General features: G+C 46.9%; 1 protein-coding gene across 8 annotated transcripts; it reads left to right on the top strand.

The window, feature by feature from the left end:
• The first annotated feature begins 8,945 nt into the window (after positions 1–8,945).
• KCNQ2 (potassium voltage-gated channel subfamily Q member 2) lies at positions 8,946–76,612 on the top strand. 8 transcript variants are annotated; one of them, XM_075022595.1, is made up of 18 exons: positions 8,946–9,241; positions 33,616–33,706; positions 34,969–35,095; positions 36,255–36,430; positions 37,607–37,732; positions 40,049–40,159; positions 40,853–40,948; positions 41,674–41,768; positions 45,093–45,122; positions 49,595–49,663; positions 51,630–51,659; positions 57,312–57,365; positions 64,729–64,952; positions 65,394–65,502; positions 66,038–66,169; positions 69,068–69,175; positions 74,967–75,090; positions 75,811–76,612. In XM_075022595.1, exons 1-18 carry the CDS (start codon positions 8,946–8,948, stop codon positions 76,528–76,530), a joined length of 2,718 nt encoding a protein of 905 aa, XP_074878696.1. In that variant the 3' UTR covers positions 76,531–76,612. The 8 variants fall into 8 exon arrangements, with proteins under 8 accessions (XP_074878696.1, XP_074878697.1, XP_074878698.1 ...); XM_075022596.1 differs by lacking the exon at positions 57,312–57,365; XM_075022597.1 differs by lacking the exon at positions 69,068–69,175.
• The last annotated feature ends 50,061 nt before the right edge of the window (positions 76,613–126,673 follow it).

Here is a 126,673-nt window from a genome sequence, read left to right as displayed (position 1 = left end):
AGGACGAAGGAGAGCTGCAGGCAGGAGCTTTGTTCTCCTTGGGGTTTTCATCCTTGGGACTGGCTTTCTCTACAGCAAGCTGGTAACACCAAACAGTTGGAGTAAACCTCCTTGGGAAACGGATGATGGGCCAGATCAGAAGGGGGGAAAAAAGGCTAAGCAGGGCAGAGAAGAACCTCCCACGCCTGGGTGGCTCTCGTCTCTCCATCCTGCTTCCACTGTGTCCCCTTCACAAAGTGCATCAGCCACCCTTGGCCAAATCCTGCCCCAGAGAGGTACAAATTCGGGGAGGATGATAGCAAGCCAAACCCTCCCCCAGCATTTTGTAACATGTCAAGGACCAAACCCGGGACATTTTTACTCATTGCCTTTAACCACCTCCCTCTGCATCCCCCCGCTTGAGATCCATATTTTCGGTGTGAGCCTGAGGTGCATTCGCAGCCGGGGGAGCGCGAAGCAGCTGCTCTGGCCAGGGCGATGCCCTATGCCCCATCCTCCTCTTGGCCTGTGCCTTCACCCCCGTGCAAAGATATTGCTGATCTGAAGGAGAAACCCGAGCTGTAACACAGCCCAGGACTAAGATCCTGGCCAGACACCCCCTCCTGCCCGCCTGCCTCTGAGTGCTCGGGTATCATTTGGCCACAGCTACGTAGAGATACTGCAGCATCTTCAAATAATTCATTTCAGCTCCGTTCACAAATGCTCCTTCCATGTGTCAGGCTGCCTGCAAATTTGGCATGGCCTGGTTTTGCCTAGTCTAAATGATTTCTGATCACCCCTTGCCTGGCACTATTTTCGTGCCTTATATCCGCTAAATGCTTTTTGCAATCCCGGCCAGCTGCAGCGAGTACCTGCCCGCTGAGCACTTAAGAGTGATGAGTCTGGAAGCAGCCAGCCTTTGGGATGGGGCTGCAAGAAGGGGAAAGAAGGGAGGACGATCCCCAAATATCACGTCTGGGGGGAGATGATGGGTGTGACAGCAGTTACTTAGCAAAGGCTGCCGGTTTCTGAGCCTGTGTTTTGGTGTGGAGTGGGAGTACGGGGCGGGGGGTTGTTGCCTATGCCAGTCCCTGCTACCGCTCACACATCAGCGTGATGGGAAGATGCTCTCCCATGTGCTCCAGCTCCAAGGACACAACGTGTCCAAGGACTGTGTCCTGACACCGACCCAAAGGACCGCGGTGATGAGCGAGGGCAGCCCGTGCCAGGCGGGAGGCGGCTGTGATTAATGGAGCTGCACCGATGCCTTGGATGCTCTGAGCAGTTCCCATTAGAGCAATTGCTGGGAGGGAAGCGTGCCATTGCAGGTCAATATGCTGTGGTGCCTCAGGATATCTCCGGTCATAGATCTCCATGGGGACCACGGGAAACATGCGGGAGAGGGGGGACAGGGAGGGTGGCTGAGGCTGACCGCATCCTCAGGTGGAGGTGAAGTGCCTCTTGCAGCCATTGCCAGCCCACAGCTCGCTGTCAGGCTACGAACAGAGCTCATTTTTAAAACCACCCTCCCCTGCTCTGCCCGCTCTCTGCACGCACAGGCAAGTACACGGAGATGCTGAATGAGATGTTTTGCGGGCACGGCCAGAGCATCCGGATGCCCAGAGGACAGGAACATCCTTTGGACCAGCGTGAGCAAGATAAAGCTGCAAAAGCAAAACGGGGGCTGCATGAAAATAAGGCTGGAAGTGAGGAAATGTCATCCTGCAGACACAGCATCGGCTTTGCCCGCGGGAATCTGCCCCTCCGGCTTGGTCCTGCCTGCCCTGTCAAATCCCCAGGCACTGAGATGTTTGGCAGAGTCTCGCTGCCTCTCCGGCGCTCCCCACGTGGGATCCAAAAGGAGCCCACAAAGAAGCAGTTTTCATGAACAGGAGAACCAGGGGGTCCAGTTTCCCATGGATTTGTGTTTTGAAAAGTTGTGTGCGTGCATCACCATCTCCCTCAGCGGGGAGATTTCAGAATTTCTGTCCTCTCTCTGATCACATATTTACACTTGTAGCAATCGTCTGGAATTTCCCCCCTACCTTTAATGAACTAAGGCAAAAATTGCCCATAAGCTCTGCAGTTATTAAAGGGAGAGGCACATGCACATACACCAGCTTTCCTTAGGACCTCAGGTTAAAGATAAATAAATCATAAACTCTTGTCCCTTCATGTTCTCTTGATTTCCCAGGTGTCCAGACTGAAAGACTGAAGCACGCCTGCAGCAAAAGCTCATGGTGCAGAAAAACTATGAACTTAGCTACTTCAAGAGTTTTTCTTTGCATATACCACATTGTATGCTGTGACAGAGGCAGCAGCATGGAGACAGCCAGGTCTGCCTGGCAGTTTCCCAGTGGAATACTTGCATTTTTTAACCTGAAACACAGATGAAAATCAACCCTCTTAAAACCAAAACCTAATCTTCCCTCTTTAACATTTTCAAAAAGAAAAAAGAAAAAATTGGAAAGCAGTTTTTTACATTTGGAACAGTTTTTTTAATCTCTTTCACTAACAAAAAGATAAAATAAGCAGCATTAAAAGTTTTCAGTATCTTAGTGATTGGGTTTGGTTGTCTTCCTTGCCAAACCTAGAGATTTTGATATTTCAGGAAGAAAAAAAACCCCAAAAACTAGGAAAAAAGAGTTTGCAATAAAGAAAATATTTTTTTACAGGTTTGGAGCTGTTGTATCTCTAAAGCCAGAGGTAACATCATTCCCCATACTGCCCCCTCTTGCTTGCAGGGACCCTCCCAGCAAGGACATTGCCCCCATTTCCCCGCTCTTCCCCAAGTACTGTAACACCAACAAAGCAGAAATCCCACACCAGCATCTCCCACCCTACTCCCTAAACCCCCTTTTATCCCCACAGCAACCTACTGAGGTGGGATGGAGCCCAGCTCTGGAAGGTCCCTCCCCTTCTAACCCAGGACACCTGGGACCATTTGGAGCCTATTTATTTTAGTTCGTTTTCCCCCCCCCACCACTCTAACAGACTAGAGCCCAGGGCAATCTGCTGTGCTCCTGTACTGTTCTTCTCTCAGATAAGATGTGTCAGAGTTGTTAGCTATTTCAGTATGGGCTTTTTTTTTTTTTTTTTCTGGTGACAACCTCCAGTTCCTAAATATTCATGCAGGTTTCAATTCAGCTTTGAAGTTGGTGGGAGGCAGGTGCTTGAATGGGAACAAAGCACCTAATGGGCTTTGTGGGACTGGGTCCCAGCCAGGATGTAGTTATGGTCCTGGGAGGTGCTTTACTGGAAGCGGAGTCGGTTCTGAGCTGGATCCCAAACTCCTGAGACCCGGCAAGGCTGGAAGAGCTCCCACACGTAACCAGGTTAGTTTTATTGCTCTAAAGCTGTATGTTGTAAAGAGCAAAGCGCTGGTTTGGAGAAACTGGAAGGGGGCTGCTGATGGGAAGTCTCCTAAGTCAGTCTACGTCTCCGAGGGGTCAGCCCCAAGGAGCTTGTGGTGGTCCTGGGGTTGGGGGGAGAGGTCCTGGAGGAGCCTTGTCACAGGGAATGAGGTCTAAGAGCACAGAGGTGACAGCAGTTTGAGTCGTGTGGCTTTGGTCCTTGCAGGTACAGGAGGAGGCAGAAAACCAAGGAGGTCAGGAGGAAGAAGGTGAGTGCTGGGAGACGTGAGGAATGACTGAGAGCGCTAAATTTACACCCTGGGAAAAGGAAGGCTCAGGGGCAACATGGTCACAGGCTAAAAATACCTTCAAGGTAACAATATAAATGAAGAAAGGGAATTGCGCTTGGTCTCAAAGGAGGCTAGGGCAAGAGACAGAGCTGGAGGCTAATGAAGGAAACATGTAGAGTAGAGATGGGGAAGAAGACCTGGTCGGTGGGAAATTTGTTGGGGGAAGGGTCTGTGGGGGCTGAGCAGGGCAGAAGCAGAGTGGTCACAAGGTGCCAGGGGAAATGGGGACAGTGCCGGTCCCTGTGTAACCAAGGGGCTTTATTTTCAGTTTTATGGATGCTCTGAGTGTAACCCAGTTTAACTCAACAGAATTCACCCTAGCTTTACTTTTTTCCCCTTGCTTCTCCTTCCATGTGCCCAGTTAAGTAGCTGTTCCCTCCAGTAACTGGTTTTCTTTACAGTCACACCTCTACAGCACAAATGAATATTTAGACCTCAGCAATTTTAATCACTCTTAGAAAGGAGAAACATAAACTTTCTAGTTGAGAAGGGAGTGCATGTGTCTCCCTTCCATGTTAATTCAGTGCAACTTGGGGAGATTTCTGTTCATGCACTCAGACACTTCCAGCTGCAGCTCCAGCTGATCTGATACAGCGTGATTTGTCCTGGGTTTTGCTGGAGCAGCCTCCAATGAGGTAGGTGCTGTCTAAGAACAGGACAGAAAGATGGATGGTGGTGCAGAAATTTTGCATCTAGTAAAATATGTGACATAAAATAAGTAGCTCTGTCAGCACCAGGATGAAGGAAGCCTGGCTTCTTATTAGTGTGTTGGTTCCAAATTCTGACTGAAGGGCTTTAGTGGCTGGGAGGGGTGGTCTTCTCATGGGCACCTACTCTGGTGTTTAATAAAGATGAGACTACACTTCAGGATCCCCTTTGGAGGGGGGAGGAAGACTCATTAGGGAGCCTCTGCCTCTCACTAGGCTTCTAGTTTTCATGAAAATTGACACAAATTTAATTAGCATTGAGGCTGATGACTGTTAGATTTGATTGAAACTGGACAACCATCTGGTGCATCTTCATTTTAGGCTATTAAAAAAAAAAGTTTAAAAAAATCAGTGGCGATACTGTGATTGAAACTGAGTGCCAAGAAAGGCCTTTGCTCTTTGCCCTGTGCCCAGTTTGAAACCCTCTTGCTCTCGAGGTGGTCCTTCTGCACCAGTGTCGTCTTCTCTGGTCTTGGTTGCCGCAGCCCCAAGGGCTGGAGCGACCGTCCCCTCGGGTGGCAGCAGGAGGCTGCAGACCCCGCGTTGCCCACAGCAGAAGGCTCAGGCCAAGTCAGGGGTAGCTCCAGGAAGGAGATTTTTCAGATCAGTGAGAGAATACTACTACACCTGCTATTAATGCAGTGTCCTGAGCAGTTCTAGATTTATGTACTTTCAGTCCCTCCCTCGATCCCATAAAGACGGCATGGGTCTTCAATCTAATTTAAGCTTATTCAGCCAATTTCTGTCTCTTACTAAAGCCCCATTTTTTTTTATGGCTCAGATGACAGCAGTGGCAAGCAGGGTCCTTTCAGTTTATTTTACTATGCACTTACTAAACAATTCCTTTTCCACCACCCTACAAGTTCTCTGCAGCTGTGCCCAAATCTCCCCATACCCAGTGCTGAAGCCTTTGCGGAGCATTGCCTTATGCTCTAGCCAGAAGTACGTATCCCCTTGTCACGGTCACCTTTCTCCTTTGGAAACCTGCAGGTTTCTCTGTTTATGCACAAGAATTTCATTCTTGCAGCATTTCCCCCTGTGGGCTCAAACCTTAATGCTGGAGAAGTATCACCTTCTGAGTTGAGTTCCTTGCATGAACCAACCTCTGTCTCGGGTCAGGGCTCCTGTTTCAAAACCAAAAATGGTTTGGCATTTGTTGGAAAGAGTCCCTGTTAGCCAAGCAGCGAAGACACATGGCTAATCAATAAACGTGGGTTTCTTGGGGACTGTTTGCTGCTCGGAGAAGAGGATGGGGTGGTGAGAGGTGAGGGGTGGCTGAAGCAGAGAAGGGAGATGGGTGGACGCTGGGTGCAGAAAGACCGAGCTGTTCACACCTTTTCTCTTGGCAGGTTAGTTTTGGTGGGATGGTGTAGCTTCCTGTACAAGGGGAGATAAAGCCATCTGCTTTAGGCTTTGAAAATAGCTTTGGAAGAAAGCTGTGAGTGACAAAGCCCAGGCTATGGGTAGCACGGTTCACACAAACCACCAGCTGGGTCGGCATGGAGAAAGGGCTCTGGTTCAGTGTCTCAAACAGAAATCTATCCCTGGAGCCATTCTACATATTTCACACCAGTCATTTCTTACTACGCCTCAAAAATTGCCAAGGGACAGAGCATGGACTTTCTGTATCTTAACACAGCTTGATAGATTTCATCTTACCTTCAGGGTCTAAGCTATCTGCCACGGTATTTGTGTTTTAAAGCCATCAGTAGTGTTGAAAGCAAAGAACTGACTCAGTAATTCTGTTTGTTTGTGGAGACATAATGTCCTTGGATCAGATAAAAGCACCTTCCCAGTACTGCTTTTATACACCTCATTAATTCACGCAGTGTTAGTGGCTGTGTCTTTTCTTCCACCCCTCAGCAGAAGTAGCAACACAACCGACTTCATCTTCAAAATTACCTGCTGCAGACTCCGTGGCAGCACATCGCAGCTTGATTAGCGTTTATATTCCAGTTGTTCCCAAGAGACCGCTGCTCCTCTCAGGGTTGCAACTGTGCAAACTGGACCAAGGGAGAGCTCCTGGGAGCTGGCAGGCTGGCACGCAGGGGAGGAAAGCGGGAAGCCACATGCTCGGGGTCTCGGTGTGGAGGGACCCCAGACCCGCTCTCCTGAGGCAAAGCTACAACTCGCAGTGCCAACCTATGAAATGTTATCTGTAGGGAAGGAGTTAGAGATGCCCTAAGAGCCAAAGGTGAAGAGAATAGAAGGAGGCAAGCCTAGAGTGGGTCTTGATCCACAGTTTCAAGCCTTTTCCACCTCCCACGGACTGCTCGGTTCATGTAAGGAGATCATCCTTGGTGCCATTTGCTCACAAGGCCTTGCTTGTCTGAGGTTTTACCTCCCTCCCAAGCAAAGCAATGAGCTCTGACAGCTGGTACAACCACACCGTCTCGTTCCTCAGCCCATCCACAGCTTGGGAAGGATGAAATGTCATCCCCTCCCTTGGCCCGTTCCGGTACTTGATGGTCTCGGAGATACATGCTACCCAAAGCTGTGCTGCAGTGTGACACTGCAAATGACCAACTAATTAGGCAGAGAGGAGTGTGATGAATTTAGATTCTTCTTTAGGGCTCACAGACCATTAGTAATCTTGAATTTGTTAATTGAAAATTGCTTCCTCTGTTTGTTGTTGGCCTTTTTGTGGAGGGGGATATTTCCTGCTTTTGGACTGCGTCGCTGGATCTATAATAATGCACTTTGTACATTAGTGCCAGGCACATTTGTAATTGGCTACCCTATTAAAGAACACTAATGATCTTACAAGTGTTCACAAATAATGAATAGAATGGCCCCTCATTGAATTGAGTAATTTATTCACTGACATACTTGCAGATCTGTTTTTCCAGTATTTAACGCAGCTTTAGTTTTCTGCCTGCCTTGCAGAGATGACTTGTCTTTTAGCCGTGTGTTGGAGAGAATATGGGTCACAGGAAACATACTGTTCATAAAAATGTAGGGCTGCTCCACACTGGCTCTTCTCTTAATGTACATGGTGGGATTTGGAGAGTAAGCAGCAGCAGTTTTAGTCTCAGTTCTCCTCTTGTCCATTAGTTGTGGCTGGGATTCTCCTGAGGCATAAGGAGAGGACCAAAAAGCTGGGACTTGGGAAATGCACTCCGGAAGGTTATGTTGATTTTTTTCTTTTAAATATGGACTTCAGGAAAAGCACGCCAACAATATGGAGTGGCAGGATTGGTTTTCCAACAGCTGCCTCTGGCTAGAGAGGAGACTGAAACACAGCCCTGCTGGTTGTTCCTGCAGCCATGAAACTTTGGGCAACCATTTTTCTGCTTCCCTACTAGAGGTACTTTGTGTTGAAAGAAGCAGCTCATCTGTGCTTGCAATTTTATTTACATAAAAACCCCCTTGTCCTAAAGCCTTGTTTACTTACAGAGAACATGTAGAAGTATGCAGTTTGCAGATCGTCCGTGACTCGCTGGGTTGCAAGGAGTAGAAAATTCACTGCAGTAGGAGTTGATGGTCCTGGGTTTTATTTTGTTTGGTTGCAGGTCTTCCCATTGCGCTACCACGACCCTTTTCCCTGGAGGATAATTATGTGGGCAGGTACCTCTGCCTTACCTCAGGCTTCTGCAGCCTACCTGTCTTCTCCTGAGTCTTGTGAAGGTGTGTCAGGAGAAATATTCCTTGGGGCAGAAGCCAGCCATGGTGTATGGGGGGGAAACGGTAATCCTGGACCATAACCCACAGGGTGTGTTAAAGAGCTGATTTGGGTCAGCACATCTGGAGATGGATTTCCTAGGAGCTTGGTCTCTGTGCAGCTTGGTGACCACATCACGGTGGAGTTTCAGTGTGTGAAGTAGGATGAATTTGGGCTTCCAAGTCCTAAAAGGGCAGGTTGGACCTCGGGCAAGGGTGGAAAAAGAGAATGGCTTTGCTCAGGGGGATGTGTGGGGAGGTTAGGCAGCTCCGGTGGCTGAGTGGGCATGTGGAGGACTTGGGTCCTTCCTGTGAACATGCGGCAATGTCTGGGACCGTGTCGAAAGCCACGGGGACGGGCATCCCGTCGCTGGCTGGTACCCAGCCCTTCTATGGGGTTTGGTGATTTTGTGGGGGATGCCACAGCCTGATTTTTGGGAGGTGACACTAGAACCTCGCTTGGGGGGATAGGGAAAAGATGTCAGCCCCTGATTTGAGAGGGGGATGCCGGAGCCTGCTTTGGGGGGACAACGCCAGATCCTGATTTCTTTTTTTTTTTGGGGGGGGGAGGGATGGAGAAGCCAGAGCCTGCTTTTTCCTTTCCTTCGGGGTGGAGGAGGAGGGGGAGGGAGCGGAGAACTTGCCGTTAGGAAGGGGATGCTGAGGACGGCCAAGGGTTAAGGGGGAGGAGGGCGGCGGGCGGGGCGGCGCTGGCGGAGCAGAATTGCAGCCGGTTCCTGCGGCTTCGCCTGCGCCGGGCGCGGAGCAGCGGCGGGGAGCGCGGGCGGAGCCCCCCGCCGGCCCCTCCGCCGTCCCCCCCCTTTCCCCTTTCCCCCCTCACCCTTTCCCCCTTCACCCCCCCTTTCCCCCTTCTCCCTCCCCCCCGGGTCGCCACCATGGTGCAAAAATCCCGGAACGGAGGCGTTTACCCCGGGCCCGCCGCGGAGAAGAAGCTTAAGGTGGGCTTCGTGGGCTTGGACCCGGGAGCCCCGGACTCCAGCCGGGACGGAGCTCTGCTCATCGCCGGCTCCGAAAGCACCAAACGGGGCAGCATCCTCAGCAAACCCCGCTCCGGGGTGTCGGGCAGCGGCAAGCCCCCGAAAAGGAATGCTTTTTACCGCAAGCTGCAGAATTTCCTCTACAATGTGCTGGAGAGACCGCGGGGCTGGGCTTTCATTTACCACGCATACGTGTGAGTATAAAAGGTGGTGGGGAGGGGGGCAAACCCAACGAGAAAGACCCCCCCACCACCACCTTGTTCGGATCTGCCCCCAGGCCCCCCCCCCCAAAAAAAATGCATGCCGAGGAGGAAGGATGCTCCAGCTGCAGAGCGGGTGCAGGGAGGGGATGCCGGGTACCAGCGCTGCCCGGGGAGCCCCGGGGGGGGACGCTGTGGGGTAGAGGAGGGAGGTTGAGACCCCCCCCCCCGCCCCCCGACCACCACTCCCCCCCAACAGGGTCTCCGCTGCATCCCTCGCCCTGGCCCGGTGGGTGCCCGGGGATGGGGTGCGTGGGGATGCCGGGTGGGGAAGGGAATCCGGGCTTGGGGGGGGGGGTGTGATGATGATGATGGTGGTGGTGTGGGGGGGAGAAGCTGTCCCTGCAGAGCTGGGGAGGGGTGGATTCCTCCGGAGAGGTGCGATGTACCGGTCCCCTGTGTGTCCCCCCCATCCCCACCCGCTCCTGCGGTGGGTGCAGGGGGCTAGAGCAGCGGGAGTGCTGGGTAGGGACTGTTCCTCCGTCTTGCTTGAAATCACCATAGCAATGCTGGGAGCTGAGGAACAAAAAAGCTCTGCTCAGACACTGTCTCTCCTTCCCTCCTCCTCCCCCCCCCCCAAAGCGGTTCTTCTCCCCCAGCCCCATCTTTGCCTGCTGTGTGGCTGCAAAGGGTTTGGGGCCAGGGGTTGGTTTTGTGGCTCTGCGCTGGGTTCTGGAGGTATTTCTTGTCCCCCCTGCTTGGGAAGCGGCTGTATTGGAGATGTGTCTAGAAAGAAATGCTAATCAGTGTCTGAGGCTTCCAGACTGCACAGCGATGGAGCGGTAAACAAAGGAGCAGTCCCAGGGTACACATTTTCCCTCTGCCACCCCCTTTTTTTAGCCAGAAATGGCCACATCTGACCCACCGTTTGGCAGAAAGATGGCCATATCTGAAGGCACTGCTGCATAGGGAAGAGCAGATGACTTCCCGTTGTTCAGAGGATCGCAAAGGGAGGGTCAAGATAAATTGCTGTGTTACTGCAACTCCCTTCCCTCTGGGACTTTCCACAGTCCCACCAGGCTCTTCTGCAGGCCTGGGCTCAGGCTGGGGTGCTCGTTCCCTTGGTGCCGATGTATTTGGGTTTTTTTGTTTGCGTGTTTTTCAGCATGGTTAGGGCCTTTGGCAGCCCCGTCAAGAAGATTTTTTGGGGCCTTTTGTGGTTTTTTCTTTTTTTTTTTTTTCCTCCATCCTTTTGCTGTGACGCTATTCTCAGATAAAGGTGTTGGGCTATGCTTTCTGGTCCTCAGCCATTTTGTACGTTGAGGCCTTCCAGGGAGATGTTGGTGAGTCCAACCAGAGGTGAAATGCTGGCTGGGTGGAAGCGGGAGGTTTGTCGTGCGCTGCAGCGAGTTGGGGTCCATGCAGGGAGCTCGTCCCCCCAGGGAAATGGGAGAGGACAAGAGGGAGCATCTCTGGAGCTCAGCTGCAGCGACCATGAGGAGTGTGAAGTCCAGCGCTGGGAGTCCTGAGCATCTTCCACGCTCAGGGCCATCCTCTGGAGTTGTGGGTGGTTTGTGTCGCAAAATCCTCCAGAATCGTGTGGAGGGGCCGAGCGGTCACGTTGCGAGCTGGGTGCTTGCCTGCGTGTGTGCCGAGGATGGGGGGGATGTTGTGTGCAGCGTGCGCTGGGTGCTGTTATATCCAGGTGAGAGCCCAGCTTGGGGGCACTGGGGTGACAATGACAGAGATGGAAGGTGCTGAAAACCAAATGGCAAGGGGCAGGGCTAGCCCTGACTGTGAGGGCTTTAGAAGCTTCTTTGGCTTCTTCAGCTGCTCTGTCTTAACTTCTGACCCGTTTGGCTCTCTGCGGTGGCATTTGCTTGGGCAGCCGGTAATCCTCACGGAGCAGGAGCGGGGGCATCCCAAACTGACCTCCTGCCAGGGCTCACTTCCCTGTGAATGCCCTGTCCCCAGTGCCAGGCTGGGTGCCCTTTGGGTCTCGCTGTATATGTATATGCGTATATGTATAGCTGCATCCCCCCCGGCGTCTCCTCCCCCAGCCCAAGCAGCTGCATTTCTCCTGGGCTCGTGACTCCGCTTGTACCTGCTGTGACTCCACATGGAGCCGTGCCCTCCGATTAGAAACCGCTGGTTTGGGATGTGCCGGGAGCTGGGTGGCCTCCCTTAGATCCCCTTGGGGTGGATGCCCAAGCAGCCGGGAGACGTAACCACTGCGAAACCATCCTCTGACCCCCACCCGTGTGTCCGTCGGGAAATGGAGGCTGAATTCAGGGCTGAGGTGGTAATTGCACCAGTGTCTGTGAAGCATCAGGGCTATAATTAATTTTTTACAGTGTATCGGGAAGTTATATGGACTCCAGTCTTCCGAACTATACATATGATAGGTTTAGCCTTGGCAGTTTGCTAATATATTATTTAAAGAGCTGAAGGATATGATAAACATCATACAAAGTCACCAGAAGAAGTCCATGCACCAGTTATAGCCCTTTGCTGCCTGGGTGAGCCTGGCATGGCCTGTGCTAGATCTGTAGGTGTTTGAGTGGGGCAGGGAAGGGCTTTCCTGGGTTTCTCTAACTAGAAGTCTGTAATCCAGACAAAACAGATAAAAAGCTTAGTGGCTGCTTATTCAAAGATATGGGAGGCTGAAGAGACCAGCTCAAGGTCATAAAGTTTGTATGGGATTGCTGGAGCCACCCTGATGTCCCGATGGCCGGCACAGTGCCCTATCTGCGCTATTGGGGTCACACCGTCTCCTCCTGCCCAAACCCCCATTTTGTGCCAAAGCCTTGAGCACAAAAGCACCTTTTTAGCCTTTGTGCTGCAGGAGTGGCAGTCTTGAAGAAGGCTGTGGCTGAGGGAGCCCTGTCCTGCTGCTGTCTCGGGCTGGACACCGCTCAGCCCCTCCACTCCTGACCCCATCTGCCAGCACCCCTATTTCTCTTTTCCCGCTACTCACAGGGACTTTCTTGCATGAAGATTTAGGGCCTATTTCCAGTGTGAATGAGTTTGTGACCCTGCAAGGTTGGGTTTGAGCTTGTAGAGATGCTTATAGACCCAGCTGCATTTCTAGGTGTGGAGCTGCTGTGCTGTTCAGGCAGCCTCCCTGCACCCAAATGCCAAGACACAAACTATTGAGACTCTTCCAGCATGGAGATGTTTTAATAAATACAAGAGGTGCATCTGTGTAAGTACCTCTGATAAATGCCTATCTGCAGAGGCCCATCTCCCAGGCTGGTATTGCACAGGGCGATTGATGCACTGCCTTGAGATGCCCGTGCAAGTTGCATTTATTTCCAGTGCTGCATCCTAGATCCAATCCATCTGATTCCTTTTCCCACCTCTTCTGACTCTTGTCGCTCATTCCTCTTTGCACCATTTGATGCATAAGAAACCAGGAAAAGTCAGAGCAGCCCCCAGCCCCAAACTCATTAACGTGGTCTCATCCCAGATGTTGCCTCTGTAAAAGCGCTATTACCTTTGTGAGCAAAAGCACCATGTTATATTTCTGTGTTGTGATTCATTTTTTATACTTAATAGCTCTTCCTACCCTGACACAACTGGGTGACCTGCTCATGGGAGCTGTGTGTATATACAGATTATTTATAATATATATATTTTGCACAGGCCCATGGACAGCTGAGCCTGGTGGGTCCCATTTTTGAGCGTGGCTGGAGGTGAACTCTGGCTCCCGGAGGGCTGAACCTCCCCTATCTCTCATCTTCTCCCAGTATTTCTCTCAGCATCTTTCTTTTCTTCCCCCACTCCCCTCCTCGCCCCCCCCCCTTTTTTTTTTTTTGACAGAACCTTAGCAGTGCAGCACATGGCCTCATTCTGTTCAAGGTTGAACTGAAACTTGAAAAGTTGAGCTGTGTCTAAATAGCAGGCCAGGCTTTTTGAGGGATGCAGCAGCACTTAGATCTTGAGGTAGTTCTCTGCACAGGGAGACAGTTTGCTTCTGAAATTTTTCCGCTTTATTTCTTGCAATAATTTAAATATTTTATTTTCCTCTAGTCCTTTTACCTTGGTTATCGTAACCTGTCGTGTGCTCAGCGGTGCTGGGTTTGAAGGGCTGGGATACTTGAAAGTGGTTTTTGTCCCTACCTGCCATCTTACTTCAGGAGGGATTGCTGTGTTCTGCACCAGCATAAGTTACTTGCACTGAGCATCCCCGTAGCCTGATGTGTCTGGAGACACATTTCGCAATCCCCCGGGTGAGCTGTGTATGTTTGCTCTCTGAGCCAAAGAGGTGGGGGCTGGATTTGGGGCAGCAGCAAGAAAACAGCCTGTATTCAGACACTTTTAAAGCTGCGTGCTCTGGACCAATGCAATTCTTGCATTTCCTACTTTGAATTTACAACCTCAATGCGTCTTTTTAACTGCGTTAAAAATAGTTTGGGTGCATTTTTTATCCGCATACCGTGCACTATACATTCAGTTAATTAAGTAAGTGCATGGACTTAAATTATAATAAGGAAGAACATTTCCTCCCTGTCTAATTCTATTAAAATTTCTTTGTGCCATCCCCATCCCATTTGTTCTTCCCTTTTAACCCAGCCAGAAGCCACCTCTCTCTCCAGAAAGTCTCCTCCCTGCACTGCCCGCATCCTGGCATGGCCACGGCTGGCGTGGTGGGAGGATGGAGAGTTGATGCAATTGCTTCCCTGAAGGTCCGGGCTTTCTCAGTGCAGAGGCGGCCAATTTTGTGACTCCCTTTGCTCCTCAGGGACTGATGAAAACACGGTTATTTCATATAGATCCATTCCCAGATAATCTTTTTTCATCAGATTGAATGACTCTGGGAACGCCCAGCCATTTTTCTGTTGCCTGGGTTGGGTTTTTAGGCAGCTCTCATGTTTTGTTTTGTTTTCCACTTACATTTTTTCATACTTGTTTTATGGCATTTGCTAATTAGGGGTAAATTCAGTTTGACAGTCTCGTTTATTCATCCCCAAGCACCAAGGGGTGGTGGTTCATGGCAAGCCCTCACCCCCAGACAGGGATATTGCTGGCAGGTACGATGCCACCAAACTCAGCCCATCCACCAGTGATGTGCAGAGATCTCCTGGGTTCTCCTCCCCACCTCCTAGTCGAGTATGTGGGATAAAGGGGCCAATACAGATCTCCCATATGTGCCAAGTTTAACGGACCTGCTGGGCTTTGACCTCTGGCTCTGATGCCCTCGGCCGTGCTGTTGTGTCCGTCCTGGGGACCAGGGAGACCTTCACGGTGCGATGCCTCACGAGTTCCTCTCCAGCTGCTTAGTCAGAGCTTGGTGGGAGCAACCTGATTTCAGTCGCTTTAATGTGTCACGTTCCAGTCGTCACATTCACCCCACACTGACATTAAGGAAATGAAAAACAAGCTGATCCTCTGGATGACCTCCTTTTTGTGCTGCAACACACCTCAACCAGATAAGTCTTGCTATGGCTCTACTTATTATAAGAGGGAATAACCCAAAAAGCAAGCCCCAAATCCTATACTAAAGGGAAGATGGGCATTGCTTAAAGAGATGCAGTTAGCAAAAATGAGATTTCTTGATTTTTTTTTTTGCGTTACAACAGAGGGAGGGGATGTTTGAGGTGAGACACATTGTGATTTGTTTGGCGTGAGAGGGTGAGCAGGGCAGAGGGTTTGCCTGTCAGGCATCAGTGGGGCTTACGAGGATAAAAAGCACCTAAGTTTGGTATTTGACTTCTGGGATTTAAGCAGCAAACACTTAGCCCTGCATAATCCCTTTTAAGGTAGCCCAAACGCTTAGCTGGTTTCTTAGTTCTTGAGGGACAGATTCCTCTTGAAATTGTGGTGGCAGGGAGATGTGCCAGTCCCTTTCTATGCTATGTAATCTGTAGAGTAGGTACAGGAGAGCTGAGAAAGATGGAGAGTGGTTCCTATAAAGGATTAAACTTTGTCTATGGCATGCTTCTCAGGCAAACCTGAGCCTGTCTGTTGGTGTGATGTCCCCGGTTCCCAATGCATCAAAGCGAGAGGAGGTCTCCAACACCGAGATGTGCATTGCTGCAGAATAATGCAATGGCTTTTAGCCCCCAGTGGTCAAAAAGCAACCACATTGCAAAACCAGGTTACCGTGGTGGTCTAAACTGAGTCTCGTGAATGTATTTAGAGGAGAGCTGTGTTGCAAGGTGATTTGACTAGTGAGCACGCAACGGCAAAACCAGGTCGTGCAGAAGAACATTGGGCACAGTGGTTTGGCCAATGCAGCTGGGTCCTTCACCATCAGATGTTTAAATGGCTCCTAACCGAGTTGCAAGCCAAAACCACTTGGGCTACTCTGACACTCACCTATGGCAAAAGGTGGCCCCACCAGGACCAGAGGAGTAGGTTTTTAAATGTAGTCCCTTGGTGGATGTGCCCATCCGCCCAGATTAAAAGAAAAATGTTGGGGTTTTTTTCCCCAGTAAGAACAAGTTGTGTGATCCTTGATCTTACTTGATCAGCTCACTGAAGCTGCGAGTCACCTCAGCTCCCCATGCGGTTCTCCTGGCCTTATCCTGGATCAACTGCGAATGCAGCCTCCTATGACGCTTAGATCGAAGCTGTTTTGGGGGTGTCGTGCATTTATTCTAAAGCACTGAATTAATTACATATAGTGTTGTTTGGGGAGTATCTCGCACAAGCCACTGGCTGGGATGGCGAGAGGTGCTTTATTACAGCCCCGGGGCTTCTTGACTGTCTAACTGCCAATAAATGAGGGAAACGGGAGCGTTCCTCCAGAACTCTCTCTGGCCTGTCTTTGGCATCGCTCCAGACTCTTAACATGCTTTTTAGATGTGTGGAAAGCTTTGGTGTCTGTAAGCATCCATCCAGTGACTTTATTTTGAGCGGATTGGATGTCAAAGGGCAGCTTTTTCCAAGGTGTGGGGAGCAGAAGACTGGCGAGATCTTCTCGCCTCTCGCGCTTGCTGCTGTAGGGAGGTGATTTAAAGCTCCATCAGAGTCACTTGGATTGCCGGGTGCAGCAGCAGCCTTGGCTTTGCAAGTCTTGTGACTGAGCAGTCACTTGATTTGTTTCAGAACGTGTAATGTCCAGACATTGCAGGTGGAGTGGGCTTTCAGCTTGAATCTGGTGATGCCCAGATACCTGCTGGGTTCCTCACAGAAACCCCATAGGAGCCTCAGTGTAGGCTTTAGTGGGCAGGTCTGCCTTCTGGAGATGCCCATGTCTCTGTTGATGACAGAAGGAACGTAAGTTCCCTTGCATACCTTAGGTGCAAGCTGGGTGGGATGAGTCTGGACAACGAGGAGAGAAGATAGAGCCTGGGACAATTTCAAACCAAAAACTGGAGTGAGTTGAGGCATCTCCCACCTCCTGCCACAGCCTGTAGGATGTTCAGAGCCAGAATTTACACTGTGGACACCCTGCCAGGTAACATCAAGGTGAGAGATGGGGCTGATCCACATTGAAATGGGATGACCAGGATCTGAGATCCACATTGACTCAGCCGTATTTGAGGAGTGGTTTTGAGAAAGGAACCTTTATAGCAAATCCTGATCAAATCTTGTGGACCTGCAACCCAAGACCCAGGGGAAATCAGAAGGTAATCAAGCCTTATTAATACTGATTATAGTTCCTAAGCAGCTACAGTTGTGTTCAGGCTCTTGGAGGGGAGTGCCCAGTGGTCAGTCTTCTTCATTTGGAGATCCTCCTTTTAATGCCTCCCCTGGGATGGGGGGACAGGGCAAAGAAACGAGAGGACAGGCATGGTCAGAGGGAACGACTGCCCCTGCATGAGTTAGGAGGTGACTGCTTTCCATCTGAGGATCCTAGGAGTCTATCGCGGCTAGCACTTGGGGGGCAATCTCTTTGGGGCAAGATTGAAAGAGGCAGAGATTTTTGCCTTCCGGAGGGTATTTCCCAGGGATTCGCAAATGCCTCATTTGTAAACAAGCCCTGGTCTGCCTGGAAGTCCTGCTTTCTCGTTTAGAGCTCTGCCAGCCCGGGGAGGTGAGTGTCAAAGCAAAATACGGCTGGGGCGATAGCTGAGCTGCTGTCGCACACTGCAATGGGTGAGCGCAGCAGGGCAGGCAATCCTAAAGCAGCTTCCACAGATATGCTGTCACTCTCTATAAAGTTATTATGATGCCCAGGAAAAAAAAGAAGCTAGCAGAAATCCTGACTCAAAGGTGACTCACGTACACCTCTTCTCCGTCTCTTGCGTGAATGCAATAGCTTATGTCTGGGTACCCGCTGTGCGTGTTCGCTGCAACTTTGGTTTGATATGGTTGGAAAAACTAATATGCGGTGCGAAAGAAAAAGAAAAACTTCAGTCAAATAATAGTTAAAATGAATACCAAGGGGAAAACAACACTCCATTAATATTATAGCAGTGTGCAAGCACCCCTAATGGAAATAGAAGTCTACAAGCTTCTGTTCTGTACATCAAGCCAAAAAGAGCCAGTCCCTGCTGTAAGGACTTATTGTATTGAACAGACAAGACAGATGAAAGGCAAAAAGGAGTTGTTGGGAGACTGCTGGTAAATGTTATCTTTGTTCCACTTTTGAACAGTATTTTCCCGGCTTCTTATTTGCTTTTGAATTGGCGGGTTGGTTTCTGTTCATGCTCCTTGGGTTTGCAAAAGAAAGCGGGGTTGGCTTTGGCTGGAGCAGATTGTCAGAGGCATGGGCCAGCCTATCTTAGTGGGAAATCCCATAGTCTGAGGACCTCAGCAGAGTTAAATTTGGGCTGGGAGGATGAAGGCACATCTTCCCCGGGACATGGATCACCCATACTGGGGCAGTTTGCTGTGGTCTTGCTGTTCATTAGGAATGCAGCACGTAGAGGGCTGTGAATTGGGCTTATCGGCTTTCTCGCTGTTCGAGTGTTATATGTGGCAGCAAAATGGCAGCACTGGGAGACTTTCCTGCATGTTTATGGGCTTTTGCAGTCCTCAGTGTCTCGAACTGGCCATTAATTGAGTTTATGCTTGCTCAGAGGTTCGTTACCTGATCTGAAGAACGTAATAAGGGATGGAAGAGCACTCCATCTTTCACTCAAGAGGAGAGCAAAGGAGTTAAATATAAATATCTGTATATTATAGCTGGACAAACAGGGAGTGAGGCCGTGTTGCCTCCTGCCACTTCAAGCCGTGTGGTGGTTAAGCCTGAGTGCTTCCAGGAGGGGCAGTGAAAAACAAACCCTCCCCCCAGTAATAAGGACTACTCATTGCTCTTGAAGCAGGTAGGCTGCACGATGGGCTCAGGCTGGTGTGGCCATTGATTCAGTGTTGAACATCGGTTTAATAACGTGTTTATTCATCCTTCCTCCTCTTCTGTGTCTGGCAAGGCTGGAAATACCATGTCTTGTCTAGTTAACCTCTTGCTGGGCCTTGCTCCAAGTTTCCTGGGATTTATTAGCAATGATTTGTGCTTTAAGGACTAGTGAGATTCCTGAGTCATCTTCTTAGGCAGGGAGCTATTTATTTCAGTGTGTGTGTGTTACACTCCCTGGGAGTGGGTGTGTCTCTTCCGCTTTTGGATCCTGCCCTGACTCTATATAAAGACTCCAGGCTTGAATGAGCAGCAAAACCAACCCTCAAACTGGCTCCATCGTTTGGAAGCTTTGTGCTGCTGATCCCATCTCTCCTGGCTGAAGGAGCATGGCCATTTGGAGCATGGGTAGGAATTTGCATGGGATGTTTGTCCATCTCGGGGTTGCATCGCTGCTAGGACAGCTCGTAGGGACACAGCGTACTGTGTGTCCATGTCCAGGAGCAAGTCTTGCTCTACAGCGGCTCATGATCAAGGGGAAAATGTGATTTGTACCTTCTTTTCTCCCCTGAGGTTGATTTGCTGATGCTGTTGGGTTTTCGGTTGGTGGGATTTTTCTTATTTAGGAGAGATGAGCTATTTGAGTGGCTGTAATTCTTCGTTGGTATCAGAGCAGGGACTGGAGGTGCCATGGGCAAACGCAGATGGGCTCCTCTAAGACGTTGCCAGTGCAGGATCTTCCAGGTTTGGAGGAATTTCACTGGGTCATTTCTCCTGGGATGGCCCTTGTCAGAGACATCCCATGCTTGCTTGGTGGCCTTGCAGAGAGCTGCCTCGCTGCATGCGAGTTTGGGGGTGCAGGGAGAGCCCCTCACGTAACAGCTCTCTGGGGAGCTGCAAAGAAGCCAGCGTGCTGATGGCAATGTTCATCCAAAAGCTGACTTTACACCCAATTAAGCATCACCCTGAGCCAGAGGGACAAGTCCTCATGTCATTATGTCTTGAACTAAATTGCTGGCACTTCATGGGGGCTCTGTCTCCACAGCCTGAGGGACTGATGCATTTAATCCGTATCAGCACTAAAGAGACTTTGTTAATATGACCTTGTGGTTTGGTCCTTGTGGCTACTGGATGCACATCACTGTGGTTGGCTTTTTCTTAGTTATGGCTATTCCTGTAAGGAAGGAAAAAGACTTAGAGAAAAGGAGAATTTCCTGAGCTCTTTCTCTGTAATTTGTCAAGCGTGACATGCAGTCATGGAATTTTGCACTGAACTTTTCTTCTTTTCCATGTTTTCCCTTTAACATGTAGATGTTTTTAATGCTATTCTTATTTAGCGGCTTCTCTCTTATCATACCAGCTAATGAGCAGTAGGAAGAATTTCTGCGTTGACCTTTTGCTGCTGCTGCTGTTTTTCTTTTCTGCAACAGAAATCAGATATAATTTGAAACCACCTCTGAGCTGCCCCTCCAGGGCCTGAGCCCTCACTCCCCCTGATGCATGTTTGTGGGTGACGGGAGCATCTTGAGTCTAAATGGCACAGATCAAGCTGCTGAGGCTTAGTCTGTGAATCAGTAGATCTCACATCTGAGCCCAGGAAAAATAATATCATGTAGGTCTGAAACTTGGTTTTAAGTTGGCGTTGGATTAACCTGCCTTAGTATGGGGAAAGCGAATTGAGGTTGAGTATAGGGAAAGGTGATGAAAGTGCCTGAATAAGACAAGTGAATGGGACTCTAAAGTTGTCTCTGTCCCACTGTTTCTACCAGGAGATAGAGATGTAGACATCTACAAGTAGGCGAGACCTATCCCAACTTCAGGTCTCCACCCCGTGCTTTGGAACAGCCACGTCTGGGAGACCTGCTAGTAGCACAGGGCTTGATGTCGCCTGGGCTTCATCCACCCCTATGCAAGAACTTGGGCATCTGGGGAGCACCTCCATCAAATTTGCCATTTTCCTCCCCTTTTTGCAAACACTCTGCAGAGCAAATAAGCCTGCTGTGGGTGTGTGCTCGGTGGAGAGCACCTGCCCAAGCTCCAGCTCCCTGCAGAGAAAAGGGCTGAACTTCCAAAACGAGTTCCAGTCCTACCTAGCCTTGCTCTTTTGGCCCTTCTCCACATGGGAGCAGATGGCTATTAAAAATCCCAGAGAAATTCATTAAGTTAATGGATTGCCAGCCCCCATCTGTGGCTGGGGAGGCCCATCTACCCTGCAGCCATATCCCTGTGGGATGTGAGTCGGGATGAAGAGCCGGAGCCAAGCCTGACCCTGAGATGGCATTCCCTGCCGGCTGCAGTGGGCGGGTGGGATGTACACCCCACCCAGGAAACACAGGGGCTGTTAGAGCAGCCCAGGAAGGTCGCACAGATCTGATGGGGCAGCTTACTTATTTTTCCTTTGCTAAAAGCACAGCAGAAATTAAGATTAATTAAGCTCCCCCACACACACACACTTCTTCTTGCTCTTTGCTGTTTCTAGGGAAGACTGAAAAAAATGTGCTAGAGAAGAAGCTAAATTCTGAGCATCCTTTCATGAATGCAGCATACGGCCCCCATGGGACTGCAGGGAAAGGCCCTGTAATTACGGGGAACGTCCTGTGAGCCTGAGTTACACAACCAGGATGGAGAGCTGCTCCTCCTTTGGTTTAGCAGCAGGCTGATGATGCTGTGACTCAAAATACTACCTGGCTATTATCCATTCATTGCTTTTTATCACTGTCGGTGTCCTCGACGTACAGTACAGACCACTCGCGAGGCTCCGAGCCAAGAAGGAGGTAGGAAGGAGCGCTCAGGATCATAAAAGGGCCATTTGATATTTACAGTGCCTGGTGACATAATTCCCAGACAGCCCGAGCATATCTCGGAGCCGGCTGATGAGTCGCCGGGGAGATCTTGCTCCGATGCCACGAGTGAAGGTGACTCCTTCCTAGCTCTGGCAGGAGCAGGATGCCCTGACGGAGAATTCGTGCTGCGGCGTCGACTCGCCGGCTTTGCACCGGCTGCTGCCACCTGGGTTAAGAGCCAGGTTAGCAGCCAAGAAAAGGGATTTAGGACTGTAGCAACCGCCTTGAGGTGTCATACGGGGGAGGACTAACACCTTGGCTGCGGCGCTGGGCATGCCCTGGTGTCGTGTGCTGGAGGACGTTGCTCCTGTGTGCTCCCGGGTGGCTTTGTGCTGTCATTTAAGATGCTGTTGTTGGCTCTGGTCCATGCGAGCCTTGGTTACTGGTGTGCTTTGCAGTGTTTTTGTGCCAGGCTTTATTCTACTCTAGAAGGACTTATTCATTGCTGAGGGCCATGGGCATGCCTTGAGCTATGCGTGGGCTTAACCTCAGCTGTCCCCCTGTGTGCTGGGGGGGAATCGTTATGCCCGTTTTCCAGTTTGGGAGCCGAGGTACGGAGGAATTCAGTGACATGGGATGCCTGCGGCATAATCCAGCATCCCTGCTCCCCGTGCTGGAACCCTAGCCTCTCCCTCCTCCAACAGGAATAATCATTTCCCATACAGACAAGGAGACTTCAGCATGTATCATTGTCCCGTCAGGCCTTCCTAGGTTTGAATTATTAAATATTGTCTCTGATCTCCATTATAAAGGTTGTTAGAGCAGAGCTACTTATCAGAATAGAAAATACTGCATTTCTGTACTTTAACAGTTGGCTTCATCTGCTTGTGGGATTTACAATAAATGAGAAGAGTTTTAAAAAAAGGCAAAAAAAAAGTCATGAGAGGCTGAGATTGGAAGTAAATATAGAGAAGTAACATCTTTGCAAGACGATGTCCAGTTTTCTGCCCCAGGACACATGTGGTCACTGGTCTGTATCTTCTGTCTAAAACAAAATCACATGCAAATTCATTAGCATTAATAGGCTGGAGGGCATTTGCTGCCGTGATTTCCACAATGCTGGATTACAGACTGTGCTCTGGGGATGCCCCTTCCCACACCCCCATTGTTGTCTCCTCCATCAGCTGGCAGAGACCCCAGCAAACCAACCTGGCTACGTTTCTGAGCAATGACTATACCTTCGGCTTAGAGGGAGTAACAAGAAGGTACAGATGCAGAGAAGGAGACCCGGGGCCAGCTGCAGACTCCAGCCAGCTGCTGAGCTCCGTGATGGGTTTATCGTTATTTCTGTGAGCCTGAAGCCCTGGCTGCAGATTGCCGTAATTTCCAAGGTCAGATTCTTGCTCGCTACTTGTAAGAAACCGGGTGGTACCTGCTGCTTTGCAAGAGACTGGATTTGAGCAGCGGTAACCCAGGCCATGGTCCTGCTGTTGATTATTCCCTTGCTGTAAAAGTGCCTTGCCCCACAGCTGGGCACATCTGTGCCTGGCCAGGCACTGTCCATACCATGCACCTGCAGCATCCCTGAGCGGAGCTGCTTGATATGACCCAGGCAGGTGATCCCCTGTTTTTCCCAGGGAATAAACCATGGAAACTGGCTTGAGAGTGAGCTGGAAATTGGAAGCAGGGTCTCCCTGCTGTCAGGCTGGGTCCGATTTCCTCTGGATCCCATGGGAGAGGCACCGTTCCCTTCTCCCACTCCTGAGTTAAGCTGCGACAGCTCTCCCAGGCAGCAGTACGGCACGATGCCGCAGGGCTGGGGGAGCTGCCGGGGGACTTGGATCGTGCCTGAGAAAAGGGGGTTAAAAGCAGGTTTTTTGCAAGCCTTTGCCTGCCATTTTAAATGGGAAGGATGTTTCCCTGGCAACGAGATGGATGCTTCCCAGCAGAGCATATGGCTTCCATCGACTTTGATTTACCGGCGCGTTGAAATGGCAGCTAGATAATTCTCTCTTCAGCTTTAATGTGTCCATGCCCTGTGTCCCTGTTACTTATGAGCTTTAAAAAGACCGTGGGTCCAGCCCCTGCAGCGCTGGCCTTGCTCCCATCCTGGGGCTGGAACTGGTGGGGTCCCATGTCGGGACTGGGTCTGGGGACATTTGCAGAGAGGGACCTGCACAGAGGACCTGAGCGTCGCCCTGAGCAAGGAGCTGCAGGGTGGGCAGGAAAACCTTGCCAGCTTCTGCTGCCTTTCACCAGCCGAACAGCTCCTCCTCCTCGGAGAATATAATCTGCAGCCCTCTTTTTCCTATTCTCCTCCCTGCTTTAAATCATTTTTAGATGTTTTCCACCTTTCACCACACAATCATCTGCCTCCTGCAGCTTGCTATTTATTGTTGTGTTTACTGGCACAGGGAAATAAGGAGAGGGAACAAACCTGTCATTTGCTAAGCGGGCAAGCTTGGGGGAACTGGTTTCTGCGAGCTCGTGGCTCTCTCGGGCTCGCTGGTGTGTGCTGGCCCCGCTAAGCTTCCGTGGCAGCCTCTTCTGAGGGGCAAAACCAGGGTGCTCTTCTCCTTGCTGCCCATCGCCGGCTCTCCATTCTTTGGCAAACGTGATGAAAATGGGCCAGCAGGTCTAAATATTAGGTAGAGACAGTGAGGCAGCCAGACAGGACAACTGCACGAGCCTCATTGCCTTAGGGACCAGAATGGCTGGAGAGGGTCATTCCCCCACCCGAGTGGTGCTGGGACTGGGACTGGTTCCCAGCTGCCCGTGTCCAGCCGGTTCGTAGCTGTGAGCAGCAGCAGCGAGGACCAGGCACGGGGCTTGGGAACCGGCTGGGTAGGGTGGCCTTAAATGAAACTAAAGGGTCGTGCTGACCTGCCGACTGCTGCACTGCAGGGACTGCTGGGGGGGACGGGGACATGTGCATCGTTCTTCCCCTCTTCCACCGATGGAGGTTTTTGGGGAGCTATGGATGAGGCAATGCCACCTTCTTTGCAAGTCTCCAGGTGAGCCAAAAAGCCCTGGTCTGCACACACTGGCTCTCAGCCCTGATTGCAAGGAGCCCCCCCCCGCCAAAGCTGCCCAGCCTGAAAGGCTTTAAAAAATGAGGCTCCCTTTTAACTGAGGTTACCTTTATTTCTTCCAGCAGGATCATGGCTTTCCCGTCCTCTCTGGGGTGTTTAGCTCTCCGGGCAGCCTCTCCCTTTGCAAAAGGCTCTTGATGATGGGGGCTGCCCCCCCACTCCCCCCAGCACTCAGGGCTGCTTTCCCATCCACACCTGGCTGCCCGCTTGCTGCATTCGCGTTACACCAGAGAAGAAGCAAGAGATAAGAGAAGTGATTAATTGCCCGTTGGCGCTGGGGATTAATTAATCGGGTGCAAGGAGAGGCTGCGCCCTGGCAGACCCGGTGCTGTCTGTGCAGGTGGGGCTGCCCCGCTCCCATCGGGGCTCGTGTCACGAGCTGGCCGTTCTCTGCCGTGACCAAAGGAGACACCGACGTGGGTGGCGGCGGGAGGATCTCCCCGTTGCTCTTAGGGAGCAGCACGGCTGGGGTGAATCTGGCTACAGCTCAGGGAAACTTTACTGCTTTAGAGGGGAGATTGGTGGAAAAGGACTTTTCAATTCAGAGTCGCAGCTCCTAGAAGACCCAAAATAGTTATATGAGTGGCAAAGTTAAATGGAGCTTGACTGGCAGCTGTTGTGATGCTCTCCCCTCCCTGCGGCATAACTGGCTGTTCCAGCAATCTTTTAGGGCTAAAGAGAGCTGCCTTTTTAAGCCTGAGGTCTCGGGAGATCTGGGTTTGTTTTGCATCCCTTCACCCCGAGCAGCTCCTCTGGGCCTGCCTGTCCGCATGGCCGAGGCGTTACTTCCAGCAGAAACGTTCCCATCCTGACAGGAGCGGCTTCATGGACATGAAAAGCATCAGGGCCGTATTCTGCCACCTTTGCCGTGGAGGAGCATGCTGCCCTGCTGATGTGGGGAAGGGATGCAGAGCTCCAGAACTGGCCACTGGTCTTTTATTTCTTGTCGTTGGACCTAATCCTGCATTTTTCTGCGTGCCAAACGTGGGTATCCCTTGGGCATTGCAGGGTCTGGACCTGGGTGAGCCAGACCCTCTCTCTTGGCAGTGCAGCCCCCTTGGTTTTTGGGGGGTTATTCCTGATTTGCACTGGTGTGAGGGGGAGTGTTGCAGAGGGGGAGCGTGGTCCTGCTGATTGCAGCACTCCTGTGATTCTCCTGGGTACATTTTTTTTTACCCAGCTTGGGGGTCATCGTCTTCTGGGGACTAAAATCAAAAGGCTGTGAACCAGCTCTCCTGCTTCTTGGCTCTGAGCTCCTTCCTAATCACTAGCTGGGAGTAGAGAAGTAAAATTAAACAGATGGTGAAATTACCAACTCTAAGACATATTATACGGGCAGTTTGCAAATACTTCTTGCTTTTCCCCAAGACTCAGTTAATTAAACAAACTGATGAGCAAATGAAATTAGCAGCACTTTCGTAGTGCTTGTGTTTTATGCTTTTGTGTTATCCCTTAGCCTCTGGCTCCCAGAAGCCACGTTCTTGTCTTCTAATTGTTGAGGCAAAAAACTGGAGACGGACCCTGGGAAGTGGCTGGGGCACCCTTGTGCCTTCGACACCCGCCGAAATCTTGGCCCCCCTTTGCTGTTAGCTTGGAGGGAGCCCAAGAGCACAGCTCTGGGGCCCTGCCTTTACAGAAGCATAAACTGGGGGCTGAGGCATGGGGAAAGCGAGATTTTTTTAAAGTCAACACAAGGCTTTTGAGCCATTTAGTTGCCTGCCGTGGGTCCGAGACGGTTCACGCGGCTGCTGAGAGGTGCTGACCCTCTGTGTCGGCAGCTCCCCGCGGATGCTCTGGGCGAGGATGCTCGTTTTTGAGGTGCTGTAATTCTCGGGGCCGTAAAACTAGTGCAAAGTCAGAGACGGGAGAACGAAGCTGAAGGAGCTCAGGGAGACAGAGCTTGTCCTTTGCGGGCAGGAAACCTCGGGCTCCAGCTGAGCAGCTGATTCTGGGACAGACCTTTGAAAAACCGGCTACTATTCCTGTCTGCAGCGGGAACCAGTCCTGCACATTTTGAGACAATCTTCCTATCTGCAATTAGACCGGAGCCTATTTTTGTATATCCCATTCCCTCAAGGAATGTTTAGATGAGAAGCAGCATTACATTTTACAGGGACATATTGCTTTTAACCTGGTTTTAGAGCTCAGTTAAGTCGAGCTGAGTGATTTGCCCAGGTCAGTCAAAGGAGCTTGACCTCAGCAAGAGGATTTTTTACTCCTGCATGCCCTCGCCTTCTTAAATTTAATTAATTTATTTTTCTTGAGGTGTTGCAGAAAAGCAGGGCTTTGCCCTTAAGAAGCAGAAATAACTTGATCTTCATGTACAGATAAAGGTTAGATTAGGAAGGCTTGTATTCCTGTACACGAGTAATCTTTTCTCAGAGGTAGGGAGGAAGCAGAGGCTCTTTTGGGGGAATACCCTGTGGGATGGAACAGAGGCAGTGCTTGGATTTCAATCTGAATAATACCGGTATTGCATGAGACAGCAACTTTCCCTCACATTAAAATCAATAAATGTGCTCTGAGTAAATGCCTGCGCAGGCGTTTTAAGAATTACTTAAATGTCCAATATTTTATACTCTTAATTTACCTCCCAATGCACCGTAATTGCACTGTGGTCTTTAGGATTCTCTCCCGTGAACCGTTCCTGCAGCTGCATGAATATATTTTTCCCCACCAAGTTTTTAAAAGAAAACCTCAGCCCGGCAGTGCTGAATCGCAGCAGAGACAGACTCTTCTGGCAGGTGCATGGGCTTGATTAAAACTGTGGGTTTTCCTCCAGACATCTGGCTCCTCTGAGGCTGCGTGCGCAGGGCGAGGAGAATACGCAGACAAGCATTTCCCAGTGATTCATGTTAGATGAGGACAAAGAGGAACATCTGAGCTAGAACTTGGTATGCAGTGATTATTATTAATAAGGCTTTTATTCTGAGTAAGTTAAATGATTAGAGCCAGCCTGTAAAAAACCCAACCGATTCCTTAAATTTAACCCCTTTTCCTGCTGTAAATGTTAAGATCTTGATCTCCATTCCCTGTCATTTCCAGACGGCTTTTGTTCTTTGAGGCTTCAATCCAGAAAAGCTCTTAAGCTCGCTTTTGCTTGTAAGTGTGGAGATACATAATCCTTTGCAAGGCTAGGGACAAGATATGTCATGCAAAACCCATTTCTGTTCAAATTCCTGGAGTCCATGGGTTCAGGTCAGGACTCTGGTTCTGGGCACTCAGGGCAGATGATGCCGTTTCTGCTCCCTCACTCTGTTATAAGCAAGAGGGAAAGGCTGGAGGAGCTCTTGGAGTGGGAACTGATTGCAAAAGTGTTGGATGTTGAAGGAGAAAAAAAATCTATGTGAACCCATATCTTGCTCTTTTTTTCTAACTGAGAAATGCTCTGCCTAAATAGAAGGCAGGCAGGGGAAGAGGAGGATTTTTGTGACTTGGTTGTGCCACTTTACCATGCTTATACAGTAAAGCTGTGACCAGCTATTCTTTTTTCCTTAGTTTGCTGTGATGGATTTGTGAATGCCCATAATGTAGCAGAAAGCTACCTTCCCCAAAACCCTGATGTAAAGGGAATGTCACCCCCTGACACAGGCTTCCCTGGGATGTAAATCCCATATTTCAATAGCTGCAAAGGAGCTTAAGCACAGAAGCAGGACGCTGTGCTCAGCCAGCAGCGTTCCCGCGTGTCCGGGGAAGACCCCAGAAAACCCGATCTGCTGGAAAATCACCTCCTGTTTTTTGTTACGTTGCTGTCGCGCAGCAAGGAGAGCAGGTTTGCTGCATCCACGCACAGGAGCCGGGGGGCAGGACCTGGGGGCTTGCAGGTGGTGGTGGTGCAATAGGGCTGGTGAGGAAAGTAAATCCTCTTCTTTTCCTTCCCATCCCAGTGCCACCTCTAGAACATGGATTGGGGTCTCTAAGATGTGCTTCTTTGTAGCCCGATTAATTCCCACCTCTCGGAACACCATTTAAGGCAGCCTTGTTGTACGTACCACCACCTCTGGCGCTCCCTTGCTCCATTTACACCACCGTCCTTAGTACACTTTATGGCTTTGTACGAACAGGGTGCTTCTTATCAGGGCTGTTCAGCCATCGTCTCAGTGCGCCGAGAAGGCACGGGAGCTATTACCGTTGTCCCAGAGAGGCCTTTGCTAAAGATTTATTAAAAACTTTATATAACCATGAGAATCCCTGCCTCGGAGCCAGCCTGGGTGTTGCCCAAAAGCAATGTTTTCTACCCACGTGGGTGGCCGGGGAGCCTCCAGGCTCCTCTGAGGAGCAAAATCTCTGCTGGGCTTAGGTGAGAGGACGGGGCTGGGCATGGCCGAACCTGCTGGGAATGAGACACTATCAGGAGCTATTTTTGGAAAGGAGAGTATTTATTAAGGCACAGGACCGAAAAGCAGGACTCCCTGCTTCTATTTTCAGGTCCGCTAGTGACAGAATTTGCCTTGGGAGATGATTTTGGCTGAGACTGAGGGATGTGGAAACCTGGAGTGAGGCATTTAGGCTCATGTTTAGCTTTGTAAATGAACAGCAGCGTTGCAAATCACAGCAGGATTGCTTACATGAATAAAGATGATAGATGCTTCTGGCTAAGGCTAGGTGCAATACGACGATGTCTTTACCCCTGGAAAAGTCACGGCATTATCAGAGTTTTGCTTCTGATTCACTGGAGATTTAAATTGAGCTGTAAATTCTCCCATTCTGATCATGAGGCTCTGTGAGTGTTAAAAGGCATTTGACAATCTCTGTTTCTCTTGGTATGGATGTACTTTCACCTTGGTTTATTGTCATTGCTGTGTTTTCATGGTCTTTGATTTACATTGAAGTTTTAGGTACTTGAACACCAGCGTTTTACAGAGACCACAGCAAATGTATTGCTGGGGTTACAGATGGATTGCCCGTAAGCATTTTGCTTTTATTTTAGCACAATTATCAATGCCTTGTTTACATCCCCAAAGTAATTTTTAAGTGTTTTAAATGTTTTAAGTTGTTTTCCATCATGCAGCTCTCAAATGCCTGTAGTAAAATACTCCTTCCTTTCCAGCTTTGCTCCTTCTAATTAAACAAATCATTAATTCCCTTTCCCAATTCCTGGGAAAGCCAGGAAAGCGCGTAACAAGCACAGTGGCTTGTTACAAGCTTGTGCGACCTCCTTGTGTTCTATCCATCTTTGTCACATCCAGGAATCCAGTTGCTAATTATTGGTGCTCCATTAGAGGAAGCCCAATGTTTTTGCATGTCAGCGAATGCTATTTGAATACAAGTATTTCAGGAATAAATTTAAAGGTCTTTTAAATTTCTTATGTAAATGGGCGTGTAGATTCCAAGGGGGTTTCTTTTGGAAGGCAAATTAGATGATTAACCTGAAAAGCTTTATGATGATTCCGTCAAACGCTTTTACTGAGAAAAAGAAGAAAAGGAAAGGACAATCTTTCCTGTTTCAAGTCATTTTAAGTTTGGGGGGGGTTTGGGGTTTGGATTTTGTTGTTGGTTTCTTTTGGGGGGGGGGACTTCAGTCATTTCTTTTTCTATTGCTAACCTGAAGCACGGTGGATAAGAAATCTGGATATGCAGATTTTGTGCTGGGATTTATAAATTGTAGTAAGAAGCTTGCACGGGTGTTTTAAGTCAACATAACCTTCGGATGTAAAGCCAGACTTTGGAGGACTTTGGATTTATTAGTATTAGCAGCAGTCAGATTTGCACAGCTGAGCCTTGGCTGAGCTTAAAGGTCTAAGCAACAGGCGTGGGGGATGCTGGAGCAGCAGAAGGTGCTGGGTGCCTGTAGGAAAGGGTGACGGGTGACAAGATGAGGTGACATGAGGTGTCCTTCTCCAGTGGCTCCAGGAGGCTGAGCCAGCTTTCTCCACGCCATCGCTCTCCAGAGGAGGCAGTGGTCCAAAATCACACGCTGCCTTTTGCATCCTGGCCCAGGTTTGGGGGAGGCTGGGTGCCGGCTCCAGCCATAGATCATGTAGGACCCAGCTCCCGTTCGCTCTGGAGGAGGATATTGTCTTCTCCAGAGCTCTAAGCAGAATTGGCATCTTTAATGTAAAAATCATTAGATGGGACATAATTAATGTTCCTTATTGCACATTAACATTACCCAGAGTCAGGCTGCAGACATAATTTGCTTTGATTAGATACGTAGCTTTAAAAATTAGATTCATCCCAACCTCTACGCTATTTATTGGCCTGTTTCTCTTTCCCTAGCTATCCATTATTATCTGGATCTCTTTCCTGTGCTGTCTGGGTAGATTAGGTGAAATTAAAGCAGAGTCAGCCTTCCTGTTCCCCACTGCCCTCCCTCTGTGGGAGCTCAGAGGACACACACTCTCTCAGTGTGGACATACCTCTCAGCTTTCTTCTTCACCCCCCCGCAGCTGTAGGGGGTCTGCAGATTCTTCAAAGCCTCCCAGGAGCCATACAGACCCCAGCCCCCTGAATTCAGTTTCCTCGCAGAAAGGTTTCATTCTCTTTGTCTCTTTGTACAGCTTCCCAAAGGTTCGTGGACCACAGGGTGAAACAGAGCAGCCGTGCATCACCGTGGAGCTATTTTGGGATGCTTGTGCACCTCACCCTGTGATGAGCCAGTGCCTGCATCCCTTACTGGCAGGACCGTTCCTTACGCGGTGGCTGAACGTCCCCATCGGGACTGAGACAAGGGGAGATTTTGGTCCATGTGTGATTTGGCCATGGAGCTCCCATGCTTCATTGAAGAAGCTGGCACCTTCCCCGTTGCCTCCCATGCTCGGCAGTGCTGTAATTAATGCTGGCCCTGCAAGTGTGATTCTGCATCAGGTCTCCCCGGCGATGAGAGCCCTGAGGAGCACAAAGCCGAAATTACAGCGGCACCGAGCTGGCCTTGGGGAGATGAGGGGAATGGAGAGGCTGGGGACGAGGCTGCGGCGATGTGCTGGGGAAGGGAAGAAGCAGCACCCAGCGCCCAGAGCTGCCCCAGCTCTCCCCACATAACTGCTGCTTGCACGATCCACCCTTGGGATGCGAAGTGATAATGCGATTTCTGTTCCTTTCACTTTTCTGCCCCGTCAATATACGTCTAGTGACAAACTTCACGTACAGAAATCTTCTTTCTTGTGGTGTTTGTCCCTGCCAGGACTCATCGTTTGAGCGTGGCTTCATCCTGGATCCGTCTGAAGTGGTCGCTTTAGCAAACACGGTGTGCAAGCCTGTGTTGATATTGGTGCTTTGCTTTCAGCACCTCCTCAGGCATTTTACTGTGACGTTGGGTTACAAAAATACAACCCACATTCTACTGCTTTGATCAGAAAATGTAGGGTTTTCTTTCCTCCCCCCGATCGCTTTATCTTGTTTTGTTTTCTTCTTCTCTTTCTTCTTTCATTGATTATTCATTTGTTTCTCGCTCCAGCGCAGAAGTTTGCAGCAAAATCTGGGCCACCCTGGGAGCAGGGCTGCCTGACCCAGTTGCAGCTCCTTCCCTCCAGCAGTGCAGGGCTCTGCTCCCCCCTGCCACGGGGTGGGCACCAGTGGGGTCCCGTCTCCAGCTCCAGGTGGACCAAGCAACCTGGAGGATGTAGGGATGGATGGAGACCATTTGGCTGCAGGGCAGGTTGTGGTAGGTTTGTTTATGGCAAGGGTTTGAAAAGACCAGTTTGGGGAGAAAAAACATTTTAAGTGACACCCAGGGAAGACATTAAGGGACATCATGAGTGGGTTTGCAAGGGATATTTTCTTACTCTCCTGAGGTTGTTTCAAGTCTCTGTGTATCAGACCTGTTGTGAGAAGAGGAAATTTGCAGTGAGGAATCAGGCAATTGTCCTTATCTGGTCTGCGCCGAATTCATCTTGTTGCTGACAAAGCTCAGCCTTCGCTGAGATGGCTCTGAAGGTCCTTTACCTCCAGCAGGCAGGGACGCTTCAGCCTGTGGTTCAAATAAATACTGCAGATCCCCCTATTTTTACTTGTTACTGTGACATTAATGGTCCTTTAAAAGCCACAAACATGACCCAGTGGTGTGAAACTCCTTTGCTTTATACAGCAAAAAGGAACAGCACCTACCAGCTGAACCATACCTTATAAGTATTCAAAATGCACTTTGTAGGAATGTGAGACAAAGCCAGACAGATGAATTATTTAATGCTTTTAAAGTATGCAACTTTTAGTTTCTCCTTGCGCTGGCCTACTTTATCGTATCAGTAAATTGATCTTCAGTAAATTAATTTCCCTCCTTTTGTTTGAGCAAGCAGTGGGCATTGCGGGCTGGTGGAAACCTCCAGCCGTGAGCAGATGCCAGGACACCTCTGTAGCTGCAGACTCAGGCGTCGAGGGTCAGAACAGAGTCGAGCTCCTGTCATTCATTTTGTGCCTTTAGATTTGCACTAGTACACGCAGTGTTTACGAAAAGCACAGAGCGGGCAGTTTTGATGGGAACAGCCCGTGAATGACGGGATGGTGTGGCACTTCTGAGGCTGCTTTTGGGACAGCCTGTGGAAGTAGACATCAGTGAGACCTGGACGTGCACTCTAAGGGGGTTTTGAGAATCTCCCCTATTTCACGGTAAATAGAAGAGACTGAGAGAGCTGATACCAAAGCTGGGTGTCCTCTCGCAGCTCCCAGCAGGAGGGGGCTCGGTGTCCCTGCAGGGCAAAATCTAAAACAAATCTAAAAAGTCACCAGCCTTTCCAGGCAGTAAGGAGTTAATCCGGAGCCCCTGCCTAGTAAAGGAACATTAAACCCACCCAAAAAAGTCCTACCCTGGCAAGGATGGGAAATGGAGGGCCACTCCTGTGTAAGCTTCTGTGGGTGCAGATGCAGAAGCAGAACATCGGTGGAGTTTTCTCTGGGTTTGTGTTCAGCCCGCGCTCCTGCTCATCAGCCAGCCTGGTCACCTGTTATCACATTAATACATTTTCCTTGTTTGCGTGCTTGTTGAAAGCATGTTGCAGTAAGAGCTGACAGTTCCTTGGGGAAATAATGTCAGAGGTGAGCCGAGCCACCAGCTCTCGGGGGTGAATTGGATTGGCACTGGGCAAACTGGGAACAGTCCAGTGGGTCCATCCACACATAAACCTTCCAGTTAATCAAACCAGGGACTTTACTTTCCCTTTTTACGTGGTGTTGTAGCAGCAGCACAGTAAATACTCCTAGAGAAATATGTCCAAAAATGCTCTCTGGACTAGTTTGAAGTGTAAAAAATTCCTGCTCCGAAGACTGACGTTCTCTCTCTCTCTTTTTATTTTTTATTTTTGTGTTACATAGTTTTCTACTAGTTTTCTCCTGCCTGGTGCTGTCTGTCTTTTCAACCATTGATGAGTACCAGAACAGCTCAGAAGGGGCCCTTTACATCCTGGTAAGTGGGGGGATTGCAAATGAAGTCATCAGTGAGGCATCAAAACAAAGTAAAAAACACACAAAAAAGCTGAGCTTGGGGGTTTCTAACTGGGGCAAGAATTTAAACTTTGGCTTGTGAGAAAGGGACCACTGGGACCTGCAAGTAAGAAGTAGGAAAAATATGAAAAGGAGAAATTTGTATCAGGAATAAAAAAAAAATCTCTTTAATGATCTTGTAAAAACCTTCTTTCTAAACTTTTTCCTTTTTTTCTGCATTTATCTTCAATTGCAAAACGCAGTAGCAAGACCGATCCCAACAGAAAAGCAGTTTGATGTCCAACAGCTCCCAAGATGTAAAGCTGCGGATGCTCTGCGTGGGGAGCAGCCCGCGTAGCTGCCTCCTCTCCCACACTATAATATCCCTGCAACTATTTGATCTGTCATCGAGCTGCAGAGTTTTGTTCCCTAAATAGCCCGGCATCCCTCGCACTGACAGTGTGGCTTCTGCCATCAAGAGCCAGCAGAGATCCTGCACGCACCGCCACGTCGCGGGGCTGCCGGATTCACCCGTCTCCTTTCCTTTTCTCTTTTTTCCTCTTCCCCGGTCCCTGCCTTACATCGACATCAAAAGGCGCTGCAGACTAATTAGGGCTTTGTCAGGGTCGATACGTGAGAAAGCTGAGGCAAGTGCCGCTAGTAAAGAAATCGGAGGGAAGGGAGCGTGCGCAGGGTGTTTGGGTGGCGATGGGAAGAGCGGCGATGCGCAGCATCGGTGTGTTCCCTTGGCATCGAGGGGTAGAGGATCTCCGCTGCCTCTGCACGAGATAGCCCAGCACACAGAGACAACCCAGTCCCAATTCCTGGGGAAAAAGCTCAGATCCCCTGTGAAGAGTCCTAGGATGGAGTAGCCAGTGATTCCCATCTCTGGTCTTCCCCTGAGCTGCTCAGCCAAGTCCTGGAGACTGATGGTGGGGAGATAAGCAGGTACTCTTCAGTCCTGTGACAGGGGACACAAACACAATACGAGAAGGTGTAAAACTCTAGTTCATGGGCTACGATGTGCAAGTACATCTCACCACCCCAGGGGGAGGGTGCAGGAAAACACAACAGCAGAGATCTGACAGTCTTTCAAGCCTGGGTTCTCCATTAACAGCCCTGGTGCAGACAGCTCTGATATATTTTCTGAGGTGCACGGAGTCTCGGTTATGGGTTTGTATTTGATTCTGGAGCGTGCTCTCCATTACGCTTCTTTCTCGACTAATGGCGTTGTCTCCCTTGCAGGAAATCGTCACCATCGTGGTGTTTGGGGTCGAATACTTTGTGAGGATCTGGGCAGCCGGCTGCTGCTGCCGGTACCGGGGCTGGAGGGGAAGGTTAAAATTTGCCCGCAAACCTTTCTGCGTCATCGGTAAGACCTGCCTCCCTGCTTGGGATTTCCCAAACCAAAGTGGCTATTGCAAGCGCTTGCTTGCACGATGCTCCGGTTTCTTGCGTGCATTTTGAGGGTTGATCCTCAGCTGCTTCATGGTCACCTTGAGAAGGGAAAGAGCAAAGGCAAAAGTCCTAAATCCACGGCTGTCGTTTTCCTCGTTCTGCACGAGGCCGGCCGTGTTTTCTGCAGACCTGGGAGCCGTCCCGTTGCCCTGGGTACCCCTGGCATCGCTGACAGCTGCCCACAGCCGCAGAATGGGGATTTAGCCAGGAGAAGCTGAGCGAGGAGCTGGGATCCTGCGATCCTGCGTCCAACCTTGACACCGAATTGCTCGCGACTCATTGAAACTCTCTGTGTCTCACTTTGCCTTTCCTGGTGCTGATGAGCTGCCTCACAAGGGAGTTACGAGACTTAATTAATTCTTGTTTGTAAAGTACTCGGCAGTCCTCTCGTGAAAGGGGCCATCTGTGCGCTACAGTTATTTTTAGCGGGGTAAGGAGTGGGCAGAGAGGCCGTGCCATTCGCTGTAGAGCCTGCTTTCAAATGTCCAGGAGCTGGCAATGGTCATATGCAGGATTTTAGCTTATTCCACAGAAAAGCAATCCTATAAAATTTGCATAGAAAACCAGGGAAGAGGGAGGTTTTCAGGATCCTCAGATTTGGGATATATAGAGCAAGGCTGTTTTTTCTTGGCCTTTCTTTGTCCGTGAGCACTGTAGGATTGCTATGGTGGAGCTCTGGGTTTTCATTCCTAATTTAGAAGGGGGAATTCACACCTCTGGACAGCACTGTGCAACAGGCAGCTGATTAAAAAAGGGCATGCATTTTGCAAGGATTTAATCCAGTTTAGCAGGGTTAACACTGAACCATATCAGAATTCAGGCTTTGCAGTATTTGACACGTTTTCTATAGGAAGGATGACTCTGGAGAAGGATACTAGGATGTTTCCATAAGGCGTGTAGTGGCTCCCTTCATCCAGGTTAAGATTTATGCTGCATCCTTCCACGCAAGATACGACTGATACAAGTTCCCTTTCGCGCACAGCCTTCTGCTGCCAGCGGCGGTAGGAGTGCCATCCCATTTAGGAACGGTTCAGCAGCATTTCTTCAGCTTTCAATGCCCTCTGTTCGTGCAGACATCATGGTGCTGATCGCGTCCATCGCTGTGCTGGCGGCGGGGTCCCAAGGGAACGTCTTTGCCACCTCAGCACTCAGGAGTTTGAGGTTCCTGCAGATCCTGCGCATGATCCGCATGGACCGACGGGGAGGCACCTGGAAGCTCCTGGGCTCCGTGGTCTATGCACACAGTAAGGTGAGCAAGTCCCAAGCAAGGGCATTGAGTTGCTCTTCACTTTCCCCCTACCAGAAACACTGCTTTGGCTCAGTTCTCCACCCCAACCACCTCCCAGGCTTGGGGAGATTGGAAAGTCACCGTAGGGTAACATGGGGAGCAATGCAAAACCAGAGAGACAAGGTCCGATGGAGCCCTCCAGCCAGTAGAGGAGAGAAACGAGGGATGTTCGGATGCTTGCAGGGAACATCTTGAACATTGTGACCACCTGCACGCTGACACAGCTCATTTCCAAGAGTTAGCAATTAGGCAGCAGCCTCGTTAAGCACAGGTGTTGCTGCGAGCTCTTTGTCTGGGATGCACGCTTCAAAGCGGACGCGTTTCTGAAAGCGCATCCTGCGAGCAGCAGCCTCTCGCAGACACGGTTCTTGTGCCAGGTTCCTCCTCCTGACATGAGATCATGTACCAGTTGCAGAACTGCTCCCTGGTGTAAGGCACCTTGGCCTTTCTCTGGTTTGGGAAGAGTTTGTTGATAATTTTTTTTGTTTTCTGCTGCTGAATTATGGATTTAAATTTTTCTGCCGGTTCCTGCACTTTTTCCATTGAAAAGCTTAGCCACCTTGTCCAGAACTACGTAAAAATCATAGGGAATTCATGGGTCTCTTGTCCACTGTTGTATTAACTTCATCCAAAGCCAATCACTCCCGTGAATTCTGAATTAAAACTTCCCTGAAATCAAGGGATTTTGTATCCAGACCCCAGCTTTGTAGCTCCTCCCCAGTTAGTGGAAGGGACCTGCCCTAAGCTGAGTCCCCAGGGATTTGGGGCTTCCCATTTCAGTTTGAACCCCAATTCCCTGTGTGAGCTGGGGAAATACTTTATTATTATTTTATTTTTTTTAGTCTCAGTTCCACATCTTGAAATAATGGAGCTATTAACACTCCCTTTCCTTCTCCATTTGCTGTATGTGTTTAGATGATGGGGTCCTCAGGACAGGGATCACCCCATGTGCATTGCAGGGCCACCACCAGTACATGGTCCCATCTCAAAAAGTGGCACTACTGATCTCCAACCGAAGCCCTAAAGCCTAAACAAATGCAGGGAAAGTTCAGATCTAACCTGAAGCAAGTAACTCGGCTTTTGGAGATACAGACCAGAATTGCAATTATTCTCTTCTATCCCTTAATGATCTTGCAGGAGCTGATTACTGCCTGGTATATTGGCTTCCTGTGCCTCATTCTGGCCTCTTTCCTGGTATACTTGGCCGAGAAAGGAGAAAATGAGCACTTTGATACATACGCAGATGCACTCTGGTGGGGTCTGGTAAGTAATTTTCATAGAACAGCTGCTGGTTATTAAAATAAAATGTCCATTAACTCTCCATCTTCTATCACTTATGTGAGGAATCGACTTACTGAGTGCTTAGTTAACATTTTTATTAAATGGTTTCAGGCTACTCCATTTAGCCCTTTTTCTTAAAAAAAACTCGTAGAAAATTTTGGGGGATCACATTTCTTGAATTAGCTGGAGCTGCAAGGAAACTGGGAACTCGTGCGCTCTCAATTGCGGGATTTAGCTCTGTCGCAACAGTAGAGGCAGGTCAAATAAAGACCCCACGCTACGGAGTGCTTTGATCATCATTTTGACAAGTATTGCCGCCCTTTAATTATTTATAATCGTACTTGGGCAACGTGCTGTTAAACACGCTGGAATAAATTTTCTAAAATTAATAGGGTCTAAGTACCAGAGAGACTTCAGGGCTGAAAGCACTCCCCTTTCACATCTTTGCTGACAGAGGAGGAAAGGGCAATACTTTTAGTTTGCTCTGGGTGTGCATGTGCATGTGAATTATTGGATTACCCGATTAACAAAGAGAGAATTAATGACGTCCTAATCTTCTTGCGTTATTGTTCTTCTGCTCCGACACTGTGGTGCTGGTTTGGCCTTGATTACAAAGCATGTAATGAAAATCCCACATCTGATCAAATCCCAATAACAGGCTTGGGGAGGAATCGGCTGATCAAGCAGCTCCTCTGTTCCAACAAAGGGAAAGAAGCAGTAAATTGCTTTTCAAGCCCCTTGGTTGTGACAGAAAAATAAAAACAAAGCCCAATTTGACATAACTAGAAAATAAACAATGAGGAAAAAGTGACAGCTCAGATTTGAGCTCAGTCTAGGGAGACCCATGTGTGGATTTATCCCTCCTGCTTCCCAGGCTGCGTGAGCCTTTGGCAGAGGATCACCCCTGCCCCATTTCAGGACGTGGAGGTGCACCAGGCTGTTTTGCCACTAAGAAGCTCTGAGTAAAATCTGAGCTTTATTAAAATAAACAGGTTTTGTCATTGTCCAGCTCACAGGTCCAGTACAGACGGTTGTTAAGAGATGGGCAAAATAAATCAAATTTCAGGCTCAGAAACTCATCCCTTGGTCTGATCTTAGTGGATCCAATCCTTGTAGTTGTCTAAATAAATTACAAAAAATTTGTAAACCAACTTTACAGTCATTATGGAGAGAGCATTGCTTCAACTTTGTGTTTCAGTAAGGAATAGCCACGTAGATGCATTTTCTAACCGCTTTGTCAAAATGGCATCTAATTGATAGGGCTTTTAGTGGGCCCAATTAAACAGCGCTTTGGGATCGTACTTCCATTTGTGTAAAAGTGATTTTATTCCAAGTTGAACGCATGAGGTTTCCAAAGCCACATCAGCATGGTGTCAGGTCCCGTCCCTGGGGTCAGCTCTGTCTGCGGAGGCTGTGGGACGGGGACGACTTTCCACTTGTCACCGGGACCGTTGGGGATCATTGAGCAGAAGTCTCAAAGAAGATGTTCCTCATCAGACCATCTCTCCCTGCCTTGCCCTGGCAATCCCAGGCTCTCCAAATCCTCTCGGAAGCCTTAGGGGATACCCAGTATTTCCCACTAGCGATGTCCGTGGACTGAAGTAGGAAAATGCGTCTTTTCCTGCAGTTTGGAGTTCAGGGGATTCTTTGGCTCCAACAAATCTCTCAGCTCCTTCCCCAAAAATGCACACAGCAGCTTGCCAGCACTCTCTTGGTCTACTGCAGTAATACCGAGGAAGGGAAAAAGCATCCCTAAATTAGGTTGTACACAGCAGCCATAATTCATCCTGTTGGGCTAATATGCTCTTTTTAAATAGGGAGACTGTCTAATAGGCAGTGCTGGGAAGATTAGGAATAAACAGCATCAGGTCCGTATGCATGCAAACAGCCCTGCCTTCTTTCGTGAGATGCCGAAAGGGAGTTTGGGGGAACCGTGCCCGTTCGCTTCCCCTGCCGAAGGCGCAACCCCATCTCCCGGGGGAGGCTCCGAGCTGCCGCAAGCCTCTGCACCAGATGGCAGCTCTCTCTGTGTCAGCCGAAGGCACGAAAACGCTCTCGACTGGCGTGAAAACTCAGCGTGCCGAGCAGGGAGGGCGGCAGCGGTGTCCTGGGTGTCAGGGCATCGCTGCCTCCCACGGAGATGCTCATCCCGGGTACCCAAACTTCACCTCGACTTGGTCAACTCAGGGCACGTGGTGACCCTCCGTGTCCCGCTCTGGTGTTGCGGGCGTTTCGGCCGTGGTGTTTTAATTTTTAGGCTGGCTGACCCAGGGCCGTGCGGTGTTCTCCTCCCTGCAGATTACTCTCACCACCATCGGCTACGGGGATAAGTACCCGCAGACCTGGAACGGGCGGCTGCTGGCAGCTACGTTCACGCTCATCGGCGTCTCCTTCTTCGCTCTTCCTGCCGTAAGCGGGGGCTGCAGCTTTTTTGCTGGGATGGGGGGGAGGCTGAGCTTTTCTGTCCTTTGTCCCCGGCCCCTGGAGCTGGTGGCAACGCAACAGCTACGTCCAGCGGCGTGATGCACCCAGAGACCGCCCCGCTGCTCCGTGGCTGTTGAGTCAAAAAAAAAAAGGGGGGGGGGCAAAGAAGGGCACCCCTATCTGAATATCCACGGCTCAGACACAATGCTTCTGAGCGAACGGGATGGAAACTCTAGATTTGGCACTGCACAAGTGTTTATTGAAGTGAAAATGTTTTTTTTCCTGCAAAAGGCTGTTCTGAGGGGTGATTATGCTATTTCAGCAAATTAGCCCTGTCCTTTTCGCAGTGCGTTTGAGTGCGTTGCATGGATCTGATTTTCCCCTATGGGGATAATTTGCCGAATGCCAGCACAGTGTGGTTATTTTGTATTTTATCAGCCGGCTGGAGGTAGTTTGGGAAAAGCAGCAATTCCAGTGAGCGCCAGCAAAGTCTGCTGCCCCTTCACGGGGAGTGTGTCTGCCAGGGCTGCCTTGGATGGAAGCTTCTCCTTCCTTCCTCTGTAGGTTTGAAGCAAAAAATGAGACAGAATAAACCTTTGGAAGGAAAGTCGGCTGCAATTTTTAAGTGAAAGCTTAGCTAACGCCCTGCTAACTGCAAAATTTTGTTCTCTTGCCCAGGGCATCTTGGGTTCGGGGTTTGCTCTGAAGGTTCAAGAGCAGCATCGACAAAAACACTTTGAGAAGAGGCGAAACCCAGCAGCGGGCCTGATTCAGGTGAGGATCACATCCAAGGAACCTCGGGGTTACATCGTCCTGATTTTGGGGGGCTTGATAGACTTCTAGAAGTTGGGGAGGAGATGGGCAGGTGAAAAATGGGGCTGTGTGTGTAAGGTGTGAGACAGCAGCTGGTGACTGGTCATGTCTGGGAATAAATGCCAGGAAATCAGCCATGGGAAAATAACATATGTGGTAGGCAATCTGGGGGAGAAAAGGAACAAAATCCAGCCCAGCACAGCAAGACAAATGCATTAGGACAGTCTGTTTTCACCAAACTTTTTTTTTTCCCTAAAGAGAATATTTATACTGATATAAAGTTACAATTGGGAGCATTTTCTTCATGATAACAGATGTCTGCACAGAAGGTTGGCCTTGGTGTTTGTCTCGGAGATTTGAAATTAGTGTCACTTTACATCCCCCTGCTCCTCTCTCTCCTAATTTTTTAACTCCCTAATGGGCAACAACAACCATTTGATACTTGGCCTCAACCTGACAGCGAGTGCCTGGTACCCACAGCATTTTTAGCTGGGCTCATGTGGTCAGGAATATCATGGTCCCACCCCAAATATGTCATCTATCGAATCAAGCAAAAAGCAGAATGTCAGAAGTGTCCCACAGAAAACAGAGGGAGGACTCGGTGTTGGCTGAGGTTTATTTATACTACTACCGAGGGTAGTGCTGGCCATGCCTGGGTCCACAATCCCACCGTGTCTCCTCCGCAGGCGGCTTGGAGATTTTATGCCACCAACCTGTCCCGGACAGACCTGCACTCCACCTGGCAGTACTACGAACGCACCGTCACCGTCCCCATGTACAGGTACCTCCTCCTCTGCCGCCTTCCTCGTGATGCCACTGTCTCCATATTTCTTTTTGTTTTCTGGATATATAGTTTTGTTTATTTACTTTTACATTGAAAAAGTTGATTTCCACAGCTCTTAAGGGCTGGTATATGCTTTTTTCTTTTGGAGTTTTTTTGCTTTGGTTTTTTTTTGTATTTCTTTTTGACTTGATTTTAATTTCCCTGTTTGTTTTTTTTTCTTTTTTGTGTCTGTGTGTGCACACGCTCTTCTTTTCACCTTTATTTCTCCACGTTTGCTGCTAGTTGCATTGTGTTGTGACAGTTGCCGTGCCCAGGTGTGAAGACCTCCCTCCCGAGCTGCCCTGGATTGTAGGTAAATGCCGCCTTCACCCTGCGTGCAGCTCCTCATGCCCACTCAGGCTCTCCTTGCCGCTCTAGCCGGTCTTTAATGATCCTTCTGCCTTTCAGCAAACTTTTGTCCCTCCCTTGACCAGCGTGGCACTCTCCCCAGGTGCATTTGCCCTGGGTCCCTCTTTCCTTTCCTTTTTTTTTTTCTCTCTAAGAGGAGGAAAACCAAATCAGGATTCAGTGAGCATTTTCCCATTTCTTGCATTTCATTTATCCATCACAATCTGTTGACGCAGATCACGGCGGAGCCGTGACGGATGATGCTGATAAAGCACCGCTGTGTTTTAGCAGCATCCGTCTGGCTTGCTTTAAGGAGAGGTAACTCGTCATCATACCCAGGCAGTTTTTTTCACCTGAAACAGCACAGGTTAGAGCAGTGCTGTGGGAATTCACAGCTTCTCGGGATTTGGAGCTTCGTGGAGATGGGGACGGAGTCCCCTGCCATGCCTCGCTGCCCTCCGGGATGTGGGGAAGCACCGCGTCCCCCGTGTCACTCTCGGGGTTGGCGGCATTGAGGAGGAGGCTTCCCCAAAAGCTAAAATGCAAAACGTTGCCGTTCATTTTCCACTCCACACTGCGCTGCATCCCGGGCAGGGCCGCGCATCCCTTTCTGGTGTGTTTTTTAGGGGCTAGCCAGATCTCTGAGTTTGTAGAGGAGTCGGACGTGTTCATTAGATATTCCCGTAGCTTTGCGGGGTTTTGGTGGGAGTGATGGAGCTCCCTGTGCTCCATCTCCCTGCTCTCAAGCAGGGCTGTGGTCCAGCAGGAGGTGTGAATCCCTTTCTGTTTTCCCATGTTACTGGTTCCTTCTAGCCCTCGGGCAGACGGTCTGGATATATTTCCTAGGGTAAGCATTAGCCTGTGTTTGAAATGCAGCGGCCAGCCTGTTAATCCATCTTAAAAACCTGTTGGGTGTCATGTTGTGGTCAGTAAGTTTTCATTGGATTCATTCCCAGTGTGTGTCTGATCGGATGCTTTTTCCCTAGACATTTATGAACCGACTTCAAGATTTTGCCTAAAAAAAAACCCCAAACGCAACAACCCAACAAAACAGAACAAAACTGTTTTCCAATAGCATTAAACCCACCCATTGAAACTCTCCCTCCCAGTATTTGACCTTCTCGCTGTCCGTTTGCAGCACTGGTGGCTGAGATCAGCTACTGGGAAGGATGAGGACCCGAGCCTGGTCCGAAGTCCGCTGCAAAATGCAGAAAGCCAGGGGCTGATTTCAGTGGACTTTGCCAGGTTTTCCTTTGAAAGACTGAACTCACCACCCAGCCAGACATACAGTGACACCCTTTTGCATGAGGATGTACTGGGGGTAATTACCTGCTACTTAATCTGCTTGTTAAAACCTGTATTTCCCCATGGGGCTAGTACGCAGGAAGAAAACTAAGGTAAAGAGCTCCAGAAGCGGCTAAATAAAAACTTTGGGGAGGAGAAAGAGCAAAAAATGTAGTTTGGGGAAGAACCCAGCTGTCTTGAGTAAAAAGCCAGGACAAAGTTGCAGTGGGGTTGTAGCAGTTTTGCTGGCTGATGCTGCGGGTGCTGCTCCAGGCAGCAGCGTCGCCCTGGGCTTCCCTAGGCAGAGGTTTCTCTGCTCTCCCAGCTTCACCCTTAAATCCCAACTCCTGTCTGTGCGCAGGCAAAGTGAACATCACCTGGGAGAGCGAGCCGTGGGCGCACCGATGGATTCAGCTGTTAGTCAAATTGGATTTTTTTTTTTTTTACCAAGAAAGCAGTGAACCACTTTTGAATATATTTTGCATGCAGTCAGCTAAATTAATTGGGGAAAAAAAAAATTGAAAAAAAGAAAAAGGGGTTAACTGTATGTTCTGGCTGCAGCTTCCATCACTCGCACTGTCCATCTATCCTTGACTACCCACTTCACTAAGCCAGCTGGCAGCCCTGCGCTGGTGCAGCCTTAGCAGCACGTCAAGCCCAGCGCCGCATTAAGGCGATGGCCGCTGACATGCGGCTGCAGCGCACAGCGTGGTTAGGAAGTGGGTTGGAGGAACACACTATCCCTGTCTCCCTCCCGGGTGTCTGGGGGTGCTCTGCAGTCACCACTACTTTGGCACCTTTTCTGCTCAACATTAGGCTGCTTATTCCTCATAGCAGGAGCCCTGGGACTTGAGCTTACCTGTCTTCCCAAGGCATCTCTGAAAATTCAGACTGGGTGCTTGATATGGGAAAAATTGTTACACATGCCTTGGAGGAGCTCACGTGTCTCCAGAACATCACTCACATCGCTGCAGTAGACCTAGTCTCACTTGTTTGGGGAAAATATGGTGGCCTCTGAGAGAATCTGAGATTTCATCTTTAAATTCCAAATGTGGTAGAACCAAATCTGAAATACGCACACGGCTCCTGTACGTGCAGGTATGGTTTGGGCTTGTAATGCACGCGTAGCTTGGTGCGTCCAGAGATCGTAACCTGGATTTGCTGAAAAAAAAATAAATAACCTGCTCTTTATTGTCACTCGTGAGAACAGGGCCTTGATCTCAACTACATTCATGTATTGGCCTTCACTAAAAAAACCCCATCAGCACCTCAGGCCCAAGTCAGCAGCCCAGCCCGAGGAGTCCCTGGCTGATGGGACCGAAGGCTGGGGATGTGTCACGAAAGGTATCTCGGAGGGCCCCCATATTTTCCCTGCTCTTTGGTGCCCGTTTGCTTTCGGAGCAAGGTGCCAGCTGCCTGTCCCCGAGGGTGACGCGGGTGCGCGGTGGTTTCTGAGCCGGCTGCGGCGGGAGCGAGCTCAGCCCACGCTCCCGTGCTCACCTGTAAGCCTGGTGCACCGGGTACACTTCGTTCATATGCTAATTTTCTTTATTCTGTTTCTTTTCCCCTTTCCTCCACCCCACCTTCCCCCCTGCCCTGTTTTTCTTTCTCTTATCCCTTTGGTTTTCTTTGGTGAAAACACTTGAAAAGCACGCAAACGCAAACGTACGGTGCCTCCAGGTATGAAGTGCATGTGACTCTGAAACTGTGTGTCATGTCACTCCTTGTTCTTCGTTTGGGACTGTAACATGCAAAGCCTTTAATTAAAAAAAAAAAAAAAAAAAAGGAAAAAAAAAAAGAAACCTCTGAAGATCGGTTTTTTCAAAGGAATGAGTGAAAGCCCAAACCAGACTCCCCATCCTGCTGCCTACAGACTAACTCCATGCACCTCCATGTACATTTTAGCTATTGGTACACACAAGTGTTGGGAAACTGTCTGCCAAAATGACAATTTAAGGAAGGAGAATGGGAGAGAACTTGATAAGCTTGCTTTTTTAAGGATGATTTCTTGATGGTCTTACCAACCTCCTCCAATTCATACAATGCTTAACAAGAAAACTTCCCCGTTCATACTTCCATTTTCCCTCTGCCATCACTCCTGCGTGTTCCCTTTTCTCCAACCCTCTTTTCCCATCCTTCATGGTGTCATTTATCCCACTTCATGCTGTAGGAGCTGTGCCCGCCAGGTAATGCTACGTTTGCTGAATTTCCTGGTGTGGTGGCACAGAATGAAATCACAGTAGCAGCTGTGTCTGCTTTTGAGGACAACGTCTGGAGGACAGATCGAGCTGGGGTGCTAAACTGAAATAATCATTCATTTCTCCTAGTAATCCAGTCTGATTTTTGGGAAAGGGATGTCCCATCTCAGCAGGACTTTTCCATTTCACTTTTTGCTTCCAAGACTGACCTAGAGCCAAGCAGTTATTAGCCCCAGTTATTCAATCTGGGACTTAACCTTTCGGCATCAATCCGAATGCAAAGACCTGTATATGGCTGTGTAAGATTTACGATAAATAACGTTATCTCAGGTTCTGCAGAAAAGAGTAGATTTTCAAATCGCAGGCATGTTTTATATGAGGTGGGTATCTGAAGGTGTAGTCAAGTCAATATTTTAAGATGGGGAATAAATGGCTTGCATTTCAAGACTGTGGGCCAAGCTCTGTTCTCAGAGCAGTTTCAATCCTCGCTAGATGCATTAATGCCGTTAGAGCTGACGTGATTTAGTGCCTGATTTCCAAACCTGGTTCCAGTTTTCACAGATGCAAGTTTTACAGCCTTAGTAAATCACACTTACCACTTTGTGTGGTTAATTTACAGCAAATCACATCAATGAATTGCAAGTATAATATTATGAATGCGTTTTCCTGTTGTGCTGAACAGCAGCCTGTTTTGAGAATCAGACTTTTTTCTACTGCTGGGAGTAAAATAAGAATGTGCCACCTCCCTTTCTTATATTAAAATAATTTATAAGTTTCATAAATATTCTCAGTTATGAAAAATAGCTTAGGCTGGAGACATAAAGTCATGGTTAGGGTAAAAATTGGCTCCTCATAGGAACTCCAACACAGCATGGAGACTCATTTAAGTCCCCATCCCATTCCAGCATCCATCTCCTTGTCGCCCTCTTCCTAATTGTTCCTAGTGGGGCTGTTCAAAAAAAATCACCACCATCTCTGTGTGCGTGCGTGTCGTGGTGTGCGCGCGGTTTTGTGTACGCTCCCACCCGCCGTCGTGTGCTGCTCCCCTCCTCGTGTTGTGGGGTTTTGATGACATCCTGGCTGGAGGCATGATATCCCTACCGTCCCCAGACGCTTGAATGTTATCTGTGCTAGCAGGAATAGCAAATTTACCTTCCCTTTGGATGGGGGGAGCCGGCACCCGGAGTTAGCGTGGTTTTTCTGTGTGCTGTACTGGGAGGGGTGATGGGAAGCAGCTGTAGGTACCGCTACAGCAGCCGGCAGCTCAGAAGCGTTGCTGTGGTGGGTAGCATGAGCTGTGTGTGTTCCCGTGGCGTGTGGATCTTCTCACCTAGCTCCCCTTTAACCAAAACGTGCTTCCCTTGCTAACAAGTGACACACGGACCAGGAGGAGAGAGAGAAAACACGAGACGCCCCAGCCGGAGGGCCTTTTTCCATGTCTCCGGAGGACACGGCGGCACCTGTGTCCCCTGTCCCCTGGGCACGCACAGCAGCGCAGGGTGCCCTCCATCCAGCATTTTATAGGAACGCTCAGTTAAAGTGCTGTGCAGAGCCCTGCCTTTTCTTTCAGCTTCTGGTGAAACAGCGCAATGCAGTAGCTGCTCCCCAAGCTGCTCTTGTAATGGCAGGTTAGGCTGGGCATTTAATTCAGGTTAAAGTACAGGGGTGAGTTTGCACCCATTTTTTATAATCATCGTTTAAGTAAAACATCATTTTTTTCCCACCACAAGTGTACCAGGCCCATCACCCTACCACAGAAACGGTGCCTTTCTGTGTTTGCCTGTGTGGCTTTACCTTTGCCTGGAAGCATCTGTGGTGGGCCAAGAGATTGCCACCTTCAGCCCAGTGTAAACCTTGTGTTATGGGCTAATATGAAGGAAAGAGCTCCTTTGGGGATCCTGAATCCTTCAATCTAGCGAGCTAATAAGCTCTTCAGCTCCGAGACTTGCATCAGTGGGAGCCCTGGATTTGTGATCCCAGCTGGAGAAAATGAGGCTGTTGTCCTATGTTCTGCTGGGTACGGACCTCCCTGTGCAACTAACTCCCCAAGAACAGTTGTGCATCCTGCATTAACTGCTACGTACGCTTTGTGCTTGATTTTATGCACCACTTTCTCCCATCTTGGAACAAAACCGCAAACCCTACGGTGGGTTTGAAGGGAGGTGATAGCCCAGCACTCGTGCACTGCTCCGCTGCACCAAGGTCAGCTTCTTCCTGACGTCTTGAGTGAAGAGGATCATTAATTCATCAGATCAGGATGTGCTCTTCTCTGGATGGAAGCGAACAGAGCTGGGCTGGGGAGCCGAGCCAAAATTTTCAGGCCTATTTTTATTCTTTTCTCCGTACTTAGGATTGGAAAATTTTCTGATTGCCTCAATCTTGCGAACACCAAATCTGCTCTGCTGAACAACTGTGGTTTTGAGGATGAGTCTTGTGCATGCAGAGGAGAGGCTTTTTCAGTTAGATTTTTTTTTTTCAGTCAGAGGAAAACTGAAACTATTAGTCTCATAATAGCTGAAAAAATATGGGCATAAATATCTCTGCCTTTATTTTACAGTAAGCCACAGCCCTATTTCTTACAGCACCTCAGCCGAGATCAGTCTGTTAGGGGAGTGCAAGCACTTGCACCCCTTTTCTTCTAGTCCTTGCGGTTTTGGGACAGTTTGAGTAGGTCCTTCTTGCTTTCACTGAGACCTACGTGGCTCATTTTCCAGCAAAGCCATAAGTATATGTTCTCTTGGGGATGTGGCTGGGCTGTGGCCCCAACCGCAGCGATGCGGGCAGCTGCAGGCAGCCAGTTCCCACCCAACCAGCAGCCCCTTCTTCATCCTCCTCTTCATCCCCGCGATGATGCATCCTCCTGCTTGCTTGTCGCAAACGCCACCTCTGGGCATAGCGATGGCGTGTGGCACTTCGACAGTTTGACAAGGGCACGCTGGTGGCCTGGAAAGGATTTTGCAGCCAGCTATGTGATGAGCCCCGTTGGCCTTGACCCCGAACTTGAGTCCCCAAGTACCCGCTTAAGTAGATGCTGCTCTTCCCAACCGTGTGCAGCGTTCTCCGTCTCCTCCCGACACCTCCAGCTCGCATCTCTCTTGGTTGAGAACCTGACTGTGAATATCAACGTTAAATATTTATGGAGCAAGTCCCAGTCTCCCAGGGTCTGAGGGAAGAAACCAAAAGTGGATGTGGGAGTTGATTCAATGGCTTTCACACAAAAGCAGGATAGGCAACAGGGTGTTTGTTCGTTGGGGTTTTTTAATTATCAGCCAGGATTCCTATTGTCAGTTCTTTTTCTGAGAAAGGAAGGAAAACCCGTGGTTCCTAGAAGGCAACGATACATGGGTTTACCTCATTTTGGGGCAAAACCTGACACGGACAGCAGGGAATTGGTTAAACTTGACTCTGGCACCCACTGCTGTTTCTCCTGGGATGCTCCCGACCTCAGGTCCCTGTCTTCTCTGCCTTGTAAGCTGCTCCCTGCCATGCCTCCTCGCATTCCCAAGAGCAAGCAGGGTTGAGTTTTCCCATTCGCCTCGGAAACTGGAGCTTCTCTCCACTTAATACACAGCCGTAAGCGCTGATCTCCAAACAAAGCAATGCCAACAGCTAGACTACAGGTGGTGAAACAGCTCGCCTGCCAAAACACTGCCGTACTGCTCGGAATCCCTGGCAGCCGCTTGTTTTTTGGGGAGGTTCAAAATCCGGTGGTGCAGACAAGTTTCTCTCTCTCTCTTGCTGTCGCTCTCTCTTCCCCCACCGCTCTGCCTTAGGACACTGTTGGAAGTAGCAGCCAAAGCCCTCTCCATCCTTCCCGAGCTGTCCCCCAGTTGCAGTGGGTGGCACAAAGCTGGTTCTAGTTGAGAGGATGGGGCAGCAGGGGAAGTTTCCATGACAGGAGGCTCTGAAATCAGCTCTGCTTGAATATTAATGGTCTTTCTTTTCTCCCTCTAGACTCATTCCTCCTCTGAACCAGCTGGAGCTCCTGAGGAACCTGAAGAGCAAATCGGGACTGACATTCAGGTTAGCAGCAGAGTTAAGAGAGTTTGGAAAATTTGCAACCTTTTAATTTTTTTTCTTTTCTTTGGTTTTTTTTTTTTCTTTTCTTTTTTTCCTTCCTGCCTTTTGCATATGGACAGCATTGAAGATGTGCGAGGTTTTTGCAGCTGGTCCCCCGTGGGTCATTCAGTGACCTCCTCCCTATGCCTCTCCCATGCTGTACGTGAATTTCTTCAGCCTAACTTGGCTCTGGAGTAATGTTACAATGCTTGGCTGAAAATACAAAGTCGTATTTTCAAAGGGTCTGATCAAGGTAGTGTCCCCAGTTTTCCTCTGGCCTTTCTGCTCTTCACCACCCTCAGAGGAGACTCAGGCCCACAATGTGTTAATTAATTCCCCATTCCCTCCAACCTTCCTTCACCTCCCCTGAGAGCAGGCAAGGTTGTAGCAGTGAGAAATTTTTGCAAAATTTGCTGTGGCAAGGTATACATGATTGCCTCAGAAGGCCAGCAGTCCTGCAGCTTAAACCTATGCTCAGGATGGGTAATTCTTGGTTTTTTTCACCCTGTTTGGTGAATGGGGAATGTGCAGAGCCCAGGGGGGATGGAGAGGTGCTGGCCGTGCCGGTGGGCATCGGGGCCAGCCAGGGAGGCGTGGGAATGGACCTGCCCTGGGCTGGCTGTCTCTGCAGAGACTAGAGATCTGTAGACCTATGGGTCGGACTGCAAACTTTAAAACGTGAGTATTTGAGCTAGTGACTGAGGCTGGGCTTCCAAGCTTGTCTGAGCAAGGAGCAGAGAGTGGAGGGATATTTTTTTTAGTCTCTCCTGCTGCCTTCAGCCTAAGGGAGAAGGGTCGGGGTCTGTGCAGATCTCAGTGGTCACTGCTGGGCAGAGGCAGGGCCAGGGCTGGTACAGCATCACGCTCAGAGGGAATCCAGCTCCTCCTGCCTGGGTCTTCTCGCAGTCCGGTTTGTCCCTTAGGCTGTCTGGTGTTAGGGAAGGCAGACCCTTAGCTGCCAAGAAACGCAGTCTGCTCCCTCTCTTGTGGGGCCGCAGGGGCAAGGCTGCTTCAGGAGCCCACATTAAATGCGATTTCCCAGTGTGAAGAAGCTGTGAATCAGAGTAGTTGAAGGCAGAGCAGGTTTTCCTCATTGCTGGAGGGAAAAGCCACCAAGATGCCTGGTCAGTGAAGGTGAGATTTTTTTTTCCAGTGTGGCCTTAGCTTGGCTTGCAGTGTTGTGCCTACACTTCTGCAGGTGTTCAGCTCGCTTTGTCCTCAACGTCAATGATTTTTCAGGGCAATCGAGTGCTTTGGGATCCGAGTAGGAAACCGCATACAAAAACTGTGGCGTCCCACTCCCTCTATGTAGCCTTTGCCAACTACTTTGGCAAAGTAGCTGCCATAGGCTTTGAAGGCAGAAACCCCAGCTGGGTGTCAGGATGCCAGGGCAGGGGTCCGTGCTCCTTCCCACCAATGTCCCCCTCCCAACACCACCCGTTAGCACTGCGGCGTGAAGCCATCCCTCAAGAGATCTGACATTAGCTCTGTCCCGATGGCCAGGAAGGAAAAGCAAATGCACCAGGGTCACGGGAGCCGTGGAAATCCTTCCCTACGTGCAGAAACAGCTCAGGGCGGTGCATTTCCAAACGAAGGGGGCCGCTCTCTGAGCCCACAGAAGTCCTCCTGTGCTCACACAAATCACACGACCGTCAGGTGTCTCAGTCATGCGTAGGCACAAGGATGGGTTGGGATAAACTCTTCAACCCTGTGCGTTGTATGTGTCTTCTCTGAGGTTGTGTGAGTCTCCAGTGATCTTCTGTCCGGGCCAGAAGCTCCAGGAATTAAGTGCTCCTTTCCCTCTCTTCTGTCCACAACTTCCACTTAGTTGTATTGTTTGGTATTGTCCTTTTGTTATGTTTTAACAGTGAAGCAGCAACATCTTTTGCCACCTGACACCATGCTAATGTACTATTGCTTCTGTTTAAAGGAAAGAGCAGCAGCCCGAACCATCGCCAAGGTCTGTATCACTGCCAACACGCCATTCCCATGCATTACCTGTAGATTTCTATGTACGTGTGTGCGTGTGTGTACCATGTCGTGGCGCCATCGAGGGAAGCATTCTAGGTATTAACGTGCTTTTTCTGTGCTGTGGCAGTCCAATGTATCTACGTGTATGCTGGACCTTAAATCATATCTTCCTTCCAGTCTGCCTCGGGCTGTAGCTGCGAGGATAGCGAGGCTGTGGGGGCTAGAGAGAGTGGTGGGCAGCACGGGCAGAGCTGGCAGACACTTAGCTGGGGTGACGGCAGGGCTTTGATTTATGCTTTTTTTTCCTTTTGTTGCCGGAGTCGTAGCTGAAACAGTATAACGCAGGCTCAGTGAGTGCCGATGGGTAGGTGATGCTTTGCCTATGTCTCCGTCACCCAACGCCTTGCCAGGCGGAGGAGACTTGGGAACACGAAGCCATCACCGTGTCACCGAATTAGCAACTTCTCCCGAGCTCCTCTCGCTGCAGGGCGCTGCACGGAGGCTGCGTGGACCTGCTGCTCCGTGGGACGCAGGAGGGCTCTCTGACACGGCACGACGTTGCATGGCAGAGACACCCTTTCTCCACCCCGTTCCCTTTGGCCTCACAACCTCTGGATGAAGCGAGTCCCTGCTCCGTCTTCCCTCCACGCCTCGAGTCCACCGTGCAGAGCGTGCTCAGCTGGGCGCCCTCTGAGACGTGGCGAGCACCTTCCAAGGCCAGCTCTAAATCTCACTTACGGGAGAGCTTTTCTCTATTCACATGTCCCAGGGAAAGCAGCAGGGCTGGTATTTGGGATACTTTTCATCCCCTTAGAAGTATTTAGTTCTGGGATGTTTTGTCCTATATTTTCCCAGTTCTTTTAAGAAGTAATTCTGGGACTGAATCTCTTTTTTTTTTTTTTTTTTTTTTTTCTTGGGAGGCAAGAGACAGAACCGATGATCTGTGGAGATCATCTGCTTGGCTTTCAGATCTTCCATCTCATATCTCAGAACGTAGCTTACAGCCTAAATATTGTAAACACTGAAAATGTTTTTCAGAAGTATAACTAGAGCCTGGCATTTTGCAGATGTAACTTTCTGCTGTGCCTTTTATCTTATAAGAGGCCAGAAACAAATTTTTCCCTGGCATAAAATCCAACCAAAGATATCTGGGTAGATATGGTGCTGACTAGATGGAGGAAAATTTCATCCTTCCTTCCTTTCCTCCCCCCGTCCTTTTTTCTTTCATTTGAGCTTTTCTTTGCAAGCAGAGCCTCCGTAGCACTCCATCCACTTGCCTGCCAAATAATCCAAATCACCAAGATCATGTTTCAACTATCCAGATTATTTTTTTTTTCCCCTACGTGGGGTCTCAACCTGTGTAGCTAGAGCAAAGGCAGCTTCCATCCAGCTTTCCGAAAGCAGGGAGCATTACATGGGAGGTGCTCTCTGGGAGCAGACCAAAGCTGAGATTTGGCCACCCGCCCGTGGCATCAGGAGGGTCAGGATTTCATTCCAGGGGCCTGGCTGCTCCGCTGCCCTGTCTCAGCCAGCAACGTACTTTGGCTGCGTCAAAGGATAAATCCATATTTCTCACAGGCATATGACTGTGCAATGAGATGAAATCTTTTTTCAACCCGATCAGCTCCATAGCCGAGGAAATCTGAGGACCGACGGTCCCTTGTAGGGTCACACCAGCCAGCATCCCTGCAATTGCAGGCACTAGTCTTATTTCTTATTTCTGAATCTCAGTCCTGTCCTGCAGGGTTCATTTTTGCCAGTTAAAACACTAGGTTGGATGTATTGCTTCGTAGAGGTTGCAGGTTTTTCCCTGTTCATTTTCTACATCACTTAATCTTATGTCACAGAAAGAAGTATTTTTCAGAGTAATTTTTACTATATATAGCTCCTTCATCAGGGTCATTTCCAAATTCTGCTTTCCTGCTCCTGCAGTGTATCTGTCTCTTGTGACACTGGTGGGTTTTGTTGCCTTCTGTTGTGAGATGCCAAACCTGAACCCAGGAGTGCTTAAGCTGAGAGTCTGCAGCTGCCGTGTACATGGCATTAGAGTACTTGCCATATTGTTCAGTTCAGCTGCCGCAGCAGAACCAAAGCTCTTTCCTTCTGTGTTTTGTTAGGGCATTATCAATTCTACCTGCTCCCTCTGCCCTTTTTGGTCTGATAATGTCTCAGACCTCAGGGAGGAATTTCGCACAGTGGTCCCTGTATTTAGGGGGCCCCACATCACCTGTTTTTCCAAATAAAAGTTTCTGGATCTTTTACATTCACATCCCAAATCTTCCACCCACTTTAATTTCCAACAACCTCCCAGTGATGCTCAGTGTCTCATCCTGCCCTTAGAAAAGAAAACTCGTCCTGTTTCTCAGCCCACCCGACAGTTAATCATCCAGCCGTGGTCTGTCGCTGATGACTGTTTCACTTAGGAAACTCCTCGGGACGAATCTTCTCTCATAGCAGACCCCAGCACCACACTTTTTTTGCTTCAGCTGGTGAAGGATTTGCCACTTTCCATTTCCATCGATGTAAGGAAACATACAGCCTCTCATCCAGAGATAGGTGGATCTTCCTCCCATATGTCTGTAGTCATGCATAGGGAGTGGCTGATTTCCTATATCCCTCTTTCCATAACTGATACACCACAAAGTCCTTGCAGCAAACAGAACAGAGACAGCTTTTTCGCTCTTTTGCATCTTCATATATTTTAAGTTAGAGAAGCGATGCTGGCACGGCTCGTGGGGCCGTGCCGTGCAAGGCAAGCATTGCCTCGCAAAGCCGGGGAGCATCCCAAACGCCCCGCCAGCGCACGGGGCAGCTCTCGGGGTCTTCGCACCATGCACCGGCGGCGATGCTGCCCTCTGACTCCGGTGCTGCTGTAACCATCCCGATTTCTGGCCAGACAGCGCTCGGAGAGCTGCTGCCCGGGCTGGGGTGGATGTGGGGAGGCGATGGGGTTAGCGTGGTGGAGGCTTGGGGTCACCTGGAATTATTCAGGTGGCTTTAGATTTGGTCTTGGCGTAAAACGGGACGGCCGATCTGAGAGACGGGTGAACGTCCTTTCTCTATCGTTTCCGTTTTATTTTCCACCATGAGCTTGTCTGCTTCTGTCTATGACCGAGTCCCGGGAGAGCTCTGTGCTGACCTGCTCGGGGTGATAGGAGCTCACCCCTCCCCAGTGACATGGAGCCCAGGCTGTGATGAGCAGAAAAAATGCTGGCCTTTTTCTACATGCTGCTTCTTCCCCCTTTTTTATTTTCCTCCCTTTTTAAAAAAACCGCTTACCGAGCCTCCTCTGTCGCCCGTCGCTTTGGGTGCTGTGCCCACCCTTCCCATCTGCCTCGGCCGGGAGAAGTGGTCCCTTGCCCTTCCCCGGGCTGGCTGCTGCTGCAGGAGCCATTAGCGCCCATCACGTCTCCAAATCCGCGCTGTTTTCGTGCAGGGTCCAAATATGAGTCCTCTCTGCCTCATAACCCCAGGGAAGGAGGGCTGCTCTGTGGTGGGGCTTTTCTCACCCCTCCTGCTGCAGAAAGCCAGCAAATCGGAGCGGTAACGGGGTTTGATTGCTCCCATGTTAATCAAGCTGGAAATTCGCTGTGGCATCTCGTCTCTGTTTATTTTGTCTTCTGATTGTAATGTCAAAAAGACAAACATATGGTTAGCCAGGACTACGAGGCTGCGATATGAAACGTGTGCTTTGGATGCTCTTTAACAGATGGTTTGATAAACATCTGAAGGCATCCGTGACCACATTTCTTCCTTTTGTATCTTTCAAAATACGATTGGGTGAAAAGCTAAAAATTAATGAACCAAATGATCACAATGATACATTAATATCAGAGAAAAAGAAACAGAAGGATTCCAGGGAACTGGGAAACTAAAACTCAGATTACTTTGTCCAGCATGAGTTCAGTCCTGTAGGTGATGAGAGGAACCCCTTTGGAAGGTTGACCTTAGCTGTGGTTTGTTCTTGACCCTAATGAACTCAGCGAGACCTTGGCCATCATATTGAGTGAATGCTGGACTGGGCCACCTTGTAATGTGTATGTATATCTGTGCGTGTATCTTTCTATATATCCATGTATGTATATGTCTGTCTGAGATACACACAACGTTAATATCTCTGTTCAGGGGTGTGATTAAGGCTGTTGTACGCACTGGAGGATGCCTTTGGTTGACTCAGTGGGCCCCTGCTCATCCAGCCTAGGGTGTCTGAGGGGTCACTAACTGCTACTGCCCGTGGGAACTGGTGGCAATCACAGAAGCCCCATGTGCCACGTTAGCCTTGGTTGGCGTTTGACCTTCTAACCGATTAAACTGGTGTCAGAGACTCATGCTGGGACTGACAGTAATCTGGAAATAATCAGTTGCCTTAAGGGGAGCGGATTATTTGTACGGAAGGGACTGCATCTTTCCGTAGGGACTGCAAAGGAGACTAAGAGGAGAGTAACCCACGTGTCTCCCTGAGGCTCTGCATGCTGAATATCCCACTCCCACGCCGCGATGCTCAGACCCCAGCTCCAGAACAGCCCCACCGGTAGCACCACCGGTCCCCGGGGCTCCCTGGGGGTGCGGGGTCCCATTGCGGTACCTAAGGAGTCCCCAGGACGCAGAGAGTGGTGTGGGCTGAGCTTGCACGGGATGCCACGACGCAGAACGAATTCCTGCAAATTCCTTCTGTGCGTGCCCGTGAGCTCCTCCGATTGCTGAGTTCAAGCGTAAAACGAGATTGGGGGTTTTATGCCCTTTGGCCTTTTCAGTCTGTCCGTGAACTCAGCAAGTGATGCCCGCTTGGTGGCCAGGTGGGGCGATGGGGACCACATCATTACCCTTCCGCAGGTAGAGGGCTGCTCCATGGCGTGGAGAACCCTGGTCGTGGTGGCGATCTCCTGGCAGGGCAATGCCTGAGCAGTGATTTGGGATGGGCTCCCGGGAGCTGTGGTGGTGCCTCAGCAAAGCCAGTAACTCCCCAGAAGTGGTAGGGCCCGTCTAAAAAGCGTTACGGAAAACAGATGCGTGAACATAGATGTTCAAATCCCTTCCCATAACGGAGTGCACCACACCCTGTTTTTATCTATTTGTATTTTTTTAAATGCCAGGCTTAATATAATGCTATTTCCTGTATGACAAGTGCAAATGATTCACAGATCAACTAGCTCTCTTTGTGAGGGTGTTTTTTTTGGAAAGAAAAAGGAGAAATTTGAACCTTTTGGATGTTGTTGGACAAAACAAGTTAAAAGTTTTGGCTCTCCATGGCTTAAAGAATTAAAAAAAATCATCTTTTTTGTCTGTTTGGAGGAAGAAGAGGGTACTTTGTGTTTCCAATGCAGATGAAAAAAGTCTTCCTGCAGGACTCAGTCAATCGTAGATGAACTGACGCCACCAATTCAATGCAGAATTTGTCATTATAATGTCTAATAATGACATTATTAATATGTCTAATAATGACATTTATTGACCACAGTGAGACAAATTTCAGAAACCCTCTTGATTTTTAATTTTTTTTTCACTTAACACTCAAACAGAAAAATCCTGTCATGAACCCGGCCCTCAAAACACCTGTCTTTTAAACCTAGAGTCAGTAATCAAAAGTTTCCTGTCTGGCATTTGCTTCCAGGTCTAATTTTTACTCTCCCCTCATTTCCAGTAAAAGCAAACCGTGCAGAGAGTCACTATGCGGATGCTGCTCAGGAAACTCTAGGTACCACGGGAAATGCGTCGCACGAAACTAATCAAAAGCTGCACGGCTCATTCTCCCTCTACCCTGCTACCACCCGTTCTGATCACTTCTCTGCTTAATAGAGGTACTAGATGAGTAAAAGAAGGTGAAAGAGCCTCCCCATTGCCCGCTCAGAAATTAGAGGTTTCCTTGTCTGCTAATCGTGCGGAACACGTGAATCAAGGAGACGAGGATGGGGAATTTGGTCTGGGCTAGCAAGCCAGTGTCTGCTCAGCAATGAAGGAGGCCAGGAACTGAAGTTTAACAAATGATGGAAAATTAAAAAAAAACACCAAATTTTTTTTTAAAAAGCGACCCCTTCCTCCCTATCGCTCCATCCCTCCTCAAGGTCCAGGGAACACTTGCAAATTGAATTGCACTGTACAGTGATATCAAGTTAGTAGCACGAGAAATACCAGCCTCCTACCTCTGCTCAGTCACCGTTTCTTTGGCTCTCTCAACACTACAAATTGACCTTTCCTAGTCTTGTGGCCTTTGGAAGCCACGGCTTGCCTATCTAGCACCTCTACTACGCAGCTAGAGAAGGACTAATCTCAGCCTGTCCCACCAGACGTAGGGGATACGGGTTCCCCGTAGCGTTGACATTGGCATTGTGAATGGTTCTGTTTCTAGATCCCGTGGGGAACAGATAGCTAGAGCAGAGGGATTCGTACGAGCAGTGTTTTCATCTTTTTCATCAAGCTGACAATTGTTAGGCGGCTTCAGAGAATTCCCAGTGAGCATCCCTTAGCGCGCCCATCTGATGGCCGTAAGGGTACACAGATACATATATCTTATTTTACTTCTGCATAAATATGTCTACTCCCATGCCTGCACTGGAAGACTCTCTTCCGCCGCCCCAGACACTGCTTCTCAGCAGCAAACGTGCACCTTCTTGAATTACCAATGCCCAGAGTTTGCATGCTGTGAATGCTGGCAGGTGAACCCCATCAGCTCTTCCCCCCGCAGCCAGGCAGGTGGAAAGCCCAGGAGTGGCAGGGCACTGAGTGATGCCGCATGTTTGTGAAATCGGATTTTTGCATGCTCTTTTTTGGAGTCCGTTTTAATTCTCAAAATCACCAGTCGCTGTCTCCCTCAGAAAGCCAACAAACTACAGTTTTAAAAGTATAAAAGTATATGTATCTCTGATTTTCTCCATTAATTGTTCCAACTTGTATCTTTTCTTTTCTTGCTATTTTTTTTCCCTGCTGGCTATTTTTATTATCTGTCAGTCTAGAGGCTAGGACTCATGCCTGAGACTTGCGTGTACCAGAAGCGCAGCAGTAGCGTGGTAAATCCCATCTCTGAATGGGTAACAAAGAGGAAGGGGGCATGATCTAGGTTTCATAATAAGCAGTTCTCCATGGTGGGAAATCCCTTGTACCTGGAGAGACAGCCTGAATCTTTGAGTTAGCCTCCTGCTATGTGTTTTGACGGTGCTGTGGCCTTCCTTGAAGTTTATCCTCGAAAGGACTGCTTTAAATATTGGGTGATCATCAGTTGCGCAGGCAGCATTTCAATACATTTCCAAATAGCAAAGATTTGGTCGATAGCCTAGCTGAAGAAAGTTGTCATGACTTCTGTAGTGTTTCCATTTGCCAGGTGAGGTGGTTTTATCCGTGGAGGCAGAGGCGTAGTGCAAGCAGGGACTTCTCCCCAGAGAAAAGCTCCTTTCAAATGCTTAACGTTGAGGTTGGTTTGAGCAGAGATTAGAACAAGCAGTGATATTCGTAGTGCTGTCCTCTCACCTGTCCATGTCCAGTTCTGTTTTCTGGAAAATCAGCCACTCTGATCTTAACGTCTTCCTTGCATGTCTTCCTAGGCAGGAATTTTTAATTGGTAAAGCCAGTATAATTTTTTCTATTTTATACTGAACTCCTTCCCACTGTGGTCCTCATTTCATCTCCCCCATCTTGAGTTCTGCAAGGGAAAGGGAGGATGAAACAAATTATTGTCTCAAGATCTTCTTAATCCATTGGAAACCCTGAGAAGGAGGATTACAGACTGTGGTTCTTCCAGTCAAAAAGGAACAAAGTATTGTCTCAAGATCTTCTTAATCCATTGGAAACCCTGAGAAGGAGGATTACAGACTGTGGTTCTTCCAGTCAAAAAGGAGTCTTGAACTTTGGAGTAGCTACAAGAGCTGTGTCACCTGCATCCATCCTGAATGTAGTGGTTTACACTTTGCTTTAATAAAAGTATAGGCTAACCATGAAGGGACATAAAAATAAGTCCAATGTCTTGTTTTCCTGGACCCTTGGGCTACCTGCCTGCAATCCCCCACTGCACAAACTCTTAGGGACAGATACCAGCACTTTGATGCATCTAAGGCAGAGCGCATATAGGATGCATATAACGAAGTAACAGTAAACGATGAGGCAATCACGGGAAACTCAATGTAGGTAAATTAATAGAAAACTCCTTAGAAGTCGCAGTTTCTTAATGTACTAAACCAAAGATCTCTAGTCAATAAATGCAATAATGCATGCGTTTTTAGGCAGTAATGTAACTATACCAAGCCAGATTATCAGGTCTATCATATTCTGCTTTGTAAGAGACTTCCTGGCATCTACTCAGTGAGAGGGAAGGCACCACAGAGACCTGACAGGGGGAAGAAATGGCACACAGACCAGTGAAGAAAAGGTATTTGCAGAGCCCTTGACTGGCCTGTGGGTCTGGGTGTAGCATGTTTCTTAAAGTCTTGTTTAGGAATAATCGGCCAGCTCCAAAGATGCGATCTAGCTGTTTTGCTTTGCTCCTGAGATGCAGAACAGCTGAGCTGGCAGGTAGCAAAAGGTTGCGAGAAGGTGCAGGATATGTCTGATGTGGTGTTTGACAGCGCTCAGCATCAGTTTGGGGAAAAAAAGGCTGTGGGCTAGGAGGAGAGGGGTGATTGTAACAGCAACGCTGCAAAATACCAAAGGCCAAGGTTAAAGACACGGATCTGGTTCCAGTGTCCCTTCAGTCACCCAAGGCCCCGTGCTCAACCAGGCTTACGGGGCGGCTGCGGGGATGGTGCAACTCTGGTCTTCCCCGTTATGATTTCAGTGACTCCCTTCAACCCCAGTCTAACACCGTGGTTGTGGATGGGGAAGAGAAGAGGGATTACTCGCCATGACATTGATCGTTGGCTGACCTTTTGTTTTTCTTATGGCCAGGGGTTGCTCTGCTTCCAGAAACTCCATTCTCTGGGCTGAATTCACCTTTTCAATGGCTTTTCTGAAATCACTGGAGGCAAACCAAGCTCGAGCCTGGTTCTCTCTTGATTTCTGCTCTAGTTATGGCAAGTTATGCACACACAGATGTATTTTCCTTTCCTTCATGTGTCCACTAATTGTTTTCTGCCTCTTATTCACACCTGCGACCAGACTGGAGCCCAGTGATAGCCACAAAGGCTGTCATTCACTCCTGGCACTCCTGCTTGGTTTTAACAAGCTGTTCTCATATGCCATGAGCTCAGCACAAACTCTGGATTAGGAAACAGCCTCATTTCCCAACAGGAGATAACCTCTTTCTCCTGGCCATAGCTTCTTGGAAGAATGAAGGCTGTTACTGGTTGAGTTCATATGCAGAGATGGATCTGAGTCCATCCTAGTCCAGCTCAGTGTGGCTAACATTTGCTGCCTACAAAATGAAAGGAGAAAATGAAACAACTGCTCGAGCATGGTTTAAAATCAATGACGAAACGTTACGAGTGGTACTTTTTATTGATCCAAAATCACTGCTAACGTAATGAGTCCACATTTTTTAAAAGTGCTGGTTTAATACTATAGAGGACTGTGGAATGAACCCCAGACAAGAGGATTTCAAACAAGAGCTCAAACCCCCAGCATCCTAAGGAGGCTGATGGCAGCTCATTTGAAGGTTAGTTCTCATGCATTTTGCTGCTGAGCGCTGGGCTGTTTGACCTAAATGAATCTAAATACAAACCCCACTAAAGCAGTGAGCATCTTTCTGTCAGCTATGGGACCATGCACTGGTCCTTATGTGTTCTTCCAGCATGGGCTCTCATTTTTTGACTGGCAGCAGAGAAAAATCAACTCGGGTTCTATCATTTGTTAAATCCAAGTAAAAAGCTGAAAGTTTTGTAAAGCTTCCCCAAAGTCAGCCTTGAAACATAATGGTTTAGTTATCAAATATGTCTTTAATAGATGCCAACCGAAAGTGGTTATGAAGACCTAGGAACTAATGCATGCCCTATTACGCTGTTACGGCTTCCCATAATCTATGTCTCTGGTTGCAAAGCCACAGTTTTCTTTCCCTTCCCTTCCCCTGGCACGAGCAGGACGCCTGCCCCGTGCTCACACCGCTCTTAGCTCTCACGATTGCAAGCTTCAGTTCATGTTGTCGTGTGTGGCTGGATTACTGCTTTCCTCATTTTCATGTCACTTGACACAGACACTTTCCGCTGAACTGAGGCTCATTTACCATCTACCTGAGCGACATCTAAATACCATTTCTCCAAGACACTCTGCATCACTCTGCATGACTTTCTGGTTGAATGAGAACATGATCTTGGATTAGCTGACAACATATATCTCTATATATGTCTATATTTCTTTTGGACTCTTTCCTACCAGCTCCTGCAGACCCCAACAGCATTCTCCTCTGCAGGGATTGTACTTGCGTGTGATTCCAGGTGTCATTTCCAATGAGAGAATTGCATGGCAGAAGGACAAATTCAATTAATTGTTCATGTTGTCTCATGTCGTCTATGTTAAAACAAAGAAATTACATCAGGTGTTGGGTTTTTTCCTGAGCAGTGACTACTCGGGAACAAAACCCACACCGATCTTAATTGTTTATCAGATTTCTATGAGATTTTTTAAGGTGTAAAAGCGTTGCACCTCATGCTATCAGGCTTGAAACTCCTTGCTCATATTCCTTACTGAGTTCAACGCTTTCTTTTTTGCCTTTCGTGATTCTTGCAAACGTTTGCAGCACATTTATTGTGGGAATGGAAAAGGGGCCCCAAAGAAAAGGCCCTGCCTACTCAGTGATAGGCAGCTGCTTTTATGCTGAGATCGGAGATGGAGCAACTCAGCAGAGGATGAGGCACAAAGAGATGGCTTTGAATTCTGAATATTGGTGTGTTGCTGATTCATTTTTATAAAACTTATTTTTAAAAAAGACCGGGTAGTTCAAAGTATTAGTACTACTGAAATGCAGTAGATTCCAGGAATATTATTCTGTAAAAACAACTAAAATAAAGAAAAAAATAAATCCAATTGGCCTATTGAGGATCGAATGACAAATAAAATTTCAATCTGGTTTCTAATCCAAGAAACACAGAATGAGAATTGCTTTTAAACCTTTGGCTCATTATGTACGATGATTTTGATAGCATTAGTGACTAAGGCTTACATCCAGAAAGGTATTTAGGCACATGCTTGTTCCTAGATTCCTGTGTGGATTTGTACCTCTGGTCAGATTTTCAGCTACGCTGAACATCTGTTGGTCCCACGGCTTTCAGACAGGCCCTGCAGGTGGGCAGCACACTGAAAATGAGATCTCCAGTACTTATCTTAAGTAAAAATGCATCGTTAATTGGAATAATTCTGCCTTTTCTAACTTGGTCGTGAACAAATTTTATTTTCTCTCAAATGTATCTTCCAATGGCCGCAGATAACCCTGCCCTGCAGCCCAGGAGATGGTGCAGCAGGGCAGCAGTGCCTCCCCGGGATCACGCTGGGCAACTCTGGAAAATGCTGCCTAAGCACCTTTCTTTCCCTGTAAATGTTCAATGTCTCGCAATGTAAAGTGACTTCTTAAAAATAGCGCCTTCTTACTCAACAAATCTGCTCCCTGTGTGTCTTCGAGTCATGTCTTCTTCCTTTACTGACAAAAACGAATGTCTGTTCCCGTCAGCATGGTACAGCTGATACGGCTGGGGAAAAGGGAGCTGCATTTTGCTTTGCTTCAAATAGCAGCAGTTAAGTTCTGATTGAAGAAACCCCGTGCCAGTTTTGAAGGCAAAGGAGGACTGTTTGGCTCTGAGTTTTAAGGTGGTGTTGCTGAGAGACAGAAAAAACCCAGGTTTTTGGTTGGTGACCTGGAAATCTGTTGTGGATGTCAAAATTCCTGCAGTGTTCCTCCTGCAAATTGAGTCAGAGCATTTGCAGCAAAACGATAAATGGCTACTGCAATGGTACAGAGTATTGGGATTTAAATCTGCATTTTTACTGACTTTTGATTTACTTATATATCAAATATTGGCTGTACGTGCAAGTGGCTTGCACTGGTTGTCTTACTTCTATTAGTGTATTTTAATAATCAGTTGCTGTTCAGAAAATTCTCCAAAACTATTTGCAGTTTGGTTTCCCCAGTGCTGTCTCTATAAAGTTTGCTCTTTCATAAAGTTTCACAAAATCTTTTTATTTTGCAACTTTCATGTGGAAATTCATCATCTTCATTTGGGTGAAAGTTTTCATTTACAAATTTCAGATTTTGGAAAATAGAGCTGGGTGGTCAGCAGACTATTTCTCAGTGAGATCATCTCTGTGTCTGGAGAGATCTTCTTTTCAAACCATAATTACAAGGTTTTAAAGCAATGGGATTTTAATAGGAAAACAGCAATAAAATGCCATATCCTGAAGTTGTAAAATTTTGCTTTGCATGTTTATGAGACCTGTAGCAGACCTGCAGATAGATGTTAGCTAGTTTTTAGATTGAATCTTTATAGGATACAAAGGAATTGCACATTTAGGTGTTCATATTTAAGTCTTTAAATATAAGACTGGAAAAAGAGGAACTCTTTGGAATATATAAAAGGGGCAGATCATGTTTTAAGAGGGAGGAAATACAGGAGCTGAAGAAAGGGAAAGGACAGGTCTGCACATCAGAAATGAAGTGTTTCCAAGCAAGTTAAAAGTTTAAGATAAAGGTGCTTTTTTATTGGTATTTTTTTTATTAGATGTAGGGTTTTGGAAGGCAGTTGTGAAAGAAAAGCTTCCTCGCTCGTGATTGGAGCTGATCAGTGATTTAAGGAATCATAACCTCATTGTTTAACGTCATTCTGTCCCGCCAGCCCTGGCATCCCACAAGGGGCTTCTGTTTAAGTCCTCATTACTTTCTCTCTCTTAATAATCATTCCCATTTCACTCATTATGGCGGAAACATTTCTACAATGCTTTCTTTAACCAAAAAAAAAAAAAAAAAAAAAAAGAAAATAAATACATATATTTAAAAAAAAAAACAAAACAACCCAACAGCAAAACTACATCTCACTGCTGCTTGGAAGTGCTCTTGGTTTCTAATGGCTGGTGGGGAAGGACTGCGTGGTTTCCAGAATGACTCCTCCTGCTGTCTCCTTTTTGTCTTTGTTTCAACGTGTTTCTCTGAACAGTCAGAAGGTCAGTTTGAAAGATCGTGTCTTCTCCAGTCCCCGCGGTGCTGGCACCAAAGGGAAAGGCTCTCCACAGGCTCAGGGCATCAGGAGGTCCCCCAGCGCCGACCAGAGCATCGAGGACAGCCCGAGCAAAGTGCCCAAGAGCTGGAGCTTCGGAGACCGCAGCCGAGCCCGGCAAGCTTTCCGCATCAAGGGAGCAGCCTCGCGGCAAAACTCGGAAGGTGAGGGGGGCTTGGGGGCTCCGTGCTGGACCCCAAATTCCCAGCTGGCCCCGACGTCCTCTCCCTCCCCACCTAAGAAGGGCAGAGCTGCCAGCCAGGGCGCTTACGTAGGTCTCCTTCCCCTGCCAGTCCTTTAGCTTGGGGTATAATAAGAGATAAGAAAACCCCTGCTGACACCCATGATAACATCTATACTTATGTATATAGGGATGGGGAAAGGAGGGAGAGTTGGGCCTCTAGAGATGGATGAGAGCGGCAGTTGTCATTGCTGGATGTCACCTTAACGCGTCTCGGGAAATACTCTCATTTGGATGCTCAGCAAAACTATCTCCGGTGCTTCCCCCGGGGTTGCTGTTTGCGGTCCGACTCGTCTTTCCTTGTGCGGCACCAGCATGGGAAATAGTAACACGTCGTCTTTATTCCTCCCTCTCCCAAACCCAGAAGCAAGCCTCCCTGGAGAAGACATTCCCGATGAGAACAAAAGCTGCAACTGCGAGTTTGTGACCGAAGATTTGACGCCAGGACTGAAAGTCAGCATCAGGGCAGTGTGGTAAGAGAGGGAGAGGGGGGAAGCGGTTTGGAAAAATAAGTAATAGGGGAAAGAAAAGAAATTTAAAGTCTAAGCAGAGGTGGCAAATGCTGAAATGTCTGTGCTGCAGACTGTTTTTCCCCTGGGTGGCCTGCCCTCCTTTACAGAAAATTCTGCCAGAAAGTGCAATTTTTGCTGAGGGAAGGAATAAACAGAGAAACAGGAAAATCCCCTGCAGGGATGCATCCAAATGATTGTTTTCACCAGCTTTGAGATTTAATGCTGACAGTTATAAAAGCGGCGCAGAGAGGACACTCGCGCGGTTGATAGTCCAAGGGGCATCGGGGACCCCCCCGTCACAGGCAGAGCTTCAGCCACGAGCCCCCCCAGTCTCCTTCCCCTCTCCTATTGCCGTATCCTCTCCCAAACCCACAGGCTTGGGATTTATTCCATTTTCCTTCCAAAGCAGGTCCCTGCGGTGTTTTTTATCTGCCACTAAGCAGGTCAGGCTGCAGCCCAGGAACTATATTTTGCCTTTCCTTTCCATCTCCTGCAGCATTATGAGATTTCTCGTCTCCAAGCGCAAGTTTAAGGAGAGTCTTCGACCTTACGACGTGATGGATGTCATCGAGCAGTATTCAGCCGGTCACCTGGATATGCTCTCCCGGATTAAAAACCTTCAGGCCAGGCAAGAGACCCCTCTCTTTGCTTTATTTTTTCACTGTTTTTTGTTCATTGCGGAGGTATTGTCAGGAGAAAGACACTTTCCTTTGCAGCTACAGCTTATTCTTTTTCTTCCTAACAGAAAGCCTCAAGGAAAACATCAATGCTTGTGGCTGGAACCCACAGGGATGAGCAGGACAGGGACTGCAAACGGTGGTGTTGTGCCACTAAAACTGCCTTAGCGCCCACCCCAGGACATACACACAAAAATCACGGCTCATCCTCCTCCTTTACTTTGGGAGTTTCTGGCATTATAGTATATCCCATAGGTAAGGCAGGTGTGTATCTCTGTGGTCCTCCTGGCAGGATCGCAAAGGTTTGGTGCCCCAGTCTTAAGGCTAAAGTGGCTAATTTGGTACCTTTCTGGGAGTGATATGAAATCAAATCTGGTGTGATGGTTGTGACCCTGCTGCTACGGGCAGAGGGGGCAGCGGGGAAGCAGTTAGGATGCTAAGCTGTTTTAGGAGGAATCCCTCCTCGGATGGCACAGTCTGCTGAAAATACAGATGGGGATTCTAATCCAAGCCCACCGACACAGGTGTGGTTTAGGTGAGCTGCATTTCAGCTCCTGTGCTCAAATTTTAGGGGGAGAGGAGTTATTTTTAATAGGGGAAGGAACGTGAAAAAGGGACAAATGGAACTGAGAAGGGCATTTAAAATTTTGTTTTCTCCTGCAAAAAAAAAAACAGATGAATTTGGTCCCCTGAACAGAGGATCTCAGCTAATCCTTTTTGTCTGACCACCGCTCCCTCAGCCCTGATGTCCCGTGTTGAAAATGAGACCCCAAACCCCCAACACCCCCCAGCTGTGTCGGTTCAGCAGAAGTAGCCCCAGTTCTGCTGAGCTCGAAGGACACCCAGAACAGAGGCAGGGATTGGCCATAGGCTATTTCCAGTCAAAATAATATACCATTTATGTTTACACTTGGAGAATGAAAGTATTTCTCTTGATGGCTGTGGCAGCCCAGCTTCCTCTGGAAGCCATTGGGGATTTTTTCCTTTCATTTCAAACCCATCTAGGTCCCTGGTAGAGTCAGCAAATGTGCAAAAAAAATGTGTTTGCGTATGCAAACAGCTAATATGAACCCCAGGAATGGAATAGGAAAATTTTCCTAGGAAAAAGAGGAATCTCTCTTCTGCCACTAATCTCTCAGAGACCATTTTAACTCGGCTATTTTTGATGTTCAAGCAGCAGAGGTAACTTTCTCAACGTTGCTGCACACTGTGCGTTTCCAGATACGCAGCCAGAAGGTAAATTCTCCCTTGCGATGGAGACTAAAATATCCTGGAGAATTTCCTCTCTTTGAGCCTCTCACCCCCGTTCAGTATGAATTCAATGAGTATAGATCCAAGACGTGTAGCTGAATCTGGAGAGGGAAGAGGAGGAGGAGGGGATTGATATTTCCTAACTTTAAGAACCTGAAACGAGAGGCCTCGGGGCTGCCTCTGCAGTGGGTCGTGAGCCATTGGGGTTGTCGTCTCCACTGGCTCCAGGTGGGACGCCTGAGTTTTGAACACCCCGAGCTGGTGTGGCAGATTCCCTCACCGTCCACCCAGGTCTCCCATTGCCGATCCTTCAAGGTGATGTGCTGCAAAGACAAAGTAGTTTGGTTAGCTGGGTTTTTTTGGGGTGGTTGGGGTAAGGCGTTGCAGCTTTCAAAGACCAAACTGAATTCTCCTCTTAGCTGTTCCTATGGGACTGCGAGGCTGAGGTTGCTGAGGCTGGACTAGGCTAGGGCTGCCATCCGCCCCGTTGCAGGGAAGTCAGGAAGACCAGGAGCTGCTTCAAAAGCGTGAAGTACCTGGATTTGGGATCCAGGGCTACCAGGCAGCTTCGCTGCTTTCAACTATCCCCACTGAGCAGGAGACCAGTGATGGTGATGGGCGCAGACCCCCTTGGGCTCATCCTTCAAAGCACTCATCATCATAGCCAGATGGGCACCAGGAGGTCCCATGGCTGGTCACCTGCCCAGTACAACTGGAAGGGGCACCAGTTGTAGACAAGTTGTGGGCCTGGGGTGGCCGTGGCCGACGTTGGAGCACGACCAACTGGCGCTTGTAGAAGTACGGTGCACCCGTATGGTGGAGCCCAGGGAGGTTGTCACGGGGCACCTTGGAGAACAGATATTTTTATTTCCCTTTCCTTCAGCAATCAAAGCACTGTGTTCTCCCTGCCAGCTCAGCTCAGCAGGGTTGGCTGTGACCTCCCGTAGCCAGGGCTTTGGTGGATTAAAGCTGCATTCGAGGAAATTTCTGGGGTGTTTACATGCACTTTCCTCTTTAATCATTAATGCCTCTGTCACTGTGTCTGTAATGTGCTCTTTTCAGTGTTGTGTTCACACTGTCTCGTGTCTCATCCTGACACCTTGCCAACCATGGATGTCTCCCATTCATTGAGTTATACAATCCCGCAGCGTATCTCGCCGACTCCCAACAGCTCATGCTTTTCTGAACTAGCTGAGGATGTGTTATCTAGCACTGGAACTGAAAGGAGAATGAATATATGTTGTTTCATATCCAACCGCCTCAATGGGATATTGCTACACATATGCAAATATATTCCAGAGGGTAAAGCATGTTGCCTATTATATCTGGGGCGGGGGGATCTCCTAACGATGTTTCAGTGGTGCCTAAACCTCCAAATCTTACCCTGGGGTGGGTGAGACTCTGGCTTTCACTGACAACCAGGTAGTAGGAGGGAGCCTTCTGTTTCCAGCGGAATATATTTTCAAATTCTCTCTCTTTCTCTCTCTGTCGTTCTGTTTTTCAGTTGTTTCTTTCTGCAACTTTTCTGACCAACTTTTCTCTACGTGTTGCTTCATTATGCATTTTGCTGGTGTCTTTTTTCTTATTTACTTTGCCAGGATAGATATGATTGTGGGTCCCCCACCCCCTTCAACTCCCCGGCATAAGAAGTATCCAACCAAAGGACCCATGTATTCTTCCAAAGAATCTCCCCAATACTCGCCTAGGTTAGGATTCACCAAAATGCCGCTTTCTCTGGATTTTTCATTTGCTTAATGTCAAACCCCTTTCATGCCAGTTATATGACGGCATTTATGACTTAGCAGTGCAGCTTGCTAAATCATGACTCAGAAGGGCTTGCTACTCTGGGTATGCTCTGATTTACTTTCAGTAATGAGCTTTCATACTAGGCAAGCCAAAGGGGGGAAAAAAAGGACATCCATACAGTCATCAGTAACCATCAGTGTCTTCAGCTAGCGTATTTTCTATTTTCAGTCTTCTTCTAGGTGTTAGAAAGCAAAATTATATCTTTCAAAAATCTCATATTTTGTCAGGCTATCTTCAGATGTAAAAGGTGGAATATTTACCCACAAAGCCAAGATAAACTGAACGATCTACTTTCTAAAAGATGAAACACTCCACACACAAGCAAGGGAGCCTCTGCAGCTCTTTGTACTATGAAATGAGTTTACTTCAGTGGGCAAAGTAAGAATGAAGTGTTTCATATCCAATGAACACAGTGGTCTCTTTTCCTTGCTGATGCAACTCTACCGACCACAGAGGAAAAAATTGTGTTAAAATATTACAACCATGGGACTCGTATTAAAAATAAAAAGATCCTGATTTTGCAAGCAAAAAGAAGAGCAGGAGTCAAACCCAGCCCTCAGTCACACAGTGAGATTTTTCTCATTGCCCTTTTTGAGTTCTCTCCTTAGGCAAAACCGTACCTGAAGCTGATGCCACGAGGAACATATTCTCACTGAAGTTCCCATTTTAGGGCATTCTGAGGTCTGGTCAGCAGGGCCATGAGCTGAGCTGTATTTTCACCCTGTATGGAGACCACTGGAACCCAAGGCTCGTATAAATGTTTGCCAGAAAGTAATTTTCCATGCACAAATCGTAGGTGATTTTTAAATGCAGTAAGCTTAGCCTCAAGGTTTTTTTCTAAATATACTTGCCCTCCCTAAGAGCTAATACATGACAAATCTCTTGATTTTTATTTAAGCTGCTCTGAGTAATCTTCACTAGAGGAATGTGAGTAAAAGGAATATTGAAAGCTTACCTTTTCCCACTCAGCTAGCTCAAAGATTAAAAAAATAAGATAATTTTCCAGAAGCCCAAGCTTCATGCTTGGAAAAAAGATGCTCTGAGAAAAGCATTTTGCCCATATCTTCTCCCTGCCAAATGATGAGGCCCAAAACTAGTCTTTAAAAATGAAATAACTTTCTTATCTGCAGAACCATTTTGATTTTAAGATAAAAATACATGTTCAAGTGTATTTTGTTGTATTTAACCTATAAGATTAGGTGTGCCACAAGCCTTCACTAGAGGCAAGATTTTCACGTGAAAGCTTGTACCTTGCACACAGAAAAGGTGATCGATGGATACTAGGGGAGGAGGCCTCAAACTGGGATATTTATTTTATTTGGTCCAAGTCTGTTGCCATATCAGCTTAATGTTAATGACTTCCCCCACCCTGTTTTTACAGTTTCCAATACTGATGGCCAGATTAAAAATCGGTTCACACATGCCCACTAGGGTCCTGGGACATTAAGCCTTTTTTTAGGAATTGCTCCCTTTTTTAATGAATTTTCTCATTTCTTTTTTATTGAGCTGTGGCTGAGAGGCTCCAGAAAGCAGCAGAGTACAGAAGGCTGCTGAAACCTCTGTTCCCACCCACTAAAAGGCTTATGCTGTGCTTAATTTTTGGCAGCTGCATCCTCCCACAGACACCGGTGGGACTTGTGGGGTGCTCGAGGTGCCCAATGGGTGGGAATCAGAGCTCTGAGCGGCCCCAAGCCCAAATCCAAAAACTCTGGGTCAGGCTCTGCTGCTGCTATGGCTTTCATCATCTCAGCACCGCGTGGGTCCATGCCGTGGGAACCCCGTGGGCTGCATCAGCCTCTCCTTTTGAGGCTACACATCCCTGGTTTAGCCAAATGCTGCCCAGAGGAACAAAACCGAGTGATGTCCCATGAGCTATCTCGACCCCGTGGATCGCATTGTGGTGCTCTAGTGACAAGGGCTCAGTTCAGCCAAAAGTTTTCTGCAAGTAGCTCCCAGCAAAGGTGGCTGGATACTGGGGGATGTCCACAGCTGTGATTTGGCTGAAGGTGTTTGCTCCATGCTGTACACACAGACAATTTGGATTAAATTCCCTTGATCAGCCGACTTAACATAGAATAGGTGTAACCTCAGCTGTAATTTTTAGACAGCAGATACTGAACAAAATATATCTAGAGCAAACTTTATTACCAAATGAGGAGGTAAGTAGCCAGTCCTGTGACATGGATGAAGGGGGTTTGGCTTCAATGCCTGGATTGTGTACAAAAAATTATAAGAGATAAAGAAAAAAAGAAAAGAATTGAATATATATATTCCCAAACACTTCATTTTTATCTCATTTGAGCCGTTTGACCTTTTGATGTCTGCTTCTGGCCCGAGGGTGACATATTACACCTCTTTGCATGCACTGTTAGCATGAAGCATAATGAAGCATGAGAAAACCTGCACTGTGGCTGATGCAAGACTTTACATTTTTTTTGTATCATTAGAAAGAAGGAAAGATATCAAAGTTCACTTTAAAGAGCACCCCCCCTTTCTCTCTCCCTCCCAAACTAAGATCCAGCAGAGCCTATCAAGGACAGCAGATGGCACAGTTTGTCACGCAGAGTTAGAAATCTCTGAATCCTCTTCTGCCACAGAAGGGAAAAACACGGGGCTGACTCTTCCAAAGCCTCAGCTGAATTCTTCCCTCTGCACATGTGTATTTGACACAGCTAAAATAAGCGTGGGGAAGACACAAGGCTCCCCATGGTATGTGGTGCAGAAGTGGGGTTTGGCATCTCAGAAGATTCGTGGTCCTTTGTCACGCAGCAGGAACATACACTATCCCCCTCTCCTTGCAAAGGTGGAATATGTTCTTTCTTCTTCATCTTTTGAGCTTTGCTGCCCAATTTGGACAAAACCTCAAACTCTTTTGTAATGGCTAAAAGGACCTCCCGCGCTTTGCGTTGCTCAGCTAGGGACAGGTGGTTGGGAGCTCATGAGGAAATTCCTCTCTTCTCTTGTATCAGATAAGGCACAAGTGAAATCTCTGTGCTTTGCTGAGGGCAGGAGCACTCTCCTCTGGTTGTAACTTCTGCCATGGGAAGCAAAGGGGTGGGAGACCTCGAGCCTGGTTTCTCCCATCAAGAGAGAAGGACTTGGTTCTTCTTCTTCTCCTCTCTCTGCACTGAAGTCAGTGGCCCACAGCTGCCCACCACACTGTCCTGGGTGCGGACTCTGCCTCCAAGGCGAGATCTGGCTCTCTGGCTTCTCAGAGCCGTGGAGGATGACCACCTCAGGAATCAGGACTATGTTAAAATATAGACATGAAAGGAATGAATCAAGCAGGAATTCTCCTGGGCTCTGGTCTCAATGGTATATGGGCGAGGGCTTCTGAATGCTTTGTGGGTGAACTCTGTGAAGGGCTTCAGTCCTGCTTTTAAATCACAGCAGGTCTACAGGCAAGTTGTGTCCAGCCGGAAGGTGATGGAAGAAGTCAGCGCTCTTCTGTATGATCCTAGTGATCACTCCATCTGTGAAGTGCCAGCTGGCCTCCTGCGCTTCACGTGGGTCATGTGAGGTTCACTTACTGCGTAGCTCTTCTTTTAAAGACATGGAAGAGAGCAGAAGTCCTTCCTCAATTTCTGCAAGATTAGAAATAGGGTTGCACAAGACTATCTTTTTCTATTACAATACACAATAGCATGGCGATGTTCAGTTTTCCTCTGTGTTACAGTCTGTTCTGCCTCCCTGCTCTGCTCGGCAGCTGTTGAAGGACATCTCATTTCCATTAGTGGACACATTTCAGTGTTAGTGCTGTGCTAGATGGGACACGAGGACAGAGCGCCCCGATGGTTCTTGGCCTTCCACAATACTCAGTAGCGTTTAGACTTTGGGCCTCTTTAAACGCATGTTCATTGTTTTACTAGTCTACTTGCTTGTGCATACAGGAGAGGAGTTCGTTCAGTGGCTGTACTACGCCTTGACTTGTGATTCCAAACCGAGGTAGCCTGAGGTATCCAATTTAATACCTCTTTGCTTACATGGTAACAACATTGTCATAGGATTTCTTGTGCTGTATGTCATGTCAGTAATTGCATTCCTTGTGGGGAGTTCCTGTACATGTCAATGATTTCCTTTTCCCATTACAAGAGAGAAATAAGGCATGCATATTCCTCACACTTGTAATTATAGCACTTGGTGCTCCTTATATTCCTATGCTTATATTGCTAAGCAAAGGATCAGATACAACTTTTTAAACAGAACGGTATTCTGTCGCATCCCTGCCCAAATGAAGTATCTTCTGGGATCAAAGATAAACTCTAATATAATTGTTGGCTTATATTTTCTGTCTTTAGTGTGATGTGCTCATCCCCTTAATCTCTCTGAGCCAGATCCTCTGGTGCCGTAAACTGCTGTTGGTCTAATATAAGCCAAGGGAGCCACGCTGGTCCGTACCAACTGATATCTGTCCCTTAATGTCAACAGCCAACATACGTATTAAGTCCCTGTCAAATGTAAAGAAAACAGATGGCTCTTGTGTTGGAAACAGCCTCACGTCTCATTCCTTTCCTTGGTTTTTGTTTGTTCATTTTCCCCTGTCTGTCTGCGTTCAGCTCCTTCCTTTTCCTCCTCCTGGTGCATGGACCCATGGCCCACACGGCAGAACTGCGTAAGAAGCATTTTGAGTTTTCCGCTCAAGATACCTCAACTTGGTTTCAGTCAGATTAATTAACCCTTCTTTTCCCCCGCCACCCTTACGTTTGGTGCATTATGCAAGAGTAAAGTTTGCCTGGCGTAAAATTAGGTTGTAAACTGGGCTGCCATTAAAAAGCTATTCCGAAACTGAGTTGCTCCCCTGACTTTCGAGGGATCAAGAAGCTCCGGTGTTTACTCTTTAGAAAATTTAGATTTGATGCCTCAAATAAAATTGCCTTCCAGCTTTCAGACTGGCTCTGCCCTCCTTCTTCCTCTGCATACGGAGCTGTATATCAACCCAGGTGTTTCTATACTGGGAACAAAGAGTTGCAAATGTAAAGTGTGTAAAGAAGTTAGTGCCAAACAACATGCCCGGTAGCTTTAGCTGCTGATTTGGCAGGAGTGTCCTCTGCTATTACCGGCTTGGAGCCCTGCTAATAGAAAACGTCTAATGATACAGGTGTGAATTGCAGTAGCATTGAGATGAAGACAATTTGGTAACGTTTGGTGAGTTATGACCAAATTTAGCCTTGATGTAATTCCACTAAAACACTTAGCACTACACCTGTTTGTCTGGATCTTAGGGCAAGAGGCTCATTTTCATGGACATGAGAATTACACACTTACATTTGCATTGAGGAGAGGAAATGGCTGCAAAGACTGAAAAAAATCCCTTTGACATATGCTAGACAGAAAACTTGATCTTCCCCAAAATCATTATTTCTCAGTACAAATAAAAAGTTAATTGACTTGGAAGAAAGCCAGTTAAAGAAATTCTTTGCAGTGGGTAAATTTACTGTGCATAATGTGCCAGGTTTTATCTGTATAAACAGAAATGGATAATTTCAAACTCTGCTAATACTGCTCTGAATTCTGCATCTGAATTAACACTTCAGTGCCACTGCGTGTATGTGAGTAATTTGGAGCGTTAGTTGGGCGAGAGGCTGTTGCTTTGTCCCACGGAGGCGCGACAAGCGGAGCCCTCCTCGCCTGCTGCCTCCAACTGACTCCAGGTCCTTTTCCGGGGGCGGGGGGATTTTCTGATCCCGGTAGAGTTGACCAGATCGTTGGGAGAGGATCCTCCATGACCGACAAGGATCGGACCAAAGGGCCGGCGGAGGGGGAGCTGCCTGAAGACCCCAGCATGATGGGCAGGCTTGGAAAAGTTGAAAAACAGGTATATTGAGTTGAGGGGGGTTATTATCAGAAGGTGTTGCATGCATTGGGTTGTTTTTTTTCTTGTCTTCTTTTTCCTCAGTGGGACATTACCGTTTAGAAAAAAAAGTACCAGCTAAGAATATTTTGAAAAAGAAACAAGGGGTATGTTATGAAAGGGTACTAAATGTCTTAGAAGCCTAAGTACTACTTTTAAAACAGGCGCTTTGGAGTCTGTGACATATAGTTTTTCTTTTTTAGTGAATTTACCAAAAGTCTACGTTATGTTTGAAAATGGCACATTGGTTTCTTTGCCACCATACTAGACATGTTCCAAATGAGTCCATAAGCCTGCCTGCTGTAGCTGCTGGCCTTGCAGAAGATGAAAATCTTCCTAGAGAATAAGGCTCAGAAATCCCCATGGCCGTCTGAGCCCAGGCAAACGCCAAATGCAGTAAGGAGCTGAAAGGGTGCGAGCGTGCTCCAGCTTTCCTGGAATTTGGTGCCCGCCAAAAAGATTATGGGAGCTTAAGGAAAACTCTGTAACAGGGTGGAGAATTAAATACTTCAGAACAGGACAATTAAATATTTAGTAAAAGTTTCAGGTTGGTGTAGGCAGAGGTCATGTATGAAGCCCAGCCCCACACTTTTGCCTAGATGGGTTGGAAGTTGCTTGTACTCAGGAGTTAATGTGCTTCAACCTGTGTGCAGCGTGTAGCACTGGAATTGTGGTGTTTTGCAGGTTCAGTCAATGGAGAAGAAGCTGGACTTCCTGGTGAACATTTACATGCAGCGGATGGGCATCCCACCAACGGAGACGGAGGCTTATTTTGGGTCCAAAGAACCAGACCCGGCACCTCCCTACCACAGCCCCGAAGACAGCAGGGAGCACATCGACAAGAACGGCTGCATCATCAAGATCATCAGGTCCACCAGCTCCATGGGTCAGAAGAACTTCTCCGCCCCGCCAGCCCCGACCAACATGTGCCCGCCCTCGACATCGTGCCAGCAGCAGGTCTACCAGCGGCAAAGCCACGGCTCCTCGCCCGTCGGAGACCCCGGCTCGCTGGTCCGCATCCCGCCTCCGCCCTCCCACGAGCGCTCCTTGTCAGCGTACAGCGGTGGGCACAGGGCGAGCGCAGAGTACCTGAGGAACGAAGACATTACAACCAAACACCACGAGAGTGCCATGAGAGACAGCGACACGTCCATCTCCATCCCCTCGGTAGACCACGAGGAACTGGAGCGCTCTTTCAGCGGCTTTAGCATCTCCCAGTCCAAAGAGAATTTGGACATCCTTAACAACGGTTGCTATGCAGCCGTGGCCAAAATCAGACCCTACATTGCAGAAGGGGAATCAGACACCGATTCTGACCTCTGCACGCCCTGCGGTCCTCCTCCCAGGTCGGCCACGGGCGAGGGACCCTTCAGTGACATGGGCTGGTCAGCCCCCAGGCAGTGAAGCCTTCTTGCAGCCGCCGAGCCACGTCCGAGTGCTGGCAGCTGCCCGCTCCGGCTGTCCACGCGTTGAACTTCTCGAGGAGATCGACAGCTAAGGTTTTCCTCCTTCTAGGACATCCTTAGCTGGCAGATACTTTCTTGCAGCTTACACTGGGGGGGGAACGAGCAGGTTGGAGCCTGCCTTTGTGGAAGAGGTCACGGTGGTGAGCGAACTGGAGCCGTGAAGTCCAGATTTCTTTCATAGTCTCTTTCTAAGATCATTAGGTGAAATTATTTCATGGTGCAGGGTAGGCAATTTGCATTTCTCGGGAACCTTCAGTTGTGCAGGGCAGGAATAAATCACCCGGCTGGGGCTTTTGGAGGTCACAGGAACGGGCAGCTGACAAGGGTTGGGTGGGAATTGCCACATCATGGCACTGGTGATTACACCTTTGGGTATTTTGGAGTCGCGGAATGAACACGTGTCTGTTTCTGGCTTAGATGTCAGGTCACGTGTAATTACTGGGGGGTTGTTACTCTGTGGTTCCTCATTAACCGTCAGGAAGGTGGCATAATTCCAATATAATACATGGAGATGTTGCGTAGGCCCCTGGAGGAGAGGGATGGTGGCTGGAATATTTGCATGAAGAGAAGACATGGCCTCAAAGTGGGACAGGTTAGGATACTGCTCTGAACCATAACGGTTTGGAAATTATCCCATCTTAGGTAGTTGAAAAACTCAGAAATATGAGCTTGAGTGCAGGAAGAGAGACCACCCAGAGGGCAGAGAAATTAGACAGAGGAGGAGGACAAGGGACTATGGGGCTGGAATTTTATGTTTTAAACCATGTATTATATTTAATTATCTCTCCTCCCATTGACAACGGACCTGGAGGTGCTTTGGAAGCAAAGGCAAACCAAAGGCAACCCCTCTGGAGGGCTGCCACCATGTGAAGCCATTCTCGTGGCCAACAGTGCTGTTGTGGAGGCACAGCCACCGGGCCAAAGGGAGAGGGTGGATATGCAAGATGCCGTGGTCCCCGCATTGCTGCGAGTTAAGTGCTGAGCTCCATCCTTTTGAAGCCCTGTTGGTCAGAGCGGGCACTTTTCTTACAGTTTGCATTGTGCCTGAACACTTTTGCACACACTATGCCCTGTGAAAATCTTCCCTTTCTTCTTCTGCCCTGCCAAGAATCTCACACCCATGTTCTCGGGATATCCTTTGGTTTTGTTTGGATCCCTCAAGCTGAGTTAAGAGGTGCTTCTTCATTTCTTCATGGTCTTTCGGAAGCCTCTTACCTGTGCTTGCCCGCAAGTTGTGCCAATCCAAGTCTGCCCCGTTTTGTTGTTGTTAAAGTACTTTCTCTTGGAAAGATCGTTGTGTCGTTACCGGGATCCTCAGCAGCGCATTCAGCTGGGGGAAGGCGAGGGGAAAAGTGATGCTCAGAGTTTCTTTTGGGACCAAACCGAAGTCACAAAGTGATCCTTTACATGGATAGGTTGGTGGGGTTTTTTTGCAAGGGGGTGGATCAGGAGAAATTGTGTTTCCAGGGCTGGGACACCAAGGCCGGCATTGTGCCTCTGAACCCTCCCATGCACCTACAGCCCAAATCCCGTGTGTGTTTTCTGCTGGGGCTGTGTCTGTGATTGCAAAGCCCGTCTCTCCACAATTTCCCTGTGTCATATCAAGAGCCTGTTAAGGACATTTAGGTGACAACTTCATTTCTGTGTGGCCTTTAGAGAGGTTGAACGTTGACTTGCTTGGGATGAAGGGAGAATCCCAGCCTTTTTCTCTCCTCCTCTTTGCTTGACCAGAGGCAGTAACCAGCAGAGACCCAGGGCTATTTTGGCCTTAGGGAGGATGTGGGTGCAGTCTGACAGCTGGCAGATAGGAAACAAAACCATCCTTTTGCTAGGGCTCAGGACCAACACGCACATCTTCCCATGGGATTGAGGAGTGGGGAAAGGCTCTGCACAATTTTTCCTGCCATTTTTTCACCATTCAGGAGGGGAAAATATTTTTCTTAAAGGGAACCCAGGCTTCCAGTCATGCTAGTTCCTTTCTTTCCCATTTGATCCATTTTTTGGTTACCTCCTGCAATTTTTCCCTCTCCTCTTGTGCTCCCAAACTCCTTTTGGCTCCAGATTTCTTTGTGCAGCATTAACCCAGTGATGCCCTTGGCTTCCATACAGAGAAATCTTTAAATGCAAAATGGCTGCAAATTGTGCAGATTTGCCCTTGACATGTTGCAAAATGAGATGCCTTCTGGTAGAGCAAGAAATGTCAGCAGGTTCCAAATCAGACTTGGTGCATGTGTTTTCTAGTGACCACAGGAATGGAAATTGCATTGGGCGAAGCAAAATTCAACATTGCTCCAGCCAGCTGCTCACTGCAAATTTTGTCCAAGTCAGAGATAACGAAGATTTATAATCTTATTTGTTTGCAATTACTTTTTGAGGCCTGCTAGAAATTTGGCACAGAAGGGTATGTTATAAAGGTAGGAACTCCAGATGAGGATGAGGATGATGTCATGGGGTCCTATTGCAGCACTGGTACATGACTGGTCTTTTAATATAGGAGGCAAGGTCAATAGGACTTCAAGGCACGATTTTTGTGGGATGTAATTTTCATCATGTCTTAATTTTGAAACCCTATTGGATCTATTTTGAATGTCCGTTTCCTAGGTTTTTTTTGCAAAATCCCTTTTTCCTGCCCAGATGATGTTACACCCTCAAAAGCAGATACTTTCTTCTTTCCTGAGGAGTATCCCAAGGAGATGCAGTTCCACTGTGTCCTCTGAGTTTTCCACAGGCTTACATCTGGCAGTCTTTACCTCCTTTAGAGACTGCATAGGAAGAATTGTGTTTTCCCTCTTCAAGTTACTACACCAGAGTTTATAAAGATCTTCTGACTCATAGATTTACAAGGTGTTGAAATTGTCCCACAATCACTGGATACAGAAAACTGGTTTTATATACATGCAGCACAGATTGTATCTTGCTGCTACGAATTTCACACAGGATTTTTTCTGGAATGTGTAAGAAATATTCCACCTTTATCTCTGGCATCATTTCAAAGAAATTCTGACACATGCCTCCATCCACAACCATGCCATAAATCATCACTTCTCATTCATCCAGGCAAAAAGACATGGATTTTTGGGTTAACGTACCCCATAATTAACTCCAAATAATGCTTATTTCCATGAAATGATTTATGCCTGCGTAAACAATAACAGAGCCTGCTCATTGCTTATTGACAAAAATAATTTCATTCCTGTCCTAAATCATAGTCCAATACTCCCTGCAAAGTCTTCACTTCCATTCCCTCAATTCCCCCATGCCTGTATCACACACTGCTGGTGGTAATCTCCCGCAAGATGTCTTAATCACTAGATACAAGAAAATAAATCAGTTTCGTTTGGCTAGTAAGGCAGTCCCAATGATAAAGTCCTTTAAAAGGATGGACAGGCAAACTTTGTCCCTCTGCTGAGCCTCTCTTGGGCTGGTCTTTGCTCCCCTGTTCCTCCCAAGTCTGGTTCTGTAGTTTTTGGAGGACAGAAACAGGTTTTAGACAATGCCAAGTGTGGACAGAGGAGACCAAGGAGAGCTGAAGAAGATGTGAAAGCCAAATTTCTGGCAGGCCACCTCGAACTGCTCTGGGGGTGCCTGTGCCCACGCGCGGTTGTGTGCACGGAGCCTGGTTTCGGGGTGCATCTGTGCTGAATGTGAAGCCATGGCCTTGGACCAGAGCCTGAGATCTGGTCTCTGGGAAACTTTTGGACTTTTTTTTTTTTTTTTTTTCCAGAATCTGGGTCTAGGTTTGGAGAGAAATTCTGCAAATGGCCCCACCTGCAGGATGGAGCAATCCCCGAGACTGGGACCTGAAGCCACAGTCAGTTTTTGGGTGCTTTGGGTCCAAGCGCGAGTTTAAATTATCTGAGGAGTTCATGTCTTCGAACAGGAGACGTGGCTGGAGATGTTGCAATCTCTGTGCAGGTGGCCTTTCATAATGTGACCCCAAAATATAGGAACAGAGCACTAGCCATAAGTCGAATTTCCCAATATTTGGGAAGGGACTTTAATGTTACTCAAGTGCAGATTTTGTATGTGAATTTCCTTGTTGACTCATTTTCTTATTAATAATTTTTAAAACAAAAATGTCAAGGAACTCACTGAAAACAAACCTCTTGTCCAGCTCAGAAAGCCATTATATTTCTTTAGACAGATTATGTGATAGATCAGATTTTCTAAAAATGTATTTTGTTTCAAATGCTGCTGAATAGATCCAAAAAAATTCTACAGGGTCATTGCTATTTACAGGTAAATAGGTATATTTTTACATTTTTAATTGATTTTTAAGACTTTAAATTATGTGAATTTTTAGAACAAGTTTGTATAATCTACCTGAGAAGCCAGAGCATCACCTCAGATACAAATGCTCCCCTTCCTAACAGTTACCCAAGAGAAAAGAAAAACACACTTACTCTTCTTTTTCTTAACAGGGAGCTACTGCAAACCTCATTTCCCTTATATCCTCAGACCACTGTGGTCACAGCAACATTGTTGCTAAAAACAAAATGTAAGTATTAAAAGAGAAACTGCAATTCCTAAGGAATTTGCCCATGAGTTATCCCATATAAAGGCCCTTAGCAGTGAGTATTTTATTAGGAATGTTAAAAAGCCCAGGAGCAGGCTAAGGATTTCTGTTTCTCCATCCACGCTCGTGTGAACCCTCAGGTTGAGCGAGCCCTGAGTCTCCATCCCCTTTTTCCCAACACGCCTGTGGTCCTCCGACCCACGCCTACATGCCCGCATCCTCTCTCGCCCACTCTCCATCATGGGTCAGCATCTTCTGTTTTCATCAGCTTCCTTTTCGTGAACCAAAAACAAGGAAATCGGATACAAAAGCTCCTTCACCTGCAAGTAACATTGAGGCCGCGATGCGGAGGGCCATGGCACCGGGGTGAGGGCGGCAGCCCCCTCCGAGCCCCGCGTGGGTCACTGCTGCTCGGCGGTGGAAAAGCAAACTCTTGCTTTTAGCACACCAACACCCCGACTTTTCTGCGTCACAGAGCAAAATCTGCTTAGAGCACGGGTGTGGGTTTGTTGGTTTTTTTAACAATAACAATAGGGTGGTTTTTTTAATGATAAGGATAATAATCATAATGCATAGGAATCTTCTTTAGTACGTCTTAGTGTTTGATGCCCCAGTGACACAATACTGCTTGCCTTATATTAGTGTCTAGAGGGAGGGGGATTACACACGTTTTGATACAGTATTAATCACGCTTATAATTTAGGTAGCAGCAAGGAGCGGCTGCTGCAGGAGGAGCAGCCGGGTCCTTTTTAACGTATGAATGTGCTTTCCGGACTATCTCACTGACTGTACTCTCAATTTTGCCTGCTACTGCATGCAGCCTGAGATGAGTAGACAGCAATATGCTCCAGCTGTATCTGCACTCCCAGATTGCTGTAGTACCTGACAAGGTAACATTGCCAAAAGCATCATTTTGGGGAGAGGCCATCCTCCCAGTGACCCATCACGTAGGGTGCTGCGGTGCTTCTGTAGGTAACACTGATATACCAAGTGTCTTTCATGCTGCGACTGATCATTGCTCCATCCCTCTGATACAGCATGCACAAACTCCACTTTAACTAAGGGGTAAAAAAAATGACGTTTGTACCTGTGGTTCCTTGAAACGTGTACATGGGGAGGAAAAAATACAAATTGTGTTGGCTGTGTGTAACAACCTCCTTTCTATCCAGATGCCTCTAAAGAAGAGCATCCCAGATAGCCCTTTCTGAGGGTTTGGAGGAGCAGGCAGAACAAGGCAGGCAGTGCCAAGGATGGAGGCCGGGTCTTCATTTAGGAGATGCCATTTGAACCCACACGTGTGGGAATTGCCATATATCTGTTTGAATTCCCATAGGGTTCTCTCGCCTGCATCCAGCTCTGGTGTGCGTGTGCGTTTGTGCCCGCAGCCCAGCCTGAGGGGCAGGGGGGAATGTGACTCCCAAACTTTGGAAACCCCTCTTTGGAAATTTCATCCACCCTGCTACAGCCCTTGAGGGGTCCCGGGGACCCTGCAGCTGTGCCATATCCATTCCTTGTGGAAGCATCTCTTAATCTCTTTACAGAGAGGTGCTGAGCTACCTTCATATGTCCATAAATGTTTTGCCACAGTTCTCCCTGCTGTAATACCAGACTGTCATGAGGACTTCAAGGTTTGCCCACCTTGCTGGTGTTTGCAGTTTCTTATATCTCTTCGTGCTGCTGCCATACTCTAGTTTGACCTGGTCCCACATCCTCACTTTCCTTGTCCAGACTATATACAAGTGAAGATGTAATGCAAGAGCTCTGCTCTGAGACTTCCTTTTGGCCTGGCATCACTAGATGCATCAGGGAGCCTTCATGTTTTGTTAGCATGACAGTTTTGCTTTTTATTGGCAATTTATTTGCTTCCTCATTGAGCCACTGTGGCCTCAACACATCCCTGTTTTTTTCTGCCGGAGCCTTTCAGCGCAGGGATGGAGTCTATTTTGCCCCTCTGTACAGCACCCTGTAAGGGTTTGTCCCCTTGGCTTTAGCTGATTGCGGTGAAACAGGGATGAGGGTTCAGTTCAGATTTTCTTGTCAAGCTGAACATCTCAGAAAAGAGCTTACAGACTCTAACAGCGTTGATGCTTTTGCTCCCTGAAGCAAGAGCTACTTTCAAGATCCCAGTCCCCTTCAGCGGTCGACACATGTGGTTTTGCATGCCAGGCTCCAGCTCGGTAATGGGGAGAAACGGGAAGCAGCTGGTCCAAGCTGTGCTATTTCCAAAGCTGCCAGGGAACCTGGAAGCATCTTGCTCTCTCCTAATTCCTGTAAATACAGCCTCAGAGGAATTGTTCAAGCAGCATCTCTTTGTCTAGTCCTGAGAAACTTGAGCTAACTGCAAAGCTTTCCAAAACTCAGTGCCCAAGCTCAGGCTAGATTTCACCTGCAGCTACACCTATAATTTTAGGGCAGGGTTAATGGTTTCAGGTAGAAGCCATGCCAAAATCTCCACTTTGGATGGTTCTGGCCCAAAACCAAGGCTGAATGTCATGCTGCTGGTGAAGCCTCCCCTGGAATTTCAGCTCCATTTGACGCTGATGACTGTGGACCTGGGGAGATGCTCTCGCCTTCCCGCTCCACACAAGAAAAGGTCGGCACAAGCCTTGCAAGCCAAGATGAGAAAATACCTCCTTATTTTAGCATGCCATAGGCACCTCCCCTTAGAAGTAGAAGCAGCGTTTCACGGTAATCTCTTAAACCTGACCAACACAGTGGCCATGACCCAGTGTTTCACATAGGCAGAGATGCTCATGACAGGGAGTTATTACAGATGTTGATATAGAAGGCTCAGTCCTTTAGCATCTCTGTAGGCACCATGTTCAGCCTTGCTGATGACCTGAGGAGAAGTCATCAAAGCTGGTGACAGGTCTTTTCTGTCCTGTCTGGTTATTCACACTGGTCCAGCATCTTCCCCGGAGCTGAAGATACACCGTGCTCCTGTCAGCAGGCAGGATGCGGACCCTTCTGTGTTGGTTACTCTTCCCCACCACCCAAACCCTAAAATTTGAAGTTTCTTCACTTTTTCTCAAAAAATTCACACATGGGATAGAGAATATGAGACTTTCAGGAACACCGAGGCAAAACAAGATATAGCTGATAAATGACAGAGATTTTGTTATTTTAAATCAAGAGCAGATTTTAACCATAGTTGCAGTTGCTGCGTGGTATATCAAATGCTTTAGGAGATTCAATAAATTATTCTTATAAATGTTTTATTCTTTTATCAGTAATTCGTATAGGCGGGTGCCACTGTTCTTACACAGGAATGCTCCGTACACTAAAACTATATTCCTGTTTCTCCAGTATAGACGTATTTATGGAATTTATCTTGCTTAGTGTCACTTTGGCACACTATCCACATATACTGCACACAGATTGCACATTACATGCCAAATGCTGAGAGGTATCACTACATGTAATAAGCGTATGTGCATTGAACAGACACCAAACGAAGTGTTACCTGCCTAGACTGGGATGTGACTCAACTGGGAAAAGAGAAAAATGAAGATCCTGTTTTGTTAAAAAATACACTGCATTTGAATGCTTCTTTAAACAGATTTTACCAGGAAGCTAAAATAAGAGATTGCATCTGCAATGTTACTTAAAAATTACCTGAACAAACCAAACACACACAGCCCGAAAATACTTAACTACTCTATTTCTACATATTCTTCATTGTGTTCATCGGAACTGTAAATTCTGTACAGATTGAATGAAGTTCACAGTTTATCTTTGTCATAACCTGCAAGATAAAAGGACAACACAACTTTGGCTGCAAAATCATATGCATGTTGTTTGCGTACATGCATATACTTATTGCTGTATGTGCATGTGTATACAAACACAGGCACACACATTAAAACAGATAAAGCTGCATCTGAGATGCACAGGGGAAAAAATGTTCTTTTTTTGGAGGTGGGAGAGTGGGTTAAACCAAAACAAAAGACGATTTAAATAATGTATTTCTATCAAAAAGGAAGATTCGCAAAGGGGATTGATGTGTAACTGCCATCCCAAGGAGAAATCCCCCTTCTGAAGGCAGCGCAGGCCATGCAGCAGAGTGATGCAGTTGCTTTAAATGAGAATTTCTTTGGCTTCCTTTCAAACAAACAAACAAATATATTCCAAGTCCAAACCAAAAAGCCCATTCCTGGGACATGTGGCCAAACAGTTGTCCTACACCATCGGAGAGCCAAGGGCAAAGGCGTTACGTGCTGTGCCAGGGTGACCGTGACGGCAGCGGTGCTGGCTGATGGGCAGTGCCACGGTCTCCCAAAAACCTGGCATCACCCCAGTATGGGCTACTGCCTGGGCAGAGGAGCCTGCTGCCCTGTGGGTCCTGCTCTTGCCTTTGCCTATGTACTTAAAAAAGCCCCTAGTTAAGAGACATTTAAGAAAAGAGTCATCAAAGGCCCATTTTTGATCTTAGAGTTACGAAAGAAATGGTCAAGTTATAATCAACAAATCTGATTTTCCAAGCAGGTCAGCCCACAGACTCCAGTTGCCCCTATACAGGGATTTCACCAACCTCATCAGATGAATCATCCTCTGGGATTTAATTTTGCCCATATTTTCACAGATACAGGATCTATATTGGGTAGAACTTACCCTTTAGTGTTTAATCTAAATAAAGGCATGAAGAGCTAACATTTCCAGTTAAATACTGCTGGGTGCCATTGAAAAAATAGCAATCAGGTTTTTGCATTGGCCTGAAATTCATCTCTAGGTCTAAAGTTATCAGCTGTAAGAGCCGCTTCAGTCCCAAGTATGTTTCTAAGCAAAGGGTACATCCGTTGCTGGAGTATATTGCCATTTCCCTGAGATACCTTGAAGCTTTCGCGGTTTATAACAGCATCTGGCCCATTAGGCCTTAACTAGGCTAAAAATGGTTCACGCATTTGTCCCGACAGTGAGCTAAGAGGTGAATTTCACACTGGGACAGGCCGTTCTTTCTTGGCGCGAGTGCAGGTGCTGCACGCCCTCGCCTCCCGCTCGTAAAAATCTGGGGCTCAGTTGAGCATGAAAGTTTGGTTGTCCTTTGGAAAGGAAAGACAGCTGCTGCTTTGCTTCCTTTAATTTGCTCTGTTGCCTTGGCTTTTTTGCACTTTCGTTTCATCTCCAAAGAATCTCTCATAATGCCTTTGGTACTTATGTACAATTTTAAAACATTTTGTATGTATTGAATGGTACACACTTTCTCTTGTAAAATAGCAATTGGACTTTTTTTTTTTTTTTTTTTTTGGTGAATGTGTGATTTCCTCTGTACATTTCAATCATGACTTTGTGCAATGTACATTTTATAGGGACAGATGCCAAGGGAATGACCTGTAGTTTTCTAAGGGAATAGCTAGAAGCTGAACGACACAGTCACAGATGGTTTTACATTAGCACTGCGGAAGAGCAACATAGCCCAGACTTTTACACCGAAGCGTTGAGCGTGATACAGTGTGTACCTTCACATGAATGACTGTGGCAGCTGCAATACTGTATATGTGTGCTATTAAAAACAACAGCGATGGTTGCAATTGGAAGGGAAATGGAGGAAAATTAAATAATCACAATCATTAATTTAAGCCTCAAGCATCAGAATGGAAAATTTGCATTCAGTAAATTTCAGTAAAATTCAGTAAAAATACCAGAGATTTAACCTTCATGAGATGAAATACACATTTATTTTTCTTTGCACTTCTTCTATTCACTGCGTTTGTTTATTTCTGGTGATTTCTTGGTACTTTGGTGACATATTTAATGGCTGATGAAAAGGAGCGAGATGGTGACTGAGGGCCTGACCCTTCCTGGCATTAAACCTTCACACCTTCCTTATTCTTATTTCTAATGTTAGACAACATTTTTCTTTCTGATGTATGAAATCAAGCTCAGAAATCTCAAGTGCCCTCAGTTATGAGGACACTGTCCCTTCAGAGTCCTTTAACAATATTGATTTTCTTAAGGTTAGACATCAGCCGCATCCTGACAGATAAAGGCTGGTTACCGAAGCTCTTTGTGCCCCATGCCAGCTCCTTATCACCGTGCTAAAAATTGAGGCTGATGTCATCGAAATGGGCTCAGAGCCAAGGAATGGCACTGGAAAGGGACCTTTATCTGTCCCATGAGTTATCTGGCTTACCAGGCATCAGCCCTAAATTAAGAAAGCACATGCTGGATTTTGGAGAGCTCTCTAGGAGTGGATGGACTGACAGTATTTTCCATAGCGAGGTTGGCTGATGAAACAGCAGTTCCATTTTGCAAGAGAAAAAGAAAAAGTAAAATCCCTCCCTCCACGCTGCTATTTTTTCCAGAAAGATGAAGTAGAAGAATCTAGATGAACCAGTGCGTGGATTTGAAAAAGCCTGCCAGTCATTTGGACAAGGCAGTGAAAGAGGCTTGGCAGAATAAACAGTTCACTTCAGGCACAGCAGCCCCCCCGGTTGTACCAGATGATTTGGCTCGAAGCCTTCAGCAGCTCCCATCCTCCCCAAAGCTATTAAAGAAGGCCAGGTGCGAGCATTTCCCAATGGATACAGCACATTAAGGTGTGCTTAAATAACATCCTTATATTTTATCTCATTCTGGTTCACACCAGTGGGATAAACAGGAACATTCTCAGCTTGCTAAATCACGTTCCCCCGTCATCTGTGCTGCATCCAAACGCTGTCCCGCAGCTGCCCCCCACCCCAGACGGGGATGCTGGTGGAGCCAGATGTGGTACCTGCTGTGCCAGAGCAGAACCGAGCTGCCCAGCGGACCTGGCGTCCTTGCTCACACGTTCACCAAGCCCACGGGGGAAAGCATGCAGGAGGAGGCATTGCTTTTCCTTGGCACTTGGCCTCCAGTGCCCTGACAGTCTGGTCCAGAGGAAAAATCCGGAGGACCCTTTCCTTGCAGTGGTAAATGCCCCTTTTTGTGGAGCTAACGTAAACACTGGAGCCTTAGGAGAAATTCATAGGAATACAAAGCATCCAAATTCCTTAGGATTGCAGTTGCCCTGGCTATCATAGGAACGTATCTACCTGGTCTTCTCACAGCTAAAGCTCCTCAAAGGAAAATTATTTTTATTCAAATTTGCTGGGCAGGGATATTTTACCCTCTGTGCTTTTTACCGCATGGTCTATGAGGATGGCCGGGACCGGGTCCTGAGGAGGTGCGATAACCCAAGGACAGTGCGGTGACTCGGGGACACCCCCATGCAAGTTTACAGCCCGCTGACTCTAACTAGGCAAAAGCAGCTGGTTTAAGAAGTTAAGTGAAAGTTGTTTTCCCAAATAAGCACGGTTATTTGGGATTGTATGTGCAGCGACAGGGTATGAACTTCTGCAGGGAGAACTCATTGCCAAAAACCCTGCCAAGCTCTGTTCCTAAGCAGAATCCCAGTCTGGGTATTTCTGTGCCTTGTTTGCTGGCTAATTAAACCATATACTATCCTTGAAAATTAAAGAAACATTTCCTCCTTATTCACTGGAAGGGTAAGCAGGAGTTGTTACAAGAGGAAGGCTCAGGTTGTAAAATCTCAGTCCAACTTTTGGGCACCCCATTTAAGACACCTGGAGCTTCTCAGTCCAAGGTGAAAAGCCAGCTCCAGCTTTTGATCCCATTAACACCTGACTGCAGCATTTGGGTTTCCAGCCCTGGGTGGGCAGAAACCATTTTCCTTTCTGAAACTGTGCAATAACTCAGTGGCAGAACTGTGAATGAAATCTCTCCAATCCATTTAATGCTACTCCAGCACTGCTCTGGGGTATCATTTACCCTTATTATGTTCTTGGCAGCTCTCTCCTGTTTCCATCAATAATAGCCTAATGGTGGTTTTGGGCATAAAGTATCTTTCAGGAAAGAGAAACTTTTTTCAGCAAGGTGGTAGCTCTCTTTTTATGCAAGGAAGTTAATAATACATAGCTAAACAGAAAGACATAAAATGAAGTGGAAGGAAGAGGAAGAGGGCATGGGACACACCTTAAAACGTTATGTAATTTGGCACAGATAAGGAATTTGGTAAATAATTTTTTCACACAAAACTCATGAGCAAACTTTTTATCTCCTTGCCCTTGAAGGACCGTTAACAGGAGGCAAGTCAGTGATGGAGAGAGGAGATTTTTGGATACAACTGAAAAGCCAGTAAGATTACTCTTTAAACCATTGAACTTAGATGCTAAATAAAACAAACAAATGCCCCCAAGCTCCTCTTTCCACTTCAGCTTTCAGTTGAGTCAGTCCCAGTTACTCCCCCACAACCAGACCTATCAATTACACATTTCATGATGATTTATTAAACAAATGTTTTAGATGCGCTGACACGATTTATCACTCCAACTTTCTAGTACCAAAAATGAGTAGAAATCCTTGCTGTTTCTTTTTCTCCCTCTGCTACTGGTCAGCACTGATGTGGGGGTTTTGTTGATCTGGCATTTCTTTAATTTTTTCTAGCTTTCTGCTCAATTCCTTTTTAATCACAAAAGCAGTGCATAGGTTTGGGGCTGGTTCTCCACACTAAGATACAAACACAGCCTCCGTGCCTTTTCAGGTCCTGATTTCTTCTTTAAAAGGCAAATGCTAAAATGTGGTTTTATTCTTTGCCTTCTCCTGACTCAGCTGAAGCTTTTACTGAAATCAGAGCATGAAGGAACCAGTGAATATACATCAATTAAGACAGTTTTAATTAAGCGGTTAAACCAAACGGCAGCACACACCGAGGCATGATAGATTAACTGGGAGAGCTGGTGCTCGCTGTAATCCCAGCTCCCTGCTACGCACAAACGGGGCTTCGCCGGAGCAAACACGTGAAGGCACATTTTCCTTGGGTGGAAAGGGTTCGAAATAGTAAATAAAAAAGTAATATCTCAGACAAAAGAGCTCCTGCTCAGTAGTGACATGACCGAAGGAGGTGGTGATACGTCCAGATCTCCCTCTCCCAAAGATCCAGGCAGTGGCACCGCTTCAAAACCACCTGCATTAACTCATCCCCGAGCAGCACATGGTGCACGTATGCATTGCATGCATTGCATGAACTCCCTCCAGAAGGGCTCAGAGCTGAAATTTGCACTCCAGTCCATCCTGCAGAAAAGTCAGAGCTCCTCTTCGCGAGGAAAACAGGCTTACCGGAGGCGTGCAGCCCACCATGGAGCCTGGACCCTAGATGGCAGAGCGAACACGTCGGAAAACCGTCTGCTGCTGCAGAGCATCCCCTACATGGGAGCAGACCAGCTTGTTCCCTTTTCCAGCTGAACTTCTGGGTCCTTCAGAGTCCAGAAAACCACCTACCTGCTCGGTAATTTTAGTTAAGTGCCAATTGGACAAACACAGTGAAGTTTCTGGGGAGCCCCAGGGAAACACCCCTTATAACCGTCTGCCTCCGAGCTGTTTGCTCTGGGGAGAAGCAGGAGATCGCTCCCAGAAAAAGGCACGCGCCTGGGCTGTGCCCACAAACCCCGTCCAGCAGTGCAAAGCATCTGGATTTCATTTCTCCTAAATAAGGGAAGAGCACAGGCAAAGTTTGGGGTCTTCCCCGGTATTAGGTCTCCCTTAGGATGTCTCACCCTTGCTGTCTGTAGAGTGGAAACAGCGTTGGTGGTAAAAATAAAGGGATGCAGTGAGACTGGTTTCCTAAATGGGGCAAAACACGTATTCTTGTAAAGAATGGGGTATTCTGTGAAGTGTGCAACGCTGCCAGGTGGGCACCTACCAAAGACTCAGTTATTAATATCTCCTGGCCTCTTGCCCTTCAAGCTGGGGGTGGTAGGAGAAGAAGAACATTTTGGTTTTACTCCATGATTTATTGATAGCATCGAATATATTATTCAAAGCTTCCTTCTCATCAGGGGTCTAGCAGGCTTTCTCATTCAGCATGGCAGGAAAGGTTGGGGTGGGGGCAGATGCCGCCTCATGTCCCCCAGCTGAGTTTCACACCTGGTTTTGCTGTGGGTGCCTCGATGCCCCTGATCACGCTGCAGCTCCCGTAGGTACAGCGGCACATCCAGCAGTGAATTGGGGGGTGCACCCCTCCAGGGAGGGGGTACCAGGGCAAGGACTCAGGTCTGGGGTATGCAGACTCTGCGAGGGAAGCTCAGTCACACCCCTGCTGGTTTTTCCCTGGTAAAATAAGCATTTGGAGATTAATCTCCTGGGAAAGGGCAGTGTCCGACCAGGACAGCATCGACATGCCAGGCTGTGCAGCCACGACCCTCTCCCCAGCAGAGGGTGCAGGAGCTTTATTTCCAGAGTGGATAGTGCATCCCTTGGTTAATTTGGGATATTTATTAGTGCAGTGGTGGTAATCTGGTCCTGCCTTCTCTCACTTGCATTGTGTCCTGCAGGTTACGGGGGCTGTGTTCATCTTCTCTGTATCAAAAGACCTGTGACACTGTCCTGTGAAAAAGGAATGAAGCTCCCACATAGATTCAGTTGTATTTCAGATGGAGGAAAAATGCGTACTATTTTCCCCCATCTTGCATTAGTGCTTGCTTTCCTGTGTTGAGCAGTGCTATTTAGCTAATGGACATACAGCTCTTTGAAGATGTATGGCACTTCGTAAAGTCTTAGTATGATTACTCTGCATTAGTCATAAAAGGCAATGGTGCAATTCATCTTCCACTACAGTGTGGAAGCCTTCGAGACCAGCCGGAGAGCTGATTTACTTCATCTCTTCCTAATGGAGAGAGGGTTGGGAGGCTGAAGCTGGTCTTTGAAGGAGATGCTATGTGATGGATAGTGATAGGATGTTTGATATAGAAATGGGATGGCTGAGAGAGGAATAGAGGTAGTTTTTTGCAAATCAAATTTCTGCAGGTTTCTAGGGTACGAAGTGGGCAAGGTGGTTTTATCCGAAATGCAAGAGGAGCTGTTTTAACGGGTTGGAGTTTTGGAAGGTGGGACTAAATACCACTGGTTCTGCAGAAATATGAGCTCTTCAGCAATCCCATTTCCCCACAGCATCTCAGACTGCCTCCTCTGATGGCAGAGCACCCTGTGCGCTCACACTGAAGCACAGGGACATGGGGAAGGCTCCTGCTGCTGCCCAGCACCTGAGGCTTTTCTTGGAGAAGGGAGGAAAAATAGCCAAGCACTGGATCACTAACACGAAGTTCAGCGGCATTTGGGAATTTTATCTGCCACGTTGGGGGGGTGGGGTTAAGAGTAAATCTTAAATAGGCTCTTCACCACATTGCCTGCAAAATGGGAATTTTGATCAAACTGGCTGAATCTCAAAATGGCACTTCAATCATACCAGGTAAGTGAGGCGGGGGGGGGAGGGGGGGTTGGGGACAGAAAGCAAGAACCTTTCCCATTCCTTTCATTTCCAAGATTTCCAGTAACCAGAAACCAGAACCTGTTCAAGCTGGTGGGATGAAAGCACAGTCTTGTGCCATGCAAGGAGAAAATTCCTTTGAAATGTAGGGGAATGGATGTGCCAGGTGCTGAGCTTTATTCACCACTCACCCTCTTGCTGTACTGGGAAGAAATGAGAGACACTGAAAGGAAGGAGCCGTGTGAAGAATGAAAGAGAAGCCAACCTTGGCCTGCGATGATAAATCCTGCTTGTTAATAAAACACTGCTGGGAGCGGCATGTTCTTGCCCTGCTTCCAAGCAGATAAGGTTTGCTTCCCAAGTCTGTTTTCTCCTTCAATCTTCACAGATATCAATTTATATAAAAATGGATTTTTGAAAAAGGAGAGGAGAAAACAGCCCCATGACCTTCACATTTATTTAACGGTCGGAGTCACTTGAAAAATATGTTGATTATGGCCTGGCAATTTTCTCCGGGTGCTCTGGGGAAGAAACACAGGGCAGCTGATATAGGCAGGAGGGCAACACAAGCAGCAGAACTTGCCTCCGTAATCTGAAGAGTTATTCCAGAGGGCATGCAGTGATTTCTTTGTCCTGTTCAGCCCTTTGGACAAAGAGTTCAGGTCACTGGTTTTGTCTGAACATGGTTCTCAGTTGCCTGCTGGGATCCGCCACCATGGGAGCTGCTCGCATTTATAAGAGCTGGTGAGGTTCCCCATTGCCCCTGCCCAGATCCGTTCCTCTAATCCACATGGTGTGGGATGCCCAGCATCCTTCTCAGGAGCCACACAGCTGGGTTTTGCCCAGGGACACGCTCTCCAATGCTGGATGTGGCCTGTGGGACAGCAACAAAGATGCTCCTAAGCACTGCTCACATCCCACCAAGTAAACCAGGTACATCCTTCATAGATAGCAGTACATGGAGGGCATCACCAAACACGTGCATGGACCGGTGATCTAGTGACCACGACCGAGCGTAAACGCAGTTTGTGGGCTCCTACAATGAAGGCATCTGATACAGCCAGAGCCTACTGAAGGCAACGCACAGACTTTTGTTCACTCGGTTTTGGAAAAAGTCTTAAAACCTTTCTGGTTATGGATGTTGTATTAATGTGTAGTCAGAGGAATTTCCAGGCATCTCATAGATGTGGTGGCTGATGAGACTGGTATCCGATTTCTGGAAATTCTTGTTATCATGAGTCTTTGCATTCTAGTTTTCATTTTTGTGCAAGGCTTTATTTGTGCTAAGCAAAAAAAAAAGTAAAAAGTCTATAGAGGAAAAAAGAGGTTCTGTTCTCTTGCCTTTGGCTAAAGTATCTCTAGTAATGATGGCAAAATAGAAGAAAAAAAAAAAAAGAGCTTTTTTCTTTCACGGACAGGTGGGCAGACAGCCAGAGGGCTTTCGAAGAAAGCTCCAAACTGACTCATGACCTCTCCCTCCTAGGCACAGAGATTTTCCCCTTGGTTGGGGGTTGTTACAAGAAGCTGCTTTCTTTGCAAGGACTTTTAAAAGCATTTAATGAGTTCCCTGTTCAGAAATCAAAGGCCAACAAAACAGCATCACTGTTCACAGCCTGCTCTTCACCTCTGAAGGATACCATCTCCAGTGTATTTCCCTCTCTGGAGCCGTAAAGGGGGGCATAGAAAATAAATTAATATCCTAAATATCTGTTAGTCCTAGTACCCTCGGCCACCAGCTGTATGCACAGTCAAGCAAGCTTTCCTTGGGGTTTACACAGGGACAACCGCTGAAAGAAATACTTTGCTGGAACCGCTCTCATTAATTCCCCATGTAGGCGAGACACAGAGAAACTCTGATAGCTTCTTCAGATGTTGAGAGCTCCAGTTTCGTGTCCTCTGTAGAGCTGCCGATGCAGAGCCCTGGCTGATCTCTGTCATGCTACTATTTGCTGAGTGAATTAAAAGTCTGCGCTTATCGTGGGCACACAAAACAAGTGTTATCTCTGTAATTAGACTGTTAAACCACAGCACAAGCTACAGTTTCTCATGATAATAAAATAGTGCATTAGCATAAGTCCATCAAGAGCAGATTTTAAAAATAATTGGTTTAGATTTTGAGCTAACATCTGCTTTGGTTATTAGCTCTTGGACACTTTGTTTTTAATTGGACAATTTAAAGAAAATGTTATCCAGTGTCTCCAGTCTTTCCTCAATAGAAAATGTCTTTTTAAAGAAGAGTTCCGTGAAAGTTTGCCTTTCTGTAAAGAAATGTGTGGGGGTAAAAATTTATGCAATAACCACAGTTACAGCTATTATTAACTGTAATGGTAGCCAAGGTACAAAACTAAAAGAAACAGAAATCAGGTAGCATTTTTGAAAAGTTTAAATCCCATCCTCCAGATCTGAGCACGGTGTCTTGGAGGAACCAAGCATCTTGCATCTCATAGTTTCTCTGTGTGCTGGAGATGCTGTTCCACTTGGGGTTGTATTTTTTAAAGCGGCACCTGGGGACCTCCTGGGGGGGTCCCAGCCCATTCGCTCAGTGCAGCCGCTATGCAGCAGCCTATGGTGATGGCCCGTGCTGGCAGAAGGAAACCCATTATCTCCTGCACAGCCAAGAAACAGAGGGACAGAGAGACAGAGGGAGCTGCTAGGAATGGCTCATGAACTTTTCTGTTACAGAAGATGGATCACATGGATAGAACTTCAATTTAGAAGCTGGAAATACACACCAGATGGAAGAGACCCGTTTGTGCCAGAGCAGAACTTGGCAAGTGATGGCTGAAACTGTTGAGATAACATCAGCTTCTGTTTCATTTCAAAGCTGTATTTATTTTTCTTTTTAACCTGAAATCCCATTGCAAAAAAATTGCAAGCAGAAGAGATTTTACAGCACGTGAGGGAGAAGCATCAGGTCACAAGCTGAGACAAGACCCTTGAACCTTCCTCTTCCAAAGCAGTGCGAATCCTGGCCCATCCCTGGTGTTTGTCCTCCTGTTTTTCAAGCCACAGCCTTCCGGCATTGCCAGACATCTCTTCCGCTACTACTTTTCAGCAAGCCTGTAAGCCAGTTCTCAAATCATCTTTTCACTGTCTCCATAAGCTTGAACCATCCTTCACCCACTCCTGCTGTTGCAATCCTCCTTTGGGACCCCCTGTCCTCCCAGCTCCCCGCAAAATCTCTCATGGGAGGTCAGAGCTCCCCCCAGGTCACCGCTCCCGCGGAAATTATTACAGCCCCTTTCCAGGCAACTTTTCCCTTCCCAGCCCAGGTTTCTGGAAATAGCAGCCTGCCCACATTTGGCCACCTTGCCTGAAATGAGGCAGATGAAGCCTGTAAAACTCTTTCCCTGACATTCAGAGCTGCTAATTTTTATTGCAAACTGTTGCCTTGGTATTTGCATTTGAAATGAGTTTGCATTTCCTTAACTCTGTTGCCACCCCCTCTGCAGCTATATAGTCTGTAATTTTACAGGTGCATTTGAGACACCAGGTGGTCCCTGGGAGCTTTGCCCATATCCCCAGGATGTGCAGTTCTCGAAACACCTCAGTGGAAGGATGATGCCACCCTCTTCGGCGCTGCCAAGTTTCATCCCAACAAGAAAAAGCCAGTCTTCGTAAAGCAGTGGCTGGGGAAAAGGACCATTTCTGGCACGCTCCGTATTCCTAATCTCTTTTTTTTTTTCTTCCTGGTTTTGTGGCTTGGGAGCTGTAATCAAACCACTTTGTTTTCTCAAAGGCGTGTAAGAACAGCTAGTCATTCAGCGTGAATTAGCTTTTACCAAGCATTCTATCCGGCAGTAAGAATGAGATGTAGTGTAGATGATCAGAGAGACGTAGCCTCCTTTGCCTGAAAACAGAACAACATGAAAATAAAGCAGAAATGGAAGATGACATACTGGGTCTTCTTCATATCAGGTTCTTCCAACATTTTTTTAAAAATTGGAATTGTAATCAAATTAGTGACATGTTAGAGAGGGTGGGTGCTACTACCAGGTAATAAAAATGCATTTATGCAGAAAACTCTCATCAGTTTTGGAAGTTTAGGTTAAAGCCAGAAAAATGAGTCGTCACACACAGTTCAGTGTGGAAATATCCTGGAATGTGAAGTTTTCAAAGGGACAGCCTATCTCCAGATTTATATACATCAGCGTTTGCTTGAAAGCAGAATCCAGTTTATAAGTGAAAATAAGGATTTGATTGCACATAGCCTACCACGTTGGCTCATAGTATGATGACAGATTTGCAAGCTGGAAGTTAAAGGGTATTTCATCATGCTCTTTTGTAAGGGCGTTTACTGCAATAACTCATTGTAGCTACCAGGTCCCTCTGTTACTACAAATCTGCACAGAAACTCACATCAAAAAAAAAAAGCTGGAAAAAAACCCAAATTTTGCCATGTGGGTGTTCAGTGCGGAGTGAAAAAGAAGTGAAAGGATTTAGTGCCAAGCATGAGCACATTTCTCATGAAAATGAATCAATTCCAATCTACTCAGGGCAAAGAAGGAATTTCATGCTTTGGTAACTTTTCCTGACATAGTAATTCATATGGGCCCTGTCTGTGTAACCGCTGAAGTGCTGAAATGAGTGTTTTTCCCGAGGAAAACACAGCTCATTTCCCCACGTGACACCACGCGGAGTCGCTGAAGCTGGAGGAAACCTCTGGGTGCCTCCTGCTCCAGCCCCGCTCCACAAGCAGGGAGGACTACGACGTTTGACCTAGCTTTGAAGTCAGACCGGGTTCCTCAGACCCATTTGCAATCAATTTTCGAATGTCTCTGAGGATGGAGACTTCACAGCCTCCCTGGGCAGCCTGAGGGCTCAGCAGGGGAAACCTGCAGCCGAGCAGCAGAAGGGTAGAGACAAAGTTGACTGTCTGCTAATGACCCGGTGGTGGCTGTTCTTATCAAAGTAGAGACAGCACTCGGTTATTTTATCTAAACTGCATAGACATATATGCTCTCCCTTTTCAGTTTCTCTGTCAAATCACATAAGCACATAATCAAATGAAATCAAGTTATGGCATGACAAGTTTAAGCTCACCAGATGAGCAGAGTAGAAAAACTTATACATGCTTTTATCCCTTCGGACGGTGAAATGTATTTGCTTAAGCTTCTCTCATTAAGTCAATCTAACGTGATCATATTAGCTGGCACCCTGGACCAGTCCATGCTGATGTGGAGGCTAGGATTATGAAAACAAATCAGCGGTCTCCCCTCTGTCCTTCCCTTTTCCTCTCTACACAACATAAGATAAGGCAAATAATGCAGAAATGAATGCAGTTTTGTCAGGTGTCAGGATTGTGGGAAAAGACGCTATTCCCTTCTACAGGGTGATAAGCATTGAATATGGCAGTAGGAGACAGTCTGCGGGCAGTCAGCAGTGGTTTGGGAGGTTTAATTTAGCGCTTTTTGCAACAGCACGATTCAATCCGGCATGATAGCATCTGGACACAAATAATGTAATTCAGCCAGACAGCTAAGGGAAGGAGATACTTTTACTATCCTGAGAACCACAATATGGTGTGATTTCAGACTACGATAATGAGCATACTGTTATTTTGTCACACCAAGAGTGATTGCATTCAAGTCCTTTTGCAACATTACAGCTGACAGATCTGGTCTCAGTGGGAATCCCAAGGAAGTGAGTCAAAAGCCAAAATTCATCCCCTGTGGGTAGAAAAGAAAAACTTTTGATGAACAAAAAAAATCACTTTGATAATATCTAGCCCTAAAATGTCCAAATGTCATCAATGCACTGACATTTCAGCTCTGCAGGCACCAGCTACTGGGACTGACGCAGCATCCACAGCAGTACAGCTTACCAAAAGAGTCTGAAAATGTCTCAGGTGTCTTAGATCTTGGTTTCTCAGCCTGAAATGCAATATTGCAACTCCTTCTGTTAACTCAGAATCCTAGACTTAATTTTTAAACTAAAAGAGGAGGCTGTCTAACCTCCATCTATGAGCTTGTCCCTTGTGAGCTTTCTAGTGCATCCTTACATCCACCCATGCATCCATCTATCCAGTCTTTTCAGACCGTTTAAACAGTACCTTCAGGTGTCAGGCTGCAGAGCTGCCTTACAACAGATTAAACACTAAGGATATTTCTTCCAATGCAATTCAGACATGAATCTCAGGAGACATAGTTTTATTCACCTAAATGCTCTGGTTTAAAACTAGTGAAATTCAGAGTGTGCTTATTTTATTAGTAATCACCAAATTATAGCAGTCTTGGCTGGAAAGGGCTTCTGGAAGTCTCTAATCCAACGTCCAGCTTGAAGCAGGACTATTGCCAACACTTGATCATGCCAGCCATGGCCTTAAATCCCTGACCTCGTGGATTTTATCCCTGCCCTTCACATTGTCCTATTGTCCCATATTTTTCTCACTCGGTTAGTATTTGTATTATTCTGCATCCAAGAACCCCTAACTGACATCATGCACCATGGTGCAAAAAGATGCACGGATACATAATAGATGTGATTTGCCTGAAAACTGTCTAAGTAAGCAAGAACTAGCACTATCTTTATTTTGCAGTTGGAGACACATGGAGGTACAGATCTATACATTATATGCTTTAGGGCAGATGAAGGGCGGAAGGGACACAAGAAGAAAGATGGTGACAAACGAGGGACTGTGTGTGTGTCTCAGGACACAGACACGCTGGTGGATGTGATGGATGGGGAGTGCGCACACTAAAGTGTCAAGACCTCAGTACCCTGATGCCTGGAACAAATCGGCTCATCAGAGTTCAAAATGATTTGTGCTGCCCAGGACTCATGTCTTGCTGTCTTTTGTCTTCTAGACTCCAGACCAACTTTAATCCAAAGCAGAAAAATCCCACTGGTCTCCTACTTACTACCTACCATAAGAGCTTCTGCAGCAGGGACAGTTCTTGCTGGTCTTCAGAGTTCTGTCACCTTGCAGCACTTCGTGATTTTCTGCAATAATTTACTCACCAAGAACACCTCAGAATCAGTGGTTGCAGGACCTGGGCTTGTAATCTATTCTGGGAAGGGAATCCATCTTCATTAACTCCATAAGCAGCCATGTGCATCCAAAGTCCTACGTTAATAATAACCAGTCCCACACTTGATTAAAACAGAGGCACAAGTCCAACACTCATTAAATGTAAGGGCCCAAATCCCATAAACATTCCTGGTGCCTTAATTACAATAGAACAGAGAATAGATAGCAGATAGTCACGTTTTTTTTTGACAGACAGTTGCTCTGTATTACAAGGGCGTAGGGAATACAGACCTTATTTGAATGCATCAAGAAACAGCAGCCCACAGAAGAGCCTGAAGAAAATGTCTACCATATTTTAATTATTTTTTCCAGCTAATTTTCCACTTAAACAAGGGAGCAGTATCATTGTACAATCAGCTGAGACTCTGACACTAGCTTCCAGTGCTTCCTTATCACATTTACAATAGCTCTTCTGTACAGCTTAGTTGGAATTAGCATTCAGGACCAGCAGCAATGCAGGCTCCCGAGCCAAGCACCTGTATGCGATAGGAAATTAAAATCAGGAGCCAGAACTGAAAGCCAGATCTTGTATACAAGCAACCCAAATCTCCAGAGATGTAGTATAGACTAGACGATTTCATGCTGCATTGAGTATGAATGTAGCCTGATTTCTACGACCAAATCTGTTCTTATTAAAGGCATACAGAGCAGGAAAAACCCACAAGGTAGGATTCGGGGTTGGGAACTCTGCCACAGATTACTCTTGATCAATCTCTTTGCTTCTCTGTCCCTCAGTTCCCTGTAAAATGAAAACAGCAGCTTTTCTCCATCCACCTTTCAGGCTGTGAGATGCTGAGATCTTCTGGGTGGAAGAAGACAGAGGAAGTAGGCAGCAGAGTTGCTTGGATAAGCTGTCCAAATACCAAATAGTTATTTGAGTGGAAAATACAGAAATCCCACCAAAAAAAAAAAAAAAAAAGAAAGAAAAAAAAAAAGCACAGATTCCCTCCTTCACCCATTAAAATGCAAGTTTATAGAAAGGAAAACCTGCCTGCATTGAGACCTGAGATCACAGCTTTCTCTGTTTCTGAATGTACATTCAGTTACCTGAATAAAAAGCCTCTATTCTTATCCTTTAAGCCTTGTCTGGTCACGTGGAGCAACCTAGCAGAACAGTTATCTGTCGCAGGCAGGCAGCTCACGATGGCTCCCGGGTCTTTGTGCCCGTTCCTCCCTCTATTTGGAGGAACGATGCTGATCTCCCTGATCAAGCATCTGGTCACCGACAGTTCCCATCAACAGCAGCTCCCCAAACTGGGCTCCACTACCACCAGGCTCCAGCTGCAGTTGGTGCCTCTCCATCTCTCCCACCTGCAGTGCCCCACTTCAGATATACCTACCTGCTGCCACCACCTTGGACATCTTTCCTTAAACACATGCTGAAAAAAAAACCCAAAAAGCAGATTTTTTTTAAAAATTCACAGCCATTTTTACAATGTCATAGACCATGAAAATGTAAAGATCATCTCCACCTTGTAAACAGGTCCAAGGGCAAGATACCTGCCTTGTTACACTCTGCCCTGACCCAGAGCAGCTTTCTCTCCTCTTAGAGGTAGGGACCACCTGGCTGCAGTGTTTTAGCTGGGCACATCCCTCCGGGAGAGGGGAGGCTGCAGCTTTTCTCCAAAATCACTGGACCAAAATCACTGGACTGTGGTTTGCTCCGTGCCCTGAGAAAGGAGCTCACAGGACTTTGTCCAGGCAATGTCTTTTTTTTGGCATGCTATCTTTATAACCTGGGGTTACATGCTGTAATAGTAGAGGTTTTCTGTCGAACCCCAGGTCATAGACAGCAGAGCCTCGCTGAGAAGTTACTTGCTGGATTTGGGCCGTACATCTGAGTTGCCTGCTTCCACTGCAGTCACTGCAAGCAATGGGAAGGAGGACGGGGTGTGCTAATTGCATTCAAGGCACGGCGCTTGGGTCTTCACCATTCAAGTTGGCCCAAAGGAAGCCTGAGATGAGCTGGTGGAGGTCAGACTTTCAGATGCTCACGGGTTAGAGTCATTCACTGAGTCGAGAAGTGTTTTGTAGCACAAAGACCCCAAACCTGTCTCAAAAAAAGTGAGGCAGGACCCGTCTTAGGGCTGAAAGGGAGACAGACGTATTAATCTTCTTCTCACACCTTCCCAAGCAGGGCTGAACTGTTTGCCAATCCTTAGTTTATACGAGGTAGATAAGAGTCTGGAAAAACAAGATTATATTCACTGAACTCTTCAAAGAGAAGCGGCAAGAGTTTCATGCAGCAAAACCCGCTCTGCCTTCCCTGTGTGTGCAGCCGGAGCCCATCGGGAGGAGAAGCAGGATCTGCCTCGACTGAAAACAGCAAAGGGACTGTCCCCGTCCTTGTCCCCATCCCTATCTCTGGGACAGCCCTGCCATCGCCCACTTAGCCACCTCCGCAAGGCACACTGCGAGCACTGCAGCAGCTTTCTCCTTCAGAAATATTAAATCTGGATTTCACTTCTCCCTGGCATTTTCCTTTCATTCCAGATGGCACGTGATTAGAGTCCTAATCAGCTATTAGCTTATCAACACCATCCCTAAGTACTGACCAACCCAGAAGAAGAAAAAGCAAAAGGGAAGAAAAAAAACCATTCAGTGGATTGCCTCATTTAGCTTATAAGGGTTTGCATGAAACAATTAACTGGAATCCTTTTGATTGGTATTTTGTGGTGAAGGATGCCCCTGTTGACACCTTGGAGGAAAAAATCATTATGGGAAGGGGAGTTATAATGTGAAGGGAAAAAATATTGAAAAGGATTTGGGTTCATTCTTTCATCTCGAGAAAAAAAAACAAAGAAAAAATAAAATGTTATTTGTGCCCAACCGCTATTCCCACCTCCACAGGCTCTGAGTCACTCTAACACGCACAGTCTAAGGTGTATGAAAACCTCATTTGGCTCTTGCAAGATCTTTCAGGCACATCCACAGATCATGAAAAAGCATCTGAATTTCATCATTTTCACTGGAATGATGCTGATTCGTATCCCTTTGATGATCTGGCCCTACCTATGCCAGCCGTGACAGAGAGGGGTTGGAGCAGTTGAGGTGATCAAAATGATACATCAAGAAAACTGGAAACCAGCTAAGACAGCAAAATAGAATGAGAAGCTAATGAGGCATTTAGGGAGGCAGAGGAGAGGGAAAGCATCCTATCCTGAAGGGATAGGAAGGGAGGAGCTGAATTACAGAGTCAGATACAAACTTGGCTTGGATGTGACTCATTCAGTAGGGGGAAAAAACATCTCATTAAAATAAAAGGTAGAAACTAGCTCAATTCTTGGAGCAAGGAGCACCACTGGATGCACAGCGTCTGTCACTGTTAGGATGAGCAGGGCTCCTTCCCCCAAAAGTTGCACTGAAGTTAAATTCAGGAGTGAGCTCTAGAGTCCTTCCAGAAATGGGAGCGACTTGCCTTGAGGTATATGTATGTTGGGAAGTGAAATAGAGAAAATATTCCTCTTTCTTCATCATGGGTTTGTCTCTTCTCCTCCACGCCACCGTAAATTTGGAGCAGTTCATGTTCCTGAATGCGCTGCGGACTTTTCCCAGGCGCTGCTGCTCCACTGGTGGGCTCCAGTGTGACAGTGCTGTGTGTGGGAACACGCAGGTTCTCCTTCCTGGAGGCAACCCGGTAAGGATAAACACTTCCCCTTACCAATTATTTCCTCCTCATTACAACTGGGAAATCTATTTATTGCCAAATTGTCCATCTTCAGCTGGGCTACATTTAGAATCACTCATTGCTGCCCTTTTCTAAATATAAAACTCCTGCTATAGTTAGAAATGTATTTAATTTTCCTGTATTACAGGAACTAATCTAAAATTCAGCACAATCTGAGGATTATCCCTCTCTCTCCTCTTGTTGGGACTTGTTAAAATAAAAAAAGAAAGTAAGTCAAATCTCAGGCTACTTTTGAAAGAGATAATGGATTCATGTGACCTAGGCCCTTTGAAGCACCAATGGAAGCTCTTTATTATACATAGCTGACTGGTTTCTCTGGATGTCAGACAAATCAGATCAAGCTCTACAGGTAAAATGAATGTATTCATGTGATATTTTATTCATACACACGGACGCAGCGCTGATAATGCGGCATCGCTCAGCAGGCGCTGAAGGGGTGGGAGCTGACACTGCTCGGCTTAGGTCTCTCTGACAATGTCCTGGGGGGCTCTGATTTTGCATTAGCCCCTTCTGGGCCCTCTCTGCCCTCAGCCCCCACCAGGCAGGGTTCACGTTTCATTTGCTACCAGAACAGTCCTATAAATAGGAGCCTCAGCTAACCCTTCAGATGGCTGATGCTGGCCTCTTTCCCAGCCTCTGTAACTGCCCGAGCAACTCTAGATCAGAAATTGGTACTAACCTGTTCCCAAAGGATGTTGTTGGGCCGTTTTTGCCAGGATAGAAAATTTAGGGTTGGAGTTATGAGATCTTCCACTTTTTGGACAGCCTGGGAAGCTGGTTTCCTCACTCTAATCTGCTTGTTACATGTGATCATAATTCTAATGCTGAATTACTTGTAATTAAGAAGGGCAGCGAGGTGGCAAAGTGGCTTGCCTTCCCCTGCCCCATTTCCCATGGCCCTTTCAAAGGACAATCTGAGAAGTCTGCAGACAGAGATCATTGCCACTATGGCTTGGGTTTTTTACCAAAAAACAGCTCTGACATTCGAAGGGAGGAGATGTTTGTGAATCTCCTGTGAAAGGAGGAGGACAGCTGAGGGACTGGGGAAGTTTAGCCAACTATAAAACTTTTTTCTTTCCTGGAGACAGGATGAAGACTTTCACACATGCTTAGAGTTGCCCCAGGTCTTCCTCTATAGAAATCAAGAGGAATTGTTTGCACTGGATGGGAGCTTTTGCTGGCAAGGCTTGCCTGCTTTTGAAAATCCCATACACTTTTTTTTTTTTTTTAATTATTATTTTAAATCAAGGTAGTGGGAGATCCCAGTGAGAAACTACCTGGGCTGCTCAACAAGAAGAACACGAAAAGAGTGTGTTCTATGGGGGTGGTGGCTGTTTGTTTGTTTTAATTATTAAACCTCAGATGAAGGTCCATGTTTCATGTATTAGCAAAACCTAGATTTTCCACCTTGCAGTAAACAGGTATTTAGTTTTGACTAAGTGAACAGAAACTTCACCAAACCTCCCCCTTCTCCAACAGTAACTTCATGGTGAAATTCCATGCTGAGGCAATTCCCAGCTCAGCATGCACTTTGTATTGACAACTCCTGTTAGCAAAAAAGGAGAAAGAAAGAAGTAATCTGAACTGAAAAACTTTGTATGAGTCTATGAATGTTTGATTGCTGGTGCCCAGAAAAAGGATGTTAATAATGTATTATTGCTGAAGGCTCTACACAGCCTGGAGGGGAGGGCATCAGTATGACAACTAATGTAGTGAGGCATGAGTGTGAGCACCAAAACCAGAGACATCCACCAGTACGTTTCCATCATACCTTTTACTCTTAAAACCAAAATAATGACAGACTGTGAAGACACGTAGTACAACTTAACTCAATGTAGATGTGATGACCTCTTCTATTATGTGTATTTCCTTTATAGAAGGTGACATCTCCAGGGGTACCCAGCAATGCACTGCTATCTCCCATGACTACATATACGTGTCTAATGCAAACATCACCCTCCAGGAAATATGGCAAAAAAAAACCCCTCTCCAAAAAAACCCTCACAAGCTAGTAGTGTTTGTGATGCTTGTTAAACAAATATTAATGAGCAGGATGAGACAGTCTAGCTCAGACCACCTTGTAAATAAATCCACTCAATATGTCAGTGCTGCACCAGAAGGAAGGAAGGTTAGATGTAGAGTCCCTACTCCTTTTTGAGGATAAAGTGCCTGAGGTTTCTTAAAAATATTCAGCATATTTAAGTGTGTTTAATAACTGCCTGTGAAACCTAAAGTAAGAGACCATGCATCTTTCTCTTTCACTGGCTAAAAAGCTAACCAAAATATAAGATGGGATGCATTATAGACTCTTAAATGAGAACCACCCAAGGAAAAGCATCTGACCATAAATTTAAAAATATGTCTAATCAGAGGTAGCTGCTAAGAAGGGCATTATTACACTCCATGAGAAACTGCCAATATAGGTGCATTTTTCTCTTCTCCGGCAAGACTGACAGTGCCTCTGGTCAATGCCATTAGACTAAGGCTGTCTTTGAAATGTTTTTCTTCTAGAATGAAAGGGAATGAGTCAGATCAAAGTTGAATAATGCAGGCTAAAGAGCCCCTCTTTTCCTCTTCCACTTCCTAATTAAGATTAGTGTGTAATCTCCACGAAGACAGAGGTTCAGCAAAACCAAGAAATGGAAGTGCTGCAAATACAAGGCCAGAACCTTTCTTCGCTAATTGAAGCTTTTCAAGTAGCCTCCACAAGCCATGAAGAGACAAATTACCCTCTGGGACCGGGTGAGTAGGAAGAGGAGGATTGCTAAAGACAAAAGCAGGAGGAGGAGAAAGGAAAAAGAAAGTATTCTGAATCATATTTTTGATGGGATTTCCAATTCCCTTTATCAGCCTGTACATACTTTCTGGCTCTCTGCGGCCTGAGATCGGTGATGTTCACCCTAATCATCATCTTGAACACCAAACCCAGCCACTTCCAGTGCATGGCTTTAGAGCAGCCTTTGGAGGAAATAACACTGACTGTCATTTTGGGTCTGCTTAGGGCTTTTGAATATGAATATGATCATTCCTTCCAGAACAAACTCAGTGCTGCTAAAATTGAGCAGCTGAAGAGGCGGAGGGTCTTAGCTGCTGCCTTTTTTTGCAGGCAAAATTTAGGGAGTGAGGCAATATTGGGTGCTGTGGACCTGCCTGGCTCTGGTTGAAGGCTTCTCCCGTTTGCTTGCTCTCCGCTTGCTTGGCAGAACAACTTGTCAGAGCAAACCAGAGCACCCCAGGGACTGCTCAGAACTGTGCCAGGGTCAGCCTGGCCTCTGCCTGGCTCAGGGTACAGACAAGCAAAAAACCTGTGGTTTGCAATAGTTTACTTAAGTAGGGATTTAGTCCTTTTGTCCTGCTGTCTCAAATCGTTGCTTTTGTGCCATATTGCATCCCTTGCACAAAACCTGACCCCAACTTCTCTGCTCCTAGCATCTGGCCAGTATTAAACGGTGGCCTCGTGAAAGCGAGGTGAGCCAAGAGGATAAATAATTATCCTTTGGTGTGGCGAGACGGGCTGGGGGGAGGAAGAGATTAAAATAATCTTTTTGGAAAATGGATCAAAAAGCTCTAAGAGGAGATTATCCACAACCCAAGCCAGGCCCAACGCTATACCTTAAATAAATAAAAAACACACTACTAAAATGAAAAGTCAGAAGATTGACATAAACCCCACGGAAATTCGTGGCCAGCTCACTCCCTGGCTGTTTAGACCTAACAGCAGCAGCAGAATGACAACAGACAGATTAGACTCAGCAGGGTGCCTTTTGAATCTGTTCCACTAATCGCCTCCTCCCACGGGCTTATTATTATCTTGTGTGGGTAAAATCAGCTTGTTCCCAGTATATCCCCATACAGGGCTACCAAGAACTCTAGTAGGGCTTTTCCTCTTCTCCCACTGGTGACAGATTAGGGCAATCTGTCTTTAAAGGATGCCAAGAGCACGGAAGCATCACAAAAGATAATGAGTAGATGGTTTTGTGATTTTCAAATTCACAACAACAGGGGGTTCTGCTACTTCTTTTAGCATAAGAGAAGAAATCCATGGAGAAAGTGTGCAAAACCCCAGAATTGATGCTGGGGAACCCCAGCAAGGTATGTGGGGACACAGAGATGTGCAGTGTGAATTCGTGGGGACAGGCAGAAGGTGAGAGGGCTTTTGTGTCACCAGAAGCATCACCAGGGGAGACTCCCACACCCTTGTCCCACAAAGAAATCCCAATATCTGTAAAGTGAGGCTGCACCTACCACTGCTGGTCACTCCTGAGCTGCTCTCTCATCCCAATGAGAGTGGAGGGAGCAGTTCAGAGCCTTGGGGGTGGAAAAGAAATGCAAAAATGTTACGTTTTGCCTTCAATTTCTATTTTCCAAAAAAAGGATAAATATTACATGACTCCTTTTGCTTAAAATAAAATGCTGTGAGTCAGAGAGAAACTGGCAGCCAGTTCAAGTGGGCAATGTTGAAAGATGCAGCTTGGTTGTCTTCAAGGTAAAATGCCATGGCATAAAGTGATTGATAAAGGATGCTGAAGTCAAAGTGACAAGTGACCATTCAGGAACACTTGGCTGAAATGTCAAAATGCCCCAATTTCTTTTTATAATGGGATTATGCTTCCAGTTACACAAAGGGAATGGGCCAAACCCTAGGAACTTCTCTGCATGCATGTGGTGGGCAAGAGCAATAGAAGGGCTGCTTGTTGTCTGGCCTCTGGTCCATCCAGGCAGAGGGAAACGAAGCTAAAAGTTCATTTTATGTTGTGGTTCATTTCTTCTCTTTCTCATCTCCCTGCCTCGCTGCTGTTTTTGTTTGCTAGCATCAGATCGTCTTCTAGGCACGGATTCAGTCCAAAGCCTGGGTGGCTCATCTGCATCCCTCTTTCACTTGAGGAGTAAATACGGCCCTTCTCCCCCGGCAGTGCTGAGTCATTATTTTGGCATAAAGGACAGTCTGTTCTGCAAAAGGAAAACGGGTCTCGGAGGGGCATTTTTCTACGCTTTGTCAGACAGAGAATTTGTATAGACATGCGTGTAAACAGAAATGGCAGCGTAGGTCCCAGCAGGGGTGAGGAGGGAGCAGAACAAAAGCTCAGACATCAGAAAGGATTTAGAGTGATCAGGAAATGAAAGGAAGGACAATTTGAGATGAGGAGAGGGAAGGGGAGATGAGAGAAGGGGGCAAATGTCGGGAAAGATGGAAAAAAAAAGAAAGGGAAGGGAAGAGGGGGGAGGGCAGCCAGGCGAGAGAAAATGAGCTTGCAAAGTGATTAAGACCAAACAGGCAAAAGGCTGTGTTCTGGGGTGGTGAGAGGACCCAGCCTTTCAGCAGAGAGAGCCCAAGGAGTACTTCTGGATGGGGCCAACCTCCCTTTGATGCTCAGCCCAGCCTGGTCCATAGGTAGAACGAGGGCGACAGCTATTTTTAATGACCTGCTGTTTCAGGGCTCTGCGTTGGGATGCAGAGGTCAGTTTTATTCCTACCTGCTTCCCTTTTCCCTAGGGAAATCCACAGCCCTCTTGTCTTCCAAAACACCATCTCTGCCCAAAGCAGGGATGCAGCAAGATGCCCTCCCTCCCCGGGACTCACGGCAGGGCTGGAAGAAAACCCTTTGAGCTGGCTGCACCCCCTCTGCCCCCAGAAGTGACATTAGGTTTATTTTACACAAGAGGCTTTTTCCCTACGTGTTTTCACAGTTTCTAGGACAGGTAAGCCCTGTTTTTTAGCTCTTGAGACATAAATAAATGGAGGTGTTTCTCCCTCACCTGCATGTTCCCAAGTACCTCGCAATAGACTTACCACCTCCCTCAGCCCCTGTTACATTATGCAGTAGCATAAAACTGTAATTTTCTACTGAATTAAAATGAGATTCCTGGATTATGTATGAAAAAGATATCTTAAAGGTAAGAGCCTGGATGAAGAGTGGGGAACAGGGAAGGCTGCACACCGCTCACAAGGCGAGGGGTTAGACTCAAGGTCAGTAAATCAATCACCATCCAGGAGACAGAAGAGAAATTGGACAACCCAGAGTGTCTCTGACATGCAGATCCTAAACACAGTCTTTTGGCATGGCTCCAGCGACACAAATAAAGGGTTTCATTCCCTGTGGCACCCTGGGTGTTTCTTCTTTCAGCACCTGGGCAATTCTTCTTCCCACAGTTGAAGCAGCTTTCGGGATCCATCACTGCACTTACTTGAACTTCTTGCCCATCCATCACACTTGTCGGCACTCACAGTAATGTGGACCTCACACTTCGCATCCCTCAGACACATCCTTGCCCTTGCAGGGCTTACTTGCCCTCAGGTTGCAGTCCATGGCATGTCAGCACCATAAATTATTACTGCTGAGTGAAATCTTGGGGCTGCTGAGATAGCCTAGCAGCTCTCTCTTCCACCCTTTAGCTTCAGCACTGTACAACTCCAACTTTCATCTGACAACTAAAAAAAAATAATAATCTGCTGCTGCCTTTTGTGTTTTTTCCAAGAATTGAGTTGAAATATTTGATTGACATGATTTCTGTCTAACATGTATTTATTTAAAATCCTCGCCTGCCTGCCCTCTGCTAAGAATAGCTCCAGTTGACATCAGCCCTGCTAATTGTATGTTTGAATGAATCCAAATATCCCCTCAAAATATACAAAAATCAGCAGGTACAGTGTTTGCAGGGATCTGTAGAGCTAGCCAGGTAATGTACGTGGTGGATTTTTTGTCCAAATGCATGTTGTTATATAAAACTGGTGCACCTCCTTCATATCCCGTGGGAACATGATTCATAGGACCATATCACTGCACCAAGGCTCAAACGTGTCATACAATTAAATGTGATTAACCATCTTCCCCAAATCAATTCAGTCATTTCAACTAATTTTAGCCATTTTTCAGCATGACGGTTGAAAATAAAAGTTATTTTAAGGAATGGTTAACCATGGGGAAGAGCAGAAAACATCTTCATTTGTTGTCATAACAAATTAGCTGCCCAATAGAGGGCAAAGACTCAATCGGACATTGGTGCCGTCTGACACGTTTCCGATGCCAACTTTCCGACTGCTGTGACCAAGTGGATTTTTGCTGGTCATGCAGCAGCATTAGCGAAGGCAATGCCGACCTGTGGGGAGCATTGCTTGAAACAAAACCAAGGGGGTCCTGGTCATGCTGCTTCAGGGTTTTGTTGGGTTTTACACTTTCCACTTCTCCCATGAAGCTGGTTTCTTTCTGTCCAAAGGAAGAGCAAACCTTGTTATCCTACTGACAAGATGACAAGTACAAGGCTTGTGCTGGTCCAGATGACATGGAAAGACAGTTGTTCCAGCAAACCCCATGCTGGTATGCTGCTTCAGGGTGAGAGCCAGAGATCGGACCCCAAAAAATTAAAACCACAAATGTTCCAGCTAGAACAGTAGCTTGCTCTGCTTCCCTATTTTATTTGCCCTTGATCAAAGTCAAGCTCTTGTTAAGAAAAAATCTTGCCAACCACTAAGACTTGAGTATCTGAGAACTACCACAACCTTTATCTTCCAAGGTGAATAATGATAAGTGATGAATAGGTGACCAGGGGACAATGTACTTCAGAATATCAATTTTTTTAAGCTGTCAGTCAAGAAATATATTTGCAATGAGCTTAACAGTGCTCTCCCCTGCGATTCCAGGAGGGAAACCCTGGACAAATTTGTACTGTTAGGTCTAAAAGAGTAACACAAGAGTGACATGAAAGTAGGGATCCAGCAGTCCTCTGGGGGTGCAAGAAATTGTTAAGTGTTGTGTTCATTGACATGTGCAGGTGCTCAGAGGAACATGGGGCAGATCAGGGACCTGCACATTGTAATGAAGAGCAGATTTGGGGTTGCTTCCTCACTCCTCATGCACATGCTTCTCTTCTCCATGCCTCCCCAAGTGAATCCTTAAGCCTGCAGTAACTTGCCACAGCCCAAACACTGTTAGAAAGATTTGGAAATAGATAACGCACTGCACTGCCTCCTCCACTCCTGCACGTCTTGAAAGACAACATGGCATAAATTGCAAGCAAAAGTAGTTTGGAGAGCATGCAAGCCACATCTAATGACACCACTCAGCCCCTAAATGCTTGTCACTCCCATTACAGAATTAGTCCTGACAAGGAGTCATTATCCATGCAGTAAACACACTCAGAGAGTGCAGCAGGCTGTCTGGGCTGAATGATGCTCCCAACTTTATTCCTTTGACGGTGCTGCTGAAAAGCAGGCTGATGTTTGCCACCTTGATGAGATGCAGCCATTGAGGAATTAGCAGCCTGGATATTTCATGGATGTTCTCTGAAACTGTATGGGTGCTGGGGAAACCTCTCCCTGCTATAAGCGAGGCTTTCTCCTAGCTTGTAGGCTGTGTGTTACTGCAATTTGTCTGTCTATGCTCTTCCTTGTGCCCTGTGCTCAGCAAGGCTGAATGGAGGGATAGTAAAAACCCCACTGCAACGCCTTGGCAGCTCCTGGGGCAGGGCTGGAGGAGCACCCTCAGGATCTCAGCATAGCTACTCCTGATTTCTCTGTGTCTGTGGCAAGATGTAATCACAGCAATGTAGTGTACGTACAGAAGGCTTACATCAAGCAAACCAAAATTCCAGTTACATTTCAGTGTCCTGTCAAACATGTACATGAGAAGACCTGTCCAGACTTCAGTGCTTACTTAGAAAGCCATGCCTTAATACTGAGAGTCATCCTAAAACATTTCACCTAACAGCATTGTCATGTGGATGGTCAGCAGTAGGTGCTCCAGTCTAACAGTCAATTTAAAGGATATATGGTCCCCTCCTGGGGTGCTTGTTCCCAATACTTTCTGGGAAGATGCTTCTTCTCACAGCCTGAGCTGAAACTTCTTTTATGAGGTTAGAAGTGAGGCAGTCCCTGGAATAAAAATACAGTATTTTAAAGGAGAGGAAAGGGTGGAAGCAACTCATTGCTACACTGTTGTTGCATGTGAGGGAATGGCTGATGAACTACGTAAAATGGCCTATTCCTGCAGGGCAAGGTTATCTCCCTGCTGTGCTGACCCTCTGGCCTCAGCAGGTTCATCTGCTGAAGACTGAGCCAACGCACCACTTCACTGGGACACGGCAGGAGGAGGAATTAGGAATCCTCTTCTGCTCAGCCTGAGCAAACAGCTCAAATCCGAGTGTGGTCCTCCCTCTGAGATGCTCCAGGCTTTCTGAACAAATACTCACAATGTACAGAATCACAGTTCTCCACTGCACAATAATCCCAAGCAACCAGGTATTACGCTTAATAACCCTAAAAACCTGATTCATTCCATGCACACTATTAACACTATTAACACAGACCTCACAGTTTGCATAGGTTCAATGAATTCCTGCTTGCTAAAACCTTTCCAGTCTCCTGTTTCCTCTTTAAAGAGGTGGAGAGTTACCCTCAAACTCTGCTCTGCAGCAGATCCTGTGCAGAGATGATCCTCTTATGAGGAAGGTCCCACATTTCTCAAGACTTTAAATCCACTCCAGACTAAGTGTGGATATGGCTTTATTCAGGCAGAGGCTGTCAAGTATTTCTGCTAATTATTTTCATTATTATTTGTTTAAGTGTTAGATTTGAAATTTGCATTATGCTGCAAAAGTCGAGTAGGTTGGTCATAGAGCTGTCAGGTGAGAAACCACACATTGCTGGTCTCCATGTGCACATCCCACCATCCCTGTCCTCTCTGAGTACTTCTAGCTCAGAGCACATTGTATTTAAAAGTATCTGGATAAAAGATTTTTCTCGTCTATGTGGAGAGAGCAGATGACCTTTGTTGAAAGCCGAAAAATGTTCTTTCTGGAGTCTGTTCTTGGTCACAGTTTTAAATTTCATGGGGAAGGGAGCAGATGAATCAGTTTCCATCCATCACCTGCTGTTTTTAGTGCTGAGCTTGTGGAACAGATCAACCAATCCATCAGAGCCAGCCTTAATCTATTGCTGGTAACTGATTGAAATTTAAAGCCTGGACTCTGACAAACTGTGGGTTAAACTGTTCGATGTTTTGCAAATTCCCAAGTACTGTTTGTGCTGGAATGTCAAAGCAGATTAGCCACAAGTGTGGTTGGCTTCTTTTGGGACCTAGTTTTTAGCTATTGCTGCCCCAGTCCTCCTGAGTATTTGGACTGGTCTTTGAAGTTTTTTTCCTTGCTAAATCACAGCAAACAGATAATGGAAGCATGATTTAAAGCCAAGACTCTAACAAAAATAAAACCTAATGCCTCATAGCAAGTGTGAGGCTGATGAATGACGCCTAATACTTCTATCGGTTTGTTCAATAACATTTCCTAAGTGAGGGCTGGCATGGGTTACCTCATCCAACTTTATCTAAATAAATCGTTGATACTTCTGTTAGGGAAGAAAAGAACAAAGCAATGAGTTTGCCTCTATTTTGCACCCATACCAAATAAACTGGGTGGGTAAAATGGCTTCCAGTGCCAAAAAAGCAACCCTGACAGATCTTGAACAGATTTAACAATTTTCAAGAAGTCTCCTTAAAGCTATCAGAGCATCCCAGGCTTCTGGAAAGAACTGAAATGTTAGCATAACACAGCGCAGGTCACTTTTTTTCCTTGTCTTTCTTCCCCCAAAATATGTGTTACACTGGGGTGCTTTCCAAAGCATGTCTCAATAAGGCTAGAAGTCAAGAATTCCTGCACTCTTATCCTGACTTTGCCCTTTTGGTCTGCACGGTTTTGGGGCAAAGGTTTCGCTTGGATCAATGGCTCATAGCTGATTTATTCATCAAGGTGAGTAAGCAATTGCTCCACCATGATGCCATGATTTCCTAGCAAGCATTTATGCTTTCTTGTTGAGTGTTAAGCCTGGTTTTTTATCTCTGAGGTTCAATTAGTGTGCAATGATGTGTATTGACCACAGAGAAAGGCTAGGCATGATAACAGGGCTTATCCTCCGTAACTGACGGGTTTTGTTCAAAGCCCTTTTCCCTGTGATAGGGCTGAAAAGGTGCCACCTTCTATCCAAGGGGATGTATGGTGACTGAAAGGGATGGAGCAGCCTCCCTGCTCCAGAGAGGAGGTTGTGGAGACAGACTGAGTGGTTGGGTGGGAAGATGCTGAGGGAGGAGGGGGCTTATGTTGTCAAATTTGAAAGAAAATCCTGGAAAGCACTTGCTGTGTGGGCTGGAATCCTCAAACAGAGAAGAAGATATGAACTTCCAGACCTTGGAAGATTGCTTAGTCCATTCACCTACCCTAAGGCAAGATCAGCTCTGCTGAAACCATCTGCTTATAGTCCTGGTCATGAAGAGCTGGTAGGAGTCAAAGCTGCTAAACAGGCACATAAAAATGCCTCAGAGTTCCACTCAAAACCAACTTGCTTCATTTTTCTTTTCATGCAATAGTGAAGCCTGCAAGGGTCTTCATGGACAGAAACCCAAAAAGCCCATATTTTCAGAACAGGCAAAATAAGTAAAATGCATCTTCAAGCTCCTGGAGAAGGGAGCAGAAGGGAAACGACAACCCCCAGTGTTCCCCATGGCATCCAGTAAATAATGCAACAAACACCTGAAAGGACAAAGGGGAAAAAAAAAAAAGTGCTAGCGTTCATGCAGCAAGGAGCATCTATTGCTGGCACTGTTAGAGAGGGAACTTTGTCCTGGATACTGATGGCTGTGGAAAAGACACGGCAGCCAGGAGATGAACCTAAGTGGGGTGGTGGATGCGATAAGACTCTTGATACAACTTGAGGCAGGTAGTAGCAGTGATTTGGTTAGTTTTATACGTACGGGACTTTCTACTTTTTAAAAGGCTCTGCTTTCAGCTACACCAGGAGGAATCAGGGAATCCCCTGTTCCTGCCTGGCCAGATGGATGGTGCAGAACTGCGAGCAGCATTTGGTTCTGGAGGCTCCATTTCCACTCACCGCACCCAGGTTGCAAGAAGAGAGATACTCCTGTTGTGGGAAGAGTCACCAGATGGTGCTCTTACACATGGTCATAGCAGGTTGTTGCCTGCAAATGCTGTAGAGGAGGGCTGGCTTGCTAGTTTGAGCAGTCTTGGAGCAAACCGTTGGGTGCAGCAGAACTCATCCCTAAGATAACGTAGATCATCTGTAAAATGACCGCAAACAGTGGCACTGGATTAAACTGAGAAGTTGTTTTATCTGACTAGCTGCATGCGCTGAGTCCACAGACGAGCTAATTATACAGGATAACATATTTCACCGTGGGCTGGAAGCACACACAGCTATTTGCTGGGTTTTGCTTGACTCAAACTGTAACAAAGCATCACTTGTAATTGCCTGTTCGTATTTTTTATCTCCTAAGACAGTTTCTGTGCATCAGGTGTTCTCTTGGTACTGGGCAGCTCAGCTTTACCATGGCTATTGTAGGAACGTACAACCAGCACTAAATAGGAATCATTCATCTAGTGTACAAGAAACAAATTTTACACAGCTCTTGAAGACCTCATGTCATTCTCTTCTAACAGGAAACCAGTCTGGGATGATCCAAATGTGTTCCAGTCAGATTGGGCTTTGCAAGTATCTGCGAGCTGATTCGCACAAACAAAAGCAGGAGTTGTGTTGTCTTCTTGAACTCCTGAGAGACCTCCTTGGAAGAGGTGGACTGGGCTTTGATGCTTGGTTCCACTTTGTTTGTCCCCTATCCCATTTGGGACCTTTTGAAGTTTTTCCTCTCCCTGTTCCTCACTGCTCAAGCTCTGGTGTTCCTCTCAGTGAGTGAAAATTAAAAAAAAAAGGATATATAAATATAAAAGTATATATGTGGGGTTTATATTTATTAGCCTATATATTTATATCTAAAATATATTTAGTGTGTATATTTATACATATATATAAACAGGGTGTGTGTGTGTGTGTGTGTATAAATATACAGGGTTTTAAAGTGAGGCTTTAAAGAGTTTCTATTGCCTGCTTAAAAATAAAAAATCTTTAGGGAAAACGCAAACCTGTAATTTCTTATGACAGTAAAGTTATGTTTATTTAACCTATTTCCTGTGCTGGCTTTCAAGTCTTATCCTGCAGAAAATGTTATGCCAATGCATTATCATTTTTTCACAACTTGGACTTTAAAGAAAATGATCATCCGTGAGCTATTTTTTTCAGATCTTCAGAAACTTTAAATAGCATTTTTCTGCCTTCATCACAAAACCAGTTAAGCACTAGCTGACTAAATGCATGAGCCGAAATATCTCACTTTGTTCAAGCTTTTAAACTCTCCTTGTCAACAAATGATTTGAGCATCTCTGCAAAGTGTACTGTCGCTTCTCTGCCATCTGTCATATGTCACTCTTTCTCTCTTATTCCCCAAGAAGAAATGTCAATTGCTGATTTATATTTCATGTTTTCCTTTACAAAGGAAAATTCTGTTAGGATACAAATGAATTTTGTGGCTCTTACTCAACTTCACAGAGGATATTAATTGTTCTCTTCCAGGCACTACATAATTCCTTCCTACCAGCATATTCTGTTTGTCTCTCTCTTTTTTTTTTTTTTTTATTTTTTTTAAGAAGCCATACCTTCTGTTCATTTTAAAGTAAAGCAAGCATAAACAAGGTTCAGCAAAAATACTAATTGTCTGTTGATACTGGTGGGAAGATGCTACTGTGAAATCAAAGGACTGTGAATAAGATTAAATAAGAGGGGAGAAACATTATTATAATTACTTGAGTCTAGGACAGCCTCAGACTCACAAGATTTGCTTTTGGAAAAAATATTTTTAAATCATCCGTGGCAAACCTTTTCCAATTAGCTCTCACTTACTGTGGGGTAAGAGCTTGCATATGGGCAGACCAGAACAGCTGACGTGTTCAGAGATAGACAGAATTTAGATACCCTTTTGATTTTAAATCTAAGGAAGAAGGAAGGGAGGGAAGAGATCTTTTTTACTGCTGTGTATTTAAATTGATCCATCTATGTAGCCACTGCCTGTCCATCTAAGGAGTCTGTTCACTCATGGAAGAATAACTAGTAAAATGCTGCTTTTCTACCCATGGAAAATTATTGTTAACCTTGAACCAGAGGACCTCCTGTTTAGCAGTTTTCGGCTCAAGAAGTGTGATGATGGTCTCTGACCCTCCCTTCTCCTTGGATGCTCCTGCTGAGCTTCCCATCACCTGGCTCAGAGCCTTGTGGGACGAGGACTGACAGAGAAAGAGGCACTGTGGTGCCAGAAGGGAAGCATCACAGTGGGTTGTATCAGAGAGGCAGAAAGAGGCCGAATTTGGAGAAATGGTTAGAAACCTGTTTGAAACTCTCCATGCTCTTATTTCCTTGTAAATGTGTGGGCAGCGGAGGAGTCGCAGATGGAGGGAATGCTTTTGCAGCAAGGGTACCTGACTGCAAGAACCATGGAGGAGGAAAGCTGGGCTCGTGGGGGCCAGCAGTGGACTTTCCCTCTTTAAGGCAGTGGGGGGGAGTTTGGAAGCTTCCAGAAATTTTGGTCACAGTCTATACTTCACTTTCACAGGCAGATTTATGCTTTTGAGAGAAGAAAGCTCTGACACAGCAAGAAACAAATTTGCAAATTTTAATAGTCGCCATGTGTTTATTTCTTTTCCATGTGCATTTGATCGCTTCTGCTCTCAAGCTCTGGAGAGTCTTCAACTGATGTCTAGTATTTTCACTTTAGCTTAGAAAAGATGATGGTTTCAAGATTTAATTAAAAGTAACACTCATATTGATTTATGAAGTTTCCCTATTCCACATGGCAGTACCTGCACCAGACTGCTGATGCAGAGCAAATGGTGCTGCTCCAGCTTTGGGAAGAGCCTTGGCTTGGATCAGCAGCTCCGACTGTGGTTATGAGGTGAAATGTGCAGTCAGGAGCAATTACTTACAGCCCTTCTCCCCTCCCTCAGATTTCTACCTTTCTTGGAAAACTCCAATCTGTCTTCAGTTTAAAATGCCACTAAGAGAAGCTCAGGCTGTGGGGAAGCAAACCAGGAACTCGGGTAACCTTCACTTGGATCCCCTAAGATGGCATTCGCTAGAAAAGAGTCACCCAATGTCCCGTACCCCTCTGCTGCCCCTCTGTAAGCATTTTTCTACTAAACCAGGGCTGAAATTTGAAGTCAATTGAGCAATAGGATTTTTGAGCTGAGCCTCTTCAGTAAAAGCAGGTGCAATGTTAAGCTAAATAACAGATGAATAATTTTAAAAGAAAAATATAACACATTGCCTAGAGAAGCCCTGATGATGTCATTACCTTATTTTCGCTGTGCTTGTGATGATGTGCTGTTTCCAACAGAAGGTGAAAGACTACTCACCCCTCTGGATTCCTGTACATTACAAATTAGACCCAGATGAAGCTGACTTTGATTTAAACACCCTTGCAGTAGGAACATTGGCGAGCTGTGCTTCAGCTAATTAAACTTTCAGCAGTTCACCTTTGTGAGAGCTTAATTAGCTGAGATACTGCCTTCTCTATATTTATCTTGTGTGTCTTCCAGAGATGCATGTCGAAAGGAGGTTTGATTTGCAGGTTGTGTAACCACGAGTATGCATAAGGTTTTCTCCTCATCTCCCAGGAAGGATAGGTGCTGTGTAAGGGTCAACAGCGAAGTTGTTTTTTTTACACGGAGCCTGAATGTTAAAGGTACCTGTATGTTTTCAGAGACACAAGTCCCATCATTTTAATAAGAGTTGCACGGTGAGATGTCTCAAACGCTTTCAGCGCTGAAATTGCAGAAGCAAACCTGTTGCGTGTGCGGAGCCTCATATATCACCTCTGCCGGTGTTTGGATCAGGAGCATGAAAACCAACTTTGGTAAATGGTCTTTACTTCCAAATCACATCCACTGTGTTTAAAATAAAGTACAAAAGCCACTGAAATCCCAGCTCATCCCCCTGCATAGCACATGCCCCGCAGCAACTTTCATTCTTGCCTGGATTTCTCAAGATGTTAAACTTCTCCTTCCCTCCCTCTCCTCCCCGCCTGTGCTGGTTGTTCAGTCTTTCTCCCGTGGGAATGTGGGTGCCGGTTTCCAGTGCAGTTGAGGCATGTACTGCCTTTACTGGGGGCAACGTGCAACGCTGGGTGGGTGGGAGAAGGATGAATGACTTCTGTATAATGCCTTTTCTCCAAACCCATGTGTCAGTTCCTCCCAAATCCTGAGAAAAGCTTAAAATCATGAGGCTTTAAAGGTGATGCTGAGATTTGTCTTCTTGTTTGATTTGCTTGCGATTTCTTAATGTCGTCTTTTACTTTAGCAGCAAATATCAGATTTACAAATTTACATTAAAAATAATATAAAATATAGGATGGTTTATGGCTCCACAATCTGTAATTCTAAAGGAAAGGCATTTCACAAGCAAGCCTCGTGAGAGTTGTGCTCAGAAAGTTCTATTCATGTGTAGCCTTTTCTCAGGCAGTTACCACTAAAGTCCTTCAAAATCCCACCTTGGTAGCCCAGACTAAAAACCAGCAACTCAGCCTTGCCTTCTGCCTTCTAATGGTTCCAGGGCCCATATCCCAAATACACAGGCATCATTAAATCTGCAGCTGCTGTGACTGTGTGATGTGTATCACTGCTTGGCTTGCACGCTCTGGCTCCAGAAACTTTCCCCTCCTCCTGAGAGACTGTTATGATCAGTGGCTTCCTTGAGCCTGCACAGAATGCCACACACAGCCCAGGGCACAAATAACACCTTGATTCCTCAATGTATCTCCAAACTATTGTAGGAATAGCAGGTGAGCCACTGTTTCTGTTAAGGTCAGGTCACCTCTCCTATGTACCTTGAGAAAAGTCATTGTCCTTCCCTGTAAAATTAAAAAAGATTATAAAAATCATATAAGTGCCACAGCGCACTGCAGTTCTGGAAAATAATTGCTTTAGAAGCACATATATCACTTCCTTCCCCTAAAACTACCAGTCCTCTTGAAGAATACCTGCGAACATTCCCTAACAGGGCAATAAATATTCAGCAGGGCTTTGGTGGATGGCTTTAGAGGACTTCTAATTACCTCTAATTAGGCTTACAAAGCCTCCCTTGTGCACACTTAACTAATTCAGACTTTTCTGGTTGTCATTTTTTTCCTCCCCTAAAGGCCAGCTCTCAGCTCTGTTCACACATGGCACCGCTCACATGCAGCATCCTCTGCCAGGAGAGCAGATCCAGGGAAGGGAGCTGGTAAATTAAAATGGGGGCCCGAGGGAAAGGGACTGTCCTGCCAGAGGTGGGGGAGTGAGTGCCAAATCTGGGAAACGCAGGGAAATCAAGCTGCTTCCCAGCCGTGGGAGCTGGGAGGAAAATGTGGCTGGCACCATCTGGGTGCAGACCACAGCCTAAAAACATGGCTCCTCTTGGAAATCAATGCCCTGCTTGGCATGGGGTCTTATTTTGCCAGGAATTAAGTGTCCCAGGATTGATGCTGGCAACTTTCTGATGTTTGGATGGTGATTTGGTAGCAGCAGCAGCCCAGCTTGCCCAGGAGATGCTGCCAGCCCCGGCTTTCCCAAGCGTAGGCTCTCAGTAAGCCTCCGTGCCTTGGAGGACATGTCTCAGGGACGGTCTGTGCTCAGCCCATGATACTTTTTCCTTATTTATACAGCACTTGGAGAGCTTTGCATTGGAAAATGTTGCTCCGTAAGGCAACTTGGCCTTCTTAGATGTGAGCAGTTCCCGGTACCTGGCTCCTTCCTATCTAAGGAAGGGCTGAAGTCAGAGTCAAGCATTGAGTTGAGACTTATTAAGAAAGCCCATGGGTGGCTGTGTCACTTTGAGCACAGACTGCATGGGTGGGGGGTCATTCCCTTGCTCCCAACTCCGAGCCACCTCCAGGCAGCACCTGATCCAGAAATACCCCTTGCCTTTGCAGGGTGACATTGGAAACGGTCCCTACGGAACACTATTCCCCAAATGCTGTGGCCCAACCAGCATCCCAGCTTTGCTGGGCACCAGTCCTTGGCAGTGCTTTCTCACCACATCCACCACCACCACCAAACATGGGGCATTTCCCTGTTCCTTCATTTGGCTTTCACACAGGGCAATTAGCCTCTCCATAGCTTCAGCGTGCTGCAATTAGTCAAGCCCCAGCACAGCAATGGCAATGTTACCTGTCACTATGTGATTAATGAGTACCTGAGAGCCTTGGGGGAGAAAAAAACAACTAAAAAAAGGTCGAATGGGCTGACAATGGAACCAGGGCCTGGAGCTAGGTGGGAGGCTCCCAGCAAAGCTCCCACTATCCCAAGGCCAGGTCACGCATCTTGCTCCGAAGGGCCAGCGTTGCTGCTGCGCACAGCAGGGATGGGATCTCTGAGTGTCTCTGAGCCTTCACAGCCTTTCTGAGTCAAAGCTGATTTCTACAGTAGTCATCTTTCTCCCTGAATTCCCCTACCCTTTACATCACTGAATTTTACTTTAAAAGTTGTTTTAAAAGGACTCAGGCTGGGAGCTTACAAAGGAGCTAGAGTCCTATAGATGACACACCAGCTGCATGGAGCCGTCCTTGGGAAGTAAACCTTTTAAAAATGAAATAAACCTAGGCAAGCAGCTCTGGGCAAGTGTTTGTAACCCCTGTTCCTATTCCCTCAGTCTCTGTTCCCAACTGTTTACTGTTGCGGCTCCAGCCCTGAAGCCTTTGGATGAAGGTCTTTGGAAGTGTGCAGTTCACTTGTGTTGGCTCGAAACACCATGTGCCTGATTTCCTCCAAGGTTCACCTTCGGTCAGGGCTGACTGTTCAGATTCGGAGGCAAGTAAATATCCTGGCACATATTGTCTTGTTCCAGCCTGGTAGAAAGATCTCTAAGCCACCCTGATGGAAGTCAGCATCTTACCAAGTCAGTCTGAGCACAACACGTGGCTGTACCATGAGACGAGGGACAGCAAATCTCGGGATTGCCACAAATCCTGACATTCACCCTTGCGGACAGCTGATGCCCAAAGCACAAGGTTGCACTGGCATGGTTTACCCTGGGCATAAGGATCATCCTTGTTGAGTGCAAACACCTTTTCAGTGGCAGCTGAAACCCCTTGACAAACCGATATTGTCCCACGGTGGACACGCTGCCCTGTGTTCCATTATCAGGTACTGCTCAGTGCTGGTCTGATGGGAGCTTTAGCTGCAGCAACAAAGAAAAGAGGCAGCAAAGAGCAACATTCGAAAAGGCAGGTCAAAATGGCATTGGAAGGCTTGTCTGACTCTCTCAAGGTGGTAAAAGGGGAGGTTTTCTATGAAAAAGTCTTTTTCTCCAGTTGATTTCTTGTGGCTCTGCCTCTGATGTGCTTTCACTGCACTAGGGCCTTGGTATTTATGAATGACTGAACCTGCCATGGGAATCTTTCCTGCCATGCAGGAGGATGTGGTGGGACAGGTCCTACCCTCATCTACCCCACGAGGGATGTCCCTAGCCAGCCAAGGGCCATCTCTAGCCTTGGCTGCATTACATACCCAACAGCTTCACTGGAGATGAGGCATAAATTTAAATTTTTGGTGCAGTGTTTCCCTAAACGTGGCTTAAGTCTCCGCCAAAGACAGCGATGGCATCTGAGGGGCAAGGAGAGCCTTGCCAGAGCTGCGCAACTTGATGTGCGTGAAGGGAAATGACGTGCGTGGCTCTGAGCTCCAGCGTTGGGACCAACATTGCTGACCCCCTTGGACTCACCTAAACAGAGATCTCTGCAGGGACCATTTTTGCAGGCATCTGCTTTCCCATTTAATCGATTTTCACGGCTGCCAGCTAGATTATTTGAGCAAAAATGTTTATATCTTGGATAAACACCAAGAAGTAGAGGTGCTGATCTAGGGTGAACCATCTCCTCAAATGTTTGGGGAATTGCTCGTAATAAGTTGTTGCTATGGCTCTGGACAGATTTTCTTGTATCCTAGCAATGATTGTGTATGACTGAAGCTTTGGTTGCTACAGTCGGGCTCCTGATGGAAATATTCAGACTGTCAGTCCCTTGCCTGCTCTTGTGCCGTCTCTTCCACAAATGATCTCCTGCCCCCCTCCACAAAACTGATAGCTTGCCTCAGGCAACGTCATTCCTTGCAACCTAGCAATTTATACCTTGCCAAAATGATTGCGGTATTAGAATAACATCACTTCTGCATGGGACCTGACTCGATTTTTAATAAACTGCAGGGCTGGTGTGATCGGTACTTATGAGTCACTGGCTGTAGCAGAGCTGAGCCGCCCTCTGCCTTCAAAACCCATTTCAGTGAATCCCCCCTCAGAAGCCTCATTGATTTTTTGCCTGCATAATTTATACATTTGTGTTTGCCTTTTGTGAGTAAAGGAGCAAACAATGGCTCGGTCTGCTCACAGAGGCAGTTCTTTGAAGCAAATATCCCTCAACGAAACACTTTCATGCATTCCAAAGCTCCTTCACTCATGGGAGAAGAATATAAAAAATAGCAAACCCAGGCAACAAAAAAAATCTTACTGTTCCGTGGGTTTTCAAATCTAGAAAGTTTGCCACAGTTCCAGCAAACAACATGTTACAGAGTAGAACAAGCTATGCCGAAATGTGGCCAGAGATTTGGCTTTCCAAGCTTGCTTCTCCCCTAAAACGAGGCAGCAGCAGCGCTGGCAGAGGGCTGCACGCTGACACTGGAAAAAAGGGCTGAAAGCTGGGACTGCCAGATCTCAGGGTTACACTGCAGGGCTTGCAACATCTCATCGGTGGCCTTGGCCACTGAAGTTAAATAAGTGTCTAAGAACCTCTGGTTTTTCTCTTTCTTATAGTTGCAACAAGTCTTAGTCAAGAAGTGAAGTGTGCGCTCTCTGCAGGATGGGGCAAAAAAGGATTGAAAAGGACCTGGCTTAATCCTATGATTTTTAAGGAAAACTCCTGCTTTTTTAGAGTATGACGCATATTTGCGGGCTCTTTTGTTTCTATGTTAATTGGTCAGCACTTTTTTCCTTGCACAAAGCAAAGCTCAGCTCAATGATTTGAGTCTTCATTAAGGCCAAAGATGAGAAATCTCTCTCCAGCAGAAAGGACGCGCCACAGGAACCTCTTCTGCTGGGGATGTTTGAATACAGAGAGCAAAATGGCTCTTAGGTCCTGGCAGCACAGCCTGTTACATTTGCTATTATAGTTGATTGATTTTTTCACTCTGTGCTGTGTGGAGCTGTCTGTCTGATTTCCATTTAAAAACTCCATTGCTCAAGATGGTTTTGTGTGTGTTATATGGACCTAAGCCATAGGATCAAACTCAACTGCTCCCACATAGGAACAGCTCTGCATCCACCAAAATTTTCATGCTACAAAATGGATACAATCTGTGATTTCAATGTTCTCCTCTTCCAAGAGCCTGATTTGATTCCCCTGCCAGTAACAAGATCATGACTGGGAATATTTGAGGATTGCAAATATTCTATTATGAGCCCTTTCTGGACAGGCAGCGGGGATAATTTGCCCATGCCGATCTTTTCTTCCTTTACACAAATTTTACTTCTTGCTGCAGCCTACAAAATAGTCAGCTCCTCTCTGACTGCATTACAAGGCTTTCATCAGGATTACAAGAAAAATAATGTTAGCACAGCCTTGCTATTAACAAGAAGGGGTTTTGTTATTTGCTGCTCATTTATCCATACCTATTTTTGTGTGAAGTAGTCTAGGGAGTCCTTTTTCATTTCTCTCATAGCCCATAATGCCAAAATTTGAAAGAATGGGTGAACTTTTTTCCTGATGGTCTGGATAGTCTTAGGGACTTCTTCAAGGAAAGTAAGTGGAGGCATCATTGCAGTTTTGGAGATGGTATACATAAAGAAATCTGCCAGTGTCCATTCCTCCCAATTTCTACCCCCAGCTCATTCTGAAGAGTTCAGTTGAACTTCCACCACAGCAGATGAGAGGAGGTGGTAGATCTTGCATACCTTGGGTGTGGGTATTCCACGCGAGGGTTTCAAACCCATGGAGCAGGAGATTATTCAGACCAAGAGTTTTGTTCTGTAAAGGAAGGAGCCATTAGATTTTTAAACCTGGAGGCCAGAGCTGGGAATGGATTTCTATTTCCCCAAGTTCCATTCAGAGCTGAATGTCTGACCTGAAACCCGTTTCCACTTGGAAATATGCTACAGGAGATCAAAAGAGGAATATTTTATCCCCTTAGAGAATAAACTTTTATGTATATTGCACAGTGTAAAAAATGTCTTCTTCCTGTTGAACAGTGAAATAAAAATGACATGACTATTTCCATTTGCCAAGAGCATTTTCAGCCTGAGCCAGCCCAAAGGCACAACTTGGTATTTTCAAGTGTCAATCAAAGATGCTTTCCCTTCAGCTGGTGCAGGGTCCAACAATAGGCCATATGGGACATTAGTCTATGCCAAATGAAGAAGAATTGAATGAGGAATAAAAGATGTCAAAGTATCTTCACGCTAATTCCAAGCTCTACAGTCGTCATGATGGGAGGGGACTTGTAATCATGCCAGCCCAATCATCTTCATTGGCAAAATAAGAAGCAGCACAGGTATAAATATCCCTGCAATTTTGGATATTTACGGTGGCAGGATGAGGCCTAAAGACATCATGATAAAATATTTTTGCAGAAAAGTGCAAAAAATAACTGAGTTCTTAAATAGCATGAGACTGCTGTGTTTTTTCTGACAATACAGTGATGGGCATGGTCCAGATCTCCAGACATATTCAGGCACTTGAAATCAAGTGTTTGTGTTCCTCTACTCAGACTGAGCAGTACCTAGTCCTGTAAATAACTACTGTGCAAATACATGTGCTGTACATGAATCTGGACCTAAGTAAAGACCGCTGTGTTATTAATATGCAGGACTTCTGCTTTGAAAGCAGGCAAAGAAGCTGTAATTTTAGAGGAAGATGGTATAGTTTTTTTAAATCAGTGGGAAATGGGTGCCTTTTTGAAAAACTTCTTCCTTAATCAACAAAACTCTTGTGATCCAGAAAACTGTGGGAGTAACAGATGGCTGATGTTTCTTTTCATATAGGCCAGTCAGCAGGAAAATAATAGAAGCATGTGTCTTAATGAGCAGAAAGACGATGTAAGCCTGAAGGTACCAGTAACGTGGGAGATGGACACAGACAAACCAGGTGCTACCCCCCTGATTATTGAAAGACTTTCTTATCTGTTTCTCAAAAAGAAATGTGAAGGGAAAAAGGATCTTTGGCCCTAATTCAGATTATTATAGCATCTTTTTTGGGAGCTCTTGGACTGCCCCCTCTCCACCTCCCTAGGTGCGCACTGGAGAGATGCAGCACCTAGATCAGACACCAATATAGCAAGTGTGGCCACAGCTCGTTTGGCAGCCATAAAAAGATGATGCTCTGAACCCCCTTTTTTTTTTATTTTTTAACTTTCAATGCAGACTTTACAGTAGGTACCAAAGGTGATCTCATCTGGCTTGATTATAGTCAGTCTACCAGACAGGATAGTAGCATCTCAACAACTCCCAATTCCATTGATTTCCTAAAAAAATCTTTCCTCCCCTATTTGGACAGTACTTCTGAAGATTCACATCCTAAGACTGTCTGTCAGCTATATATGAATGAATCCAGCCAGTAATGAGGAGGCTGATGGAAAAATAGGAAGCTGGAACAGAACTGTCATTACAACATCTACTGCAGGAAGCTTTTGGACAGACCTTAAAGAAGTGTGTATGTGTCGTTTGGTTTTTTTTTTTTTTCCATCCTAGCTCTTCCAAACT

This window comes from Buteo buteo, chromosome 2, assembly GCF_964188355.1.
Source record: "Buteo buteo chromosome 2, bButBut1.hap1.1, whole genome shotgun sequence".
Taxonomy (NCBI): Eukaryota; Metazoa; Chordata; class Aves; order Accipitriformes; family Accipitridae; genus Buteo; species Buteo buteo.
Note: the sequence above shows the minus strand (reverse complement) of the source record. Positions and strands in the feature narration are given on the sequence as shown.

Bases quoted from the DNA above. Each gene is read 5' to 3' on its own strand.
- KCNQ2 (XM_075022595.1), top strand. From the start codon at position 8,946: ATGGTGCAAAAATCCCGGAACGGAGGCGTTTACCCCGGGCCCGCCGCG. The intron at 40,949-41,673 runs GTGAGGATCACA...TCTCCTCCGCAG, and splicing joins CAGCAGCGGGCCTGATTCAG to GCGGCTTGGAGATTTTATGC. The intron at 64,953-65,393 runs GTGAGGGGGGCT...TCCCAAACCCAG, and splicing joins CTCGCGGCAAAACTCGGAAG to AAGCAAGCCTCCCTGGAGAA.